Here is a 128,728-nt window from a genome sequence, read left to right as displayed (position 1 = left end):
ATCTCATCGGATTATCAAACATTTCCAGTTACTTTTGCTTCTTGCATTAATGGATGCACCCTGCGTACCCACCCAGCACACCTCTGCTTCTCACTGGCTATTCACACGTTTTACTGTCTTGTAATGTGATTGATTGGTCATGCGTAAAGAATTATTCTAATTGACAGTTTATTACATGACATGACAAAATCAAATCCAAGAACAAAAAATATCGCTTGACCTGTGCACGTGACAGGTAAATTAGAGAAAGTCCCGCGTGGTCATGTTTCGGCCATGTTTAACGAGTTTCTACCATCTGGTGAGACTCAGTGATTGGTCTATAATTCGATATCAGTAACTTTGATGAAGAAATTTGATCGTTTCTTTTTACTCTTGAGCCAACTCATATAATATTAAGTCTGAATATTTTTAATGATTATTATTATCTTTTAGATATTAACATGAAACATGAGCGCTCTTGTAGTTGACTTTAGAGATTGCTTTTATTGTTGTGGAGATGTTTTTAATCGACTCTGTCTATCTGTCAATCAAATGTAATCGTTTATATTTCTCCCTTTTAATAATTGAACAGAAAGCGCCTGTTTGTTCGCGTCCTGGGAATATGATTAAAATAAATAACGTGATGTGCGACTTAAAATTTGTCATATGGTAATGTCTGTTATTTTAAAAAAACAATTTTGAAAGACGTATTATTTTAAATGCCTATCATTAAAGTGGCGCGTGCATAATATAAACACTTCCTTAATACAGCGACTCTGGGCGCCCGGCAACCGACCACCTTCGGTTTATTCCAGATACTGACTTTCGAAATGCCGTTCACTAAGAGTAAAACCAATCGGCATTCCTCGGTATATTCCGGTAAATCCAGCGTATTTCAATTTATAGTTGGACTACATGTTGGATTAAGCCAGAAAGGTTCAATATCTCCCCTTTAAGATTTAGGACTGTGTAAAATCGTCGTACAATGAGACACACTCTAGGGCAAGCCATTTTATTTTCGTCCAAATAGTCCCCTGGAGTGTCAGAAAATAAATTATAAACGACGTCACCAAGAGCCTTTGTGTTAGAATTAAGTAGTTATATTCACTAAAATGTATCCTTGATGACTGCTTTAGAAAGTGTGGGCTGTTTGAAGCTGGAACTGTGGTTAATACTATTTACAAGCAAGGGCGTTATAAGAATCAAAAATGGCTGAGTGGGTGGGGATGGGGTGAATTTAAGAGAGAGAGAGAGAGAGAGAGAGCGAGAGAGAGATTGAGGGGGGGGGGGTTAACGTCCACTCGACACAAACTAGGTCATTTCGGGACTAATATATGGTTTCATTTTATTTCGATAATTCGCTTGCTCGTAGGGGTCTTTAGCGGTGGGAGGAAACCGGAGGACCCGGAGAAAACTCACTAGGTTGGACAGGCGACCCTACTCCTTGTCACCTACAACCGAGGATTCGAAACGACGCTAGTTGACTCAATGACAGGCCTTATGATACAGCGCGCACGTGCTAACCATTCGGCCATCCAACCCCACTGTGAATTTTAGAGCTACAGCAAAGATGACGTTACATAATATATTACACAAGGACGTTATTGGACGAACTTTACTGTAATTTTGAATTTCCTTGAACTGGTTTTAATAATAAAAAAATAAAAAAAAAATATAGCGCGCCACACACCGCTGGAGGCAAATACCTGTGTTATTACGTCATAGAGAGAAGGTGAAAGGAAACAAAGTATGACATGATCTTGAGTGAGTGACACTCGTTACATATTACCAAATCCAATATTAAATGTTGATATCATCTTTACATACATATCTGTACATCTATACCTACATGTCGTGACATATTGCATTTATCAAAAACCAACATATAATTCAAACAATACCCCATGTCAACGCAAAATCGTGTCGGGTTATTTGATTATTCTTATAATCCATTTTATAAATACGATGAAATAGATAGCACTTAATTTTCTCTAAATATTTAATCTCCGATGTCTCTGTATAGGCTTAACGTAATCCGTTATGAAGAATAACACTGCGTACTGCATAATTCAAATTTTTAAGAACAATGTGTAGATGTCAACGTCACGACTTGATGCGACACCGAGACAGAAAAGAGAATCAGAGTTGCCAGCCAACAAACTTCCTTGAGTTTCCTCGTTCAACTTTAGCTGTTTATTACTGTCGGTTGTACTTGCAGTTAGTGGCGTTTTTAGCGAAAGCCGCTTTCATTATCCCAGTAATCAACCCTCATCTAAATAATTATCTGCGTACAATATGGATCAGGAACCGGACATGACGTCTTCGCAAAAATCGAAGTCACTCAATCGATGCGCAATTGTCCAAGGAACAAGCACGCCAAGTTTCACATCGACCGTGCTTGAGTTAGCGGAGCCTTAGATTATTTTTCAAATGCGTTGTTATTTTGAAGAACAACAAGGAAAGCTGTCTAGTCGTTCGGATAGAACGAAAAACCGAGGTCCCGTGTACACATTGGCGTGTACGTTAAAGATTCCTTGGAAGTTTGAATTCGATATAAGAGTAGGCCGTAGCGCCGATATCCTGGCAAAATTTCCCTCATAACACACTGTATGGCGTATCCCTGTCTTCATTAGCCCATTCGGATCAGAATAGTTGGACGTTAAACCCCATTTATTTCCCTTATACTGACCATTCCTGATCATAATCTAATGTATAATAGTTTGACTGGCCTCTATGGATAATGATATACTTTTTTTCAAAGCGTGACACGGTTTATATGAAACGAAACAAAAATAAAATGAAACGAATTATTTTAATCTTTACGTTATACGTTGAAATTGTACTTATTAACGAGAATTGGCTATGTATGCATTTCCAGTGCGGGGCCTGGAGCTTTAACGAGGTACGCGCCTGACAAGGACAGCTGTCTAGTCCTTCGGATGAGACGAAAAAACCGAGGTCCCGTGTATACACTGGAATGCACGTAAAAGATCCCTTGGCAGTTGGAATTCGATATAAGAGTAGGCGATAGTGCCGCTGCCCGGGCAAAATTTCCCTCATAGCACACTGTATGGCGTATGCCCGTCTTCATTAGCCCAGCATAGGAGCAGAACAGTAGGACGTTAAACCCCATTTCATTTCATTTAATTTAACGAGGTACGGAGGATTTCAGAGACTACTGGTTCTGGAAATCCGGTTTTAGAGATCCCGAATATTCCTTTAAGACAGCAACGAAAACTGCGAATTTCTGTTTTACTCAATTTACTCTATCTATATGATTTTTGAAAGCTTAATCCAGATGAATTGCATAAGCGTAATCTTTAAAGAGGAAAATTTACGAGAGCTTAATAATTTGACAGATGTAGTCATGAAGATTGATTTTTATAGCTTAATACAAGTTTTTCTTCAGCAATTCAATATCCGTGACATGCCTTTTAAAATTTATCAAGAAACCAAATCTTATCGTGCCATTAGGAGATGACTCGAGTTACGGGTGAAACGGAGGACTATTGGCAAATTACGTGTTTAGAAGGACGATAACAATCGGGTATTGACCATACAAGTTATCGCTAAAAATCCCCCCCATATTCAGTTATCTCAGTGCTAATTTGGAAATCTGCCACCTTTGCCATTATTGGAGAGTTTTAGGTTAACTTTGAATAAACAATTTAAGGAAGGATATATAAATATTGTAAGAGTTGTTTGCCTTCTAGCGTCACCTGTGTTATTTCATTAAGAGTCTTTATTTTTATCTGATTCACCCTTTGAAATGATCTGGTTACTTAAATCAACTTTCTTGATACAAACTGACGTCTTTTTCTGTCATATTTCTTTTTGAAATGAGATTTATTAATATGTAAGATCTAAATCTGTCTATTTTGGGTCCTTATTTTGATTTCAAATGTTATATAAACTTATTATCTGGACATTTATTCACATGTCAAGGTCATAATCAACCTTCTAGACTATCGGATGGTGAATCTATACCACATTTTGTCAAAACTTCAAACAGTGATACAGTGATTTGAATGAAATTTTCAATATATTCATTTTGCATTATCTATATTATAGCAAGAACGGTCAACTATTATATCAAAATGTTACACATTACAAGCACATATTAAAAACACATTACAATGCGCAGCAATATATTAAAAACACATTACAGTGCGCAGCACTATGTAAAAAATACATTACAACGCACAGCACTATATTAAAAACACATTACAGTGCGCAGCACTATATTAAAAACACATTACAGTGCGCAGCACTATGTAAAAAATACATTACTATACGCAGCACTATATTAAAAATACATTACTATACGCAGCACTATATTAAAAACACATTACAGTGCGCAACACTTTACAAAATAAAATTATATTACAATATTATTGTACAAAAGAGAAACGTATCTCTTTCAATTTGTATGTAATAATAACATATTAATAATGCCATTTAATTTCAGAATGGATAAAAAATAAACATACATATTACAAACATGAATGATGTGTCAAAATATGTTATTTCATAATGTTTATTTCAAGTAGATTTGAAAAAAGTCATGGCTTTATAGCTAGTTTTATATATTATTAGCGGATGAACAGCCACTGCACGGGTTGAAACTAGTATAACTTCCCGGTTCGACCTACCCCTATACACCAAATTTCAGCCTCGGAACATGGCTTTATAGCTAGTTTTATATAATATTAGCGGATGAACAGCCACTGCACGGGTTGAAACTAGTATAACTTCCCGGTTCGACCTACCCCTATACACCAAATTTCAGCCTCGGAACATGGCTTTATAGCTAGTTTTATATAATATTAGCGGATGAACAGCCACTGCACGGGTTGAAACTAGTATAAGGAAAAAGACTAGTAATTATTTATTTATATTTATTACATTTCAGGTGCCAGGGTAATGTTTCATAGAGTGGAATGATTGACCTCAACACAAGTATTAAAAAAAAGAAGCAAAACAGGTGAGATAAAAGTGCATTTCATACATTTTAAGAAGTACATCCAACCTGATCCCCACTTCTGCTCACTAATAGTAATGGGCTGGAAATTTGGTACTGCACAGGCCTGCCTTCTCCCCTTGACATGTAACTGATTAACAGAATTCCACATTTTGGCCATTTTCTGGATGTCAATGACCGTTTCCCTGGATAGTATTCGCCCCAGAATTCTCATTCTCATCCAAATTTAACATTTCAGGTCTACATCTCAAAACGTGATGTCTTCCTGGACTGGCTTTAGTAGAATGATGATGCATATCAATTTCATCCCTGATCTCTATGACACCTGTGGTGGAAGTGGAGGGCAAATCGTAATCAGTTTGGGTTCCAGCTTTTTGGTCATGACTTCATTTCCGAGCTTGAAAGGACGCCCTTGTGTTTATCATGGCATCTCATATTGGAAGATAACATTAATGGCTTGTGTGTTGATCGACGGTTGTGCATATCTCTTGGTTAGGAAAGTTGTAGGCACCATCGCCATTGTAAATCATTTGACAGGTCAGAGTGAACAGGGAGACCTATGATTGGTCAGCAATGTATCAGATTCTATACTGGGGGGTGGGGATGAAAAAACTGTTGTAGTGTTACATAATCAGATTATTTCAACTTACTTATCCTGTGGAAATACAACTATATAGGACATATTTTGAAATTCATAGGCACTGCATGTTTCAACATTTTAGATCTGACCACAATTTGGCTCTTGAAAGTATGTTAACAGAGAAAAACTGTGTGGTTTTCGATGAAAGTGTGAAAAGTCTAATATTGCATCATGATTACTGTTTTAAAGTATTTTCGTGTTTGATTTATATTGAATTCATCTCATCTTTTTACAGAATGCATTTATGTTCAAAAATAAAAATGTTCTGTGGAATTCAAAATTCATGTGCTTTTAAATTATCAGATTCCAAACTGGGGGGTGGGGATGAAAAAGCTGTTGTAGTGTTACATAATCAGATTATTTCAACTTACTTATCCTATGGAAATACAGCTATATAGGAGATATTTTAAAATTGATAGGCACTGCATGTTTCAACATCTTAGATTTGACCACAATTTGGCACTTGAAACTACGTTAACAGAGAAAAACTGTGTGGTTTTCGATGAAAGTGTTAAAAAGTCTAATATTGCGTCATGATTACTGTTTTAAAGTATTTTCGTGTTTGATTTATATTGAATTTATCTCATCTTTTTACAGAATGCATTTATGTTCAAAAATAAAAATGTTCTGTTTAATTCAAAATTCATGTGCTTTTAAATTTCTGTCTGAAATTCCGCAGTTTTCTGATGTATTATAGTGTTTGCAGAATGCCGCACAGCTCATCTGAAAATGCATAGATTTTCATATTCTTTGGCCAGGGAATTGCATATATGTTTGTTTATTAGATAACAACAGATTTGTTTAAACCGCAGAAACATGTGAGGTATATAGGACTAAGACTAGTAATTTATTTCATGATGGACGAATGTAGTGCGAGTTATAAATAGACAATTTTTCCCTTAATTTTTTTCTCCCCTCTTCCTGCATTTTTGGGTTGACTTTTTGGTCTAGAATTAGAGAAAAGGGATCAAATTTGCAATTTCATAGCAGTTTTGGGTAATACTGATGATATCAAATCCGTGTAGCAAAAAATCTAAATGGTCAACCCCCTACAAAATTATGATGAGGAGATTGCCAAATGTTGTCCCCATTGTGTCTATAAAGATTGGAACCAACGGAATGTTGAGAAAAAAGCTACAGCCTGTGATGTTACAGCCATTTAACATTGAAGTCAATGGGCAAATAATTGCTAGTCTGAGTCCATAACTTCGAAACCGGAAGCGGTAGGCCAACGCCACCTAGCCTATGTTACTTCCGGGTTCGACCTTCCCCTATACACCAAATTTCAGCCTCGGGACATGGCTTTATAGCTAGTTTTATATAATATTAGCGGATGAACAGCCACTGCACGGGTTGGAACTAGTATAACTCCAAAACCGGAAGCGGTAGGTCAACGCCACCTAGCCTATATTACTCCCCTTTTCGACCTACCCCGATACACCAAATTTCATCCCCGGGACAACTCTGAACCTACAGACAAACAGACAAACAAACGACAGTCACAGATATTAGTATTAGCTTTTATTTGTGGTGTGCATTGGGTTTGGTTTTGTTCCTGGGGCGACGCTAAGTTTTACGCCTCCAATCCCAAATTTCAGAATATGAAAGGAAGTGAATTTATCAAGGTAGCTGATATTGCCATTGCGCTTCTTCTGCGTACGCCCTGGTGCTAAAATTGACTCTTGGATTCTATCTTTTCCATCAAAATCATACCAAAATATTGAGAAAGCTTCCAGAATCTGCTTGATATCTCACTCATGCTAACCCTCCTTAGTTGTGTCAGTAGCACTGTTAGGGATGGATCTTCATATCTACTGTCGAAATTAGATTTAAAATAGATTGGGATTTCCTGAATTCACTGGTAACAACATAAAACATCAGGATTATCTGGATGTTCGTGTTGATCGTAATACATGTAACTCGATCATCCATTACTAATACCGCTTGCACAAGATGTGAAGAAATTAAACAAAGGACTTTAAGATAGCTTCTTATTAAAACTGACAGTGTGTGACGTAAAAAATACGTTTCAAATGTAACACGTGCTCGATACATGTCACTTACATGAATAGACAAGGGCGAGAACCTTGAAACTCTGGCGATCTTTTAATACTATACAATAACCCAAATCAGAGTCCCCAATTACATTTATGTATCATATTTAATTATACGAAGGCCAGTGAACAAAAGACATAATGGAAATGATAATCCGGTTGCGCGTGGTTATTATTCAGAATGTCTGAATTTATAAATGAAATGTAAATTGAATGTTACCCACCCAGATACAGATGATAGTGTTCCTGATAAGGGCGCAAAATGTGCTTAAAGGGTTCTAAATAACTAATGAATTATACTTAGGCTTTTGCAGATTTTAATCCTCATAGCATACAAAATATGACTGTCTGTCTACATTTAGCTCCGCGTGAGAAGTACGAGTAGATGTAGCACGCTGTGCAGAATGACCTCACTGGTGACCGGGCCTTGAGTTTGGTCCTGGGATTGAAAGCAGGACCGTATTTAGCGGGGGTGCAATGGGGTACATTGCACCCCCAGAAAAATAAGGCGCCCCGAGAAATTGCGCCATCCACCCCATCCCAAAAAACAAAAATTATTTTGACAATTATAAAATAATACACTTGATTATGATCACACGGTGATGCTCTTAAGGCACTGATCAGTCGATCGGTTTTAAGGGCGCCCACACGCCAATGGGTTCGTTTGCCCTGATGGAAACTTTTTTTTATATCACGTACGTGAAGGCTATGGCGCCCCACCACTCTGCTGCACAACCACTTTAAAGATACTACATACGGCCCTGATTGGACGTGACCGGATGTTGGGTTAAATGACTAAAGCTTTCGGTGCACCAAGAAAATGAAATTCTTAACGCTATATAAGGTCAAAGAAGATATTTCATGTCTTCTTATGACGTATAACGAGGCCTATAGGTTCGGCACATTAATTTTCCGGAAGTAGTAACAAAATCAATGGGGGAATATTAAAACCTCGAATTCCAACGTAAAGGTGCCAAAATCATTTGGGAAACCATTCGGAAATAAACCTGAAAGCGAAACGTGGGTTGACAGATATAGCCAGACCGTGTGCAATTACCCCGGGTTCCCAAAGTCCCACTACACTTAGGAAAGGAATGGAATTAATAATATTTGTTCTAAAATGACCTATTTATGCTCAGGGGACGTGGGCACTTTCTTCCTTCTGGCAGATAACTTTTGAGTTGACGCCTTCAGCCAATCTTCAATTTGGTCATTTAGACTTAAACCCGAATTTTCAATATGGTCGTTGTACCTGGTTGTCACGTTCAAGCGGTGAATCGAAACCACGGCACTTGACTCAATGACAGACCTTGTGATTTTATACGCACTAGTTAGACCACTAGACCCCCTCACCCGAACCATTGAGAGTTGGTACAGTGTGGACTGTACGGACACCATTCCCCCACCTCGCTTTGCACACGTGAGCATAGAAATAGAAATCACCATCTGTTTTATCGTAAAATAAACGAAATATTGTGTTGAAGAGACATGAAACCCTATTCTACTTCCATTGCCATATATAGAACCGAATAACAACCAATTCCCTGATGCCTTGGGATTTTAAATAATGTAAAATAAAACATAATAACTGTTGTTTTTATGAATAAAAAATGACATATGGTGCCTCCAGAGAAATCCTACAGGAACCATGATTATTCTTCTTGCTGTATAGTTCCTGATATAGCACACTTACATGTTAATATAGATGTATTTGTGGATCCGCTGTCTGCCCTAATTCCGGTCGAGTATGTATGATGTATGTATGTTCTGTGTCTTGACTGCCCTATCTTGAATTAATTTAAACTATACGTTATGTTTTGAATACAATTTACTTCCCTATTCTCGACAAAGCCAGTCCATCTTCCGAAGTGTATTGCAACCAATCACCGCTGTACACCCAAGTAGAATATCCTGAATCCGTGAGTGGGCTGAGAAGGGAAGGGCACCTTCCGGTTCTTTCTAACCCACTTTGATCTGCTCCTTGTGAACGGGACTCAAACAAAAGCAAAACCCATGTTATGTTTCTATGTGCTTGTCTGTTTTTTTTTTATATAAAAACGATTGATTCACTTTTGTTTCAACAACCAAACAGTTTATCATTAATTTCGCGTAATAATTTTACCCAGGGGGGTGGGGGTGATCTGAAGGTCTGTCATTGGATCAAGTAGCGTGGTTTTCGAGTGCCTGCTTGTTCGTGACAAGGATTAGGGTCGCGTGACTAACCTCGTGGGCTTTCTCTGGGTCCTTCGATTTCCTCCCACTGCTGAAGACCCAATGATCTAGTTTGTGTCTAGTGGACGTTAAACCTTCTTTCTCTGCAGATTTGGTCAAAGGTTACGCGATGTAAACAGGGTTAGCGCTAAACCTAGTCCTAACCCTAACCCACAATCACGTGCCCTAGCCCTGTTTACATCTCGCGACCCTGACGATTTCTGCAGTTGGCTTTAATATTTAGACGTTACCTATTAAATCCCGTTTCATTTTGTTCGGTTTTAGACGTGTATACTAGACACTGTAAGAATATTAAATTGTGACTGGAATGAATTTTCAGTCCAATATCACCACCGAACAAAACCCTGATTACAAATACACAGTTTCCCAATATCCAAAATATATAAATTGATTTTGTATTAGATAAGCAGTTAATGCCCCCTAGTGGCGAAGCTATACATTAAAACTTCAGATAATAGTCATTATGAGTTCATTTATTTCTTTATTTCGAATTATTAAAAAAAGATTTATGTTAACGAATGACCATACATCAACAAGCAAAAAACCTTTTATCTCGTTCACCAGTATTATTTTTAAATAATCTTCTCTATGCAGGGGTCGTAACATTGGACAGATAAACTCCCGAGTGCTCGTAAACGTCTAACTTGAATACTCATAAAAAACCTTGATTACCCGCCATCTTATATAACAAATTGAAAAATGAAATGATTTTGTATGTTTATGGCAGACGGCATTGGAAAAGCGTCGCGTTAGTTTCGTATTTATGGGAGAAATAGCTTTTTGGTAAATTAAAAGTGAACAAAGAGAAAATAACTCTATTTGAATAAATCAGTTTGTATAATAAGATTGGGCAGTATTAGAAAGGTAAATTATATTCTTTATCAGAAACAATAACACATAAATACATATATATTGGAGTAAATAATGCAATAACTTTTTCTATACAGAACATAAAATGAATAGTTATTACTCACGGCGTTATGTATGTGCCAAAGGAAATGAAATTGTCAAATCCTTGCTAAAAATGTAAATTCAAAGAATTGTTTTCCAAAGCAACAACAAATAGGCACGCAAATAGTCAAATGTGCTTCCATGGAATCACCAAAAATTAAATGTGAGAAATTTCTAATTAGTCACAGGCAGTGACAGACTGGGTCTGAAAATATTGGTTGCCAGGAGACGAAATTAAATTTTCAAAAAATATGTAAGTGGTAACAAAAATATGCGATTAGAATTTTCATGCTAATAATATTTTCTGATATTTATGTTTTAAATATTGTCTAATGTCTAAGTGGACTCACTTCCTCAGGGGCCCACTTGCCATTGGGCCTGACAACCTGGCCAGTCCGCCACTGGCCACAGGCACTACTATTACAATATTACAAAGTTTCGTGAAGATATATGGAACGGTTTATGAGATATGTCCCGGAAGCAAAACGGGCACTGAAGGTCCAGATGGGCAGAAGGGCGGACGAACGGAGCCTATTCCAACACCCCTTTCTGAACTTCGTTAGACACAGGACAATAAAGGATATGTCTCGAAAGAATCCACAGTAGGCTACTAATTAATGATTTCACAGTCCAGATGATCATCGATGAGATTATCTATATTACATCTTTCTAATGATGAAGTTTACGTGGAATGGAGTCTTTTGTTGGAATTATATGCCTGGCAAATTATCAATACATGGCATTGTGATCAGTGTTAAGCACCACGGGGCTACATTGTAATATAAAGCTTATGATATCAATTAATTAACGCCATCTCTGAACTTCTGTGGAGGGTTTACGTTTCTATAGGAGTCAGTTCCAAGGTAAAAGTCAAGCATAAACTTTTGATTTTAATTGCCCGTGAGTCGCACGCGCGCCATTTGGACCTTAATTAGTCTAATAAACATCAGCTCTGTTACAAACTCGCTACATACGTCATCGGCTGTCTGCTGCGAACCTCGACTTTGAAGATGTCGCCAGACATAGCAATGTCAGTTTCTTAATTAAGAACCGACCATTGAATTATTATTCGGTTTATTTTGTTCCCCATTAAGGATCATTAGCAGTCTTTATTAACTCACTCGAACCCGGAATCAAAAGACCTCATCAATCGGCGACTGTCCGATGTCTACAAACGATCCGTTTATTTTGGGGCACGTGGCATCGGTTTAGATATTACTCAATAATTAATCCCCTTTATTTATATGTTTTAATTACGTTTAAAATTAATCCAATTTCCTTTGTCGGCATAATTTTGTTTATGACAAAATTTCAGAAGACTTGTCAGATTCTTTCGCACGGGAAGGAAAGTGGGCAGCCAGTAAATTACAACAGACGCAGTCATGCCATTTACAGGCCTATACGAATTGTCTGTGTGGGTGAGTCCTAGAGTAGGCCTACCAGAACGTGCCTGATAGATTTTCCATTTCCCCGTCTTTGCATCTTAGATTTATTTTCTGTTAGGTATAGCGGATCTAGGCGAAGCTAAGCCAAAGTCCTTGATAATAGACAATCCTTGATATAGGTTAGAAGTTTAACAGGAGCCACGGTGGCTCAGTGGGTAGGACGTTGACTCGCTAACCTGGGGGTCCCGTGTTCGATCTCTGCGTTGGCCGAGAAAGCTCATCGGGATTTTCCGGCGTGGTACCTACTTGTATATAAGTGGTGCCAGACCGAGGGCCTGGCAAAGGTCGAAAAACCGAGGTACCGCGTACACATTGGCGTGCACGTTAAATTCGATATAACAGGCTGTAGCGCCACTGCACTGTCACGGCAAAATGTCCCTCATAGCACACTACGTAGCATGTGCCCGTGTCCATTAGACCAGTCGGAGGAGAAAAATAGGACGTTAACCCTCATTTCATTTCATTTAGAAGTTTAACTTCGATCACATGGAGACTCTATGACCACGTGTGTGGTGCTAGAAATAATTTCCCTCATTCTAAATGTCAAGGACTCTTTTACTAGCGTCCCTTTCTTGTCAAGTGGGGACCGGGTCTGAAAACTCCCAAGAGTTATCGGACCGCCTATCCTTCATCCCGGGTTAAATGGACTGCTCGCCACAAAGATCAGACGGGAACCGGTGGTCTAAACGTCGATTAGTCCCGAAATGACCTAGTTTGTGTCGAGTGGACGTTAAACCCCATTTCTTTTTCTAAACATCGTACATTCTCCCAATTCTAACCCTAGCCTTAATGTCCTACTTTTCTGCACCAACCGGGACAATGTTTATATCATACAGTGTGCTATGAGATAAATTTTGTCCGGCCTACTCTTATTTGGAATTTCAACTGTCAAGGGTTCTTTTACAAGCACGTCAATGTGTACACGGGACTTCGGTTTTTCTATTACTTCCCAGTATGTGGTTGCACCGAGAAATAACTACTATTCCTCGCATTTATAAACCTATAACGGTAAATATCTTTCATCTTTGGGATATATTCTATGCCTGGAATTACTTGCGGTCTGAAAGTGTGTGTGAGTGTGAGGGTGTGTGGGTGTGTGTGTAGGGGGTGGGGGGCTTCGAATATATACAGGGGAATTTGGGATTATTCTTCTGAAAGTTTTTCTTTAAACCTGTAACGGGTTATTCTTCCAGGGTAGGTTTTTATTTTCCATAAGGAAACATGATATAAGGTTTTTCTTACTGGAATTCTGGGATACTCTCATTTACGTACATGTAAACATAGACGGGTTATAAGCAAGATAAAGTCTTCGACTTCGATTATGCTGGGGACGAAAGACTAAAGGAAAAAAACCTCGTAAGAAAAACCTCGGCCTCCGGCCTCGGGTTTTATTTTTCTCGTGGTAATTTTCTTTAGTCTTTCTTTCCCTAGCATAACCTCAATCTCTTACTTTATCCTACACATAAAACACGCCATCCAATTAGCAAATTAAAACATGTTTGCAATAGTAATGACGAGTGTCGTGCACGAGGAAGGGTATGCTTAATTTTTCTAGAACATCCCATACCTCACCTTAGTTCAATTAGCTAAACAATTTTTGTTTTTATAGATGAGGTCATAACTCCCCACCCACCATCAGCCACCCAAACGCCTTTTCCGTATTCTTTGAAAGACAACTTGAAAAACAAAATTAGGTTGTCTCCCTTACAATTAAAGCCCACTATTGCTTCTGCGTGTTAAACCGTACATGTACGAATCAGTCAGCGCTTCACGTGCTCATTGATATCAACTGCACCCTTTATAAATGATGATGTTTCCTAGTTATGACATGTATGATTTTTATTTATAGCTATACCATATTAATGCCACAGAGAATGCGTTCGGGTATCTACGGCAATTTATATCAAACGGGCCCACCTTCTGACTAAAACTTTCTCAAGACGTATTTGATTACGACGGATCACTTATAACGCAGTTTGATACCATTTATTTTAAGGCTAACATATGTTGGTATATTTATATAGAGAGAGTGAATCGGTTGTTTACATTGATTATTCCTAGTACATCATCGTATAAGTCTATGTATATAACCAGGTTATATAAAACATACATAAAACCAAAACTATAGATTCTGTGCCGATTCAATCAAAAGGATTTTAGGATCATGCAATTAGAGCGGTCCTGCACATATTAGCATATATGAAGTCATTTGTGCAGTGCCGTCTCCGATCTAGCTCTCTCTAATTGCATGATCCCATGGGGTTTAACGTTCTGCGTTTCTCCACCCACCCGGATAATGATAACGGGCTCAAGAACTCCAATTGCAAAGGTTTCTTTCGTCCTATCTGAACAACAGGGTGCCGATCCTTGCCAGACAAGGGGAAGCCAGGCTGAAAACTTCCAGAGCATTTCTCTGCCAACGACCAGATCGAACCCGGGGCTTCGCCAATTTCTTATGGAATTACGGGGCTCTAGACCGACCTACGCCAAACATTAAACATGCATTATGTCACAGCTAAATCTGCCTATTGCAGGTCTTTCTTTAGGCCTTAAATGTTATCTAAATTATTAGACATTAATTAACTTATTAAGACCATAATCAACTCTCAATGCCATCGTTAGCCTGCTATATTTAGTGGATTTGAAAATGGTTTGTGATCGATAGATGATTTAACGTAAAAATGGATGATGGGTTAAATGCGGAGCTTTATACACAGGGAACCGGACCATCATGATTATGGGTTAAACGGCCATATTCCTGACACGACCCAGTAGTAAAACAACACATAAACAGGCCCCAAATAAACGAAATGGTGTTTAACACCCCCATTGCTGTAGGGAATCATCAAAGAACCAAGTGAGTGTGACATACAAAGCTGAACGAATCTGCTTGCTAGCGCCTTTTAAAACAATCATGTATTCCTTTGCAACCCGAAGCCTTTCTTTATTCTAATTTGAAAACTTCCGTAAACAATGGCCACAGCGCACACTAATTGTTTCGTCGACAAAGATTCAAAGCCACTGCCTGATTAATATTTAAAACTACATTGTTCAATATACATGTCTTATCAGAGAAGTTTTGTTTAAAAATCTAAATTTTTAAATTGGTTTGTTCAAAGTCAAAGTGGTTTTGATGTCATTGTAATACACGACATCTGTTTCCCAATATGGCGATTTATCATTCAATATGGCGGTTATCATTCAATCAGTAATTCAATGTAATATTTTATCTATATATCTTTAAAAGCGTTAATTGTTGTCAAGTGCGAAATCTTCGTTGATAATATGCTTTTGACGGTGGTCTTAAAATCAATACTTTAATGTAATACACATGTTCTCTGGGGATATCGTTCAGCTTCACTTCCAGCCATTTTATTCTGTCATGCATTGTGCTGGTGTTTAATCTGTGTTTTAATTTAGTTTAGAGGTAAATTATTTATAAGTTTTGTAATTATTTTTATATGTTATAGTTTAAATATTTCAATCGTCTTAATGGGAGAGACTGGTTCATCTGGAAAACGGTACCTGCGGTTATGAATTCATGTCCTCCTTTGGTCCTTGATCCCTGGGATATCAATAGGGAGGTGGTAACACTAATCACCACCAATCGAGTCAAACATATTTCATATCATCATTCGATGAGGCACCCGGAGATTGCAACTTTCAAATATTTTCTATCAAAAGCAGTCTTTTAGTAACATATACATAATTTAGACAGTCGGAGCAGAACAGCAGGACGTTAAACCACATTTCATTTTCATTTCATAATTTAGAAGCAGTTATCCGGGAATTGCCTGGGGTGGGGAGGGTTATGCCCATAATTGGGAGGCAGTTTTCCAGTAATTTTGTGTTGGGGGCGGAGGTTGGGGGGTCATCCGAACAACTTCCTGGCCACCACTGGTGTGGCAAGGAGAATCCACAATGAAAGATCACCAGGATCGAATCAGAGACACCCTGGTTAGTGCGTCAGCGCCTTACACACTTGGTCACTGTGCCACCATGGCTCCCGTGGTGATATCTGGTGGGGTTGTCGTTAATCACCAATTAAATCACCATTGGGTTTCACCTTATTCTCACTGAAACACATTTCAAATTGAGAATCGATGAACGGTGGGTCATGTAATCCTTGAAGCGCTCTTTAAACTTCCCATTATAGAGACGAAGACCAAGTAAGGATATATAAGCTATCGAGGTCGGCGAACGGTACGATGCGAAAAATATCTGAAATGAAATTAAATGAAATGAGGTTTAACGTCCTACTGTTCCGCTCTTCTGGGCTAATGAAGACGTCATACACCATACAGTGTGCTATGAGGGAAATTTTGCCCGGACAGCGGAACTACGGCCGACTCCTATATCGAATTCAAACTGTCAAGGGATCTTTTATGTGCACGCCAATGTGTACACGGGACCTCGGTCTTTCGTCCCATCCGAACGACTAGACAGCTGTCCTTGTCAGACCCTCAGTCTTGTATCACTGACAAGGGATCTTTTACGTGCACAGGAGCTCGGTTTCTCGTCCCATCCGAACGACTACACAGCTGCAGCCCTTGTCAGACACTCAGTCCTGCATCACTGACAAGGGAAACCACGCCGGAAAATCTGGATGAACTTTCTCGGCCAGTGCAGGGATCGAACATCCGACCTCCTGGCTAGCAAGCCAGCGCCTTACTCGCTTTGTCACCGTGACCCCACCCCCTCTCCACCACCACCACAAAAAAACAAAATATCTGGACTACGTAGCTCTGAGCTGAAAAGGGGTGCCTGTTGTTTAAATTGGACAAAGTTTATTCAATAATTTAGGGATTTTGTACGGAACAAGACTTGAAATGTACATAGAGCGGCTACATTTATCCCTATATATCCACACAGCTACTCTAAATTAATATGAATCAAGACATATAACCGCGGAAGAAATCATTACTCGCCAAGTTTATAGTCCCTTTAAAACCTTGCCGTGTTCCGTTCCCAACCTTATCACGATCAACGATCACCAACGTCGCTAAGCGCTAGATGTATAGATTGCCTTTTATTACGACCTTCCAACTCGGCTTCTAGTTTACAGCAGTCACTGAAAAGACACGAGAGTATATCGCTCACCAGTTTTCAGATATCGTTGGGCCAAGCAGCAGTGTAGTTGTAAAGTGTATAGCGGAGTGATCGGGTTGACTGCCGTAACCGCCCGGCCACTTAAAGTTTATATAGCCCCCGTGAACTGACGGATCATTAATTGCTATCAACAAATGGGGGCGTAGCACTTATTACGCCATTTGATTGGTCGGTGGGCCGACCCCTGTGTGATATCAAGATAAAGGGCGGTATATAGTGTATGTATAAACTACATGAAGATGTAGAATGGAATATGATCAATTTTGAAAGAGACTGTAAAAGATCAACAAAAACATAGCAGTATATACATACATAGATATAATTGTGAATGAACTTTGAGTGGATGCGGTCGCTTTAATAACGGACTGTCGTATATACTAGTAGACTGTTATGTAGGTAAAGTTGTAATATACTTATGTGTATATATATATAAACTACTAGAATACCTACTGTTAGCTGATTAATTATTGTGATAAACAGGTACCGACCTCTAGTGTTTTATGGAGACCGTGAATATTATATATAGAATGAATTAGACGTGTATGTTTCTTGTTATTATAGAATGCACAAAAAGACAACATCATGTTACAACTGAGTAAAGGATTAAGCCATTATTTGGATATTTTCAAATTTCTTCTTTTATCTGTGATAATTTCAGGTAAGAATTATTTATATTCTCTTTTGTTTTTTTAAATTTTAAAAAATATCAAGGCAGGACGACTGTACATAATAAACAGATAAAACATACGACATTGGGGCCACAGCAGTAGATGCATACACATTTCACAGATAACATAGATATTGAAACGGAAAAAAAGTTAGATAATGAAGAATATTTAAGGAAAACATTCGTAAACCGTGGTATTCGGGTTCTTGATTATGACGACCGCTTTGTCTATTAAGGATGACTGCCCATTATAATACAGACAAAACAAACGACACAGGGGCCACAGCAGAGATATTACAATCAGTTGCAGATAACATAAACAATTTACAACAATAGGAAAATAACGAGGAATATTTAACAAAAACATTCGTGATCCGACGTCTTTGAGATCGCAAATTATGACAACCGCTTATGTCTTCTAGCGGCCGTATGTTCAGCCATTGTTAATGTAAGTTACTGATTGATAGGTAAACATACACGTGTAAATCAACGGATGTACATTACAGTGATGATCTACACTGTGACAACGGCTTGATGTTATTTGAACGGCCATACCCGGTCTTAGTACCGCATCGGACACAAACATAAAGAACCCCTGTATAAAAATCGCCACATCGTTAGCCGACACACAAAAAGAACAGTTACAACGACTCACTGATAGCCTTGTTTTTATTACCACGTGCGAGGTTCGTTTTATACATTAACAATATTTATTTTACATATCCGTAAAGAAACTATGTTCTGTTACAAATTAAAATTAAATAGATATAATAATAGATTGACGTTCTGAGTTGTATGGTTCATATAGTAGTATTTAAGAGAAACCGTGTAATATCATTGTGTTATGCTGGAACTATAATAAGTCTAGCCGTTGTATTCCGCAGTTTATACCAACGTCTCAGAATCAGGGGAAGTAAGAAAGTACACACTAAAGACGGGAAAATAGAACCAAACGTCTTTGGCTCTATATTGACAATAAGATTGTGCATAGTTCCGTTCAACATGTCGTTGACAAAATATAAGTTTGATAAACAAAGCAGAATAAAATACACAGAGAGAGAGAGAGAGAGAGAGAGAGAGAGAGAGAGAGAGAGAGAGTTTAACGTCCACTCGACACAAACTAGGTCATTTCGGGACTAACACACGGTTCAATTTTATTTTAATAATTCGCTTGCGCGTAGGGGTCTTTAGCAGTGGGAGAAAACCGGAGGACCCGGAGAAAACCCACGAGGTTGGACAGGCGACCCTACTCCTTGTCACGTACAACCGGGGAATCGAAACCACGCCAGTTGACTCAATGACAGACCTTATGATACAGCGCGCACGTGCTAACCATTCGGCCACCCCCCCTCACCCCACCCCCGAAAAAAAATACAATCTCATAACAAATTTGACCAAATTTGATCCTTGTCTTACGAATGTTACCAATTAATGATCGGTTATCTGGCCACGAATTACTGATATGTTGGATATTTTAAAATAAAATATTGCGAAACATAGTCATATTGCGATAACAGTTTTTAAATAATGCGATATCCAAATATTAAATAACGCTTAACACTGATTTCAAACATAGTTTTACAGGACATACTGCCATAACGAACTACAAACATTATAGCAATTTCTTCAGTTTATCTCTCTTAATGGAATATATTCCTCGTTTAAAATTCCCGAATGTATTACAAAAAACTGTCAAATAATTTCTATAATACAATATTCAAGAAGGCAATATCTCTTTTAAACGATCAATGGTGCAATAAAATACTTGAAGGAAGTGACATTTTTACCATTAATATTCTCGTGTTTGGTTTTTTTTTTGGTATATATATGGATGGCTATTTATATATTTCAGTACAACATGAATGCATTTTCTGTTCTTGATAATAAGAAAATCGAACCGTTGACATTTCTTTGCTGCTGAAATACAATATGAATGTGGGGGTTTGATAATACATGTATGATACACGTAAGCTAACTAGAAATGCAGCGATTTACATTAATGAAACTGGACTAAAATAAATAAACTTTACTGGGAATAATCAATAATACATTTTTTAAATAGCAATGTACGTGTCTTAAGGTCGTCACGGTCGTGTCATATAAACACCTTTTATTACTATGATATAAAAAACTATAATATGATATAAATTGAATTAAGTCATAAATTGATTTTTTTTTTTTTTTTGTCAATACTTTTACAAGTTCCGCGAACAGCCTGACTGCCAATACAACGTGTTAGATTCTGATACACGATTTTTCAATCAATACAACTTTAATAAACATTTTTTCTTTAAAGAAATACAAAATATATTGGCCTGCATGAGTATCTCGCATTTGAATACGACCTGGAACATTGACATTCTGGTTGCTTTCATCGCATAAATATGGAACAATGGAACAAAGAGCCCCAATGGGCCCAATGTGTTGCCGAAATGAATGACGACTAATAGACTGGAGAACCGTATAAGAAAATACAGACAAAATAAATAATGCAAGTACAAGTATACCCCTTACACAACGTTGCCCCGTTGCTAATGGACGCGTTCAAGTGATATTGGTCAATTTGTAGATATACATGTTGCTGAGATGAATTACGACTACTAGACAACACTGGAGAAATGCATTAGAACCATAGACAAAACAAATGCTGCATCGGCAAGTTGATACTCAGATATATCAAGGACCTCAACGTTGTCCCGATATTAATGGGCGCGTACAATACACGTGGTAAACGCACAATACTAGATCTTTGTACGATCTGGAAAATATATTTCTCTAGGGTTAGGGTTCGAGTTAGGTTTACATATTACATGTCAAACGTACCAATTGAAGCTGTAAAAACGGTGGATTGTGTGTAAAACTATTCTGAAGGGTTAGGGTTAGAATTGTGGGTATAAACACGGAAAGATATTTTCCACAGATCTAGTATCGTGCGTGGTAAACATACTGGATATCCTGTAGACAAACATATATTTCCGACATAAATTACGATTAATAACCTGGAGAACAGCATAAGTAAATATAGACAAAACAAACAATACATAGACAATTTACAAGTAGACCTATATACCCAGATTAGCATCACCTGCGTAACGTTATTCGGGTGTTAATAAACGTTTACCAGTGCGACGGTTCAGTATGCAGACAGACATAATGGAATAATTATATTTACCAGAGAAACGTATGCCTGAGAAAAACAAGATGGCGGCATAAAATCAATAGAAAGGGATGGCAATTTTAGATGACCTTAACACCTATTAGTATTGACCCAGTTAGATACTTTTTGAAACATTATAATTTATAAGAAGATTACCATAAGTCTGTATTTGTCTTTTAGTCTGTAATATTGTGCCTTTAACTAATAAAAATTTAAAATAATTAATTAATTATTCTGAACAAAAAGAAATATGATATTTTGACATATTTTGAAAGTTGGTTATCGGCTTGTGTAAATCTATTAATCTCAAAGTCCAACAGAGACGATGATCTAGAGGCTATGGTCTCGAATATTAATCGATTTAATGCTGTATTCTGTCGTATAGCTAACTAAACGAATGTTAGCGTGCCAATAATTCTTATAAAATGAAAGGCTTTTTAAACAAAAGGAAATGATATTTGATTCTTGTGAAAGCATCACGCCATCATCCTCTTCCTATCTGACAAGTTGAATTTGTCGTCTCTAAAACTTTATAATTGACTATCAAAAAAACTGTTAAAATCGTTTTATAACAAATGACTACTGTTCAACGCTTACTAATGTTGTAGTGTTTTTAATCGTGTTTTAAAAGAGCGTAAAATTAATAACTGGGTAGTAAAAACTGTTTATAATAAATGTTCTATTGTTCCACCATTTTTCATTATTATTTTTCACGAAGAAGATTCTTTAATTTAAAGGAGCAGAATATGTTTTTACACATTACCACGTAAAATTATAAAGGCTAATTGGGTACTTTTTCTCAATTAAAGTCTGGTTCATAATTTCCAGATAAGAAATGATTTCAAGTTTAGATGAATATCAATTGTCACAGATTCTATACATTATTCATAACATAAACTAGGACACAAGGATATCATAATCAATCATTTTAACTTTGGTAAAAACTTCTCTCATAATATACAAAATCGTAGAAAGGGAGAAAAATTTAGAGGTGGTGGGGGGGGGGCATCTTTTTTAAAAATAAATCTGAGAAGTGATATAAAACGTTCTAGACTAAATCAAAATCCTATCCAATATCCGCTATTTGTTACAGTTAAATGATAGAGAGAGAAATGGTATTTAACGTCTACTCGACACAAACTAGGTTATTTCGGGACTAACACATGGTTCAATTTTATTTCAATAATTCGCTTGCGCGCAGGGGTCTTTAGCAGTGGGAGGATACAGTTAAATGAAGCTTGGGCTTAACACAGCAGCGAGCGCACCAATAGGGCGACGGTGTGTGTGTGGGGGCGGGGGGGGGGGGCGCATCGGCGGCACACTTTCTTCTTGGGAAGGGGAAGTTACGTACTACATTAAGGATACAAGACGCCCGATACAGTTTTAGTGGTGAGTGGCGTGGCAAACTGAGTTGCGGGAAGGGGCGCAATGAGAAGTAAATCTTCCTGATGCAAGCCTTTCTTTGGACCTTAAATGTTATATAAATTATTAACTAGACATGTATTAACATGACAAGACCATAATCAACCCTCGATGCCATCGGATGGTTCCGATTTTAAGTAGATTATAAAGGTTCGGACATTTTATGATTTAAACTTAAAACGGAGAAGCGAGGCTAAGACTCGAATGACCAGTACGGTGGTTACGATCAATGCACTCATCTATCAAAACTACAACTATTGATAACTTCGCTCAAAATAAAGTAGTTTGAATGAAATTTTCAATATATTCATTTTGCATTATCTATTTTTGAAATGTTATAACGAGACCGGTCAGCTCTTTATCTAAATCTTACACAATGCCCCTTTAATAAAATTAAATCACCAAGAAAAATAAAGTTGATAAATTCAACAATATTTGTATGTATTAAAACTTGTCGTATTCCGTATATAATTCTGTTTATTAAAATAACATTATTACCATAATACATACAGAATATTACCTTGTTTACTAGTATATATAATGCAATCAAATCTGCATATTTATGTATCTAGCACGCATTGACACTAAATAAAACTTTTCAGTATCTCCCGCTATTCTCATTATTATTAAACACACTAAATAAATAAACTGCTGAAAATAACCCAATATATATATATCATAATTTTATATACACCAGATAAAATAAATAATAAACAAAATCAACAAGGGTGGCGGTAAGATCAAAGAAAAGGAATTATAGCAGTTGTCTATGGTATGTATATAAAATAAAATGTAGTCTCGCAGCATATTAAAACAAAATACAGTCCCGCAGCAAATAATAACGGTACATGATAATAAATCGTGGAAAGCAAGCGATATTATTAAGCGTGTCTTTGATGTTGTCTTTGCGTGGATATTAAAAACCGTGAATGTAAATAATTAAAAGTCATAATTAGTAGCAACACGCGTTAATGAGCCGTGTCGTAATGATTTTTAGTATACAAAATGATGAATAAATGATAGAACCATGACTACAATTAATTCGCTGTTTTGTTAATTGCTGAAAAATGAGAAGGGTTGTTTCTATGATTGATGGTCTCGGGTTGTTTAGGGTCAGCCGTCTAACCTTGGGTGTTTTCGAGGGGTCCTTCCGGTGTCCTTCTACTGTTAAAAACCCTGCGCGAAAGCGAAGTTTTGGAACAGAAATATAGGCTACCATAATTTATTCCTCAAAAAACCACATTTTTGAATGTCCCCATCGACAGCAAAACCTACTATAGATCATAAAAGTACAATTTGTTAGCTATGGGAACTCTCCAAAGAGAAGTATCAGATGTTCTAAAAAGCGACACACAGTACAATCCCCAGAAACTACAGTTTGGAGAAATATCTTTTTGCTGGTTTAAATCAAGAATGGGGCGAATGGTTAGCGTGTGCGCGCTGTATCATAAGGTCTGTCATTGAGTCAACTGGCGGTGTTTCGATTCCCCGGTTGTACGTGACAAGGAGTAGGGTCGCCTGTCCAACCTGATGGGTTTTCTCCGGGTCCTCCGGTTTCCTCCCACTGCTAAAGACCCCTACGCGCAATCGAATTATTGAAATAAAATTGAACCATATGTTAGTCCCGAAATGACCTAGTTTGTGCCGAGTGGACGTTAACACCCCCCTCTCTCTCTCCCTCTCTCTCATGGCCATGTTGACCAATAAATTTGACTTTACGTAACTACATGTATTAGTCTGATTGCCAACAATGTACAGTGTAATCAAGTGTTTAGCTGTCAGACCTAAAGCAAAACTATAATAAACCCTCTATTGTCTTATTTATCTAATTTCTGTAATGGACTGTGTACTCTAGGGACCACTCTACTTGAAACAATCGTCTTGGTCGGAACTGTCAACATGAACGAAGAAGATGCCCGGTGGCTGAGATAGCTGTCAAAATAAACGAAGCGTGTGCCGAGTGGTGAGTTGCGCCAAGAGCCTCGTATCGTCGGCTAGTGTCAATCTGTCATTGAGGGGGCTTGCGTCAATTGATTAGATGAATCAGAAATCACTTAACCATTGTTTTATGTCAGTAGGTATTCTTCACACAACAATGTCATAACAACTGACCTTCTTTACATAATTCAAGTTTAAATTCAACGACCTTTCCACTCCGCCTTTTCGAATACTTGCAACCGGAAGTTAGTTATTCGGAAGTCATTAAACAAGATGGAACGCCATTTGAAGATCCCAACCATAAACCTGCTTAAGGCGTATAAAATCTGTTGCAATTTTTTAAGGAGACGTGTAGCCCCTGTTAAAAATGTCTTTTGGAGACCCGCTTCCTCATATCGTTGTAGGGTTGTATTACTACTATTTGGACGGTGGCTCAGTGGGTGAAGGTGCTGGCTCACTACCCAGAAGGTCCCGATTTCGATGCTTTTGTTGGTTGAGTAAGTTCCTCAGGATTTTCGAGCGCCGTTTCCCCGTGTGAATGATGAAGGACGGGGGACCTGGCAAGGAACTGTGTTTATTTGTTCGGATGAGACGAAAAACGGAGGTACCGTGTAAACGTTGGCGTACACGCAAACGATATCCTGAAAGTTTGAATTTGGTGAAGAATAGACGGAAACACCGCTGTCCTGTCAAAGTTCCCCTAATCGCACACCCCATGGTATATGCCCGTCTTCATTATCCCGGTGTCCAACCTCGCGGGTTTTCTCCGGGTCCCCCGGTTTCCTCCCACTGCTAAAGACCCCAACGCACAAGCGTATTATTCAAATAAAATAGAACAATATATTAGTCCCGAAATGACCTAGTTTGTGTCGAGTGGACATTAAACCCCATTTCTCCCTCTCTCATTATCCCGGTTGCTGTAGACAAATAGGAAGTTACACCCCATTTCATTTACAATATATTATATAAGCATGTCTTTTCTTGTTTATACTACCATTAATCACGATACACATTCTATGGTATTATCGATATGAAATCTACCTTTTTCATTTTGTTTCCTGTCATTCTATACATATTACCTTCTGTACAGCAATTCATCATTTTATTAATACATCCCAATTAGCCCACCAGCAGTCTCTCTCTGGTTTAAATATTTATTCTACAGTAACGTTTTTTTTGTAGTCATTAAAGAATCGCTCTTTGTTAATGGGTTAATGCAAAACGATCTACTGTTTTGCAATCGTTACGGAAAACTTAAGAACTTATTGAATGAATAAAAAACATACAAAATTGACGTACCATTATTACTACGGTAGTTTTTATTAACCACGATTCAGACAAAAAGACAAGAAGAACTAACTACTAAATTGACCGTTATTTGTTTTTTTTATTACTAGAATGTATTATAAAGAAAAATTATTATAAATCCAGTTAACGAAGGACCAATTACTTTATATTTAACGTAACGGGTTTTTCTGACTTGATAGTATTAGCAATTAATTTAATATAAATTCAATTAAATCATGTATTTTTTGTGTACTGGTATCCTTCCTTCTAATAAAATAAAGCGAGAGAGAGAGAGAGAAAGAGAGAGAGAGACTAACATATGGTTCAATTTTATTTCAATAATCCGCTTGCGCGTATGGGTCTTTAGCAGTGGGAGGAAACAGGAGGACCAGGAGAACACCCACGAGGTTGAACAGGCGACCCTACTCCTTGTCACATACAAGTGAGGAATCTAAACCCTAAACCTCGCCAGTTGACTCACCACCGTGTTGGTGGTACAGTCGCACAAATAAACACCATTATAGTTACAGATGTTTCCCGTGTCTCTGATTAAAATTAAATTTGTTAATTGATGTTGTGGTGTTCAATATAGAAAATATAATCTTCATCGTGCCGGCGGTTCAGCCGCATGAACAAACACTATAGACCTTGCCGGTTCGTAGTGTGGCAGTAAGAATTTAAGCGTACATGTGTATCCACATAGCTTCCTGGTTTAAACTTTCAAGACAATTGAATTTTGGAATAAAAAAATAATAATAAAATAAATACAAATGTTCATATGGCCAAAATCCGAATACCCTGCTCCTTTATATTGTAAAACTTGCTAAGTGGGCGTGTCTCTTTTTAATACCTCATTTTATGTCAAGTATCAAAAAGCATCCAGACTATTTTTAATCGAATAAACTGAAAACTCCTTGCAATCTTGAACGGTGCCTGGCATTTATTTCACACATTCTGTTACTTTGACGTCTTTGAAGTTGGAATCAAACGAATTTATATTTTTAAAGCGAAGAATAACTTTCTTTAATAAAAACAACATCGGTCTGTCCAATCGATAAATTTACTGGACTATTCTCACGTTGTCCACTTATGGTTGTATTTGTTGTGGCGCAGATAAGCTGTCACCGGCTTAAAACCTTGCAGTCACCCCTAGAGATTAATTTCTTGTCAAATATGGATTTTTCTATCATTTAGGGATGATCAATGCAGTTGATTCGGCCAAACTTCAGAAAATCAATAATGGCGATTATTTTTATACTGATAAAAAAACCAAGTTTGTTTCGCGTTTCGTTTCTTTTCCGTCATATGTCAAAATTTACACGTTACTGTAAAAAAAATATAAATGAACTTTTGAAAGGTGGCATGCGCTGTTGATTGATTAATACCCCACTTAGCTTAAAATCATATCTTAATAAATAGATCATGTTAGCCATCGTGCGTTGGGGTTGTTGAGGTTGAATGGCAGAGAAGAAAAACTAAGCATGTTGGTTAATTAATTAGCTGGAATTTCTAAAACGAAATGAATAACAACACAAGAATATCGTGAACTCCGATATGGCTCGTTTGTGTAAGGCCATAAATCTTAAAATGAATAAATTTCATCTGGGATTAAATTTGCCTGCACGATAAACTACCATCCTCTTCAACAATATTAAGAATTCCAATGGAGACAAACGACTTTACACCCAAATCTGTTAAATCAAAAACATGCATTTTTTTTCTTAAACACTGATCTTCTTGAAGGTCAAATCAAACAATATTAACCGTTGAATTAATGGAAGGAGCAAACGAGATCAAAGCCGAACGTTGTTTAATTCTGTCACATCAAATCCACATTGATCTGGAAATTAGTTGAACACAGAACAGAACGCAGACCTTGAAAGGTTAAACAAAAAGTGAGTTAATTAAGAGATTAGTGTCAGGAGTGTGAAATATATATTTGGAAATATATATCCCTAATGTTATGATAAATGCAATGGGGTTTATAGTCTCGGTCGTAGGCGGTTGGTTCGAGATTTTTGTTGTTCTTAGCCTTTAGCGAAGCATCCACCGAGGGTAATATCGCAGACAAGTTGTCTTATTTTTATTTTTATTATCTTCGCGCACGCGCGGGGGTTCTTTCCTGTGGGAGGAATCCGGATTACCCGGAGTAAACCCACTAGGTTGAGAAGGCGCCCCTATCTCCAAGCCACATACGCTCACACCAGGCATCGAATCAACACCGCAAGCTAGAGGTAACCGGCCAGCTAGAGATCGAAGCGCGAGACTCTAGACCACTACTACTAGCCTCCGCCCCCACTCCCTACCCCTGGTTCGAGACTAAAATATGGTTATTTATATTCACTATGGTTACGTGATCATCCTATGAGACAACCTTTGAATTAAACAGTGGTGCTACTCGTCTGTATACGCCAATGTTTATACGGATGGACGTCGGTTTTTTTCCCATCCGAAAAACTAGGTACACATGATTGTCATTCCATCCGGGGCTATGCGTGGAAAACGGACTTCAAAAATTATATCCCTTTGTTCTGGCCTACTTTTACGGTAAAGCAATCAACGAAAATTGGATATATGCCATACACATAAGAAAAACATAAACGTGGTGGGAGGGGGGGGGGGGGAGGGAACATATTAATGATCGTATATCCTGATCTTACATCAAATAATATTGTCCCTTGGTATTTCCTGGTCTAAATTTTTTATAGTAAAGCGGATAATTATCCTTATTTTAATGGTAAACAGAGTAAAACATTAGAAGGAAATTGGATACTTGACTTTTACTGATGAAAATTGATGGCGAGCCTACATGTTTAATAAGATTACATAAAGTTATTAACATGTCTACATGTTGTGTGTTGTAATCATACCCATGTTATTAACCTAATTACTTAATGACTTTATTAATTACAAACAGGCGTTGGTAGCACCATAATTGGAGTACATACATTGACGATTATGTGTTTTATAAAGTTGCGTATAGACATGTGCAAAAAACGAGCTAATAATAGGAAATATATAACCATCAATTGGTTTTATCCAATGACGTTAATTTTTGTTGGCTTTCTAGTTTTGTTTTAAAAAGGGGGGGGGGGGCGGGGAAATATTAATAAAAAAATTAATCACATATGATCGGAGCTAATAGCAAATAAAATAAATCAGTATTATTTGTCCATTTCCGGAAATGACGTGAATATCAATATGGGCAATCAATGATGAAACCAACCTCCATTAAAAGTCAACTTTATTGCTTTAAATTTCTTAATAAATCCCAGCAAACAAGTCCTCGTTGTCAATTTCCGGAAATGACGCCCATGTTGATGTACATTCGGGTAATGGGGGAATATTTATGGAAATCAAAGCCTACGCATATTGTATCACTTGCTGTTTGTAAAACAATCGCAACAAATATCTCCACATTGTCAATAATTTCCGGAAATGGCGTCAATTTTCATTGTTGATGATTTTTTAAAAATAACCTTAGACATGCAACATTATCGGAATGTTAGACCCCACTTCAGATGCATGACATCCTCCCTCTTACGCTTGTACATTTTAATTCCTTTTAGACTGTAATGATTATATCAATTTATTGCTGTGGTGTTAAAAATACAACATCAATTATGATTTTTATCAGAAAAAGAAATTTGAACAGTGTTACAATTATCACTGATTTTAATATTGATAACTGATATTAAATATAGAAAACATGTCAATGGATTTAATTTATCACCTAATGTAAAGAAAGAAAAATCTATTTCTAGCTTTCTCTGATTATTCTGTCTGTATGTTTTTAATCAATTTATATATTAAAGTCATTTATAGGTGAGATAAACATCGGGTCGGAGCCACGGTGGCTCATCGGGTAAGACGTTGCTGACTAACCCGAAGGTCCCGTGTTCGATCTCTGTGTTGGCCTGGAAAGTTCATCGGAATTTTCCAATGTGGTTTTCCCTTGTTAGTGGTGCAGAACGAAGGGTCTGGCCAGGAACAACGTATAATCGTTCGGATGAGACGAAAAACAAAGATCCCGTAGGAGTACACGTAAAAGAACCCTTGGCAGTTCATTTAGGCCGTAGTGCCACTGCCTGGGCACAATTTCCCTCATAGCACACTGACATATGCCCGTCTTCATTAGCCCAGTTGGTGCAGAATAGTAGGACGTTAAACCCCATTTCATTTCATTTCAAAAATCCAGTCAGATTTTGTTTTAAATGTTTCATTTATTTTCTTATTAGATTCTAAAATCACTAAAACCGCTGTTTAGTATTCATGGTCGTAATTTAAAGGTATATAAATCCAGTTTTTATGGAAGACGATACAAACGGTCTTTTATTAAGGGTATCATTTTATAGTTGGTATCTGATGAGAGGATCTAAATGGTCATTAATACTGACCTTGATTGACCTGATATCTCCCGGTCATCGCGATCACATCATGGTGCAATTTATAACATTAAACGGTAAACCTATAGCTGGTTTTATTTAGATTAGTTAGTTATATAGTCGTCATGGTTCACTGGTGATAATCTGGGTTTAGATCTTTATCTTATAGAAACTATTCAGTTTGATCATTAGTTTCCATCTGTATTCACAGCAAATGTTTGGCATTACTCAACACGTTCCCGTCTGTTATAAACATTAAAATCTACTGGCTTGTATTTCGTCATTTAGTCATGTAGTGCAACTTTAAAACCAATGATCGCCAGGGAAGTGAATATCAGACCCAAATTGTTCGTTCCCGTTTAGTATGTATAAAGTTATGATAAATGAGCATTTCGTAACAATCGGTATCCTCTGCCAACCAACACCACCTATAAGTAATAGATTCATTGCCATCTTTTTTAATCCGATCGAATTGCTGTTCTTGATTAAATGTTAAACATACATTATTGCGGGTCTTTCTTTAGGCCTGATATTTTATATAAATTATTAATTAGTTATTAACTTACCCAATCCATAATCAGCTCTCGAAGTCATCGAATGACTGCGATATAAGTAGATTTAAATACGTTTTGTGGTCAATGGGGTTACCGTAAAATTGATCATCGAGACTTTGTTTATTATCGTAACAACGATAGTAATGACAATCGAGGCTAGACTATAATTGTCACGTCTATATCTAGGCTACAAGAGAAGTGATTTGACTGAATTTTTCAGCATATTCTCTTTTCATTATCTATGTTTTAACTGTTATAGCGAGAACTGTCAGCTCTTTGTCTAATCGTATCTACTGCCCCTTTAAAAGGTTAAATACATTTTAAAATGTACTAGATGACTGTCACCCTGTCAGCACATCCTGTTCCTACCACGCGCACGAGACCGACCTCTACTTAGCTTTACATGGTAGTCCTCGAGTAGACTACGTCATGTATGATTTTAAAAGGACAATTTTTCAAAAAATCTTAAATAATATTTTGGATAAGGATAAAATGTGTGAACAAATTTAATGTTTGCAAACTTGCCCTTTGATAAATAGTGTTCAATAACTGTAGATGTAGAATATCCTGGATATGTTCATTAAACAAAAGTGTGTGTTTGTGTGGGCGCGCGTGCGTGTGTAGATGGGGGTTGGGGGTCCCAAATGATATAAATCACAAGTGAGTCATTTTAGAAACTATTATTTTTGATATTACTGAATATGAACCGTAGCCATAATGTAGTTAATCCCTTAAATTGTTCTCAAATATCACACGATGCGTCTATACATAGATCGTAGCGATTAGAGAAGATTAAATCGATTGGACATTAATCAAACTGCGTGCCTTGATACCGTAAGACGAGCTGGTGAATAGATTTAAAGTTTAAAATGATTGAAGGGCCAGTATGTTGGCTAGTGTCAGCTAGGTAACTGATGATTAAGATTTAACTAAAGCCAAGATGGATGAAGCTGTCGACCTGTGTATTATTACGATTGTTAGTTTGTTCATAAACACAAATTTGTTTACCCACACAGATGGTGGAATACTCCCCAAGGCGATACCGGCTTAATGAGCAGCCGCGTGGCGAAACTAGCTAATGGGTAGCCAGCTTGTATATGTTACAAATAATGCGATTATGTTTATATATTGTACCAACGGTTTCTTCTAAATGCATCATATCTTTTGTCTGGCTTGAGATTGTCGTAATTAAAACTATTGATTTTACGACAATCTGTTATTTATTTCACTATTTTATTACCATTAATGGCATTAATCTCATTTGATCCAGATTCTAATCCCGGCATAGACGATAATTTTAGGGTTTAAATTGGCCAGGGTTATTTGTTGGGGAGAAGTGTTGGGGACTATACTTAATCTTACATCTTGTACTAAGTATCATCATACCCCCCCCCCCTCCCCGCCCACTCTTTCTTCAGACGAACAGTAGCACGTTAAAACCCCATTTCATTTCTCTCTCCAACCCTAAAATGGAGCCAACCAAAATGCCATGAATTAACATTAATGTTAATGGAAATATTTAGTAGTCTGCATCCGTACGACCCCTTCTCCGATTACCTTGCTGAAGAGACCGACAAAGGATGATTATTAACTTCAGAAAAAAATTTGAAATTGTGATTACTTGACGGAAGTTTGCAGTATAACCCCAGATGGTTTCGAATAAAATACTAAATAATATATGAAATAATATATATCCGAAAACCCGTGTCATAGAATTACTTTGATGTTTCTTGCGAATATGATATAAAATACAGAAATACTAATCACGACTGATACTCCGATAGAATTACGATCAAATTAAAGGATCCGAAAAAAAATGACATTTAAAAAGTCCAATTAATAAACCATACATCTTATTACTCCGGACTACTTTTTTTTACAAGTTAGTAGAAAAGGTTAATATTGTCATGACAACGAGTAAATAATCATGTTTTAATCAGGAAATGATGAGACTTATATTTTACCGTAATTGATATTTTAGATTTTGTAACTTGTATGTGCAGTTATTGGATTCATATCTCTGGCTGTGTGTTTTGAATGTTTTATGAAGCTGTATTATCTATATCAGTTATAACACCATTCGATGGTTATGTCATGTTTCAATAATTCATTTAGTCCTGATTAAAGTCAAACAAGGTTTATTAATGACACGTTTTGTTTATTGAACACGCTACCGTTGAATTCACGATTGGTTAAAATTGAATGGTGCAGTGACATTTCAAGCACAACTCTGAACTCATGAGGTCTTTTCAGAATGTTAGTGTGGATGATGTTGTTATCGGCCTGATGGTACGTTAGTAAACAAGTTGGTAATTTAGTCAATGGCTTGTTTTGTCAACTAAAAGTCCTTTGTGGCAAGTAATAGTTCTCCCTGTCAACTGGTTGTTTTGTTAAGCAATAGTCTTCCTTGTCAACTGGTTGTTCTGTCATGCAGTAGTCTTCCCTACCAACCGGTTGTTCTGTCATGCAGTAGTCCTCCCCGCCAACTAGTTGTTCTGTCATGCAGTAGTCCTCCCTTGCAGTAGTCCTCCCTGCCAACTAGTAGTTCTGTCATGCAGTAGTCCTACCTGCCAACTGGTTGTTTTGTCATGCAGTAGTCCTCCCTGCCAACTGGTTGTTTGGTCATGCAGTAGTCATGTCAAATGACTGGTCTGTCAAACAATAGTCATGTCAACTGTTCTATCAAACACTTGTCCTGCCAACTTGTTGTTTTGTTAAGCAGTAGATATATCAACTCATCAACTGGTTGCTGTGTCAACTATTAGTTGTTCTCTCAAGCAATAACCCTTTCAACTCGTTATTCTGTCATCCAATTTTCCCGTCAACCGGATGTTCTGTCAAAAGTCCTATCAACCGGTTGTTGTATCAACCCTTAGTTATATTAACTAATATTCCTGTCAACCGGTTGTTCTGCCAAACAATAGCCCAGTCAACCGGTTAATCTGCCAAACAATAGCCCAGTCAACTAGTTGTTCTGTCAAACAATAGTTAAGTCAACTGGTTGTTGTGTCAAGCCATGGTTTTGTCAACTAGTTAACCAATTGTTAGATTATTCTTACGTACTCTTAACACAATTGGTTTATGTGGACAATTTGATTTTTTTTAAAAATTAAATCGACATATAAATGCTCAACTGTCTTGGTTGTTCGTTCAACATTTTAATTTTAAAATATCAATTAAGGAAAGAAAGGCAACGTCACTGATTTGTTAATCTTAGGTATCAGACACGTACCATTTAAATCCGAGGGTTACAGTGGTTTAGTGAGTTAGACCCTGGCTCGCTAACCTGGAGGTCCCGTGTTCGATCCCCGCATTGACCGAGGGGTTTCATCGGGATTTGACGGCATGACTCCCCCTTGTCAGTGGTGCAGGATAGAGGGCCTGGCAAGGGACAACGTATAGTCGTTCGAATGGGACGGAAACCCGAGGCCCCGTGTATACATTGATGTACACGTCAAAGATCCCTTGGCAGTTGGGATTCGAAATAAGAGAAGGCAATTGCGCCGCTGTCCGGGCAAAATTTCACTTATAGCATGACGTAGGCCCACCTTCATTAACCCAGTGAGAACAGAACAGTAGGACGTTAAACCCAATTTCATTTTTATTTTGATTTCGATTTAAATACTTGAGTGAGTGGGTTTTATCGCCATTTACACGTCTTATCGAAGGTAGTGGTTTTAAAATACATTATTAGTAAGCTATTAATGCATGCTAGTACATGTAGATATATTTATCAATGCTTATTTTGGCAAGACATTTTATGACTTTTAAATTTTTGTGAAATTAGAACGAGAACATGTATATTATTAGAATAAAAAAATGATGTTATCTTGTTTAGTTCCGTATGATGCTGTAAAATATTTATTTCACTAAATATATCCTTTGAAACGGTTATTTTTATTAGCTTATACTCGCCCCCGTGCTAGTCAATTAAATTAAAAGTGAAGATATTTTTCCCGCCGGTGGTTATTGCCCTCCCCTTATCAGTGGTGTAGGGCGGGGGGTCTGGCACGAACAACGTTTGGACGAATAATCCAAATTATTGCGAAGGGTAGTGTGCATGACGTAGTGCATGTTTGCACAATCTGGAACACTTGATACCACCTCTCATTTATAATGTAGTTGGAAAATTCATTTAGATAAATGGATGTCTGTTGTTTCAAGTTTGAATATGTCTAGAACTAGACGTGATTTCCGGTGGACTTCGTCAAGTTTTGGTCATGATAGGTTGATTCGGTCAGAAACAACTATCCAAGAAGGGAAGAGAACGCGAGTGGCGAATAGACCCCTCATGATGCTATCGACTCTAACAAGTCAAAAACAAAGTTCGGCGGAAGAATTCAGTAAAAGTGAATAACGATAGCAAGTGGACTCGCCACGTGAGAACAATCCCATAACGGAAAGCGGTATTAGACATTAATGAAAGGCGAGCCTACCCAGTCTCGCGCCAGACACCCGTAACAGCCGTCGTGATAAATGAAAACCCGAGTATGATAAAGTTGAAATATTAGAATATGATCTTACGTTGCTTTCAAAAATCAGGTCTATCACTGTAATTAGACAATTTGCAGTAACGACAGCAGAGACTGTTTATATGCAACTGCTGAGGGTAATTTCATGTCTTGCCTATTTTTCGGCGCCTTAAGAAATTACGAAATCCCATGAGCATAGTAAACTGAATATCCGGTTTCTTTTAATTTAACTCTCGGGTTGAAATACGGCGCACTTGAGATGAAAGATAAGTTAATGCCGTTTGCCAGTTTAATGAATTTGGGTGCAATTCAATCTTTCTACAGATCCCTATCACAACCTGTTGGATCGATTTATAACCACAACATAACTCAACTTCCGCCATATTTGCAAATGGCGGAGAGTCATTTAAAACGTTGCACACGGGTATTTACAGTGTGTTTTTACGGGCACCCCCCTCCCCTCCCCAAGAGGCAGGCCATCATGTTTTTTAAAACACCATAAGCAAATAAACTGTGGATTCAAGGGGGTGTTTTTTGTCCATAGAACGCACTCGTCCTCAATAAATTAGACATTTAAAGATTTCATTATGATGGGCATTATCCCTTCTCATTGACTAATTTTCAGTTCATATTATTTTAAACGACTGAGAGGGGGATTACTTGATTCCCTCCATCTTACACCTCTCCTGTCTTTACCTTATTTGGGAAGTTCACGCAGGTAGTTACAATTTCCATTGCACTTTTGTATTTTTAGGAAAATTCGAAGAAAAAAACCCCCTTAAAACAACTATAGAGTTGGCCAATGATAATAAATTGTGTTGGATTATATCAGTAGATATGAATGACAGATGGCTGTTGACGTCCATCTTATTAACACTTTCAAGTGTAAAGAAAGAGACTATAAAACATCTATAGATTAAATCATTTAATCGCCTGTTTCTCACTTGTTACCTCCGCCATTATGATTCAACAAGACAGGCTGTTAAAGCAACAAAACTTGGTCTTTCCTTTTTTTTGCCGTGGGCTCAGCATGTGGAGCTTCATATCAAAAACATGGACCTACTCCTAAACAGATTATCTGAAATGAAATCAGGTTTAACGTCCTTCTTTTCTGCATCAACCGGGATAATGAAGACGGGCATGCGCCATACAGTGTGCTATGAAGGAAGGTTTGTCTGGACAGTGGCGGTTCTGCCTACCCGTCTTTGAATTCCAATTGTCAAGGGGTGGGAGTGGTCGAGTCCTATCCGACTAGGCAATCATGAGAATCTTTTTAAGCCAAACCAGGACCGAATCCCCTGTTTAGGAATCCCCCGCAATAGTCAATGTACCAGCGTCGTTTGCCGCTTTTGGAATGGCAATAGCGTCTGGGAGCAACGATCCTGGGCTATAATATTATTTCTTCGGTGTGAAATAATAAGGCCACGTACTTTGTCGTTGTACGCTGTATCCACTCCACTGGTTACGTGTTTTATACCGTACCGAATATCAGAATATCCCTTCCCCATCGCCACACATTTCACTGCACAAGTTGTAAACATCTCTGTTTTAGAATCATAAGAAAGGGCAATTCTTTTGAGTAAACCCTTTGAGAATTGTCAAGCCCGACTTACCTTTTAGGAACGTTATGTCGGTCCCATAGGGTGCGTCCGCACTTTCCATTGACCCACCCACTTTTAATAAAATCAACAAACTTTTCATACTGAGCACTAAAAGATATGAAATCTATTAGTTAGAGAAGGATATATGAAGAGCATGGATTAAATATTATATCTATAGATAACAGCGATACCACACAATCGATGGCTAGCTTTCAACTAAAAAGCCATTTAAACCGCCGTACAGGAAGTATAACATTAAACTACTAGAACTGTAGAATAAATACAGTGAAGTGGCTTGTCCATTATGATATGACGGAACTAGATAATAATGGCAATTTTCTAAACAAGTGGCATTTTTTAAGGAAAGATTTCTAAAAGCCTGTCTGCAGCCGACATCGAGTAAAGCCATCATTATGTAATCCAGTTGAAGAGAGATTACCGTAGAATTCGATACTCGAAGCATCCTCATGAATTAAGCTCCAAGCGGTTATTGACGCCACAGTGCGCCAGAAGTCCAGTGATCATTTTCCTTATTTAAATTTAAAAAAAAAATTAAAAAAAAATTAGACTGAAAATTGACGATTGAGATGATTTAAATAACAACCGCAACATCCAATTAAGTTCGATTCCATCTTAATCTGGTTCATGGATAGAAATGGATAATCTTTAGTCATTAACTGATAATTCCTGGGTAATAAAAGATGGTAGTAATAATCGAAAGAAAGTAGTATCCAGTTTAAATGGCCGTAACCAACTTTAGGATTGATCGATTTTGATCATTTTTGGACAATTGTGTTTTCTTTTTGTAAGACGACGTTTTATTGAGTAAAGTGACATAGCTAGAGCTTGTTCCCAACCACCATCCCCTCGAAGGAAACAACACAAGAGAGAGAGGGATAGAGAAAGAGAGAGAGATTGAGAGAGAGAGAGAGAGAGAGAGAGAGAGAGAGATGGGGTTTAACGTCCACTCCACACAAACTAGGTCACTTCGGGACTAACACATGGTTCAATTTTATTTCAATAATTCGCTTGCGCGTAGGGGTCTTTAGCAGTGGGAGGAAACCGGAGGACCCGGAGAAAACCCACGAGGTTGGGCAGGCTACCCTACTCCTTGTTACGTACAACCGGGGAATCGAAACCCCGCCATTAGACTCAATGACAGACCTTATGATACAGCGCGCACGTGCTAACCATTCGGCCATCCACCCCCACCCCCCAGGAAACAATACAAACCACATCATGCATACTTTATCTGTTAAATAAAAAGCCCATTGGTCTTGAATATTTGGAAATGAAACGGGGTTTAACGTCCTGGTTTCTGTACCATCTTGAATATTGGGTCTTTAAAGACGACAAAACAGGGACAGATGGTCTCCATTTCCTGGCTTACCACAAAACCATTAAAATCTCCTTCAGAATAACATTTATAAAGTTAGAGAACTATCGTCGACCCCTCTGCTACATGTACGACTCTTACGTGTATTAAAACATCTCGTAAACCATCGTTTATAATACACTCAGTTACTCTTCAAGGATTTGAAATCTCATAAAGTTCCATTCGTTTCATTTCACTCGACTTGCTCCGTTGATTATCTCTGATCCCTTTAAATGTTAATTGAACACTTATATCTTTACTACGACCCGTTTACTCAATTATATATAGTTTAATTACTATTCCCCTGTTGATACTTGTTGAGGGCCGTTTATAGCTTAAATAGATCTAAACACGATCACAGTCGGTGAGGAGCCCCGTCGTCATTGCTTTACCAGTGATGAACGGTTAAATTACATAATACCTAGCGTACATCGGCCTCACAACTGAACGATTACGACCATATCCGACGCAAGCGCTATGCTCCCATAACAAAAACAAGCAACTGACAGTATAGTAAAAACAGTTCTAGTCAGTCGTACTGTTGCCATTTGCTTCCAGTTGCCCACACATTACTTCCAGACGCAATCTCGGTCTGCCCTAGGCCTAATTATCATCAGTATTCAATGATGTTCAGTTTTCGCTCTCTAAGTCCTGTAGAAGACATTATGAAACGTCTCTGTGTTGCATAGACTAACACCAAGAGAAAAAGATAAAGGTAAAATTTCTTTATTCGGTAAAAATTCGTAATACGTATATTAAACATAAAAGCGGAAAATACCGAAAATTGCCGATTGGGACTTTTCTTAAGTTATATATCTGGCTCGTCAATCGACGCCATATCCAAGGTCCTGTAGGTTACATTCTTGGAACCACTCCACGTGTATGATGATACGTTTTGCTGAAGAACTCTCACGTGTTCTGTTGATCTAACAAATCCAAAACCCATGGAATCATCTAGAGAGTTGTTTACCCGGGTTTAATACCACGTGTTATCTTCATGTATTATTATCATAACCATATTTTCTTATTTACTTAATATACGTTACATGAATATGCAAGTTTGTTTTCTAAGTCAAAGAACGATATAGCAGACGTTCAAGCATCTAACAATCGGATTATGGTAATATAATCCTAATGGGGATATAGATAATTCGAGATAAATCGAGATATGTGTATGCTTGTCTTCATAAAGGCGTATCAGCTTTTTTTTATTACAAAATCCTTTGAAGTATCTTTCTGTGTTTTTCAGACGCCATATTTTCTTTATCTAGTTCTAATCTAGGATATTTGAAGTTATAATTTAAAATAAGTTGGGGTTTTGTGATATTATATATTAACCAAATTTCTAGACTAATGCGATATTAAAAGTTATGTTAGAAATATAATTATTTTATGATCATAATTCCAGGTGTAAGACAATACACGTGATTTATAGCTAATGGTTTTAGGCTAAGTATAGTTTCCATGTAATTCAAACTAGAAATTAAATATTTATAGTTCTCGTTATGAGAAAGAGATAGAGAGAGAGAGAGAGAGAGAGAGAGAGAGAGGGAGGACTAGCATATGGTTCAATTTTATTTCCATAATTCGCTTGCGCGTAGGGGTCTTTAGCAGTGGGAGGAATCCGGAGGACCCGGAGAAAAACCCCACGAGGTTGGACAGGCGACCCTACTCCGTGTCACGTACAACCGGGGAATCGAAACCCCGCCGGTTGACTCAATGGCAGACCGTATAGATACAGCGCGCTCGTGCTAACCATTCGGCCATCCACCTCCACCCCCCACACACCGACCCCCATAACCCGGTTGGTGCAGAAAAGTTATGTTAAAGCACACTTCATTCATTCACTCCATTTTGATCCAGCAGAAAATCCACATTTAACGTGAGAACGAGTAACTTTATGAACCATGACAGTTCACGTAGGATTAACACATGATGGATGGGATTGAAGGAAGGGCGTGTTCCGTGGATGTGATCTCGGTAAACTTTGAATGATTGGGGATATTACCGTGTCAATATCCAAGAAGACACAGAACCTCGTCCCTAACGAGAAAAAACAGGGGGGAATGTATTTAAAACTTCTTGTATAGTTAAAGATAAACACTTGTTAAGCGAGACCCATGTTAGTCGTGTTTATCAAGTAAACACCAAACCCCTATGTAAATAGATTAACAATGTGAAACTCAGTAAATGTTTACATGTTAAACCGGCTAAAAACTCTCGGTATGGAAGTCAACGATAATAAAATAATTCCCATTCATTAATTTTGTTAAAGGGGCCATATTGTCGTGTACGTGTAATTTACTGGCGGTGATCGGCGAGACAAGACAGGTTGGAATGTGTGTATCTTTGTTTATTTTCCCCGCTTTATGCACAAGATAAATGGCGATTTATATAGACAACTGTTTGTGTAAAGCGATTGTTTCCATGGCGCAGTCCAAGAAGTAATTTCAATACAGTTTTCTTCAACATTGTCAATAAGCAAAAACAAATACAATCTTGGGTGAATAATTGACTTATTGAATGATGGTGGCTCTATAATCAATTGTTTTGTGTCAGTGTTTGTGAGATTTATTAAAACGATCTCTTTTAGCGACGTCGAGTAATAATGGTGGTGGCATGATATGGACATTGTATTATACGAACAATCTGTAGAAATAGATCCACCACTGTCAGGGAGCACTGGTGGCTCAGACGCTTATTTTTAAACCAGTTCAAAATCGCCGGGGTTTTTAAGACAACATCGTGTTGCGTTCACACGTACTATAAGCCAAACCAGTTTAACTAACCTCTTCGATCGGAGGTAAGAGTTAACAACGCAAGGGTTGATTTATATTCTTTATTCGGTTCTCGCACGCTTTCGATAACGCTGGCACTGCTGGAGCCGTGGTTTTTAAGCCAACCCGTTCAGACGGCCAAGATGAACCAGTTAAAAAAAGCCTTCTCGAAGACAGGTCGCGAGCTGGGTTTTTTAAACTGGTTTATTTGCCCCACATGTGCGTTCAGACGACAGAGTTAAACTGGTTTAACGTCTGAACGGGCTATGGTGTTGGCCGAGAAAGTGCCCATGAGCTTTCCAGCGTGGTTTCCCCATGGTGAATATAGGTGGCCTGGCCTGGCTCACTAAGTAGGAGATCCATGGTTCGATCTTAGTGTTGGCCGAAAAAGTGCCCATGGGTTTTCCAGCGTGGTTTTCCCGTGGTGAATATAGGTGGCCTGGTCAGAAACAGTCACTAGTCGTTTGGATGAGACGAAAAACCAAGGTCAACCGGTAAAAGAAGCCTTGACAGTTGGAATTCGACGAAGAGTAGGCGGAATCACCGCTAACCGGGTAAAATTTCCCTCATAATATTACACCACATGGCGTATGGCCGTCTTCATTATTCCGCTCCGACTGGGCTAATGGAGACGGACATACGCCATACAGTTTGCTAGGAGGGAAATTTTGCCCTGGCAGCGGCACTATGTACTACTCTTATATCGAATTCTATCTGCCAAGGGATCTTTTAAGTGCACGCAAATGTATACACGGGACCTCGGTTTTTCGTCTCATCCGAACGACTAGACAGCTGTTCTTGTCAGTATTCATTAGCCCAGTTGGTAGTACAGAAAAATAGGACGTTAAACCCCATTTTATTTCAATCCTATGATGCAGTTAATCTACAGACAAAGATCAACTACGATATGAACAAGTAACCCGTCCGATCTCCTTCATTTGAAACTATACCCCCCCCCCTCTCTCTCTCTCTCTCTCTCTCTCTCTCAATCCTATGATACAGGTTAATCTACAGACAAAGATCAACTACGATATGAACAAGTAACCTGTCCGATCCCCTTCAAGTAAACCCAAACTTCTCAATTTCAACATAATTTGAAACTATACCCTATTTCCTCCCATTTTAATTGACATTTCCGCCCATTTCATCGCAGATCTCAGGAGTTATCTACTGTAACATTCCATTGGATGTCTGGCTTAATTGACGAGATTATTATCCAATGAATATGATGGTTAAATAGAGTAGCCAATTTCGTGTTGTCGTTCTCCACGTCACGGCAAGAGAGATGTCACTCATCTGACGAATTCTAATCATTTTGATATTTGTTCTCGAGTTACGCCGTCCATTAAACTGATTTTATATCGTTATAGAAAGGAAATAAGGCATGGCCAACATTTTAAAACATTGACAACTCGGTACTTCAAATAAATTACATATAAAAATAAACTGAAATGGGGTTTAACATCCAACTTTTCTGCACCAACCGGGCTAATTAAGCCGGGCAATGAATGAGAGAAATCTTGCTCGGGTAAGATGGCGCTGCGGTCAATAGTTCCTAAACGTACACGGGATCTCGGTTTGTCGCTCCACCCTTACGAATAGACGCTGTTTCTTACCAGATCCTTTGTCCAGGAATGCACCACTGACGGGGGGGGGGGGGGGAATCACGCCGGAAAATCCCAACTAACCTTCTCGATCAACACCGGGATTGATCCCATGAGATCCTAGTTAGCGAGCTCAATCTGATTAAAACACAGTTCCTATTTCGTTTCGTTTTTATAGTTCAAAATTTCGTTTTACTTGTCTTCATAACACTAGGATTTGGAAGGGTTGTTATATAACAGGGGCCTGTTTCACGAAATTTTAACTAAGATAAAATTCAGATTTTAGTAATTTGATTGGATAATATTAGACTGATTGTAGTGCTTAGCCAATCAAAATTGAAGTATCTACTAAAATTTGGATTTTATCTTTAGTTAAAATTTCGTGAAACAGGACCCAGGCTTTCTACTTGATGTGAGGAATTTGCCAATGAAACGGTCTGTTACGGCGAGTTTTTGGCCTTTTAATGCACGGAACTGTGGGTAAACCACTAGAAACGACAACGCTGATTGATTAATCAATGTCTGACGTCATAGGTTCAAAAGCCGCTCGTTTCACCCCTGACATGAACTCCCACTATAACTTGTCAGATCTTCATGTAGTGTAGGCCATCGAAAGTATAAAAAACGAAACGAAATATAGATTTGTATTTTAATCAGATTGTTAGCGAGCCAACACAAATTTGGATGAGCTACAGCGGATCCGACTTTTATAGAAAAAATAGAATATATCATGATTCTTCCTAAAATAATAAAACTAAAATCAACCTAACAAAACAAGGTCAATGTATAGACAATGTCAAAAGGTTGGTCTTTGTACAATGGGGTCTTTGTAATTCAATCCACCTCTTTAAGTATTATACAAAAACAAACAGTTCATTGTATAAACATCCTATATTGTTAGCTTTATAACAGTAAGAAGATCTCCTCATACTGACAAACAAATGGACGAATAAGTGGGACAAAACAAGGACACTAAAGACAATAGTAAGCAAGTGACCAAAGGTTGAAGAAGACGAAGTATGTTAGTGTAATGCCTTGACGTCGCGTAAGACTAAGAAGAGCTCGTTTATTGACAAGCAAATGGACGAATACGTGAGACAAAAACACGGACACTAAAGACAATAGTAAGCAAGGGACCACAAGACCTTCAGATCAAGGAAAACTAAGTTGTTGTAAGTGATGACATAGTTTAACAATACATTTATAGAGCGCCTGAATCCATTTATGTGGAACAGTAACATCCCAGTCAAGGACAGGCCAAATATTTTTATTGCACTAATTAAATTCAGTGCCGATAAACCTGAAAGTTCTTTGGGATTTTCCAACCATAAGGCGTATAGTTGTTCGGAAGGAGAAACTGGGTCCCTTGTAAACCATTGGTAGAACGTTAAAGATCCCTGACGGTTGGGAATCGAAATAAGAGTATGTCATAGATTAGGCCGTAGCGCCGCTGCCATGGCAAAATTTTCCTCATAAGGCACTGCATGGCGAATTTCCGCCTTTCATTAGTGCAGAATAGTAAGGCCTTAAACCCTAGTTCATTACCTTTACACCTCAGTCACTTTGACACTGGCTGATTTTTAAAAAAAAATAAAGGGTAAACTTAAACATACATTATGCAAGAGCTAAATATGTCTATTGCAGGTCTTTCTTTAGGCCCGAAATGTTATCTAAATTATTAATTAGACATTAATTAACTTATCCAGACCATAATTAACTCTCGATGGCATCGCTAGCTTGCGATGTTTATTGGATTAAGTCCCGATTTGCTGTTCGACTTCTATTCATAATTTAATTATGAAATGGATAATCCAGACTATGTTTTTTAGACTACCGACTTTAATAATGATGATCGAGGCTATGCGGAACATTCAATCGCTAAAATCTCGGTTCATAGTGGATCAATTTGACTGAAATTCTCAGCAAACTCCCTTTACAGTATCTAGTTTGTAACTATTATAGTAAGCTCGTTATCTAATCTCCCATAATGTATCTTTAACTTATTTTTACGAGTTTTGTTATTTAATACTACTCTTATTCGTACGTTATTATTATTCAGTACAACAGAATAGTCAAGGACGGGCCACATATTTTTTTATGACACCGAATCAAAGTTTTTAGGGTTGAACAAGAGTTTAAAATTGTCAGATTGAAACTGACAAACATTTGGAATCAAAATATCACCATTAAAAGAGTTTAATTGGATGCGACCTTTGACCTATATGTTGTATAAGGGGGGGATGTTTGTTTAGTAAACATAATTTGCATATAGATAGTATAGACATGTAAAGTTTACTTAGTAGCCATGTTTTAATAGATATTAAATGGTCTAGTAGCTTATATTAAGTGTAATTTAATAATGGTTTCTATTTATACAGAGATTAAGGTACTTGATAGTAATATTAAGTACATACACTGGATCATGTAATTGGACAGGATATGATGTAGATATCCATTAATAGGGGGTGTTTATTTTGGTGTATTCGTATTTCGGCGTTTTTGAAAAGATAAAATATTCGCAAAAGGGCGACTTTATGTGAGATAACGGTTTGTTTGACGCGAGTCTAGGATAATTTGAATCTGATTTTAAACATTATTTCCCGTCTCATTTGAAACTCCACCCTCGAGTCTTCACTATAATAATGATGATGATGATGATATCTGTTTCTATTGCGCTAACCATCTTCATTAGTCGGAGCAGAACAGTAGGACGTTAAACACGATTTCATTTCAGTTCTATCGCGTCAAATTCACAAATGAATACAATTATTGGATTTGATTGGGTAGATCTACTTGTGGTACAAACAGGTTAAATAGGTGCGAAATAGTCCTAATAGGAAATAAAATGAACGTCCCACTGTTCTGCACCTACTGGGCTAATGAAGACGGACATACACCATACAGTGTGCTATGAGGTATTTTACCCGGACAGCAGCACTACGGCCTACTCTTATATCGAATTCCAACTGACAGGTGGTTTCTTTTCTTTTACTTGCACGACAATTTGTACACGGTTTTTCGATTTTTGTTTCGTCCCATCCGAAGGACTATACAGCTGTCCTTATCAGGCACTCCGTCCTGCACTCTTGACAAGAGGAAACTCCCGATGAACTTTCTTGGTCAACACCGGGATCGAACCCGCGACCTCCAGGCTAGCAAGTCAGCGTCTTACTCACTTATCCACCGTGGCTCCCCTGGGTGTATGTCCGTCTTCATTAAACATTAAAGCCCATTTTATTCCATTTCTATTAACGGACATAAGTTCGCTAATACCGGTCAAGTCCTGTGTCAGCTCTATGTCATGTCCAGTCTAGTACAAGTGTTGAACAAATTGAATTAACCCTACTTCAGTACTACTAACCTGTGACAGACCATTTCTGTATATATTTACTGAAGATCGATATAGTCGTGTTAGTTAATACTTTGACCAATTAACCGTCTTGTAAGGCAGTCTGTCTTTTAAACGCCATGTTATTGATCACGAGACGATGGTTCTACTTTATACGGTCCCCCAGTCGTAATATGTCTACTTGAAACCAGTCAGACTTTTAACATCTCCCACAGTGACTTAACTTCAGTGTGTGTCTACAAACATTCCGATAAACTCATTCACTCAGTCTATACAGTCTTTATATAAACTTCCTACGTAAGCTATGCTATTAGAGGATTCCATCTGGTCAGAATTAAAGTATTTCTACGCTATTGATATTTAAAGTTGAATGCGACTCCACTGTGATTGAGTGAGTTATCGCGGCCCTGGCTCCATGTGGTTACCCCTTTGTCTAATGGTGTAGGACAGAGGGCCTGACAACGGTCAGTTTACAGTCAGTCGTTCGGTCCGCATGAGGAAACCGAGGTCCCGTGTACACGTGGGAATGCACGTAAACGTAATGTTTGGATTGTGTGAAGAGTAGGCGGAAACGCAGCGGTCCAGGCAATGTTTCTCATAGCACACTGTATGACGTATTCCCAACTTTATTAACTCGGTGGGTGCAGACAATTAGACGGTTGACCCCCAATTCGTTTCATTTCCAAATTGGTTACAAATATTCAAAGAAATTTCAATAAGCTGTTTTCTTAGGATGAATGACCTCTCTGAATCTCACTAGTGGTTATTTGTATAGAAATGATCTGGCTTATTTTCTACGACTATGGAAAGCGACATATACATTTTTTCAATTAATTAAATCAAACCTTGTCATAGTTGAATAAACGCACATGTCTATATACATGTATAGGAAAGAAAGCGTACCATAGCGTCAGACCCCAATCCAGCGTCGCGGATTGACTCGGGACCCGGTTTGATTGGTTACTTTTGCAGGTCAACTCGAGTGAAATGATATGAAATGAAATGGGGTTTAACGTCCTACTGTTCTGCTCCAAACTGGGCTAATGAAGACGAACATACGCCATACAGTGTGCTATGAGGGACATTTTGCCCGGACAGCGGCAGTACGGCCTACTCTTATATCGAATTCCCACTGCCAAGGGATCTTTTACGTCCACGCCAATGTGGGGGATCACGTGGCTAAGTGGGTAAGACGCTAGCTCGCTAGCCTGGAGGTCGGGTGTTCGATCCCTGCATTGGCCGAGAAAGTTCATCCAGATTTTCCGGCGTGGTTCTCTCTTGTCAGTGATGCAGGACGGAGGGGCTGACAAGGAAAGCTGTCTAGTCGTTCGGATGGGACGAAAAACCGAGGTCCCGTGTACACATTGGCGTGCACGTAAAAGATCCCTTGGCAGTTGGAATTCGATATAAGAGTAGGCCGTAGTGCCGCTGTCCCTCATAGCACACTGTATGGCGTATGCCCGTCTTCATTAGCCCAGGTTAGGAGCAGAACAGTAGGACGTTAAACTCCATTTCATTTATTTCATTTCCACGCCAATGTGTACACGGGACCTCGGTTTTTCGCCCCATCCGAACGACAAGACAGCTGTCCTTGTCAGACCCTCCGGCCTGCACCACTCGAATGAAACCGTTTCAGTTTGGTTCCCAGTTTTCATATGGATCTTATTTTATAACAGCCAAGATTTAATTTATCATGATGCTTTAATCCCTTTTCTTTGATTATCTTTATGCAACTGTCTGCTAAAAGAACATTCCAACAATTCAATTGTTTATTGGTATAAATCTTGGTTTAATTTTATTTCTTATTTATTTACATAATTTTCTGTCATATTTGTTATTGTTATGTCTATTGGGAAGTATATTATTTACGCCAAACTGGGTACAGAGTCAAATCGCGATAAGGACGAAAGATCACACATCACACTCTAGGGGGTTCTTGGTGGCCTTGTTACTGAACAGAACAAATTTTCTCTTTACGACATCCCTTGACTATTACGTAGATCCAGATTCAGACCACTTGGAAACAGACAGCACCTTGGCGCAATCACGCGAGTTTGTCTTTATTGCTGATGGGAAAAAACACGTCTTGTGGGGTTTGTGTTATTGTGCACTTCTCCATCAGAACTATATCTTTTTGACAATAAATGTTTATTATTTTCCTGCTAAGTGTACTTTCTTAAACCTTGAGAGGTTCACAGGAGTAGGGTGGGTTGGATGGCCGAATGGTTAGCACGTGCGCGCTGTATCACAATGCCTGTCATTGAGTCAACTTGCGTGGTTTCGAAACCCCTACGCATGCGAATTATTGAAATAAAATTAAAAACCATGTTAGTCCCGAAGTGACCTAGGTTGTGTCGAGTGGACGTTAAACCCCATTCTCTCTCTCTCTCTCTCTCTCTCTCTCTCACACACACAGGAGTAGGTTTTTGGCGGTGATATTGCTCATGAACAGAACCTCATCACAGTTTTTTAGTGTGCACTTTTTGATACGCTTCACACGCCTCTGTCTAACATCTTTGACAATAAACATGTCGACTCGAGAAAGTAACCCAGCTACCAAATAAAGTTTATTTAATTTAAAAATGAAAGAAAGAAGTAAATGGAACTTAATAATATCTTTTTACAAACATCCGTTGTCTTAATTTGTCTGGGTATTTTTTGTCTTTGAACCAATTTTCTTGTCGCGTAGTTTAGTCATTTTCTTCTATTTGCAGTGCCAGATGTTATTGACGACTTTTGGCCGATTGTCTTGATTTTATGATTTGATGTATTGTGTTTTGTTGTCTCAAAATATTCTATAATACATGTATAAATAAGACTTGTACATGCAAACCAATGGTGTTTTATCCTGGTAATTTCGTTGGCCTTTGTGAGAAGTTCTCATCATGCACCACCGGGCTATATGATGAATAATGGGATATCTAACAAAAATAAACACAAAGGTTATATGGATGAACAATTGCTGTATTTTTTAATCAGATCATTGTAGAAACGTAGCTCTGATTAAAAATACAGCAATTGTTGATCCAAAGAACTTTTGTATTCATCTTAATGTGTTCAATTTCTAAATGTAACAAACCTTTGGTGTGCTTTATATTTCAAATACGAAACTAAATGCAAACGGAAATCACTGTTCTAATTCCAATATCATCAGGCATATAGGTTCTATAGAGAATGAATTCTAGATGATATTGAAGCCGTATCGCAGCTATTGCGGGGCGAAGGGTGGTGGTGGCGGTGGTGGGGTGGGGTCATGTTAAGAATCGTCCAGGGTGACACGAACCTAGCTACACCACTGTTCAAGTCTTTTACTGCGGGCTAATGACAATAGTAGCCCGACTCACTACATCTGAGAATTGTATTTGTAGCAGTTACAGACTGTAATCTATCAATGGATACAAAAGACAGTATTATGGTTGTTGAATTAATGTATTGTTCCTTCAAAAAACTACACCCAAAATCAGAAACCATGCGGCACCAGGTTAAGCCAGATATGTTAAAGTCATACCGTGATTGATGACCCTGAATGCTTTCCAATTGACATTATGCTGTTGCAGGCTTTAAATATAAATAGGATCTCCGTAGTTGATAGGTCGGCAATCTGCGGTCTTTTAATTTCAGGAACAGCATGACCCCCGTGTTCAATTTGACCTCAATTTGTACAAAACAATTTACGTCAAAAATAATTTGCATATTAATAATTGAACCAATCCGAGCCTCAGACACACTGACGACATTTCACGAAGCTCTGAATATTTCAGCTGCAAATATCACCCGAAATACTACAGCTACATGGAATACTGTTCTTAGGGACTGACAAATCTAATTATATTAGCATCTGCAAATATTTTTAGAAAACAATTTATGGGGTGACAGGACCCTTTTATTTATTTAGAGTTCCAACCATTCTAAAGTGTTTTGAATACATTTGAGGAAATTCCATCAGACTATTATGCTTAAAATGGTCCCGAAATGTCAAAATGTGTCGTTTTTTGCGTGCCTCTTCTCACATTCAGATCTCGAGTCTTCACGGATTTGGCTCCTACTTTGGCAGAAAAGTAAACATTTTCAACGTAATGACTTTCAAGGATAACTATTTAAAAGGCTGTAATGTTGTTATGGGCAACTCAAATCATGGCGGTTCCATATCGAGAGTGATATGTAACGTGCCATGACGTATTAAAACGTGGTAAATTTTCACCTAGGCATATTAAAAATCGTGAAACTGGTTCCATAAAACACGTTATAAAAGCCATAATTCAGTTTCATTTGTCGACAGTATTGACAGTAACTTGTGTTGAATCATATTTTGTTTGTAAGACCGGGTTGGAAATCTGACCTGGGAATAAGTTTTTGTATTCTTGGGTTTGTAATTAGATTAGACGTCGTTTTAGCAGACGAACTGCCACCATGTTTTTATATGCAACAACAGGCTACATGTATACTATTACATAATGTTATAATGTATAGTAGCAATTTAGTTTATGATTTAATGTCAGTTTAGTAACGGTATTGACTGCTGTGGTTGCTTGGATATGGCGCTATGAATAAACCAAAAGGTATGTTGAATACAAAACTGTTAGCTAGGCGAACATGCCACACCACATCCCACGGATATTCCCAAAAAGATCTGGCATAAGGAAATGAAATGAAATCGGTTTTAACGCTATTCTTTTCTACACAAACCGGGCTAATGAAGACAAAACTGGTGGTATCAGGTGTTCCGAAAATACCTACCATATACACGACAGCCGTCACAACTTGTAGCTAAGACCAAAACTACCATTGTAAGTTTTTCATAGATTTCAGTAAAACGGATAACCGAATATATTGACAAATCAATACTAACTCGGTACGCTACGCAACCAAAATCTCTTCACAACTCTCTTCACATCGATTAGTGGCCTGAGTGAATGAGTTAGATGCCCAAACACTCGCGCCCTCTTAATATTTTTATCAATAGGCCAATACTATTTCATTGACACGTTCTCATCCAACTATCATTAAACCGCTAGCCTTGTAACATTCGTATTAATCCGCCTTATCTCGTTATCGTCTCCATTCGTTTGTCAATGTATTCTCGGTTAACTAGTCTCTCTAGAGAATCTATGACTGCATCTCGGGTTGTGCGCATTTTCAATTTGTACATTTAATTAGTAAATGGAATATTTAAGTCATATATCATCTATAGTCCACATTAATATGATTCATCCACGGTTTTACTATAACTCTCCGAAGATCGTGTTTCAATGCAGCTTCGTATAGTCTCATCTTTTTTATGTTAAAAATCAAAATGGATAACCAAATAGTCAGAGAGTAAATACTCAAGGGACGTAATCTTTACTTTAATAAGAATATATATGTCAGCCAACACAACACACATTTAATAATGGACAGTTAGATAAATAAATCATAATAAAAAAATATGACGAATCTGAGAAAAGCTTTTTTTTTGTGAATCACCTTTTTTTTTGGTTACAAGTTTCATGAACTAAACTATAAAACAAACGCCATTTGATATTCTGTTGGTTCTTCTGGAAGTAAAAAGTATAACGATTAAAGTTGGAAGATAAAGATGTCTAATGAGTAGTTAAATAATTAGTGAACACATTATATGAGCATTGTAATAACAATTTTCTAACATTATCCGTTAAAGTAGAAATGCGAGTTGTGAATGGGTCCATGAAAGTTAGTCTAAATATGCAAATAAACGCCGAAAGAAATAATTTATTTACCGTCTCTGAAAGTTTCAGCTCAAAATATTGTCGTATTTCAAATCATCACCGATAGAATTAATATCGGTTACGTAGCCCATTATCCAGACACTATGCGATTACTAGTCAAGAAGCTCACCCCATCTTCACCTTCGAACCAGGCATTGGCATTTCTTTAATTTTTGAAACATGAAAGGGCTTCTTGGGGCTATATATGTAGAATAAAAGTTGCCAAGAGCCTTCCACGTATGACTATTTCTCCATAAACAAAGACTATTCAGCAATAGGAGGAGACCGAAAGACCCGGAAAAAACCCACAAGGTTAGACAGGCGACCCTACTCCTTGTCACGTTCAAGAGAGGAATCGAAACCACGCCACTTGACTCAATGGCAGATCTTGTGATTTCACGCCTCAAGTCAAACCAGACCATCCCACCTCCCTCTACAAACGGAGGATTGCATTAGTGTTTGAGATTTTGTTACATCTATTATGGATTTCAATTGGCTATTTCTTGTTCTGTTATAACCTTGTTTGTAATTTGATGTAGATTTAAACACAATAGAATTAGATAAGATAGAAAGGATGAATGAAGCAGAGCATTATCACTCAAATAAATCGGACACCTTCATTTTTTTTCTCCTTGATAAAAAGGGGCATCCAGACAATTAATGTCAACAATTTAGATGCTTTTGCATATATAGTTTTACTTTAATAAAAATTTTTTAAAAAAGATAATAGTTACCATTGTAAAAACGTGTAAGATTAGATCGTCATGCGCACTGATCAAAGGTTATTACTATCGTTATTAGGGTTACATAGTACTCTGGGGTTATAAGTGGAATTCATTAAATTTGTTTGTAATTCCATTTTTAATCGAAAAAAAAATGTGCTAATGTTTTCCGAATTTCATATTCAAAAGTTCAAAGTTTATTACGCAAAAACAGTGGGGACTTTTATTATTATAAAAACAAGGGTTACTATATAGTAGTTTGTGGACTTCTTTGAATTGATTTATAATTCCTTTTTTAATCGACAAAAAGTGTGCGGTTGGGTTCAGGGTTTCACATTAAAGAGTGCAATTCAATTCAATTAATTTTTTACGATACAGATATGAGACGTTACATGAAAACTGTATTTGAGGTTCCATTTAATTGGATGAGGTCACAGTGTGGCTTGAGCCCACTGAAATGTCTTGGGATTTTCGAAGCCAGGGCTTCTTGGTGTAAGCTAACCTTATTGGGCGAGGCCAAGATCAACAACAGGTGACCAATCATATTAAAACAAAACTTAATTAGCTATGAGAATCAGTGGTACCCGGGCTTCTATAAAGAGTCAGCATACCCTGCGTCGAGCTCTCAACTCATCGCCATACAGAAAAACTGTTAGCTAAATGAACGAGAAGACGTCATTCTAAATCGGGCACAGGTCAAGCCCGTGTCTATTCTGTTCTGACCAATACGAACAGAGAAACTGTCGGTTAAATGAACGAGAAGATGCTTTTCTGAATCGGGCACCGATCAACCTCGAGTTTATTGTAGTGTAAGTAATAATGATATATAGGAATAAGTATATTTGATTATTACGCCCATTAATTCTATGATAACTCGAGAAAAGTAGTTCTTGATATAATCACCGTATCGCATGATACAAACCATTACACCTCAAAAGGGATAATTGCCCCGACTGAAAAGTTTGTAGAGACTGGTTAATCAGAGCTTTTTGATTTGATTAAATAAAATTGTGTTTTATATAACCAACCGAAGTGTTTTGTAGCCGGGGATGAGAAAATAATGTAATTGAAGACAGAATACTCTTAATTTTAGTATCAAGTAATTGAAGAGAAGACCATATCGATCGTTTTCGCCATTTTGTAGATTTTCTCAGATGGTTGCTACTGTCGACATTGGGTCACAGCAAGTTTACGACATACTCATCCCTGGGATATGTCAGATTTGGTGATATCTTTTGATACCCGTATAAGGTGTCGTCATATGGGAGAAGATGATTAAAATCGAGAAGTAAAACCAAATATTTCTTGTATCTGAATGATCTCAATTAAAACTCAATCAAGCCATTTTTTTCTTGTTACGACATCTTCTTAATATGATTTATCACAATAGGGGCTGATACTCGAGTCATCTGGATTATCTCGTTTTCTTTCGTTTCGAGTTTTGTGTGAATACGGGTTTTTGTGTAATCGTCTCGGATGAGTGGTCTGGGATGGTGGTATGATACTACACAGACGATAAACTGTAGACCCAGGAGTATTGCTATTGTTATATTATGTCAAAATACAAGACAAGTAGCAATGACATTATTGATCACTGTCATTTTAAAACGCCCTCTTGTCACCCCTGGGGTCAACACTAGTAGTAATTTTAAACCTTGTATTTCTCCTAGCTACTGACTAATGTATCGTAGTAAAATTAACAAGGGCGGACCCAAAGGACTAGGGATGATCGGACCCCCCATTCAAGTTAAAAACAAAATATTTACTAAAAGCTATCAAAAGAAAAGCAGATGTTTTTTTGTTTTTTTTTAGGTTCAAAAATTAAAACATATATACAAAAATTAGGCATACACCACCCCGTGTACAACACCATACGCAGGTGAAGCCTTATCAAAAGCCGACAATATAATTAACCCTGTCTGCTTTTCGTTTACAATTCATGAACATCTTTCCTTCTGTTCATTTGAAAGTTCACAGAGGCCATTTCTCGGTGCGAACCTGAAGTGATTATTTTCTCAAAGGATGATTCCCCATAATGCATCTTATTTAATTCTGTGCTCACAATGCTATAAAAATTCATGACATCTTTCCATGAAAATTTAAATTTGTTCCTGTTACTCATCGCATTTCCTTCGTCTTGAGATGACGGATGACCAAATATAACACTTTGATTTAAGGATCTTCCGTTCTGTTAGCGAACTTCAAAGGACGGAACGGGTTTACTGCAGTTCACAGTGTCTCTGGTCAAATGGGGGTAATGACAGGCAGTGTGGAATTGTTTATAACACTCCTCGCAAACTCCATAAATCATGTCCTACAGGAAGCAGTAACAGGGGCGTGCTTGATTCGTTTGTTCTGTTGAGTCCATTCTGGCAGTTATCGGAGACCTTGTTCCCGTCATAAGATTTATAATGTAACAGTAATACGATGCAAAGATGTCATGGCCTGGAATAGATGGACGTTTGGATGAATTTCATCATTTTCGTCGATCTAACTTATTAACGTACATGACGTCATGACTACATGTACGTCTACGTCATAGATTAATACTACAATCTGCCAATGACTTTATGGGGAAAATATTAATTCAACATAATATAAAGCTGTTTTCAATATAATATTTTAAATTTAAAAATAAAATTGATGTAAGCCACCAGTGACGTGATCCCTCTGTCAACACCACTTTTGGATCGTCAAAAACAAATATTGTTAACAGAAGCGCCCCGATTTCTGCTTTACTTAATGATACATTATGGGAGTTTAGATAAAGAGCTGGCAGTTCTCGCTATAATAGTTAAAAACTAGATACTGTAAATGGAATTTGCTGAAAATTTCAGTTAAATTAATCCACTCTGAACCGATGACATCGAGATTTGATTATGGTCTAATTAATGTCTAATTAATAAATTAGATAACATTTCAGGCCTAAAGAAAGACCTGCAATAGGCAGATTTAGCTCTTGCATAATGTATGTTTATTGTGCACAGCGCCCCGTTTCTGTCTTACTTAATGTGCACTATATCCCCACCCTCCTCAATGATCTGCATTTCAGTTTATTTAAAACTTGTTATCCTGTAGGGACAAATCCAAACTAACAATGGAAAATTCGTCAATATCGAGAAACCGGAAGAGAATACCCAGCATACCATTCGAAATGGTTTTAAGTATATAATGTTGAGAACCGACATCCAGCGCAATTCTATACTACTTAGATGTAGATGAAAAACAAGCGCCACGCCGATTCCATTGTGCTTGATCTATCATTCTGCTGTAGGAGTATTGGTATAAGCTAGACTTTTACATACGAGTAACTATTTAAAAGAAAAAGAAGTTTTTTCACCTGATCTGGAATCGCTATCAGTTGTTATAGATGGAGAAATATAAAAATAGGCTGACAAAAAACAAAACTAATGGATTTCTAGTTTAGGACATTTAAAAACTTCTTGCTGTTAAGATCCAATCGATTAGCGTATTTTCTGAGAAAACCTTTTGTGAAGAAGACGCGTTGATTCAATAACCGATATTTAGACTTCATCCACGACTCCAGTTTGCTTAAAAACAATTGAAGTAATTTAATACTGACAAATATCTAATCACAGAAATGAAACTGTAGATAATTTAACAAATGCAAGAAGCCCTCGAAGGCGTACGGATTTTTTTCTCCGTGAACAAATGTCTTTGTAATCATCTTCATGTCGTTTTTCGGGTTTTTTGTGAAGTTACACGATTCAGATTTTTAAGGTGACTTGACGTCTGTTTGTTCCCGCGCTTTAGTTCTTAAATTATATTAGTAGTAAGTTGATTGACAGATTTAACCAATGTTTCTGGAACGCCATGCCTGATCACATTTCAAACAGAAGAGACTCAATTTGGTTTCCTTTTTTTCTAAAAAGAAAAAAGTATTGAAGACACAAATGCAAGCAACCTGTAGTTAAAATACTCGAATGACGAATTGCATGTTGTGTAACTCTTCAATATCAGACGATGATTCACTCGGGATTTGAAGTCATGCAGTTGCTATTAAAACAGATCTCTTGTATCAAAAATATTGACATATAAAAAACCAATCACCACCGAAGCGTCGACTTCTTAAATCCCAGACAAATCCATACTCCCATGCACGTCACATTCAGCTATATGTGTTATAACGAGTGTCGAGTATGGGGTAGTGTATTGCTGGGGTGGACGTGGCGGGGTGTATAGCTGTTAAAAGATAGAACCAGTTTAAAAGGGAGGATCATTTTGTATCTATCTTCTAACAAAACATAGATACTAATGACAGCATCCAGGATCAACTTTTAGAACATTTTGTGGTGCTTCTGCTCAAGCGCTAGCATTAATAAAAGAAAATATGTTATAGTGACGCCATCCATTATGTCGGGTCTTTCAATGAAAGAACTTTATTTAACGTCTGATGTATAATGTCCCAAAGCTTCAAAGGTGCGCTGTGTCGTAAGTACCAGTATTATTCGTTCCTTTAGTTTTTCAAATTTGCAAATTAGTTCTGGTTACACCAGGGATGTCATGAGCGCAACTTTAATTTCAGTGTGACTTTTCAACTGTCTCGTCTGGAAGAATTTTAATTGCCGACTTCAGCAGCTGTCAGTGTTATCTAGTCATTGTTAGAATATAGAAACAGGTAGACTTTGTCATTCAAAGGGAATTTATAATCATATTAGTAATATTGAATTAGAGTATAGCAAAATTAATGAACATCTTTTTTTCGTCTTGTTCCCAAAGGTCAACATACAAATTTGACTTCAGCAATCGGTGACCACTTATTGAACTTTAATTAAATTTTACTTACAAGAAGAAGTCCAGACGTTGGAAAATATTATCTAGTAAAAGTTTACAATATTCAATAAGTATCAATAATTTATGTTGGCACCGTTCTTGTTTTCTTGTCTTGGATAAAACCACAAGTATTAATTTTTGGCCACTTTGGCCAATTAAATCTTAATTACTATATGTAGTCCAGACGTTGGAAAATATTATCTAGTAAAAGTTTACAATATTCAATAAGTAACAATATTTCATCTTGGCGCCGTTCTTGTTTCCGAGGCTTGTATTAATCTGTTATTCTCCCAAAGTTAATCTGGAAATAGCCCTGACTGTCTTTTAGTTTAACCGTAATAGCATATCCTACCCTTGCCATATATGTTATCACCATTATTACTATTACCATCACCAGACATAACCAATTTCTTCATGGATGCATCCGAGTGCATATATCACCGAGGGAAACGACTGAAGCGGACATTAATGTTCACGATATTGCCCAACACCTTCTTGACGCCGATGAAGCGATTACTGGGGGCGATCGTCAGCTTCTAGGACGTTGTCAGTTGCTCCGGTTGACTGGAACCTAACGTGATTTGCTTGCGATAATCGTATCAAGAAATTTTCACATCACCGTTCGTCCAGATTGACGGGTTGTTGTCACATAAGTGATGTTTTCTGTGAGACCGATGTTTCTGTCAAACTAAATGTTGGTAATCGTCTTCTTTGTCTTGAAGTAAAATTAAACATCGAAGGTGTTAAGATGAATCGAAGAGGGGAAAATCTTTCTTGGTTAAATGTCTCGACATCTGTTAGCAATACTGTGTCTGAGTTTAACGTTGGTTGTTTCCGGTGATTGGAGATCACGACAGACGAATTTTGACATCCCCAATAGACGTTTTAGCAACTTTCACTATTTTCTGACACGTTTTGTGTGGTAACCCCATTTTGTTCTTTTCTTCACTTAAGGTGGTATATTTGGTAACATCATACAATGTATTGTTTGTTATGTGGTATTGTGTTGGTTTATACTTTAATTGTCCCTTTGTTCGAGATACGTGCAATTATATGTTAAGAAATAATAGGTAGTCTATTTTTAAGGGATATTTTGTTTACTTTAAATAAATGGGTGAGCGGTGAACAGGGAAAATGCCTATGTCAGACCCCTATCCCTAGGTAGCCTATCTACTTTAGAAAAAGAGCTAAGAGCTCTATTAACAATTTAAAATATATTTGGGGTTGCCTATCATAACTTTTTCCGTTTTGACTTTAGGATAGTAGGTTATTTCCCGGTCTTTATCCAGCGATATAGCACTTCCGTCAATTACAAAGCGTCTGGAAGGTACTTGTCTAAATTCTAAATTATAGATATATTTCTAGGTCATTCTTAAATTCTCCGACGTCTTCTATATTTAGACATGTTATTTTATTTGACTAAAATCAAAAACAATTACAAAAGGGAATGTTTTATTAACTGTAAAAGGTTACCGGGTCAATACGAAAAAACGATAATTTGCAAACCATTACCTAAAATTATCCCCAGTTAGCGAGAGATTCCGTCTTTGGGTGTCTGAGAAGTGGTTTCTAAAAAAATGTTTTCTTGGGCCAAAAACATTCTGCACGAGAACTATTTACTTTGAGAATAGATCTCTGTCCGGATTGGTCGCCATATTGAAATAATTGTGTACTGGTACATTATGGGGTTTTAATTCGTCGTTTCATACACACAAAGACTGAATTAATATTTTTAATTTCATTATACATCAACATGGAAACTAAATAAATACTTGTCAAATTTATCAAAGTATAATTAAAGCTACGTTCCCAGAAAAGTATTTATCGGATGGTTATTTCCAATAAAAGTATGGCAATTTTGGTATATATGGAAAGTAGAAATATCCAATCTTACTAAAAAAAAATACTGGATTCCCTGAAAAACACTCATTGAGCGCATACAGGACAAAAATGTAAGGGTTTCCCTAATCGACAGTCTGACGATTAGGAGTGTCTGCACGTGTGACGTCGAAGGTTGCACGCGGAGATTGAGCACTTAATGTACATTTTGATAAACTGTCTGAAGAATTAGACGTACAACACTTTCTGGGATAAAAAATCACGGAAAAAGACGCGGGTAGTGGATAATCCGAAAATTTAATTAGGCTTCGATATTTGTAATAAATAGTCAACGATTAAAGATTACATCTCTTGTGTATGCAATGAATTCTCCTCCGACTTCGCTTGGGTTGCTAGGTACCGCGAGAGGTAAGTATCGTGACACAAACATGACCTCTTTTGGTCGATTTTTTATAGCCAGGGTATTTCCCGACAATTGCAATGTTTTGAGAAGAATTTGAAGCAAACTTATGATAAATGTTTTTAGTTTAAATATATCATCAAATCACCCAGTTTGTACCCGGGAATGTATCTTTAATATTTTCGACTAAAATCGTTGAAGTGGGAATATTAAAATGTCGGTCAACTACCTTTATGTCTGTTCTCGTTGTAGACAGACAGCGTAAGTTCAGTATGGGAACAAGAACTGGCTACGGCTTAATGTGTGACCTGGTTACTTATTGTACGTTCAATACCAGTATTCTGTGACTAGAGATAGAGGGAGATATACGCTTCGCTTATATTAGCGTTTCTTTTTACAAATATCTTCCGACACTAGTTGTGAATTATTGATGACCATAACACCCCGTGTAGTATTAACCGATAGCACCTCGTCAATATATAGAAGAAACCGTAACCTACTGGGAATTGTCTGTTACATCGCATTAATTTATACTTTATTTTATAGGTAGAAAACAGGCAAAACCTGGCATGACAAACGCTTTTTTTATTGCTAATATCTCTTTGATGGTTTTTACGAACTTTTAGAGTTGTCGTTGCATTCTGACTGTCGGTTTCAGACGGTATGCCATGTTAATATCTGGTAATTTTCCCCCTCATTGGTTTCGATATTAAATTTAACAGGCTTTTTATTAACATTAACTGTAGTCGGGCGGTAAGGAAACCGTCTCGGGTTCGAAACCCGGCGTGAGTCGAAAAGAACCTCGGCATTGTTCAATACCGGTTTCCACTTGATAAGAGTAGAGTCTGTGGTACAGGCAAGGAATAAATACCTAATCGTTCGAATGGAACAAGAAACCGAGGTTGACCCGTGTACACATTGGGGTACACGTACAAGAACCCCGTCCACGTTATGCTAGAATACAGGCTACAGTTAGTCTACAAGTCGTAAATCGTGACCCCAGCCGCTTGGGGATATTGCAGATAAAAGACCTCTGCAGTCGAACTACTGGGAACACTCTAACTATACTATAGCTACTTTTGTTGTGTGAAGAAAGAGCTGTACTTTTAAGTTTTGTAGCTCAGCCAGTACCTCTATTCTAACTGGGACCGCGGTGACTCACTGAGTAAGACGTTGGCTCGGTAAGTTAGATCTTCAGATTTCGATCCCGGTGTTGGTTGACAAAGTTCATCTGGATTTTCGGGCGTGGTTCTCCTTTGTCAGTGATGCAGAACAGGGGGCCTGGTAAAGACGCCGTATTGTCATTCGGATGGGACGAAAAACCGAGGTCTTGAACACATTGGCGTGTACGTGAAAGAACCATTGGCAGTTGGAATTCGATATAAGAGTAGTTCGTAGCGCCGCTGTCCGGGGAAAATTTCCTTCATAGTCCCTCAGAGCACACTGTATGACCAATACACTCTCCTTCATTAGCCCAGTCGGAGCAGAACAGTAGGATGTTAAACCCCATTTTATTTCATTTCATTTCTGTATTCTAACTAGTAACCAGGTTAACGATAAAAGTTAAAAAAGAAACGAATTAAAGAAACAAACCAAAACAACATTTCGCCATCTTCTCATTATTTCTCATTAGTGATTCTGTCTCTAGAGACTGGACAAACAAATTAGACGACTGGATATCCTGACAGGACTGACAGATCAAGGTTTGGACCAATCAAACAGACTGTTCTTGACGAAAACATAAGTAACAGTAGCTAATAGGACAACATGACATAATGAACGTCTTCGATGCTGGAATGAAGGTTTGACATCTGGAATAATAAGGGTTAGATCTATTTGTTAAGGCCCATTTTAAGTTTAATCAAAGGTCACGAAATGTAAACAGGGCTAGCGCTAACTCCAACCCTAACCCAGGTTAGCTTTATGGCACGTTTAGCGAACCTCCTGACTATCTTAGTTTTGGTACTATGTTATACAGAGAATCTCCTACGAGTCTTTTTGATATAAAACAAAAACAGGTAGAAGGTTTTATTTATCACCCAACTCTTTCTTACACGCACAAATATATAAATATAATTCTTTGGGTATAAATCAAATTCATGTAGAATGATATCTCCTAGGAGATATCGCTCAGTAGAATATGAAATTATCACACAAGCGATATCTACTGTAGAATGTGTTACTGGGTGATAAAAAACAAATTGGTGGACACCCGTTAGCCCTTACGTACGTTTGTTTAATTCAAATTATGGGAAATTATTTTGGGTTATCTGTCAGTTTGCATCTTTAACTAAGGTAGCTGTATTGTCAAAGTAACAGAAACCATTTTTTACTCTCTGAAGATTATATCTCTGGATGTACTTATATTCTGTCATTTATCATTTTCCTCTGTGAAATTGTTGATATTACAGCACGGGAGAATGTTTCAAGTAGAAATTAACAACTCTCCGCGCAGATAAAAGCCCGATCAATTAGTGTTTAGCGCAATAAACAGAACAGCAACAAGTGTTAGAACAACGTTAAACCTCTAAATAAACAAATCGTAAAACAATGACTCTTCTCCTGATGATGATAATGATGATGGTGGTGATGATTGGTTTATCGTGTACAGCGCTGCACCGGGTGTGATCGCTTCTATGAAGTTAAAACACCATCACAGAACACTAGACTACACAAGAGTGCACCAAAAGAAACCTCCTATGGTTAAAATAGATAATAAAATGCTGGATCAAAAATGATTTTGATGAATTTAATTAATCTCAATGATCATATCTGACTTGGTTTGATTAGATGAACAACGTGGAATGTCATTAAAATTAACATTGGAATGTAGGAACACACACAGTCAACCACCCAACAGATTTCATTAATATAAAAACAAAGAAAAAAACCCAGCGCTATTGTTAAATTACACCCATACTCAAAAAGAAAAGGGACAATTTGTTGGGTTATTTTGCGATTAACATACGGTAGTTTCTATTTCTATGGAGGAGAATTTTGCCCGAGCTGTGTCGTATCCGCCTACTTTTCTTCGACTTCCAACTTCCACTTTGATGTTTACGTGCACTACCAATTTGTACACAAGACCACGGTTTTGCAATCCATCCACGCGACTAGACGCCACCATTGGTATAACCAGAGACCTTCATTAACCCAGTATAGGAGCAGAACAGTAGGACGTTAAACCCCTTTCATTCCATTTCATTTCACCCCACCCCCTCTCGGTTCCATGTACGAAATGGCAATGTATATCAATGGCCAGCAGTTTATTAAATCAGAGACCTTCATTAGCCCAGTATAGGAGCAGAACAGTAGGACGTTAAACCCCATTTCATTTCACCCCACCCCCTCTCGGTTCCATGTACGAAATGGCAATGTATATCAATGGCCAGCAGTTTATTAAATCATTGGCGTTAGAGGACAGCCATTATTGTATACCACTACGACATTAACATGTATTACACATAACAATATATTTATTAAATCATTGAGCGTTACACAACAATACATTTATATTTATTAAATCATGGGGCGTTGGAGGGCAGCCATTTTGTTTTACACCCCACGGCCTTACACGTATTATAACAATACATTTATATTTATTAAATCATGGGGCGTTAGAGGGCAGCCATTTTGTTTTACACCACTACGACCGTACATACTCATAACAATACATTTATATTTATTAAATCATGGGGCGTTGGCGGGCTGCCATTTTGTTTTACATCACTACGACGTTACATACACTTATCAATACATTTATATTTATTAAATCATGGTGGGGGGGGGGCAGCCATTTTGTTTTACACCACCACGACCTTACATGTATTACACATAATACATTTATATTTATTAAATCATGTGGCGTTGGGGGGGGGGGGGCAGCCATTTTGTTTTACCCCACTACGACCTTACACGTATCACACATAACAATACCTTTATATAAATCACATAAATGACGATTGCTCGTATCTCCATTTCCCTTCCAATTATTATATTATGATTGTTGGTAGATTTCAACAGTTGATAAACTAAATGACTTTAAGGTTGATGTATGATTGTTATCAACATGGTTATATGATACAGATTTAAATTATTGAAACTCAAGAGGAGATTGAAATTGGAGATGACTTTGGACTGTAATTTTCTCTGTGTGTCGTCTTCCTGTAACCTAATTATTGACTTAATGACATTTCACTATTAGAGTCATTTTGAAAGCTTACCGGGTGGTTTTCTATCTGGTTTCCATAGATTTTATCAAATACAGAAATAAAATGAAGTTTGGTAGCTATATTACGATTCCCAAATGCATACATTAATTCTATTCAATGGTTATGGGTAGAATCTGACCGTTATGTACACGTATCTCTTGGATTGGGTAATGAAATGAAATCGGGTGTAACGTCCTACCTTTCGGCACCGACTGGGCTCTATTTGATTGGGAGAAAACTGCTATATTTTTGCGAGAGAGAGAGAGAGAGAGAGAGAGAGAGAAAGAGATGGGGTTTAACGTCCACTCGACACAAACTAGGGTCATTTCGGGACTAACATATGGTTTAATTTTATTTCAATAATTTGTTTGCGCGTAGGGGTCTTTAGCAGTGTGAGGATAACGGAGGACCCGGAGAAAACTCACGAGGCTGGACAGGCGACCCTACTCCTTGTCACGTACAACTGGGGATTCGAAACCACGCCAGTTGACTTTATGATACAGCGCGCACGTGCTAACCATTCGACAATGTAACACAAAATCGGTCATATTTCAGTATACTGACATTATCTATAGACATGTCTGCAGGGTTCACTGTAAAAATGCAGTATGCTTGATGAATTAAATTTGTCTGCCAAATGCCAATCACCAGATTTTCGAATTGTAGAATATTTCATGTCAGTTTCATCTGTAGACTTGTCAAACCAGTTGCTCCGGTATGATAAATTATATATTGTTTATGCTTCCGGAAAGAGATTTCTTAATACAAGAATTATTATCATATTTCCTGTAATTGGTTTCTGTCTTTATAATTATCTTATTTATTTGGTTACCTAGGTAACATAACATGCCAACATATATATGATTATATAATAGGATAATAGTACCATCTTATCTAGTCTTTATCTTCAAGTCTCTGACCGTTATTTGCTGAATTGTTTAATCCCTTGCAAATTACAATATCGTGAAGGTTGAATCTGAAAAACGAATATCAGCTCATTATTGTTCATTTCCATTCAGTTGGGTTGGATGGCCGAATGGTTAGCACATGCGCACTGTATCATAAGGTCTGTCATTCAGTCAACTGGCGTGGTTTCGATTCCCCGGTTGTACGTGGCAGGCGACCCGCCTGTCTAACCTCGTGGGTTTTCTCCGGGACCTACGGTTTCCTCCCACTGCTAAAGACCCCTACGTGCAAGCGAATTATTAAAATAAAATTGAACCATGTGTTAGTCCCAAAATGATCTTGTTTATGTCGAGTGGACGTTAAACCCCATTTCTCTCTCTCTCTCTCTCTCTCTCTCTCTCATTTCCATTCAGTATGAGCAAAGATTTATCAAGATTGAACTTACAGACGATATCAAGGGGACATTATCTATCGTAGATATGTTGATTTTGTTTTCTTAATTAAATGTTATTTAACCAGTTCAAGTACATTGTAGCGTGGATTGCGAACCGTGAATTTTGGATATTGTCCAAAAAAAAGCAAATGAAAATGAAATTATGTTTAACTTCTTACTCCGACTGGGCTAATGAAGACGGACATAGGCCACACAGTGTGCTATGAAGGAAATTTTACCCGGACAGCGGCGCTACAGCCTCTTCTTATATCGAATTACAACTGTCAAGGGAGCTAATGTGTACACGGGGCCTCGGTTTTTCGTCCCACCCGAGCGACGACTATACGTTGTCCCTTGACAGACCCTCTGTCTTGCACCACTGACAGGGGGAGGGGAGGGGGGGGGGGCAAATGACAACCCGCGACTTTAATACTTGTGATAAAAAAAATGAAGTGGAACAAGAGAATAAATGTCACATGTTTAGTAAAAATGAAATGAAATTGGATTTCACGCCCTACTGTTCTGCTCGCATTAAATATGAATATAAAAGTAGCGTCGTCTGTGCTTAACATCCCCATCGCCGATTCTAAGTCTTGATTAGGCTAGGTTGCTGACAACTGCATATTTTATTTAATGGTGGGTTATTTATTGGACGTGTCTTTATTTCAAGAAATGTTTCGGCAATACGTTGTCATAATTTGACAGCATTGTTGAATTTACGACATTCTTGAAATATTTGTGAATTATATAAGACAGATTACCATTCTTGAAGCGGTGTCAAGCAACTTGCCAATCGTACATTATCTATACTAGATGAAATATTGGACTCTCCATTGAAAAGCACGTGCAGGATAGTGTCTGTATTTTAAGTTGTTTAATGGTCTCGAGCTAAAGACATTGCGTAATATATTGAAACAACACTCGGCTAACTCCTCGTGCAGTATCAATATATTACTTAATGTCTCGCTCTCGACCATTAAACCATACTTAACGTCCACAGGCACAATATATTCATGTCGCACTAAGCATTTTTTTTCTTTTGTTCGTGGGGCTTAACGTCACCCGCCCCTACACTTCATCCAAGGGTGATAATGCTGACATACACTAAGCTTATGCCGTAGTTGCCTTTCTGTGACTGTCTTGATGGTTTTACGACAATCGTAAACCGTGTAACAATCAGCTTCTTTTCGAAGCAGGTGGGGAGTTGTCGTCTGTCGTCGGCCTTCTCCGCCATGACAGGTTTAAACCCACGCCATTTATCATAACGACCAGGTGTTCTTTACGATTCTACATAACTTGTCAGGTGAGACACAGGTTATAACACCGTTAATTAAAAAGACATTTTCCGGATTTATCTTTTATTCCTTTACTCTTACAATTTATTAATATCTATTTGAAATGGAATAAAGGGGAGGAATTCCTGGATGCATCGAATCCACACACAAAAAAAACCGCAATATTCGGCATATGATGAAATAGAGAAACGCTTAAAAGCAATTACCAAAAAATACCTAATGAATGAAGAAATGAAATGGGATTTAACGTCTTGATTTTCTGTATCAAAAATATCGTGCAGGTAACTGTTAATTTTAACAGAAGACCTCGGTGGAATATTGACTGAGATGCTTGGATATCGCTAAATCGGAATTTCTTTCAAGTTACTGGATAAATCAATACACAAAAACACATACTTTTTTTATTTGGGCGACGTTTCGAAGAGTATTCTCGCAACGTTATCAAGCTAACGTCCCTAGCCCCTACACCCCAACCACACATTAAGCTAACGTTATCAAGCTAACGTCCCTAGCCCCTACACCCCAACCACACATTAAGCTAACGTTATCAAGCTAACGTTGAGAGAATACTCTTCGAAACGTCGCCCAAATAAATAAGTAGCTGTTTTACCATAAGTATGTGTTTTTGTGTATACTTTCAAGTTGTTGACAAGAAGTTTTCTTCTTTGGATGTCTGTGATGTATCCAAATTTTACCTCGACCGATTGTCTCTTTGAAGCGCAGACAGGGATATGGTTTATGCGCTATTCATGATGTAATAGAATCTTCAAATACGATGACATTGATACTTTATACATTATAAATTATGTCCATCTCTATAAATGCTGTAAACTATGGTGACACTATTTTGTAATAAATAAAATATGAAATGGAATGCAGTTTAACGTCCTAGTTTTCTGGACTTAAGCGCCATAATATTGTGTGCTATGGGGGACATTTTGCCCGGACAGTGGCGTCTCCGACTATTTTTTTGTCGAATTCAAGTATTTAACTGTTCTTTTTATATGCTCAACAATGAGTAAATGGATGAATGAATGGACCGCGGATTTTCGTCCTACAGAAAGACTTGATGGATACCCTTTCCTTTAGCGAACTTCTGAAATGTTATTTCATACTTTTGTTCAGAAATAACCTAGTTTGTGTTGAGTGGAAGTTAAACCCCATTTCTCCCATTCTTGCTCTTGAATGGATTGTAAATATTAAAATACCAAAAGGAACATACATGTAAACAGATGAAATATATTAGTTGACAATCCATTTAAATCATCAATCTGACCAGAACAAAGCTGTAAATAGTTAATGACAATTAAACTATCATAATACAGGCGGGAAGGGTAAAGTGTTAATTTTATTAACGAAAGGTATTAGTTGACAATACATTTAACTCAATAGGGTTAATGATAATTAAATTAAAGTAATTCAGGCGGGAGAGATAAAGTGTTAAGTTTGACCAGAACTACGCTGTAAAAATTTTGGGTTAATGGTAACTAAGCAGGCGCAAGGGAAGTGGTAATATTCATGGTGACTTTTACACGAAAATGATTACAACAATCATACACTCGCCATTTTATACGACTATGTGCATGTCGGGGGCTATCACATGATCTGCAAAATGGCGATACCCTCGTATGGACTACAAGGTGTAAAAAGGGTTACTTCACTAAGCGAATGGCCTTTAAACTGAAAAGTTTTAACCGCTTCTCAACTTTAACAAATTAATATGCCTTTGTGTACATCTCTACGAATAATGATCAGATTTGAAGCCCGGCGTTTAGTGGAGGTCACGGAAAAAAACGAGGAATTCCGAGTGGCTAAAGGTATTCATGCTTCGGAAATGCCAAGCATCCAAGACGGAAACGGCCAAAGTACACTAGACTATGTACCCAAGAAACATCATTATTATCAAATTTGCTCAAACAAACCAATCAGCGATAGACTTGATAAGTTAAGCCACGATTCTTAATAATTACCACGTCTGATGTGATTAGCCCACGGTAGATGATATCACATAGCAACAAGTCAAGTAGCTTATTACGTAATTACCTGATTATAAGTATATATATATTTAGGATGAGTATATAAGTTTTGTTGACATATGTTGATGGTTGAAGTCATAACATGATTATAAACAGCTGAGATTGATTGCTAGAGATTATATAGAATTATACATGATACGCCATCTTGATATAGATAGATTTATTATAAACATCTTGTTACGCACACAATTCACTAGTTCACGTATTAACCAGGGGGCAGCACTTGATATTGGGAATATTGTTTAATAACCCAAGTCGTGGTTTCATTCGGTACCCGTTTGGTTCCTTCTGCAACGCGGCTTCACCTTCTAGAACTCGGGTTCAAACTATGCCCAATCTAACTGTATTTTTCAAGGAACGTCGTGCATACTTTTTCTGGATACCACTACCTATTTGCAGCGTTCACACAGCTAACCATTTATATTATTCTCGGGTTTTAACGGTGTAATACCCAGTAGACCGTCCCATAGTCCATGTATGTCCTATCTAGCAAGGTGCGATAAATCTATATTTGTTTTAAAATGATTACCCCCCCCCCCCCCCAACATACCCCCTCCCCCTCCCCCCCCCCCCCCACACACACCACACACCACACACACACAAGACAACCATTTGCATAAAACATACTTCACTAAAATGTCACTTATAGGTGGCGCTGGTTTGATTATAACATCTGCAGACTGTGACGTATATTGGCAGATCTTCAATTCACCAATCATTTGTAAATATTGAACGGAATAGAACCATTCTTAGATTGATATATTCCTTTTAGAGATTCAACTTACACAATATTGTTGTTGCCCTCACATGATGATCAGTGTCCTTAACTCCTCGTTTCTTTCATTAGATTAAAGCACAACAATATTCTTCGAAAAATCGACATTTTGCGTGTTTGATTCTTAAAACCGATATAGCTGTCCGTTTTTATTCCCATTCCGCCATTGTTGAGTCACCAGACAGGAGACAGGCACTAATAGGAACTGACTTCCTCAAGATTGAAAAAATACGCAAGAATTAACGATACTCAATTCAATAACATTTTTTATTATTATTATTATTATTTTCAACAATTGCATTAGTATCAATTGTCAAACGAACTGATCGGCGATATCATGCTTACAATAGCGATAGTTTCGTAGCCGATCCATAACGCTTCACAGCGGTATTCCTTACAAAAATTATCTGCTAACGATAGATAATGGTAGCAATGAAAAGTTCCACCAGTCGGCTGATGCCAAGATACACATAGTTCTTTAAATTAAGCTAATTCAAACCTATACGCTCTCTAATCGTTTATTTATTTTCTAAACTTGTTGAAATAGCTTTGGCTATCTAAGAATAGGCAAGTTTTTATAAAATAACGTATCGGGTAGCGTTTACATGTGTTCCGCAACACGACGAGACACGTCGAATGCTTTTCTCTCATAGAACGGAAACCCGAGCAATTTCTTGCATGAGTAAAAACAAAATGCGTTTTTGAAATGAAAATATTTCTATTGTGGTAGCGATGTGATGCAGGGCTGCTGGTCGTTTGGGTAAATACCCCAGGCCTTTGTAATAAAAGTATAGGAATAAAAATAACATAGATCTTGAGAAGAGATGTGACTGAGATTTTATTGTTTTGGGTTAGAGTGAAGCAGACGATGGAATGTTAGAATAAGATAAATGGCCGACTCTCTCATGAACTGAAATATTTTCATGCTTTAGCGATATAATCTTTCTGAGTAAAGCAGACGGCATATTTTCTGAAATCAATTCTCTTCTACCTTCAAATCTTAAATATTTGGAATCTGGTTTTTTCCTGATTTTGGGCTGAAATATATTTTTTTAAAGGTTTTAACGGCTGTTTAGTACACGATTTTATACATTTCGTAATTCCCTATCTTTTAAAGGTAGCACTTGTCACTGCCTGGGCAAAGTTCTCGCTCTCACTTTGCACATATAACGATCGAAATAAAAATAACCACATTTTAGTCTCAAATCATTAAAAAATTTCCAAATTTCGGAATTCTACAAAAAAAACCCTAAGAAACCTAAAGATCGGATATTACAATATTTTTTGTTTGTTCTTGACCCGACTCCATGTTATTTTCACTCTCTGCTCGTGAGAAAACTGTCTAATTAAACACCCACACCATCACGCATTTCATTCAAGATTTGCTTATTATTCTTCTATTTGTCTGGTATGTACAACCGTGTCAAAAGTCGATCTCTGTTCTGTTTTACACGTTCTGCAGCCTCGATCAACACCTATTTGATTGACAGGTGAAATAAACATATTTTGTCCAATAAAACAGAAATGAGCGTTTGGGCTATACGTGTTTTTATTCTATAGTCAAGATGTTGATATAAGCATTAAGTATTTATATGTATACATTTTTTTTCATTAAGTGTTTTTCATTCCATCTATAAAATGTCGACAGGCTTGTTCTGGTATACTATCGGTGGTGTGTAGGCTATTTATTGAGAATATCTGGGAGTCGCGGTGGCTGAGTTAGTAAGACGCTGACTTGATGGTCGAGAACACATCTAGACAGAAAAGTAGGACGTTAAACCCCACTTCATATTTGAGAATATTTGAGATGGTATAGAAATGTATACAGGTTATCCGTTTGCTTCTTTGGTAACACTTCTGTCTATTGTCCTATTGTCGAAGACAGCAGTACATGTGCGTGGGGTGGGACACATATTTCAGAATGGGATATTGCCCTCGAGGAAGTCAGCAAACTGTTGTCTACGGGCCCGCGCTGTCCGCAGAAAATAGCTGCCAATTGTTATTTAGAGCTAATACATGGACGGATTGTCTGGATGTTGGTTTGTAAATGGCCCGTTAAGCTGCGTTTACACTTTACCTTTCGTCAAGAGTTCTTTTACGTACCTCTGACGTGAAGTATAAGAATGGTCAGCCAATCTCATTAAAGGGGGATACAACTCCGAGCTCTGCCTTGAATACGTGTTGGGCAATGAGTCGTTAATTGGTTAACACAACATGAAAGAGTTGTAAAATGTTAAATTATGGACTGTGAAACAAAATAAAACGAATCGAAAGTATTTTCAGTTTTAATCAACTATCCCACACACAGAAAGATGAACGGAATGATCGTATAGCTTATGACGGGTTGTTTTTCATGAATCATAGGCACCAGTTATTTATATTAAATAAAACTCCCTTTATTTTATAATATTAAAGTCGTTAGTTTCTTTTTAATGGATATTGCATAGTCTATTTGTCTACTACACACTCTTGATGTTATACTGTGTTCTATCTGATTATTCCCAAGTTGAAAATTCATAGAACATTACTTTATTAAAGGCAAAAATGGTAAACCCAGCTCTCCCGTAGAATACATCTCCAGGCGACAATCTATACAAACCTTGATCACATTATTTATAAATATCTCATCTGCAAATTGATAACATTTTACGACAGTCGTAAATTATGTCGTAATGGTCGACTAAAAACTACGGTGGGAAACCTAAATTGACACGAAAAACAATGAAAATTTATCTTTTATTTGAACCTTATTGAAGGCAAGAGACGAAATGGTCGGATTATCAAAAAGAAATATGACCAGTTAAGTAGCCTATAAAATTGTATTTTAATCAAAACACTCAGCGGGAAGTCAATAAGTTATTAGCCGTCTGTTTGCATGAGAAAATAACTCTTGAATGTACAATTTATTTGAAGACTAGGTCCACAAAAGTTTTATGAATCTCCATAGACGAAAATATTAAATTATTGAAAAGTTTTACTTTGGTCAAAATGAGGTTTGTGGCATGAAGTATCGTATAAATCGTCGTTTATGATTTTGTTAGTTATTTTATGTAACCTTTTTAATGTAATAAAATTGCATGGTTGGAGATGACACATCTAATGGTACTTGTCTTTTTTCCAATCCAGGGAGATAATAAAAAAAAATGACTTATTATGACATTCCCATGATTACTGCTCGTGCCGTTAAATATAAAAGTTACGTTGGTGTTTGGTACTGCGGTAAGTGGAACTCATTTTCTGGTCTAAAGTTCGGTCATTTAACACTATTTGTTTGACATTAATAATCCGTAGATGTACTATACAAATCTTTAAGTCTTTGATACCGGATAATGGACGTTGGTTGTTGGTACCGCGGTAAGTGGAGCTCATTTTCGGGTAGTCATATCCTAATGTTGGGTCGTTTAACACTATTTTTTGGGGCATTAATAATCTTCAAGACCAGACTGAATCACGAAAAGGTTCTTTGATACCGGAATATGGACTGAAAGCATAGTTATTGGTACCATCTTCTAGTCGCTGATGTATTAATAGTTGGGCCATAAAACATCATCTGTAGTCTAGTTAATCACGCTGAATGAATTTCTCCAGAGAAAAATTATGACGCTGTAAATCAAGTTAGTCCATATTTCAATCTAGTATTATTAGGACTAATATTTTGTTATTGCTATTTTCACAGTTGTTTAAGCCAGTAGCTATTGGGTCCGGGCATTTTATTACTGCGGCATCGTTATAGTGAAAGTATTGGACATCGACATATTTTGCAATTGGCAATCTTTCTCAATTTTTATTTGGCCTTCACGCACGTGTAACTATAGCAATTCCATAAAGTACTTGTAGCTTGGATAGTGGTCCATAATATTCATATAAAATCAAAGTTGATTTGGTAGCCTAATTGTTTTTCATTTATTGTTCGGTTATAAATTAGCCCATTTTATGGACTACTTTGATTGGCCATGTTGTAGAGATTCGATATTATTAGTTTTACTATGCTAAATATTTACACGTTATGACTACTGTGAATAAAAGAGCTCGACACGTCATCGACAGCACATTCCATTAAGGAATGGCATAGGCTCTATTCGTTTACCCTTGTATACATAGATCTATTAAATAGATTTCTATATTTAAATGTTATACTCGAGTCAGGAAAATCATCGTCAAGGTTAGATACGATCTGGAATGCGAGAAGATGCGATGTAATGCAGTTATTAAAAGCTCCATTTCTTTTCGTGAGCCACGGTGAGTGAGTGGGTAAAAGGCACTCGCTCACTAAGCAGGAGGGATTTTCAGTGGTGCAAGTTAGGGGCCTGACGAGGGGCAGCATCAAGTCGTTGACAAAACATCGAGGTGTGCACGTAACAGATCCCCATGATAACTGGAATTCAATGAAGCGTAAAAGGGCGCTGCTGTCCGAGCAAAGTTTCCCTGATACACCATTACATATCCTGTAAGTAAAGCGAGGGTCGTGGCAGAAGCCTGTACCAAAGCAGCCACTTAATTTTAAAAACGTAGGATCTTCTCTACTATATGTACGTATATTTAATTTGCGTTGGCCAGAATTTCTATTATAAATCAGATAATTTCACTCAAGTCAAGACATGCCGAAGCGTTCCGATAGTAATCGTTGCATTTATAAAATGATTTATTTAAAATGAGTGGTTTATTTATACGGCTTGATCGTCGAGATCATATTCAATATCCTTGATTGGGTAAGCCATATAACAACGCCGTAGTTTCCCGAGTTGTATCAATCGTCTTGAATGATGCCGCCAGTAAATAACGGTCCACCATCCACTTCAATTAGACGAAATTCTTAAAATCCGATTCATCTAATTTTATATCTATCTCCCCTTGGTCGAGTTGCAATGAAACAAATTACCCCATGTCTATAAAAATATTACATAATGGCTGCCCCACGTCTTGTGTCAGGGGTCTAAGAACCGGTTAGCTTAGGTTTCAGATAATAACAATGCTATTTACCGCGGATTAATCGATATGGCTCCATGGACTATAACGAGATCCCCAAATTATCTTTATATTTATGATGAGAAATAAAAAAAATTTTCAATGATGACCTAGCTTCCTGTGCCGCCATCATTAATCTCATCACGTTAAAAAAGAACTCATTTAGCCAACAGACGGTTTCCAAGATTGTCGTTTTGACCAAAGAAATGTGATCAAATCGTCATCTGTCTGCTCCGTGGATGACACCAATGGTGTACATTAAAATGTTTTTCAGACATATAACAAACACAATCATATAATTTTTCTGATTGATGCATTTACCGTCTGGGTTGCACAACACTGATGAATATGAAATTCATACGCCTTAAGAAGTCCTAATATTATTTCGCCTCAATCTAATCCCACAGAGTGTGTGTCACCATTTGGAATGTAAACCCTGCATGGCAGCTTTCATACCTTCACGAATGAACTCTTTAAGTTGATTAATGGATGACAGGATGTGACGTCATTTTACACCATTTCAAATGAGACGTTTACGTTCCGCTAAATGCCGATGACAGAATATATAAGTTTCAGTGTTGTCTTATTCTTGAGAATGAAATATGATATTTACAGTTGAAGATTGTTACATTAATCAGACAAACAAACAAATGATAGACGTATGCTGTGCATCATGGCCGTCTGTCTGTAATTGTATATTATGGTCACGTAATTGATTTATACACAGTCATTAATGTTTGCAATTAAACTGTCTACATCGTTTACTTTACCAGTTCCAGGCTCCATTCACTTTATTCGTAGAACGGGGGGGGGGGGGCTACCTTTCGGAAAGTTACATACACACACGATGTTGTGGGGCAAGAAAGGGATTAAAGGGGTTGGGGTCCGCGATGGACTTACTGCTCCATTATATTTTAAATTCATTTACTACTTCATCATATTATATATTCATTTACTGCTGCATCATATTATATATTCATTTACTGCTGCATCATATTATATATTCATTTACTGCTCCATTATATTATATATTCATTTACTGCTGTGATGATTAAACCATGAAAACATGGACTGGTTTTAGATGCTATTCATGGTATATCTGATAATATGTGGTTCGTGCATGCTGGGCGGATATCAAAGATATCGTACACTAGAATAACTCAGTATAATATTGCTATCCTGCAGCGAAACTTAAAACATACCGAGTTAAATATGCATTAGTTGTATACACGTAATAACCATGGACTATTGTATGTAGTCTTGGTGGCCTCTATTCATATTCAGATAACGTTAACTAACTCGGCATACTGCTTCAAAACAACTATGCATTATAAATGTTTATTCATAAATTGTATACGGGCAACTTTATCTAGAAAGTGATAAAAGTTTGTTAAACTTTTTGTATCCTGTTATTATTTCTGTTTTAGTCTTGGGGTAGTAAAAAGCTAGTGTGATAACAGTCTTAATATAACAGTCTTTAAAAAACGGATTATATTTTTAGTTAAATTATCAAAATAAAATTCATGTAATCTCTGTGTGAAATATGTTAAATTTTTGTATGTTTTATAATTAGGGAACAGTGTCTAGTCGTTCAGATGGGGAGAAAACCGTGTACACCTTGGTGTGCACGTAAAAGAACCTTTGATAGTTTGAATTCGATCACAAGAGTAGGAAGAATCGCGGCTGTGTGGGCAAAATTTGCCTCATAGCCTAAATCCAAGAAATTCCTAATTAGCAAACGATACAACTACTATAATAGATCGACGTGTGTAAAAACCGGACGAACGGACGGGGCCAATTTCAATATCCCTCCCTAAACATCGTTCGACGCAGGATATATAAAAAAAACGACAGGTATAATACCAATAGCCAAACCTGTTGAATAACAAACCCAGCAGGGCCTCTTTAACATCAACTAACTTACAATATATAAGTAAAGAGACAAATATATGTACATTGACTAAACAATACATCCCAACATTGTATGGGGTAACAGTTTGCCATATGGTTATCAACTTATAGGTAATGCTTGGTTGAATAAGCAGCTGGGTACAGCTCGATCCAAATCACGTTATTACATACAACTTGTAGTGTTCGCTTCATAACCCAGAGCTCCATGGGTTCTGTCAATATTTTTGTTTCTTTTCTCAAGTTTGATGTAAATATGTCTAATTCATTTCTTCCATTTCAACGCTGCTTGTTTAGTCAAGTTGAGCCGTGCCGAGTCGAGTCGATAATATACACACACAGCAGCAAGTGGGGTATTAAACACAACACAAGTCGCTCCCTTCATTAACAGACATTTAAGAATGGCAGGCGAAAGACAGGTGCATGCGCCAGATCTCGCGCGTTCGCTTAGAAACGTGATGCGCGCGGCGTGCACCTTTATACAAATATGTCATCATCAATTAGTAAAAGAGACGGGATACGGACAGGGGTCGTCACAAATAGATAGAAAGCAAAGAATGGCCTCATTTATCATCATCACCGTCTTTAGGACATGTCTTAAGAAGAGGTAAATAACCTAATATAGTGATATTGTTAGTTTACGACAACCGACATCCGCCAGCAACCTGCCATTAATTTCATTCGTACAATTAAAATCCTTATCTAATCTCGTCAACAGGAGAAAAAAAGGATTAACATTAAGTTCAGCGGCAATTTACGAAGCCCCCAAGCTTAAACAATTAGAAATTCACGAGCTCTTCCATTTTCATAACTTCACGCCTGCTTTCACTTCATTTCCCCTGTTCGCGTTAAATCTCGCTATACGTGGCTTCATTGAAATTAATTTAGTGTACAGATGTTGAATAGCTTGAACACTATCATTTAACACGAAGAAAACACAAAACTCTTGCCATTTAATTACCATAAACAGACGAACATGTTCAACAAGACTTCCCGCCATCTTATCACGTGCTATTTTTTCCGGTATCAGACTCGGAATTACTATCTCAACGTGAAGCGATTGGTCTCCCAGGAAGCTAACGTTCGCGTGGTACTGTTTACTTATCTGTAGAACTACTTCGATACGGGAAATTATACGAAGGAACCCACGACACAAGTATGCATTTCTAACATGGAATCATTAGGTACAAATCTGGAACGACAAAATAAATACTTAAAATAGAACAGCCATATGCCGCGTGCACTTATCCTGCAGTTAATGATTTTTAATTGATTCGGGATTATTTTTCGGTTTATTGCTTTGAATAATAAATAGTTGAGTAACGTGTTACCGCGGAGTAAATGAACGGGTTATTTTGTATGTTTATTTAGGGGAGGGAAAGTGCGCGACTTCACTTTATTCGCCATTGGGTGCACATTAAGCGCGTGCCGATCAATTTATTTATGATGTATACTTATTCTCTTCAGCGTTTATTAAGATGAAAGGGGGTAACTCGATTCTCGTACTTATACTTTATGGACAATTACATTGAACATTTCAATTTTTTTTAATGAAAACACAAAATTGATTTATTTTTATGAACTATGGATTGCTATATCTGCCAAAATATATATTATGTTCTATACCTCAAATCTAAATCGAGAGAGAGAAATGGGGCTTACCGTCCACTCGACACAAGCTAGGTCATTTCGGGACTAACACATGGTTCAATTTTATTTCAATATTTCGCTTGTGCGTAGGGATCTTTAGCAATGGAAGAAAACCGGAGGACCCGGAGAAGACCGACGATGTTGGACAGGCGACCCTACTCCTTGTCAGGTACAGCCGGGGAATTGAAACCACGCCAGTTGACTCAATGACAGACCTTATAAAAGAGCGCGCACGTGCTAACCATTCGGCCATCCACCCCCCCCCCCTCCTCTCAAATCTAAATCAGAAGTAGTTTGGTATTTTGACAAAAATGCTTTTATTCACTTAGATACAGGATATTCTGTTAAAGACACCCGAAACATATATAACGCAATTTACACAAAAATGGTCGAAAAAAAAAGACAAGCAAACCAAAACAAAAGCAAAGGCATAAAAAATACCTAACCACGGTAGTAAAAAGTATAAATACCGTGTTAGTCTTAGAATTATTGAAGTATTTTGTTGACGAGATGTATTCTTTTGTCACTCCAGACACCATATCGTACAAGATGGCGAATTAATGGCGCTATAGAGAACTCATAAATCATTTGAAAACGTAATGACAGGTTGTCTGTAGACAGTGTCGCTATTTACATTTACTTACTTACAAACAATAAACACTATACGACTAGTACTACAGTTATTACATAGTCATATACTTACTATATACATATGGCACGAGACATAAATGTTTATTTTACGCTAATTATAAACCATGTTGTGAATCTACAAGAAACAGCGAAACTTGTTTTGTTATTCCAGCTACATCGGTGAACCCAATAATTAGAGAAACATCTTTTCCCCCACACTTAAAAAAATAACAATAAAAAGGGAAAGAGGTTATTTGAATCACAGTATATAGGGTTTTAGGGTTACGGTTAGGACAACTTATTTATTGGGCCACTGTATAATAAACAAGGGAGTGATGGGTAGCTTCAATAAGTTAGGGTTAGGGTTAGGTCATCAATGCTTCAAAAGCGGTCCTACTACGTAACTACCGCCAAGAACCTACGAGAACGTTTCATGGCTAGTATCGCTGTAAGTATTGTAGAAAGTGACGGACAAGGAAATGTATGTTTTTTTAGATTATGCACATTCAGCACATCAAGTCCAAAATTTTTGAATACAGTATTTACGAGGCCAGCTTTATTCGTAACTACTTTGGTTGTGAATACCCTCGTCATAAAAAAAAAATAGTGAGACCGATAGAAATGTGGAAATATATAATTAAAAGGGTTCTAACTTTCAATATTAAATTTCATTTTTATTTATGCGTAGTATCAGATTTGACATTTAAAAAATGATTATCAAGAAAACTTGAATAATGATTGTGTTAATTTCGTCTGGGCCACAACACGAGAATCAAGGGCGTATATAAGATTTGCGAAGAAGGGGGCAGGGGGTGCAAAATACTTAAAACACAACAAACATTTTTTTTAAATACAATCACTGTTTATTTTCCAAATAGGGAGCCACAGTGGCTAAGTGAGTAAGACGCTAGCTCGCTAGCCTGAAGGTCGCGTGTTCGATCCCTGCATTGGCTGAGAAAGTTAACCAGGATTTTCCGACGTGGTTTCCCCTTGTCAGTGGTGCAGGACGGGGAGCCTGACAAGGATACCTGTCTAGTCGTTCGGATGCGACGAAAACTCGAGGTTCCGTGTATATATTGGCGTGCACGTAAAAGATCTCTTGGCAGTTGAAATTCGATATAAGAGTAGGACATAGTGCCGCTGCCCGGGCAAAATTTCCCTCACAGAACACTGTATGGTGTATGCCCGTCTTCATTATCCCAGTCATGTATTATACAATAAAATATTACTTAATTTATGTACAACGTCTATTTCTGTATTTTTCAGTTATTCCAGCAGTAAGTGCCACCTGTCCACGTGATGTCACCGCGACAGCGTATGGATGTTTTACGTCATACAGTAGAAATTTGCAAAATATGGAATCTAGCAGACGACAGTTATGTTGTGGGGTTGACGTAGAAACATTAAGGGCCTTTTGTAGGTAAGAAATGATGTCTGATATTAATTTTTTAAATATCCTCTTGGGACTACAAATCCAAGTATTCCATTTTGGGCAACGATTTACACGGGATTTAAAGTTGTTGTGGCTGAAAATGTGCGTGGTATCTACGTATTCATTTGGGTAGGGGGTGGGGTTATGTGGCGCGACCCTCCCGCACTTACTAATAAATATAGTCTGCACTGCCTTTTTATCTAACATACAGAGCAATTGCACATTGTTAAATGGGAACACCCCCCCCCCTCCCCACACCCTCACACCCCCGTACCCCCATCTCCAAAATTTCGCAAATCCATCTGTGTTGCACAGAATAGAAAATTGGTGGAAACAGATACACGCGCCATCCACTGACATTTTTTTAATTCTTTTATTAAACAGAAGGTCATCACCTTTAATATGCAAAACAGATGACACACATTCGACAGACACATATGCTGCCAACATTTCATCCCATATTCAAACCGGGGCGGGTATTTGTTTTTTTTTTTTAATATAAAGAGCTTATTACAGTGAGCTTTAATTAAAAGGGATCGAGTAGATATTTAATAGATTTGTGTTTGCCTGAGAGATAAAATGGCGACGTGTGGGGATGATGATATTATTAATACAGATAATTAACATATTAGCCCAACAGCTGGGAATAAATTAAAGTGAATAATTAATTAGGTAAACTCGTTCCGGATCCACTTTGTGTCGGAAATAAATGGCAACAGGTGTAATGATTCCTTTGTATGTGGAGAAATTTGCCATGGCAGTGATAGTTTTTAATTATGAAACATTCTTTTACAAAATACCGAGGAGACGGGTGTCTCGGTGAGGATGGATTTATTGCATTTTCCATTATTTCTTTGTATGTGGAGAAATTCGCCATGGCAGCGACAAGTATATCAATGATTTTTAATTATTAAACGTTCTTTTATAAAATACCGAGGAGACACGGGGTCTCGTTGAGGATGGATTTGATGCACCTTCCATAATTTCTTTGTATGTGGAGAAAGTATATCAATGATTTTTAATTATTAAACGTTCTTTTACAAAATACCGAGGAGACACAAGGTCTCGGTGAGGGTGGATTTGACGCACTTTCCATGATTTCTTTGTATGTGGAGAAATTCGCCAGGGCAGCGACAAGTATATCGATAGTTTTTAATTATTAAACGCTCTTTTACAAAACACCGAGGAGACACAAGGTCTCGGTGAGGGTGGATTTGACGCACTTTCCATGATTTCTTTGTATGTGGAGAAATTCGCCACGGCAGCGACAAGTATATCGATAGTTTTTAATTATTAAACGCTCTTTTACAAAATACCGAGGGGACACAAGGTCTCGGTGAGGGTGGATTTGACTCACTTCCCACACGCTTCCTGGCTCAATCCGATGTTTCTGGGGAATTTCCAACCTAGATTCCCCTTGTCACTGGTGCAGAATGAAAAATGATCTAGTGGATCGGATGGGACGGACAACCGAGGTTCAATGTATATCATTGGCATCACGTTAAAGATCTCCTTTTTTAAATCGAAAAAGAACTTTGACTTTTTGTAAGAAAGAGGATCTGCTCTAAGAAAAAAACAACCAACGTCTTCATTAGCCCTTTTGGTGCAGAAAAGTAGGACGTTAAACCGCGTTTCATTTTTAAATTAATATTCAGATTCAACAAGTGATACAAGGTTGACTGGTGACCCCTGTTTTAAAGCTATTGAATTTTTGTTCATTTAACGCATCGAGAAATTCTACTTTAAGTTTAGTTCCGTGATAAGATGGCCATATTACCACTAATCGAAATCTAACAACGTGACTTCCATCACTTCCGGTTCTTGTAGTTAAGCTATACGCCATTGTTTGAGAGTGGCTTATTGATGGTCAAATTGCGTGTTTTTCGAGTATAAATAGCCTCAATTTAATCTGGTAATGACGGTGTTTGTCTTTCATCTCTTCTAATCGATAATAAGCTATCGATTACACGATAGAACCCTTCTCTAGTTCTGTTAATTGATTTAAACAGATGAATTACAAGTACTTTTCAATATCATTGTTTTTCTTTCTGTAATCAAGGCCTTGATTCATTTAACATTCGTCAATAAATCGACGCGGACCTCTGTCAATGTTTGGTCTGTGGGATTGGTGTTTCTCTTTATACTGAAACACAGGAAGTTGATAATTAATTGTGGGTCGAAACGACCACACTAAATAGGTGTTGTCTATTAAAGGGCGTTTGTGAGTAGATCAGGTCAGTTTGGGGACGTCAGGACAGCTTGGGGAAATCAGGACAGTTTGGGGACGTCAGGACAGTTTGGGGAGATCAGGATAGTTTTGGGAGATCAGGACAGTTTGGGAGTAGATCAGGCTAATTTGGGAGTAGATCAGACCAGTTTGGGGAGATCAGGCCAGTTTGGAAGAAGATCAGATCAGTTTGGGGAGATCAGGTCAGTTTGGGGAGATCAGGCCGGTTTGGGGGTAGATCAGACCAGTTTGGGAGTAGATCAGGTCTGTTTGGGGACGTCAGGACAGTTTAGGGAGATCAGGGCAGATTTGAAGATCTGGACTGTTTGGGAGAAGATCATACCAGTTTGGGGAGATCAGACCAGTTTGGGAGTAGATCAGGTCGGTTTGGTGAGATCAGGCCAGTTTGGGGAGATCAGTCCGGTTTGGGGAGATCAGGCCAGTTTGGGGAGATCAGGCCGGTTTGTGGAGATCAGGCCAGTTTTGGAAGATCAGAACAGTTTGGGAGTAGATCAGACCGGCTGGGGAAGTAATTTCTATACGGAAAATTCATTTATCGGGATTTCGGGGCTAGTTATAGGCTAAAGCGGCACCGTTGGTGTACGGTATTGAAGTAAGTTGTTTTTTCGAGGTAGAATACACTTGAAACAACGTCATATTACATTATATTTTCCACGAAGGGGGGGGGGGGGGTGGTCTAGGACCGGAGAGAGATGTGTGTAACAGATGCATGCCATGCCGCTGATAGTATACCACTGGCTACACGGAATTATGTAGTAAGACGCTGGCTCGCTAGCCTGGAGGTCGCGGGTTCGATCCCGGTGTTAGTCAAGAAAGTTCATTGGGATTTTTCTGAGTGGTTTCCCCTTGTCAGTGGTGCAGGACTTTTGTTTCGGGACAGCTAGGATATATTCTTTATTGTAACAGTTTGTTATCCATGTGAACTTCTCAAATGAGGAGTGGTATCGGGTGTTTTTGAAATAGTGAGCAAACAATTGGCACTACTTATATCTTGCTATAAATATGAATAACCTTTAGTAGAGATTCTTGGGACCAATGTAATATGAATAACCTTAGTAGAGCAGGAATGAGGTTTAACGTCCTACTGTTCTGCTCCGACTGGGCATACGCCATACAGTGTGCTTTGAGGGAAATTTTGCCAGGACATCGGTGCTACGGCCTACTTTTATATCGAATTTCAACTGCCAATGGATCTTTTACGTGCACCACTGACAACAGGAAACCACGTCGGAAAAGGGTTTCTTGGGACCACTGTAAATAGTTATATGAAATCCTCAAATGAGAAGTATTATGAGTTGTTTTTCAAATAATAAGCGCCCACTGGCCTATGTACGATACCCAACAGTACTTGCAAAGTGTACCATTGGTTTCTTTTTGGACCAGGAACTTGTCGCTAACTGCTACTTATCTTGTTCTTGTGTTGACGCTCTTCGAAAAATCCTAAGGCTCCGTCAATTCAAGTCCGATCGACATGAAAATTGGCATGCTTCTTCTTTGAACAATTCTGCATCGATTTGGTCAATCTGAATTTCATCCAACAACTTGGTCAGTTTCTGGTCCATAGTGCGATCGTACTTGTTTAACATATTATATCAAACCAATACCGAACGAACGTTCAACCTTATAGATTATAGGGACAATGGTGGTAGACACGTTATGTGTAACAGTTGTCTTGTAGTGTGAAAGGGCTATAGATATACCAGACGACATTATGTTCGGATTATTCTGATCCAACTAACAGCTTTCACATATATATATCTACAAATATCGTCAGTCTGATATTTACCATGGTAAATTCCACGGTGCCAGGCTGATGTAACCAATAAACCTATGTACCGTGTGTTACATCAATGGGTGCCAATGTTCCAATCGTAATAAATCCGAGTCGCTTATATCACTAGGATTAGGTTTTGTTTGGACTTGCTATAAACCGTCTGCATCGATACTAATATTAGATTCACGACCACGATTTTTACCGTTATATCTATCATGTTAGTCTGGTAGAATATGCATGCAAGCAGAACGACAATAACGACGTGTTATTTTATCAAACGTTCTTTCTATAAGGCGTATCGGACAGAAAAATAGTTTTTCGGTTCAGTGCCATTGCGAAATAAGTATAATACAATTTAGTTTTAGTACGTGATCCCAAGACGCTGAGAGCTTGTCTCGAGAATAATCTAATTTTCTTTACGCCGACGACATACGGATTTATGTTCATGACAGATCTTAGTGGTGGATCATAATAAAAAAAATATATCATGTTTTAATTCAAATGTATGGAGCTACGGTGGCTCACTAACCAAGTGGTCCCGGCTTCGTTCCCGGCGTTGTGTAGGCAGATAATGTTCCTTAGGACTTTTCAGCCTGGAATAGCCTTATCAGTGGTGCAATTCGTTCGGGTGGTACGAAAAAAACGAAGGTCCCGTATACACATTGGCGTGCACGTAAAAGAACCCCTATCGGTGGAATTCGAAAAAGCGTATGTTGAAACGCCACTGCCCGAGCAAAATATCCCACATGAAGCACTCTATGTCGTATGAACGTCTTCGTTAGCTCGATTGGTATAGAAAAGTAAAATGTTAAATCTCGGTTCATTTCTCAATGACAATCTGGTTAAAATACAGATTTATATTTCGTTTCGTTCTTTATACTTTTGATGGCCTTCACTACAGAACCTAAAAATACGAAACGAAATAGGACCTCTCTCTGGATATTTTGTATTGTGGCTTTAATTTAGTTACACGTGTGGATGTCTGTGTGGTGTGGTGTATTTATCTTTTCGTTAGCATCCCCACACCATACCACACAGCACCACACCACCCAGATATCCCGACACCATACCATACAACATCACGCCACCAGGCATCCCGCCATATATCATCACACCACCAAGACATCCCGACACCATACCATACAACATAACACCACCAAGATATCTCGACACCATACATCATCAAACCACCAAGGCACCCGGCACCATACATCATCACACCACCAAGGCATCCGGCACCATACATCATCACACCATCAGGGCATCCCGACACCATATCATACAACATCACACCATCAGACATCCCGACACCATACCACACAACATTACACCACCAAGACATTCACACCACATATAAGAACATTACAATCAATATACAAATTATAATACAGAGTTGGCATGCACTGTTTATAAGGACATGTGTCCCAATCAAATATTCATAAAAAAAAATTAACAACATAGCTTAACTTTGTGTAAGGTGATCAAAGTTGATCTAAATCTTTGATCAATGATTATTTGACTTTTAAAGTTTAGTTCAACATTGATTGATTTATCTTTTGAAATGTTATATTCGACGAATTATATCAGTATTTTATAAAATACTAAAACCTCGCTTAAATTTCATCTGTTGGGTCCAAAGTAACCTTAAGATTTTTTTCTCAAAGAGGTCGTATTGAAAGGTTAAAATCATTGACCTTTACCTTATAAAGACTTTATTCCATATGACATAAAACGTTACGCCTAGCTCTTATGGTTTCTAGTTTTGAGAAGTTATAGCGTGTCTGTTCCAAATGAAATTATCCATTGCAATGTATATATATAATGTAACTTTCTCTTTGATGGTCCATAAAAAGCCATAAAATCATTCTAAAATGATATATAAGTTGTGTATATATTAAACATTTGTTGTTTTTGTTTGAATGTACGTGGAGGTGACAGAGTCTAGTAAATCATACATCTAAAACATCGTTCGGTCTGCGACTAGTTTATATTTTAAACTTTCCTATTTCCATAATAATAGTTTTTGAGCAGGGGTATAGAGTTCCGTAACGAGACATATATTGTTTTACACCTCGAAACACGTAGTATATGAAAACAACTTAAATATATTAAGGCATAAATATCTAACAAATTTCCAAATGATTATATTTTGGGGAGAGTTTTTGTGGCTATTGTTTGTCGCTGATGTATTCCCACACGCTGTAAAAACGATGAAAATTGGTTTTAAAGTTGCGAGAATTTCACGTTTTATTGTGTGTTATTTAAATAGTAATGATACTCAGTACATGCAAGATGGCTGTTTTATTGGCGGTAAGAATTTCTTTAAGCGCATGATGGGCAACAGATTGTATTGTTAAAGTGAGGAATTCGGGTGTCTAAACATCGTTTGCTTTATAAATGTTTAATTTTTTATTCAATGTAGACATACAAAAAATAGTTTTATTGAAATACTTAGACAGTAGTACATCAACATTTGTTATCCAAGTCATTGTCTAAATTATTACAGGTAGCATGACAATAAACAGCATTTAAAGGTGCCATATTCTAGACTAAATAGCAAATGTAGTCTTTCCAAAAAATATTCAGATCGATCAACCCCATCGTAAGTTATGACCTATTAGAGTTCCCATCCCTTTACTCTCTGCTGATTCCTTACCGCCATCGTGGGTTTTCTCCGGGTTATCCGGTTTCCTCCCACTGCTAAAGACCCCTACGCGCAAGAGAATTATCGAAATAAAATTGAACCATATGTTAGTCCCGAAATGACCCAGTTTGTGTCGAGTGAACTTATCCCCCCCCCCTCTCTCTCTCTCTCTCTCTCTCTTGTTCGAGACTATTATCCGGCATACTTTTGACTAATGTATTTGTCCAAGGCCTTTCTCAACAAACTCATCGGCATTTCTCGTGTCTGAGTCTATCTTCTAATGAACTCTTGATTATTTTACTTGTCCAAGACCACTGCCCACTGAATTCATGAACACCTCCCTTGTTCAAGACTAGTTTCCAGCAAACTCTTGACTAGGTCTTTTGTCCAAAACTACTTCCCAATAAACTCTTGACTATTTTACTAACTAATTAACTCTTGACTATTTTACTTGTTCAAGACTACTACCTAATTAACTCTTGACTATTTTACTTGTTCAAAATTTATTCCTAATAAAGTCTTGACTATTTTACTTATTCAAGACTACTTCCTAATTAATTCTTGACTATTTTGCTTTTCTAAGACTATTTGCCAGCAAATTCTTGACTATGTCCCTTGTCCATAACTCTATTTTCCAGTAAAATCTGGACTATTTTAATTACTAAAGACTATTTCCAAGCAAACCCTTGACTATTTCACTTGTCCATAAATCACCGTTATCTTTGTTTAACTATTAAAAGATAACGAGGTTAGTGTTTTCATACCAGAAGGCCAGGAAATCTGCCAGTTCAATCAGATATTTCTTTATTGTAAGATTATATCAAATTCTGGGTATATATCACCTTACAGCCCCTAGCTTACATCTCCCTTCACTAATACGTTGATAGAAATCAGGTGTTGAAAACTGCTCTTTATTTGTTGTGAAGGAGCATATGAAATCCTGTAAAAAGGTGATCTTTGTCTTAGATTTCTATGGTTCCATCTGTTTTAACACCGTGTGTAAAAACCTGTACAAACATGATAATTCGTTTCGCTTTATGTATGAAATCTGTTAGCGATCTAGAATTTAGAATTTACCTTTTGTCTATGTGTATATGTTATATAGGTATGATGCGAGGACTTAAAGGTATTGTACCGCCTGGGGAATCTAAGATATCAGCAAAGGGAACTCTCGCCTAGTTCCTGTTGCCGATATAGATTTTGTAAAAACATTATTGGAATGGTTTGGATAATATATAAAATGTGTTTGATGGTTCTGGCACCATTCCTTGAGTAACCCCATCTTTAAGACATGTCTTTTGTTTTTTCGTGATCGGCCATTTTCAGATTCATGCTTTATCGTGATGCCCAGAGAGATATATTTCCATACTGTCAGTATAAAACGTTATTAAACACGACTTTAGCATATAGTTTTATATAACATTATTTAAAGATAAATAGTTTTATATTTACACCCACTTAAAACTTCTTCCGGTAGATCGGTAGATACAATAAGGAATTTGCATGATTTTGCGCAGTTGGCTCTAAATGAACTTTGATATCTTAGGCAAGGATACACATTTTTGTCTAAGTAGTTTACAGATTATTCGGCTGAAAATAATACAGCAATTGTTTCTTAAAGGAGCTAAGTCGCTAATATTTGGGACCTAGAAATTGATACAAATAGGTCGCAACGCATATAATAATGTAATATGAATGTATATACACTGATTTACATTCAATCGTTTCTGTTTTTACTGTAATTTCTAATCAGTTATATTCGGCGAAATACGCCAGAAGTCTCGATCGAATGGCAATCTCTACCGTCTTGTTATTCCAGTCTACACCGATAGTATTTATTGTGCATGCTCTCCAGATAAGAATATGACATCACCGTTTGACATGACTTTTGGAAAATGACTAGCCTCGTTCTTCGAGTCCCTTGTTACAAATGACGCTGAAACGCATTATGGTACACGATTCGTGTACGAATGGTGAAATGTTTATTTTGTCTTAAATATTGGATATCAGAAGCCCATCTTTTTCCGGTAAGATCACAACATCAATGTTGATTTAAATTGACAAATAAGTCGTGTTTTCAATGTTGAAGGCTTTGGATGATATTGAGTTAGAGACTTAGCTACTTTAAAAAGAACTGAATAATAAAAATATTTGCAAGTACAGTATGAAGCAGGGTCGTCGACCGAGAGGTCGGAGGGAGGGGGGGGGGGGGCTGGTAGACGATGTTATTACTGGAAATATTTAAAATTGGACCTGTTGGAAGCTATATTATTTTGAGAATTAAAATTAATTGTCTACATTGTCTTCTGTTTATTTATATTTTTTTTATATATTAAGTTGTTTTGGGTTTTTTAATTTGTACCCATTTTTTTTTTTTTTGGGGGGGGGGGGTATTTTTAAAAAATAAACGATATTTTCGTACTGGAGCTCGTTATTACTACGGCCAGAAGACAAAAACTGTGGGTGTGTGGGACTAGCTATAGCGGTCGTAATCGGTAATATGAGTGAGTTGTATTTGATACGAAATATAGCCTAAAGACCGGCTCGTAATAATGAATATTTTGCATTATTCCAAGAATCTTTATCTGTATTATAAATCCTTTAAAATGGTGGAACTAGCTATAGCGGTCGTAATCTGTAATATGGATGAGTTGTATTTGATACGAAATATAGCCTATAGACTGACTCGTAATAAAGACTATTTTGCATTATTCCAAGAATCTTTATCCGTATTATAAACCCTTTAAAAATGGTGTGACTAGCTATAGCGGTGGTAATCTGTAATATGGGTGAGTTGTATTTGATACGAAATATAGTCTACAGACCGGCTCGTAATAAAGACTATGTTGCATTATTTCTAGAATCTTTATCTGTATTATAAACCCTTTAAAATATCTATTTTCAGTTCGTATGTTCAAGCCATGTCTTGCATCCGCCAACTTAAATCAGACTGTCCACAGAGCTACCATTCTAAAATAGACTTACCCTTGGTGAACCTAGAGGGCGCTCACGAAGGTCTTCACGATCTGTGTTCGGACGACTTTTTATATGAACGTAAGTATTAAAAAATAATCGATATAGAAATTATATTTATTGTCCAAATATCAATAATCTCACAGGTTCCTAGACACATAAACTATCACCACTTGGAAGGCAAGGAATTATAGTCCTAAACAGCGATCTTAGATGCTATGTTTTAAAGATAAGTTCCCGGGTACAAACTGGGTGACTTGATGATATATTTGGACTAAAAACATATTCAAACTTATTAATTTATCATAAATTTGCTTCAAATCCTTCTCAAAACATTGCAATTGTCGGGGAATACCCTGGCTATAACAAATCGACCAAAAGAGGTCATGTTTGTGTCACGTGAATTACCTCTCTCGGTACCTAGCAACAGAAGCGAAGTCAGAGGAGAATTCATTGCATACACAAGACGATGTTGTCTTTAATAGTTGACTATTTATTACAAATATCGAAGCCTAATTAAATTTTCGGATTATCCACTGCCCGTGTCTTTTTCCATGATTTTTTTATCTCAGAAAGTGTTGTACGTCTAATTCTTGATAAAGTTTATCAACATGTACATCAAGCGCTCAATCTCCACGTGCAACTTTCGACGTCACGCGTGCAGACACTCCTAATCGTCGGGCTGTCGATTAGGGAAACCCTTACATTTTTGTCCTGTATGCGCTCTATGAGTGTTTTTCAGGGAATCCAGTATATTTCTAGTAAGATTGGATATTTCTACTTTGCATGTATACCAAAATTGCCATACTTTTATTGGAAATAACCACCCGATAAATACTTTTCTGGGAACGTAGCTTTAAACGTCTTAGACTACAATCCAAACGTACGTTGATATATTACATTTAGTTAATTTTCAAATTGAACATGTAAACGATTCGAATTCTTGAGTGACATTTAGCGATGGAATACATTCCAAAACACAAAACCAATTTATATGAAATGCAATCCCCCGTCTACCATATATGAATCGTTTACTCAATTTTCATGTTATTTATTAAATATAATTTTGGGGTATAGACAGTTTAATATATTCTGTTTTATAGCCCTTAGGGTAATTTTGAAAACCAAAAAAGGTCAGTGAGCTTGGTTTTGTTCAAGGGGTGAGTTGCGGAGGGTCGAATTAGACCCATTATTCTCGATAGATGAGTTTTACGTATGGAATTTGGTTTATAGGGGTAGCTCGGATGTAGCTGGCGTTGGCTTACCGCTTCCGGAGTTACGGACTCAACTCCGGCCGCGCCAGGTTAACCGCTAGTAACTGATATTAAAACAAAGAGAGTTTTACTTAATGAATATTGTTACAGAAAAATGAATCAATAAAAAGTCGTTAAATTACTCATAATTCGATTATCATGTTTTGGGGCGTGTTCTAGCGATCAAACCGTTAGGGTGGGGCTCCTAGTTCTTGGCACCAGATCGGTTCCTGTTTTACTGAATATCGGGTATGGACACAAGAACTTCGAGGGGGCGGGGCCGACCTCAAACTGGCATTAATAAAGAAAATTGGACCATATTATGTTCGTCCCTTATGTCATTCTTTCTGTCGTGTGGACGTTAAACTCAAATTCACCCACCATCTCTCTCTCTCTCTCTCTCTCTCTCTCTCTGAACAGTTTTATCGAATACTTGTGAAAACCCCGACTAATCAGTCGTCCTGAGTAGCCTTTGACTCAAGACTATATATATATATATCTGATAATTTTACTGTAATTATTTTGATGTTCCTTTGATAGTTGTAAACTTAGATTGTATAAATCTTCTCCACAAAACCAACCTAAATATTTAAAATAGATTTATTCACTTGAGTGGACAAACCAGAGATCTGATGGTAATCTATACCCACGACAGACGTCTACTAATCGTTGGTGTTTATTCACTTTATCGCCCTGTAAATCGGATAAAAGTGTCCACATATATTATACAACTAGCTATAGTATTTACATTAACAATAGTACATACATTCCTTCACTGTCTTTTTTACATTAACAATGATGGTTTATGAATTTTATTTTACCTTCTGAATTGAAATGAAATGGGGTTTAGCGTTTTAGTTTTCTAACCGCCGTCTTATATCAATCTGATTAAAACATAGATCTATATTTCGTTTCGTTTTTTTATACTTTCGATGGCCTACACTACATGAAGATCTGACCGGTTGTAGCGATAGGTCGCGTCAGAGGTCATACGAGCGGCTTTTGACCCTATGACGTCAGATATTTGATTAACCAATCAGCATTGATGTTACTAGTGGATTACCCACAGTTCCGTGCTAAACTCGCCCAAAGCTCGCCGTAACAGACCGTTGGCTAATACCTCACACCATTCAGAACACATCAATGATAACAACTCTTCCAGATCCTAGTGTTGTGACGACAAGTAAAACGAAATTTTGAACTATAAAAACGAAACGAAATAGGATCTGTGTTTTAATCAGATTGGTCTTATATTAGCCTGGATGCAGCAGAAAAGTATATTAAACCCCATTCCATTACATTTCTACATCCACCAACTACACAGCGGCGCTATGGTCTACTTTTATTTTGATATCGAACATTTAGTGGATCTTAAATGTGTTGCCTCGCTAATTCGTCCCATCCGACGACCACACATTTATTCTAATGTCAGGCTTTCTCCGCCCTGCAACTCTGACAAGGGAAACCCAGCAGGGAAATCCCGTGGAACTCCTGGTTAATGAGTCTGCGCCATGATTCTTTGCCCTCTTAAAGGAGCTAAATCGCTAATATTTGGGACCTAGAAATTGACACAAATGGGTCGCAACGCAGATAATAATGTAATGAAATGAAATGAAATGGAGTTTAACGTCCTACTGTTCTGCTCCTAACCTGGGCTAATGAAGACGGGCATACGCCATACAGTGTGCTATGAGGGAAATTTTGCCCGGACAGCGGCACTACGGCCTACTCTTATATCGAATTCCAACTGCCAAGGGATCTTTTACGTGCACGCCAATGTGTACACGGGACCACGGTTTTTCGTCCCATCCGAACGACTAGACAGCTTTCCTTGTCAGCCCCTCCGATAATAATGTAATATGAAGGTATATAAACTGATTTACATTCAATCGTTCCTGTTTTTATTGTAATTTCTAATCAGTTATGTTCGGCGAAATGCGCCAAAGTCTCAATTGAATGACAATCTTTAGCGTCTAGTTTTCCAGTCTACACCGATGGTATTTATTGCGCATGCTCTCCAGATAAGAATATAGCGTCACCATTTGACATGACTTGTGGAATATGTGTAGCCTCGTTCTTCGAGTCCCTTGTTACAAATGGCGCTGAAACGCATTATGGTACATGATTCATGTATCAATGGTAAAATGTTTATCCTGAATATTGGATATCAAAAGCCCATCTTTTCCCTGTAAGATCACAAGACCAATGTTGATTTGAATTGACAAATAATTGGTGTTTTCAATGTCGAAGATTTTTGATGATATTGAGTTAGACTTAGGTACTTTAAAGTTTCATTTGGATCTTTGTGTGTAATGTTTGTGTGATGTTTTAATATCGTTCGTTGATTTCAATTTAAATATTATTTAATTCTGTGTGTAGATTACATGTCGAGACCGTGTAATTAACTTCTGTTGATTACTCTAATCACCTAGACTAGTTTAATGACATTAGGTAATTCAACTCAATATACACAGGAAACAATTATTTGGAATATAATGATGGTTTATTTCTGAGCGAGGTTTCTTTTGTGTCCTGTGCATAAACAAATTTCTGTCATAGCGAGAGAGAGAGATGGGGGGGGGGGGGTTAACGCCCACTCGACACAAACTAGGTCATTTCGGGACTAACATACGATTTTAAATTAATTTCAATAATTCGCTTGCGCGTAGGGGTCTTTAGCAGTGGGAGGAAACTGGAGGACCCGGAGAAACCCACGAGGTTGGACAGGCGACCATACTCCTTGTAACGTACAACCACGCCAGATGACTCAATGACAGACCTTATGATACAACACGCACGCTCTAACACTGTTTTGTTGACTGCCAACCATGATTACTCACCAGGTTTTATATTTGTATGTAAAAGATGCCTTGAGTCTCTTCTGGATAGTTACTGTTAGTTGGTAATTTGAAATGTGTGACATAAAACAGAAAGAAATAAGGAGTTATAACCGGAAGTGACGAATGGAGTTCCTGTCAACCTTATTTCTTTTTCGTGTTTTCGCTGATAAAATCTCCTCAAGTTCGCAAAAAACTTCCCTGAAAATTCTTTTCATCTTTTGTATTCTGAGAGAAAGATTGGATGGCTCTTGAGTCTTAAGAACTGTCATTGAATTGCAGTTTAAGAGCAATAATGCCATCAAACTTATCAAAGCCCCTGCGCATCCATTATGTGTTTCGTTGCTAAATGCATACAGAAACTGTCTTCTAAGGATTTTCTACCGTGATGACGTGAACTTCAAAGAAGGTCTTTAACTGATTTAGTGCCTCTTATAGCAACTTTTCACGCCTTTTCTATTAGACAAAAAAAAACTTAAGTTGTTTATAAACCTGACTACAACACAACTCAGAATTACCCCCTTTTCTGGCATCTGGCATATCTTGTGCGTTTGAATTGGTTTCTGGTTCGTGGGACTTTCCGTTGATGAGTGGTATGTATGAAAATGAAACGAAATGGGGTTTAACTTCCTGCTGTTCTGCTCCGACTGGGCTGAAATGAAATGAAATGGGGTTTAACGTCCTACTGTTTTGCTCCTATACTGGGCTAATGAAGACGGGCATACGCCATACAGTGTGCTATGAGGGAAATTTTGCCCGGGCAGCGGTACTATCATCTACTCTTATATCGAATTCCAACTGCCAGGGGATCTTTTACGTGCATTCCAAAATATACACGGGACCTCGGTTTTTTGTCTCATCCGAAGGACTAGACAGCTGTCCATGTCAGGCCCTCCGTCCTACATCACTAACAAGGGGAAACCACGCCGGAAAATCTGGATGAACTTTCTCGGCCAATGCAGGGATCGAACACCCGACCCCCAGATTAGCGAGCCAGCGTCTTACCCACTTAGCCACGTGATCCCCTGGGATAATGAAGACACGCCATACAGTGTGCTATAAGGGACAATTTGCTCGGACAGCGGCGCTACGGCCTACTCTTATATCGAATTCCAGCAGTCAATGGTTCTTTTACGTGCACGCCAATATGCACACAGGACCTTGGTTTGTCATGCCATCCGAACGTCTATACGTTGCCCCATGCCAGGGAGCGGTAATCAACGACAATGCTTAAATAAACGGCTTGTTTAATCATTCATTTTTGCCAGGGCGTGAAAGACAAAAACTCCAACAGATTTAATGTTTAAAACAAGTACATTGAAGCACCGATGATTTGTTTTTAATAGCCCGTAAGTCGATCGCTGCGTTCTCATTTTTTTCCAGATGAATAAGATAGAGCAATTCCTGAAAAATTCCATTTGGCGAGATTGTTTTTTCACTTATTGATTGATTAATCTGTAATGCCATATGGTAGAACACGGGGGAAAACATGATAGTTTGCCAGGCAATACGGGAAAATGACTCTGGCATTAGATTTGAGAATATGTTCAAAATTCACAGGAATCCCTGTCGGTAGTAATATGTTGCTACATGTATATTTTGAACAACAAATAAAAAAACAATTTTGCAACTAATTTTCGAAATTGCTAAAATTGTTTCGGATCGCCGGTGTCTCATTGCAGTCTATATTAAAAGTTGTTCTTGAAAATGCTGTCCTGTCAAAAATTACCTCTTAGCACACTATATGGCGAATATGACAATCGTCATTATCCTGGTTGGTACAGAAAAGTAGGACGTTAAACCGCACTTCGTTTCAAATGGCGGTATGTTAGATTCAAAATTCTAATTTTGTTAATGTCATGCAAATGTTGTATAGCTTATTTGACATAGTATTTCGAAAACTATATATCACGTTCGATGTTGTTCCCAATTTTAATAACACTCCGTCCAACCATTCAACCTGACGAAGAGAGGCTCGATCACCAATTTGAGCACAAAGTGGCGACACCAAACGACGTCATAATGATGGTTGCTAGGTATAAGTGTAAAATTCTAAATTTGTTTGATGTTCATGCTAAACATGTAAAGCGTCAATGTATAAGACATTTTCGTCTTAATAATAGAAATATGATGAAATAGAATTGAAATTTACGCTGAGCAAATAAAGAAATTGGAATATACATTGTTCTTAATTTAGAAATTGCATGACTAGAACTTAGAAATTAGACGATATCACGACATTAACAAAATTAGAATTTTAAATCTAATATACCGCCATAGTTTCATGGTCAACATTCGCCCATGATATTTATTGGAAACATATTTCTTAATTAAATAACCACAAAGACTCGCAATCTGTTTTACGTAGTTCGCGGGATGATCATTTGAAAAACCTGCTGCATGCCCGAGAGACAGTATCGACGATGACGTAGGTAAAAAAATGGCTGCTGTCTCACCCCAAATACATCTGGTAGTTTTTATTTGGAAAATATCCCTGGCTCTTAACCGGCTTATTACATCAAAAACATTCAGTGAGTACAAATACGTTCGGCAAGTTGGCCAAACATTTAGTTAGATTGTTGTCTGACCGCGAGGAATTTCTCAAGCGGCATAATATGCCAGGAAATAAACGTATGGTGTATATCGTGTATGTATTGCTATATAATGTAGTAAATTATAGAAGAGTGTATCGTCTCAATACGTCGAATTGTCTTCCCTGTTTAAGCAACGCAACACGTGTAAATCGTCTGTGTACATGCACCTGTTTTAAAGGGGCCGCAATCCAAAAGTTGATGTTGGGAAAATCTAATAGTTATTTTTTTTTTTTCGTCCGGTTTACAAAAGAAAATTTGATATTTATCCATTACCGGAAATGACGCCACATTTCGTGTATACAAAAACAACAAACCAGGACGAATACATAGCTACCATAGATAAATGTCAACAAATCCATAGATAGCATATTTTCCACGTGGATTAGATATTAAAGGGGAATTATGGGAGATTAGATAAAGAGCTGGCAGTTCTCACTATAATAGTTAAAAACTACATAATGTAAAGGCATTTTGCTGAAAATTTCAGTCAAATTGATCTATTCTGAACCGGGATATTAGCTTTTGAATGTTAGGCCTAGGCTCGATTGTCATTACTAAAGTCGGTACGATAAAAAAAACATAGTCTCGATTATCCATTTTTGTTGGATTTAATCATCAGTGAGTGTTGAGCACCAAATCGGATTCAAATCCAGTAAATATCGCAGGCTAGCGATGGCATTGAGAGTTGATTATTGTCTAGATAAGTTAATTAATTTCTAATAAATAATTTAGATAACATTTCAGTCCTAAAGAAAGACCTACAAAAGAGAGATTTAGCTCTTGCATAATGTATGTTTAAGCAGCAACTAGCCAATCTGCCCGCTTCACCACTTATCATTCGAGGAGTCCACATAGATGACAAACATTTGTAATACTGTGGTATTTTAAACGTAGATTACACATTGACGGTCGTCTGGCTCCATTTCATTTATTTATGATTAAATTGCAGTTTATTTTTTCAAGCATCATAAGAATATGGTTTCGGTTTGGACGTCTTCCTAACCAGAGTGGTATAACGCGTACGGTTTAGATCATGAAGTCTGGCATTGAGTCAGGTGGCGTGGTTTCGATCCAATTCCTGTGGAGTAAGGTCGCCTGACGAACCCCGTGGGTTTTTTTACTGGTTCCTCTGGTTTCCTATATATGCTATAGATCACTACGAACAAGCGAATTTTTTAGACTTGAGCCATAGTTTGTGTTGAGTTGACTTTAAATCCCATTTTTCTTCCTTTCCCTTACCATAAACACCACAATTCCCCTTTAACTATTGTGTATATATGTATGTATTACGTATATCTGGTATTAATTTATGTATTTATTAAATGTATATGATTATATTTAATCCACGTGCATACATTCTGCTTTATACATCAACTTATGTTATTTGTTTACATTTTACGTCATGTTTTTTTTCTGGTTTACGTTATGTAGACCTGACATTCCCGCCACTGCTAATCATAGGTAAAACAAAATGACAGACGCAGAACTAGTATAATCAACATCTCCCATAGTGATAATTATCTGTAAATTATTGGTCTTGGTAATCAAATATACCGCCGTTTTAGGCCATGTTTGATTACAGCGAATCCAGGCGAATCTGGATTCGTTTGGAAAAAAAACACCCTGCAAATATGATCTAACCTTTTGGTTCTTCATTATACCGATATAAAGAGATGAAAAATACAAAAGTATGATATCGAAAATCCCTGAATACATAAATACAAGAGTCCAGATTTGGATACTGTGCTAGTCTTTATCACCAAAATGTCTGATTTTACAGATGATCTAGGCGCCATTGCTGTCAGCAAGAAGGGCTGGGACAGCTTCTCGACGCCTTTAGACGTTACAAGCAGAGTGCTCGTCTTTATTGGGGCTGATATTTTGGAACTTCTTGTTTGTGCTTATTGTGAAACTGATTAATTGTGTCCCGGAAATGACGTTATAATTGCAAATTACAAAGATTACCCTATCTGCCTGGCATTTCTTGACATTGTCCCTCTCAATGTCAAATTTAATTCAACAGGCAACTCTCTCTACCTGTGTTTTTGCCATGAACCTTAGACAGTAAAACCGAAGTAGACAAGTTAACGGTAAATAAGAATAGAAATGAGGTATAGATGAGGTGGTTGTTTGGTAGTCAACACTATGTTTATATTATCATTATATATGTTAACACTAGTCTACCATAATACGTCATACATCACTTATTTTACCTATATATAACATACTATTTTTATATACTCACAGGTCTCTTAACACGGGCTTTATATTACTTAATATACTTGTGTATACAGACCAGTGGGCTTATATATATGTCTGGTCTCTTAACACAGTGTTTATATTAATTAATATACTTGTGTATACAGACCAGTGGACCTATATGTGTCTGGTCTCTTAACACGGTGAATATACACAATATGTAAGATTTAGATAAAGAGCTGACCATTCTTGCTATAAGAGCTCGAAAATAGATAATGTAAAATGAAAATATTGAAAATTTCATTCAAATTACTTTATTCTGAGCCAAGTTATCACTGTTTGTAGTTTTGACAAGATGTGTGCATTGTGGTAACCAGGGCACTGGTATATTCGAGACTTAGCCTGACTTTTCCATTTTTAAATTAAATTTTTAAATGACGAACCGTTATAATCTAGTTAAAATTCTCGAGTATCCGATGCCATCGAGAGTTGATTATGGTCTTGTTTTGTTAATAAATGTCTAATTGATAGTTTATATAACATCTCAGGCCTAAAAAAGACCCGCAATAGGCAGATTTAGCTCTTGCATAATGTAGGTTTAAAATACTTACTACTTTTATATACAGACCATATTATTTGATATACATGTACTTACTACTTTTGTTTACAGACCAGTAGGCCTATGTACTGCCTGGTCTCTTTACACAGTGTTTATAGTACTTAATATACATACTATACTTACAGTGCATACAGATCAGTGGTCCTATTATAATGGCTGGTCTCTGAAATGAAATGAAATGGGGTTTAACGTCCTACTGTTCTTAACACAATATACAATATCATAGATCTTATTTTGTCTGTCCAACCTCGTGGGTTTTCTTTGGGTCCTCCCGTTTCCTCCCACTGCTAAAGACCCCTACGCGCAAGCGAATTATTAAAATAAAATTAAACCGTATGTTAGTCCCGAAATGACCTAGTTTGTGTCGAGTGGACGTTAAACCCCATTTATCTCTCTCTCTCTCTCTCTCTCTCTCTCTCTCCCAGATCTTATTTTAGGAAGACAATCAGAGCCATAACGATGAACCAAAATAAAGATATGGTTTATTAAAAAACAGAAATCAAGACATAACCATAAAGACGAAACGAAATAAAGATATGGTTTATTAAAAAAAACCCACAACAATCAAGCAATAACCATAAAGACGAAACGAAATAAAGATACTACCGCGCGTATAACCCATACACAAAACTTGGTCTAGTGTGCGCTGGCCCTTACATTGCTAGACTGGGTTTTAATTTTGTACTAATTGCTTTCTGTTTAAATTTTTAAAAAATCCGATGATAGGGCGAGTAATTTATCATGAATTCTTTGATTGATAATCGTTCCACAAATCCCCAAAATCTACTTTATAGTAATATTACTGACATCTACTGCAATACTTGAGACGAGCGAACCGCTCTTCTGGGAAATGGAGAGGAAGAAAAACAATTTGTGCTCTATAATGGAAAAGAAAACATCAAAGAAGTCCGACATTAAATAAAGTTAAGAAAAAACATTTTAAGTCCTTGTTTCTTTGTTTTTAATATTTGTTTTTTTACCTTGTCTAGAAATGGTTGTGGTGGCAACCTGAATGAAATCATAGAAATCATAATGATATAAAAGTTGCATCAAGATGACAAAAGTCTTCAGAGAATTTCTAGTTCTTTAGTCTTTCTACTTCTGTTTGTAATTGTCGTCTGCTCTTTAGTGTTTATGTTTATATCTCTGTAATAAAATGGCGTTTTACGTCTATAAAGGGGTTTTTACAACATGGCCGTTTTGTTGTATTAAAGATCAACAAACACAGAGAAGTTTACATTAGAAAAGGTCGAGTTTTCCGTTCCATGCTTCCCTTTAGATGTTTACGTCGCTTGGGTCATGGCCGTGTACTAATTTGGAATTGGTGTGCTGTCTCGACAATGATTTATTTTTGGACCACCAACTGATCCCAAAGCGTAACGCATTTTGTTGATCTTCTTTGGTGCGGCCATCTTCGAAAAATTCAATTACGGTTGACATGAAACTTGGCATGTATGTTTCTTGGACAATTTCGCGTCGATTAAATGACTATCGACATCGCAATTCTAAGATGGTGGCGATGACGTTATGGTCGGTTCCTCTGGTCTATTTTTGTGCGATCGTACTTGTTTTTGTTCCATCCGAACAAGTACGATTGACATGAAACTTGGCATGTATGTTTCTTGGACAATTTCGCGTCGATTAAATGACTATAGACATCGCAATTCTAAGATGGTGGTGATGACGTTATGGTCGGTTCCTGGTCTGTTTAGTGCCATCGTACTTGTTTTTGTTTCATCCGAACGACCGAGGCCACTTTAATTGTCTGGCAGCGATACGGAAGAAGCGATGATAGAAAATACTCAATCCAATACTGTATTTTGACCCAATCTAAGCGGGTTTTCCCCTTTAAGTGACCGCCACCAAAATAGCCCCCCCCCCCCCACACACACACACCTGCCTGCATTAAGTTATAAAATCTCCTTGATACTTCTATAAGTATATTTTTGTAAGGCCAGAGTTACCTTTCCGGAAGGAAATCGACAAGATGTAAAAACACTAAGACATAAAAAATGGCGTTGATCTTCGTCAGACAAAAACCCACCAAGAGTTTCACGTAGACATTATAAATTTACGATTATTTATCTAACTGTAGCGAAGAACAGTTGCCGCCAAAAAACACCAACTGCAACAAAAAAAAAATATATACAAAATTGAAACTTTTTTTTATTGTTTTATACTGTTTTATTCACGCGTTGTAACTCAGAAAAACAGGTGATACCATAATGTTTCAGCGTTTTGTCAAATCTGTTCATTTTTCTCAGCAACCCTCCGCCAATTCTGTCAGCTAGAATTAAAACACCATTAACGTTCATTACGGGCTTTAAATTCTTGTAGGAAGTTAGAAAGGGGTTAAGCCAGAATTAGAAAGGTCGTTGTAAAACGTGTATCTCTTAAAGATGCCGATTTCTGGAAAGTAACAAAAAACGTAACAACAAAGATAAAATCTGAGATTATGTTAATTCTTCTTAATGGATTTTAAAATGACTTGGTGTTGGCTAGGTTTATTAAGCTTCGTTCGTTCTGAGTTACTCGAGGGATATAACTTCTAGAACTTGCTAAAAGATTTCGTTTATGTGATGAGTTGTTCGTTTATGTGATGAGTTGGCTAGGTTTATTAAAGTTGCAATTTCATATTTTTAAGTTATATTTTTAAAATTTATTAAAATAAAGACTTAAAATAGATGGTATCTATAGACAGTCCTACCTTGTTAAAGAATAATCCTATTAATCCTATAATTCACTATTGCCAGTTGAGAAATTGGCAAAAATATCATTTTCATCTTCAAATTCCAACGTTTGAAGATAACTACTCCATGGCGGAGAATAGAAAACAAGGGAGGTAATTGGGAGGTAATTGTGTTATTATTTCCGGTGTAAATGAGTTTTAAGTGTGAGAATGACACCTGTGATCGTATAATAGTGAGTTGACAACCTATTGAGCAAAAGACAGAAATAATTATGTTTTGACTTTCTTAGAAAATATGAAATTGTAACTTTAAGCTTCGTTCGTTCAGAGTTACTCGAGGGATATAGCTTCTAGAACTTGCTAAAAGTGTTCGTTTATTTGATGATAGGGAGTCACGGTGGCTCGGTGAGTAAGGTACTGGCTCACTAACCAGGATCACCCGGTTATGATCCCGGTGTTATTCGAAATATTCTAGCCTGGTTTTCTCACTTGGCAGGGGTGCAGGACGGGGGTGCAAATAAAAACGAGACCTACCCAAGTTCACATTGACGTGCTACTAACAGAACTCTTGACAGTTGTAATTTGAGAAACAGTAGGTTGCGACGACAAATAAATGAAATGAAATTGAGTGCAGCCTTCTACTGTTATGTTCCACCTAGGCTAATGAATAATGAAGAAGGGCTTACGCCATACACCGCACTATCCGGCGTGCCCGACCCCCGCCCCCCCCCCCTTTGTCGGTGGTGTAGGACGGGGGAACGGAAATCCGAGGTCCCCTGTACACATTGGCGTGCACGTAAAACCCTTGGCAGTTGCAATTCGATATAAGAGTATGTTGTAGCGCCAATGCCCGGGCTAATCCCCCCCCCCCCACCAACCATAGCACACTGAATGGCGTATGCCCGTCCTTATTAGCCCAGTCGGAATAAAACAGTATTCATCAACCGTGTAAGTAGTGTAATTACGCTTGAATAATTTGAGTCTAAATATAAAACTTAAACGTGTGTTAAGTTTTGTTAATAGACGAGGAATTAATGTCCCCTTATCATTTTAAACTGATAACCCCATCTTAATAAATACTACTGATAATATCATACCACCAACGTAGAGCAAGTATTAAATGTTACTTAGAGTTATCTGTGCTTGTCTGATATCATCACGTTATACTTCCTCGTCGCAATAGTTGTTACTTAATTTATATGTATCAAAGATGGTTTTGATATGCATAATATCACCTTTCTTTTGTGTTAAACATAGATTAACTGAGCATCAGATCACCTCAGAGCCTCGTTTAACATAGTGACTAGGCGGCGGCGCCGCCGCGCACTGGCCAAACTGTGCCGCCTACTGAGCCCAAAAGTTGAAGACTGGGCGGCAACATACATACGTTTTGAAAATCGCTGACAAGGTTTTTCCCATGTGCCAATACTATATCATGGTGCGTAGGTTTACAAAATCGTCTTTCTGATTGTTTTATGGGTATATTTCAGTCTGCGGGTCAGTCGCAGCAGTGTTTTGATCTCGATTTTACAGGGTATTAATCAATCCATGGTTTAACAAGATGCCCAAACTAATAGTGTATCAAATCTCCGAAACTATTTTTTAAGTGCTCAGAAATCAAGTCTAAGGGAGTCAATTTTCAAAATCTTCTCGGGGAGCCCCCCCCCCCCCCCGAACCCTCCGCTCTCACCTGCGGTGCTGGCGAATCGGGCGTCGCCCGACATTGCTGCGCACGACCAAATCCTTAGACGAGGCTCTGGATCACCTAGTATGTACACGGGAAGGCATCTTCAAGACTAATATTTCAATCTACTATATATATCTTACTAATATTGGGGGTCGCGGTGGCTATGTGGGTTAAGACGCTGGCTCGCTAGCCTGGAAGTCGGTTGTTCGATCCCTGCAGTGATGCAGGACGGGGGGCCTGACAAGGACAACTGTCTAGTCGTTCGGATGGGACGAAAACCCGAGGTCCCGTGTACACACTGGCGTGCACGTAAAAGGGCCCTTGACAGTTGGAATTCGATATAAGAGTAGGCCGTAGTGCCGCTGTCCGGGCAAAATTTCCCTCATGACGTATGCCCGTCTTCATTAGCCCAGTTCGGAGCAGAACAGTAGGACGTTAAACCCCATTTCATTTCATTTCTTACAAATATTATCAATATTCACATTTGTGTCTGGAGATATCCGGGTAAAATCCAAGAGTTCCGTACGACTATGTTTTACCCATTAATCAGGAGTTGTTTTTGTCATTTGATTGTTGTGGCACCAGTATTGATGCTACCTAATGTAAATCTGGAACAAAATCGTATGTTATTTTCAAGAACACCGAAGTATATTGCCTTAAAACATAATGATTTCCTTCCTTGCAAGTTTATAGTACGTCAGCCAAGTCGTAAAAATTCACCCCATATTTGAAATGCGGCCATGTTTAAAAAACTAGATTCCAACACCTTGTATTTTGCAGTACATTTTGGATTAATCAAAAGCCAAGATGCAGACGAGAGGCAATAAAAACAGGAGTCCGGAAAAACTGACTGTTCTCAACCGGAAACGAATTGGGCGGTCTATTCCGGTTCCGAAGCCAAATAATACGAATTCTAAATGTTGTGTTTCTGATTTCCGTACAGCGTTTCTTGACAACTTTTACGTATAAACTTTATATTAAAATGTTTAAAGGAGCCTATGTAGGGATTGTTTAAAGGAGCTTTGTAGGGATTGTTAAAATGTAGGGATTGTTTAAAGGAGCTTTGTAGGGATTGTTTAAAGGAGCCTGTGTAGGGATTGTTTAAAGCAGTCTGTGTAGGGTTGTTTAAAGCAGTCTGTGTAGGGTTGTTTAAAGCAGGCTATGTAGGTTTGTTTAAAGCAGGTTATGTAGGGTTATTAACAGCAGGTTATGTAGGGTTATTAACAGCAGGTTACGTAGGGTTATTAACAGCAGGTTAGCAGCAGGTTATGTAGGGTTAATAACAGCAGGCGTTACGCCCATGTTAATGCGCCCAGTAATTACAGAGATATGACGAATGGAAAATTTGATATGAACGGGAAATGAACAAAGAAAGCCAGGGCCACCGCCTACGATCCTCGCAAAAATCGTGGTCAATGATAAATTGGACCCACGATGAGTCCAACATGACCGACGTATTTTAATGAGTATATTGGGGAATACCAAGCCTAACTCTAACCCTTTTTAGAAGGGTACACGGCAAATTGGACCCAAGTTGAGTCTTCTAAAAAGGGGTAGGGTTAGGGCTGGTATGGACTCAACTTGGGTCCAATTTACCATTGATAAAAATCTTAACTCGACCGCTTTTAATCCGATTGAATCGGGGGATTATCTACCCCTGATATTTTATTTCTGTTTCCTAAAAATGATAAACAATAAATTTAAGTACATTTTTAGCGTGCAAATTTTTATATTTTCCGAACAAGCAAATGGCGATACGTGGCTTTAAGCAGACCGTCGTGTGAATGGTGATAAGTGACTTTAAGCAGACCGTCGTGTAATATGCACCAAAGGACACCAGGACAAGGGTTGTAAAGCAAACTGAAATGTTATGCCGGGGAGAAGAGGTACTTAGAAGTTAGAACAATCCATATTATGTTATTAAAATAATATTTTATGTACCAATTGCTGTTTTGAAATGTAAGAAAAGTTTACTATAATGTTAACGTATCTTAAACATAAAGGTTGTAGTTGATTCGGTGCAAAACTAGTATATAAATGAACATTTGGGGTTCAAAATATTGATTGATATAAGGAAATGTACTTGATCTAAAATAAGACCTGGGGCTGTTTCAACTGAAATTGGGAAGATTTGAAGACTAAACAAATTTGGGTGCTGAATTTATAAAATGGCGGTAGACTTTAATCTTAAAGGACTGCGAGAACAGACAACATTGTGATATTACAAGCACTCACTTGTCCAGATTTGGCTCGTAGACTAAAAGTAACTGCGACTCCTGCCTATTTGATAACTGAACGATAATTATTTTAATTTAGAATACACTCCAAGACCGCTTCAGTCTTATAAAACGTTACAAAGATCATTGCAATGATGTGGTGGAGCTTTGGAGTATGGCACTTGCTGATTGACCAGGACCTCCCAGTGTTCTCGAGAAAGTTCTTCGAGATTTTCCAAGCTGGTTTCCACGTCCCATTAAGGATTTGCAAAGACATGTGCAAATTTAGTTGTTGAAAGTGCTAGTGCCCCTTTAACTATCAATTAAAAGCCTTTTGTGACACGTGATCTCCCCCACCCCAACCACACATATGTCTATATTGATGTCTAGACGTGATTGTATGTTTAATATTAAAACAAATCAATTGTTAATATGTTAATACGAGTTATTATTATAGATAACTATTATTGTTACTTCTAGTATAAAGAGAACAATATTTATTTCTACTACCCAGTCATTCGTCTTAATGCAAAATGTCTGAACATTACAATAATGTGATTACTAATTTTGGGTCAGTGAATCTGAATGTATTAATATCAATGCTATTATCATTACATATAGATGTAGCCATTTTATAATTTCTGTATAAAGTGTCTGTATCCTGTAATAATCTTTCTTTTCTTATTAATTCTATGCTACGTGGTGTTCTGCTTCTGATGTTTCTCGCTGTTAATACGTCGTATAATAAAGACATCTCTATTCAGTCGGTATAACAGCATCTCTTAGAAGTTTGTGCTCAGTCGACTCGGAGTAAGCGATGCAAATCAGTATTAAAGATACATTATGTAAGATTTAGATAAAGAGCTGGTCGTTCTTGCTATAATATTTCAAAAATAGATAATGCAAAATGAATATATTGAAAATTTCATTTAAATTACTTTATCACTGTTTGTAGTTTGATGAGTGTATTGATTGTTTATTATCGTAACCACGGTACTGGTAAATTCGAGACTTAGTCTAGCTTCTCCATTTTTAAATTAAATCATTAAATGGCCGAACCGTTCTAATCTAGTTAAAAATCTCGAGCATCCGATGACATCAAGAGTTGATTATAGTCTTATCAGTTAATAACTATCGAATTAATAATTTATATGACATTTCAGGCCTAAAGAAATACCTGCAATAGCCAAATCTAGCTCTTGAACAATTTAATTCATAGTCTTTGGGTGTGAGTCGCATCTTAAATAGAACAGACAATTGAAATATTATAAGTTCAAACTTTTGTGTCATTTAGTTGCGAGTGTCATGCACGGTGCAAATGTAATGAAATGAGTCAGCGTCTTACTCACTTAGCCACTGTGGCTTTCATGCACGATGTGGGTTTTGCTTACGCTTTCTGTGACCTTGTATAATTGCCCCCGTATAATTATCACCTGTTTTTACGTTTATAAAGGTGTTAAAACATGGCCAGATACAACACGTTGTTTAATCTATCTCAGTAATAACATCTAGTGATGTTTTCATCAACTTTTACCGTCTGTTTCATGTTACTTTTATACTTGGAATTTGAAATGAAATGATGTTTAATGTCTTACTTTCTGTACAAACTTGGCTAAGAAATACGAAAACACGCCATCAAGTTCGCTAACGTACTGCTAATGGTATACACAGAAACTCGGCTTTTTGTCCAACCCGAACAACTAGAGACGTTCACACTGGACAATCCCGAGCCATACATAGACTCACCTTTACTTTAAACATAATTATTTCGCTTTTTATTTGTTGTTCATGCTAAATTTTTAATTCACTTACAATTTTCGATTTGTTATTTACGTATTTCTCTTTAATTTTTTTTCGTGCTGAAATTTTTAATCAACGTAATTTGTGGAAACTGATTTTCTTGTTTGTGAATTTCTTTTTAATTTGTTATTTACGTATTTCTCTTTCTTTTTTTTTCGTGTTGAAATTTTTAATCAACCTAATTTGTGGTTACTGATTTTGTTGTTTGTGAATTTCTTTTTAATCTAATTAACTAATAGGACCATGGCCAAACAATACTTTACAGTGAAATTTTTTCCTAAAATAAACACTGTTAACCGTGGATTAAAAAGGCGGGAGGATTTTAATCTCAGTATAGAAGAACATTCAGGATTATTCAAGCTCGGTACTCACTTGTCAGGGGTCGCGCCTGTGGACATGCAAATTGGAGTCCACGTAAAAGAACCCCTGCTAGTTAGAATTCGGTAAAGTGTTGACGGACACGCCACTATCCAAGCAAATTCCCCACTAACAATATTTCATGATTATTCAAGGCGGCCTCTCACTTGTGAGCGATGACATTCGTGGGGTTGTCATGGAAATTGTGCATAGTTGTTCGGATGTGACGCACACATTTGTACCTTCGGCAACACCGCTGTCCGGGCACAATGTCCACCCGTACATTGTACACGTAACCATTGAAATGGCATTCCATATGTTAGTTTCAAAATAAACTTAGTGTTGTGTTGAGGAGACATCAAACCCTATTCCACCCAAGGGATTAATGAACATTCTAAAATGTCGAAACATTATCTTCCATCAAAGTAAAACACTAATAAATGAAATGAAATGGGGTTTAACGTCCTACTGTTCTGCTCCAACTGGGCTAATGAAGACGGGCATACGCCATACAGTGTGCTATGAGGGAAATTTTGCCCGGACAGCGGCACTACGGCCTACTCTTATATCGAATTCAAACTGTTAAGGGATCTTGTACTACGTGCACGCTAATGTGTACACAGGACCTCGGTTTTTCGTCCCATCCGAACGACTAGACAGCTGTCCTTGTCAGGCCCTCCGTCCTGCATCACTGACAAGGGGGAACCACGCCGGAAAATCTGGATGAACTTTATCGGCCATTGCAGGGGTCATAAAAACACTAATAACTAAGTAATATTTTGTTTACCGACCATTAGACTATTCTTGAAGTACCTAAGAGAGCCCCTATTAGTTTGATCTTTAAACAATCTACTTAAGTTAATAATAAATGAGGGCTAGTAAGGTCAAATTACTTTGTTTTAAAATTACAGTGGCAGTAACTTGTTTCAAGGACAAATGATAAATAACCATTATATAAGTATATAAAAGCATAATGGAATTTAAATTCCATGCTGGCTTTGTTTAAAGTGTTTCTTTGTTGCGTTTTTTTTCGTCGTTTTGTGCTTATTTTTGTTTGAAATGCTAACGAGCGATAATTGCCTAGTTACAGTTTATTCTTAGCTGTGTTAGTCCACCTTTAGATTTATGGTTATCAAATAAGCCTACAACGGGGTGATCATTCAGTCTATAAGTCATTGTACGCATAGACTTTTGCGTCACCAATGACAATTATGAATTCATACGGCCGATTGTTATTTAAAGTTACAATTTCTTATTTTTAAGTTATATTTTTAAAATTTATTAAAATAAAGCCTTAAAATAGATGGTATCTATAAACAGTAATACCTTGTTAAAGAATAATCCTATTAATCCTATAATTTACTATTGCCAGTTGAGAAATTTGCAAAAATATCATTTTCAACTTCAAATTCAAACGTTTGAAGATAGCTATTCCATGGGGGGGGGGGGTAGGAAAACAAGGGAGGTAATTGTGTTCTTATTTCCTGTGTCAATGATTTTTAAGTGTGGGAAATAATGCCTATGATCGTATAATAGTGAGTTGATAACCTATTGAGCAAAAGACATAGAAATAATTATGTTTTGACTTCCTTAGAAAATATGAACTTCTCGCTTTAACGTGTACACGGGACCTCGGCCTTTCGTCCCATCCGAACGACTACACGCCCTTTCTTGCCAGACCATCCCTACTGCATCACTTATAAAGGAAAACCACACCAGAAAAAATCCCCAGGAAACTTTTCGACCAACAATTGGATAGAATTCGGATCTCCGGGTTACCCAGGTTACCGAGCCCATGCCAATGCCTTACTCACTGAGCCACAAGGGTTTCCAGCAAATTAAATGTTAAGCTGAGCAGAAATAATGAAAAGTTCAACATGAATGATTGTACATGACCATTAATTAACGATAGATGTTTATGCTAATTAACAATTAACGCTTAATCAACCAAATATATTTATTACATTTTTACATTTATCAATTGTCAACGATTTGATCATATACTATAAATAACTTAAAGTTATATACAAATTATTTGTCATCGATTTTATGTTACTGCAATTTTAAAAAAATGTTTATTTATGAACGTTCATTGCAGATTAATTAAAAAGATAACAAAACCAATATACGTGCACACAATGTCAAATTAAACATAAAAAAACTCCATCATTATTCATTGTATTTAGATTTCTAGTCAATAAAATGAAACCCGAACGTTATAATGAAACACTCTGAAATATGTATTCTTTTATTTCGAATGTTTTGGGCGGGGCACTTTCGGTTCGATATAACGGGATTTAACTGTAAATAAACATTTTATTTATCGAAATTACATGTATATCTGAAGAAATCTAACGATAACAGTAGATTTTTGACCTGACCTGTTTTATAACACTATCACAGCTAATTAAACACATTTTAAATTTTGTTATTTTCCCATTCATTAGAAAAAAAAAATGTTTTGGGTGGGCTTTTATGTCTTGGAGAAATATTATGTTGTTACATAAAACTAACACTTGTGTGAATTACTAACGATAAATATAAACAATTTAGATCTATGATTATATTTATCCCATTCATTAGGAGGATAAATAATTTTAGTATTCTGATTATCCTCAACATAACAAGAAATGTCGGTTAAAACTAAGATAAAACTATCATTTTGTAAATTCCTAACACGATTTACACAACGCGGTCTCTTATTCAAATCAGATCGTGTTTACACGATAGCGACACTTGAAATTAGCCAACACCTAACTTTAGCTTCTTCTCAAATTATCACATTTCCTTTGGCTGCCAAATAAAATTTTGTGATAGGGTGGATCTAAATTTAAAACTCTTGCCATTATCAGGAAAAAAGTCAAAACAGACAGGTTGCAGTGCTCTCTAGCATTTGCGATAAACATGTACATATTGTTGTTGCCATTTTTAGCTGTTACAGGCATCAACTTAATAAAAGGCCAGTCTTCTTAAACACTTAACCTATAACCTAACTCAAGTAGCGACAGTCGGTGACATTTAAGATATTCACTTGGATATTAAAAAAAGAGCCTTTATATGTTTAAGTGTGGCTCTTTGTATTGTTCTTGAACAAGATCTTGATCAAGATCGGAACACGGCCGACAACAAATATCGCGGCCTCCCACTGCTTTTACCTCAAGCCCTGTTCAAGCGATCATAGATTTATGCTAAATATGTGTATGATGATCTCCAGATTTGGTGGATTTTGTTGTGGGTCCCCGTCAATCTGATTAAAACACAGATCCAATTTCGTTTCGTTTTTATAGTTCAAAATTTCGATTTTACTTGTCTTCACTACACTTGGATCTGGAAGCCTTGTTATTTAACTCGTGTTCTGCTTGAAATGAGGGGTCAGCCAATCAAATGGTCTGTCGAATCGAGCATTTGACCTTTTTTTGCGCGGAACTGTGGGTAGACATTAGTGGCAATAGAAATCAAAACAAAGCAAAGGTAGATAAAAAAAAATACATGGCGGTCGCTAATTGGTTAATCGCGAACATGTTAATGACATACACCATTGCTTAAAAATGGGGTCCGTTGGTACCCTCTAGGGTAATGCAGCTGCACTAGTCAAAATATCATTGGTATATCGGAGAGGACAAAAGTATGTTACATGATCGGCATCTGTAACCTTGACCTCTGTACACCTTGGGATTGGTTAATGTCTTGAAATCCTGTAATTATTTGTTTGGAAGATAAAACCTGCAGCTAAAGTTTAAACATCATCATACAATTTTGACGATGGGAAAACAGATCATGCAAATGTATTATCTGTTTTGAACAAATGTGTGACCGTGTAAACGGGGTTTTAATACAAGTTTGATGGAAAACAGAGCTCAGACGATCATATATAACTGTAATTATGTTTTGAACAAATGTGTGATGGTGTAAACGGGGCTTTAGAGTAAGGTGATCTGTTATATGTTTATAAGTGTATATTTAGAAAACAATGAATTGTTATACAAGACTTCTGTTTTGTGTAAATGTTCACCTTAATGTCATGTAAGTTTGTGTAGAACATTCACTGATAAGCACGCTGAATATTTGCACGAATTTATGTAGCACCGATTGTGATCGAATTTACCCTGTGAGCTAAAGAAATAAAATCAAATCTAGTCATCTGCTTATGTCCCGAAGTCGAAGTTACCTCTGTTGTAACTTCTGAAAACGATGAATCGATTGGCTATTTGTTGAGACATTAGTTCATAAGTTTAATTCATTGGTCAGTTATCATCCTAGGGATTACGTCATCTTATCATGAAAAAGATTTTTTGGAATCGGTCGAAACGTACACCAACTGAATACTAAAAACGGTGTAATAAAGGGTCTTCTATGAAGAACGAGATGCTTACCTTTGTTTAGAGCTGAAATAAAATGAAATGATGTTTAACGTCCCACTTTTCTGCACCGAATGGGCTAATGGGGGTGGGATAATTAGAGCTTCTACTCCATTCATTTTTACTCCCAGTTCTGTTCTTAAAACAGCTTGTGTACCCAAGAGGGTTACCGAGTACAGGTTGTTGAATTGGCCCAGATCTGTAGTTAAAATGTCATCATTCAGTATAGAATTGTTTCCATTCCACGAGTATATCTTTATATAATGTCTTATTTCAAGATTAGAACAGTCTATATAATGAGTAATTAGGATAGATGTATTTATATATTAGCTTTAAGAAGGATCGGCTAATTCTAGAACATATCAAATATATAATCATAAATCAGTGTCGAGCTGTGTAATTTATCGCCGACTACGACTCCGTCTACAAGTAAGACACGGGTTGTATCTATAAGGTTAAGTGCCCCGTATGCCGCGCCCTTTAACCCTCCAACCACTTATAAAGTACTTGCCTCGTTATTATCTTGACCATGGTATGGTACAGACGATTGCCAGACGGTCAGTATCAGAGATAACTCTACTCGGTTGTCGTACTTGATTCATGAGTATGTACCTACTCTAGTAAACATTACATTAGTTTTCAGATCAAGCGATTGCAAAAAAAAAGGAAAAAGAAAAAAAAAGAATCTAGAAATAAAATGCCCCATACAATGAAGATTCACGTCGTTAAAAGTATCCTATTCAGATCGTGTATTTTTCATACAATAACTAAGACTCAATCCACGTTAAAATGTACTCGATTTAATTAAGAGAGAGAAATGGGTTTAACGTCCACTTGACATAAACTAGGTCATTTCGGGACTAACATATGGTCCAAATTTATTTGAATAATTCCCTTGCGCGTAGAGGCCTCTAGCAGCTGGGGGGTTCAGAGAAAACACATGAGGTTGGACAGGCGACCCTACCCCTTGTCACGTACAAGCGGGGAGTCGAAACTACACCACTTGACTCAATGACAGACCTTATGATTCAAGGCGCACTCGTTACCCCCCCCCCCCCCCCACACACACACACCTGATTTTATTAACAAAACAAAACCAAAATATTAACGAGAGATAATCTCTCCGCTTGGATTCAGTTGAATTAAAAAGATGTCCATCAAACGATTTAACCTAATATTATAATATCTTTGTAGATACTGAACGGAATTGAAACATATTTGGACTGACATTCCTTTTATTGTAGTTTGCGAGGGATTCAAAATCCTTTAGATGTTTCCAAGATACATTGGTCGATGAGGAAGGTATCGGGGGCCTGTTTCACAAAATTTTAACTAAGATAAAATCCAAATTTTAGTAATTTGATTGGATAATATTAGATTAATTTTAGTGCTTAGCCAATCAAAATTGAAGTATCTACTAAAATTTGAATTTTATCTTTTGTTAAGATTTCGAGAAACAGGGCCCAGTTCATTAACCTAGAGGTCCCTGGTCCGATCCAGTGTTTAATGAGAAAGTTCCTCGGGGTTGTCCCGTCTGGATTACCTTTGTCAGTGATGCAGGTGCGTTATCTGGCGAGAAAAGGCGTCTATTCGTTCGGGCCGGTCGTAAATCCGAGCTGGCAGAGAGAGAGAGAGAGAGAAATGGAGTTTAACGTCTATATACGTAGCGCGTGCCCGTCTTCATCAGCCCGGTTGGTACAGAAAAGTAGGACTTTAAACCCCATTCCATTTAATTAAGAGATTAAAGATGAAATTCGGGGATAGTCTTTTAACTCGAAGTGTACCCACTGACCGACTCTGGCGACCAAACTACTTGAAAACACAACATGTAATTTGAAGTCAGTCAAGAGATTCTAGCGTTTAGAGTCTTTGAAGTATATGTTCTTATTTATGTTAATATACATGTCTTATATCTTATATTCCCGCGGGGGATTTATGATTTAAACTTCTTTAGTTGTATTCTGTAGACGTTAATACATCAAAAATATTCCACGTAAAATATTTAATCTGACGTGTGCCATACATCAAGTCAAAATCTCTGAGGAACAAAGTATTTTAAGCATATTTGTTTATGTGTCTTTGATTTTTTTTAAAGGCTGTTTGCGTGGACATTAAGGTTGTTGCTGTCATGGGTGTACCTTAGTCTGACCTTATACCCATGTTAGATAGCTTACCTTAGTCTAGCGGGTAGCTTCACTCGTTGCATCCGATAGACCTACGATGCACCTCGTCAAATGTAGTGATTGTTACCCTTCGATTGGTCAATTCTGTCAGTCGTTTTAATTTAATACGCCTGGTTAAACGAGACTAGAAGTATTAGTTTCTCCCACAGGGTTGAAATTGGAACTCCTGTGACATCTTTTCAGATGCTTTAAACCCATACTTCATTCCGCAATACGACCCTTCATGTTATTCCAAACGGCAACATTCGGACTACCCCGAAGATTATATCTTATTGCAAGTGACACAAACCGAGAAGAACCGCCGGGGGATTAAGCAGAGTGCGTATTGAGTTAAACTTGGTAGAGCGCTTGGTTGTTGACATTCGAAAACGAGCAGCCGGAAACGTAACATTAGAAATGAAAATTACCATGCACAAATAAGTATCAAATCACCAAAGTACGACTAATCGAATTCCATAAATTTCCTTCCATGAAAAATGGAATGTCTCGTCATCACGATACTTTGGCAATCCAGAGATAAACATATGGCGTAATTTCCTTTCTGGTTACGTGTGAAGGGGAATTTTCCCGGACAATGGCCTTCCGCCCTACTCTTCGATTACCGACCGTTCCGCCACTTCCTGTTTTGAACCACTGAGTGTAAATAACACTGCTAACGCTCTTAAACAAATCGAGAGCGAGAAATGCCATTACCTTAATTATTATCAGTTTTAAGAATTTTATCAAACATATTATTATGCAAGAGCTTAATCTGCCTATTGCGGCCCTTTCTTTAGACCTGAAATGTTATATAAACTATTAACTAGACATTTATTAACAAAACAAGACCATAATCAACACTCGATGCCATCTGATGCTTGGACAGGCGATCCTACTCCTTGTCACCTACAACCAGGGAGTCGAAACCATGCCAGTTGACTCAGTGACAGACCTTATAATACAGCGCGCTCGTGCTAACCATTCGGCCACCCCCTAACCATTCGGCCCCCCCTGCCATAATGTATCTTTAAGGGGTAGTTTATAAGCTAGATTTCTGTTTGGATCCTAACTATATATATATCTGTTTGCTATTTTTCAGGTTATGCGAGATACCAGTCTTGTTTTATGTTAGAAGGAGATGAATCTGAATATTGTTTCCATAAAAACCTTAATACCAGTATACGAATATTATCTAAAATAGACAAAACAACAAACCAACTTTGCACGTAAGTTCTTTAATGACGCGTCTAGCTCCTAATTCAGTTTCGTTTTATTCTATTTTACAATGTAGCGTGAACAAGAAAAAATTAAAACGAAACGAAATTGTAATTTTAATTATATTGGTGATCGACGATTTGTGCTGATTGAAGTTCCCGAATGAAATGTTTGGCAAAAGTTTAATATCTTCAGGTGAACATAGGGCCATACATCCTTACATACCAGTGGTATTGCGAGCGTATCACCCCTGTCCCTTGGGCGGATACCTCAAAATAACAACACTCCTAGTCGTTATGGAATGAAGTGAGGTTAAGAGTTTTAATTATTTTTGCTCCAGCCGGGATAATGAAGACGGACATAGATTGCTGTGAGAGAAAGTTTGGCACAGACATTGGATCTTTAACGTGCCCAATGATACCTCAGTATTTCCTCCCAAAGTAACGAGTAGAAAATTTTGTTTGACAGGCCCTATGTCTATATCAGATTCCGTTGAGAAAGGGGGGGGGGGTGGGCACTCGCTCTCAGTTGATGAAATAGTTTTGCCTGAAAACTGAAGATCTATACTACACTAAATGGCCGAGATCCAACATTCGTTTTGTTTCAAGGAGGTCTCCATTTCACATGGACTCCACAGCTATTTAATAATATGAACCTCAATTTGTACCCCGTGATGCAAGCACTATACGGATTCCGATCCCTGCTCGTGATCGCTTCAATCTTCTCCCATGCGATAAGGCAACCTAGCTTGATATACCATATCGAAGAGCTTTTTAATTGAAGAACTTTGATCTTGGACATCAATATAAAGCTATATCAGTCTAAACGGTATTAAAGACAAAACGTATAATTGCTGCTATAGATCTATTTGTTAATGTTCTAGGGGGCACTTATAATTTCTGCGATAGATCTATTTGTTAATGTTCTAGGGGACACATATGTTCGTTTTATCTCATTGTAGTTGAAACACAAGATTAAATCAACTATATGAACTTTTGACGTTTTTCTGGTTGACTTCACATTTTTTACTGTTGTGTTTTAATCAAAGAATATTGAGTTATGACTGCCTAATGTAATATCTGATGATAATACGATCCTGGTGATTATAGCAACAGGCAATAATTATACAATAAAGGAATAGAGAGGCTGATTCTTTTGGTCTCTCCATTCTCTGTGCTGCGGTGGTTTAAATATGCCCCCGGGGATACAGGGTACAAGACAATGATCTGATGTTAGAAAGTAGTTTGTCATATAAATATACACGATTCAGACTATAAATGGATTTGGTTAATCGATTAGTTAAAATTGGTTCGTGTAAACAGGTCATATCATGATCGAGACACTACACTATTTTAAAGGGGGCGTGGTGGCCTAACGGTAAGGGCACGGACTCTCAACTACAATGTCCAGGTTTCGAATCAAGGTTTGAACTGAGAAGAACCTCTGGATTTGTAAAACCCAATTCGAACTTAGGGTTAGCAAGCATCTGCGGGCCTAATAAGTAAAGAGAGAGAGAGAGAAATGGGGTTTAACGTCCACTCGACACAAACTAGGTCATTTCGGGACTAACATGGTTTTAATTTTATTTACATAATTCACTTGCGCGTAGGGGTCTTTAGCAGTGGGAGGAAACCGGAGGACCCGGAGAAAACCCACAAGGTTGGACAGGCGACCCTACTCCTTGCCACGTACAACCACGCCAGTCGACTCAATGACAGACTGTATGATACAGCGCGCACACGCTAACCATTCAGCCATCCACCCCCCCCCCCCCCTAATAAGTAAAGTTTTTCCTAATCGTTTTGATGGGACTCAAAACAAAGTTTAATCTCAGTAAACGTAAAAGAATATTTGACAGTTAGAAGGCAACAAGAGTAGGCGCCCCCCCCCCCCCTCAGAAAGCATTGCAGACATGACCATAACAAATAACTCTATTTTAGTGTATGAATTAACACTTAAATGCGTTAATTAGTAAGCAAATGACACAGATGATTAAATTGTTCATTTTTATTTTTACTTCCAGGGACATGAAAAAAGTTGTAAAATGTATAACGTATAATATCAATTTAAAATGTGGTCCACGAGCCGCTGAGTTAGTGGAGTTACTGGTTAAACCTATGGTACGTCACAGTGCACAGTGTAATTATCATATAGACACCGAGGTACGTACATATTGAAAGTTTGTTTCCAGCATCTTTATCTTCCCATTGCTCCAGTCAACACGCTTAGCTACCCCATGGGCTATAATGGTCATATTTCCATATTATAATCGAGTCTAAACCTTGTGTCAACAGATTGACAACGCTAATACTTCCGGTGAGGGACCGATCAAATATTGCGTCTGGGTTAGCAAAACGAAATTCTTACCAGGGTAACTAACATAATGCTACAATGGTGGGAGGGTGTGTGGGGTGGAGACTCTATACCCCCTCCCCCCCCCCCGGGTCTCGCAAGTTAAAACATTTACCGTTACTCGCGGCGCTTTATTCTATCTCCTCAACACATACTCCATGTTCCTACAATGACATTTGAAAGAAAATTACGATTCGGAGTCGAGCAACTAATTAAGAACTGATCATACTATTTACGATTCTTCAGATGCTTCTGAGAACACTATAGCTTTAATGGCGTGTGTTAGGAATATCCCGATTTATGTTGCTAGCTTTTGAGCAGTACTATTACTAGCCATCATCCTAGCATTCACTGTATGTCGTACATTGCACCATGGACGCTATTAACTTTATAGGACTATAGTACAGAAATCTAATATTTACTGGTTTGTCACGAGAAAGCTTTTATATAAATCACTTGGCTGTTTGGACGTTATTCCGATTCGCTCTGAAATTGCCTTAGATAAGAGCTACAATCGTTTCTATTTGGAACCGAGCGAATTTGACGGACGTTCTATTAGAATCAAGTGCGCGATAGTCAATATTGGTCTATTGGAGATTAGTTCGGATTGATTAACTGGTAACCTATAAAACGCTACACACGACACCCTTCAATTGTTTTAGTACTACTTGATTACAAGACATCGAGGATGCCAATTTAATTAGAGGCATTCTTGTAGTGGTATTCTAACGCCATAACAAGTATTATTCTCGATTATACACGACTGTTCGCGTTTAGAGGAAATTATCACTTTACTAACCTACTTCTGGATAATCGAAACCAATCAAATATCAAGTCTTCAAAGAGTTGTTTTATTAAATAATCATTTTATTTATTCCTTTTCACTGTAATTGTGGTAAATGTCGGAATAAATTCCAGCTTTGTATTTGCAATGATTTTTTATCACACGGTCTTTCTGGTTAGATCAAAATGGTATTAAGTTTTTTTATATCGCTTTATCCTTATACAAATGAATTGGGAAGACTAGTATTTGCCCAAACCAATTACTCTGATCTTTATATCAAACGTTGACCAAATAATCCATTTTATTTTACGTGTAGCGCGACAACATTCCACAAAACCATCAATCAATTAAATCAAGTCCAATCTCTTCCAGCACGTGCTTCCTTGGTAACGTTATTCGAAACAAGCATGGCGCCATGATTAAGCAATGGGAGAAATAAGACAGGCAAAAAGTCTTATGTTCATTTTGTGCGTTAATGCTACTTTGGACAATTGGGGTATAAACACACAATGCCATCCGCGGACAAGTTCCTTATCATTATTTAAGTAATTGTCGAAAAATCAACACGCAGTAGACGAGACACGTACAACAGAAATCAAATACAGACAAGGTGTCCGTACCATCGGAAATAGGCAGAAGGAAAATACGAATAGATTGTATTTAATACTCGGAAGGCTATTGTTTATAGTGTGGGGGGAATCTCACGGGCGCTTGAATATAAGACAACTTTTGGCAGAACAATGGGAACAAAGTGGGCTAAATGTGGAACTCCGTGATATTATAGTGGAATAGGAAATGAAGTAGAGATTGGAGCGAATGAAGTTTTGTTGGCAAGATGGAATCGATAACAATACACTTGTACAAACCACACGAGACGCGGAAACGTACACCGCCATTTTGTGCCATTTAATCTAGCCTCATTGTCGACAGGAATTCTAGACTCTCTTTACTAGAGTTTGCGCAAATGTCAAGAATTTCTTGGCTTTTATTTTCATTCTTTGAACTTTGGATTAAAATGATTTATTTTTTCCCTGAAATGGCTGCTTGCGATAACAGAGATTTTTTTTACTCCGGACGACATTATATAATGAACCTTTAGCGCAATCGCAATCAGAGTGCGGGATCTCCTACCCTTTTTGACACTAAAAATTGAAACATGTCGGTGCCTAAGGTTTTACGTGGTTTAAATACGCAGCATATTCTACTCGCGTCATAACACATGTGGTTTACGTTTAAATGGATTTTTTCAACGAGTTAAAATAAAGTGCATGAGAAATATTGGTTAAAAACAACAGCGGAAAAATGAAAGAGTAATTGTGAATGAATTTGGTCTACCAGGAAACACATTTTTACGAAGTTTCCCGATTACTAAGTTCTGGTTAAGTATTCTTGCTTACAAATGTTTTATACAATGATTACCATCAGTGGCACGTCAAGGTCTTGTTAAAGGGGAAGTCAGGTTGTTGCATGGATTAAAGGTGTCCAGTTCAGCACGTGCTAGGTTTATACTGTCGATATTTGTTAGAAAATGTCTACAATTTAGAAGTTGCCCTATTCGCTGATTAAGGTCGCCGAATAATATTTTTATTTCTTTGTAATACACGATATAAATTGAAGATTCAGCCATTTTATCAGGAACTGGGCTTAAGCGCTATTCATTTTGATGTTCTCCTTCTTTCGGGGGTGTAGGGTTGGGGGACTCTTCTTTTTATTAAAAAAGTCTAAGGCTCCAATTCAAGTACAATCGCGACGTAACACTTGTTTTTGTATCTACTGACCCAAAAGATCAACCCGTTTTATATAATGACCCAAAATATCAACCCGTTTTATGTAATGACCCAAAAGATCAACCTGTTTGTATATGTAATGACCGAAAGATCAACTCATTTGTATGTAATGACACAGTAGATTAACCCGTTTTACGTAATGTCCTGAAAGATTAACCCATTTGTATGTAATGACCTAAAGGATTAGTCCAATCAGTTGAAATATTGAAAAAAAAGGAATGGGTTTATCATTTGTGCTTGATAACGATAAGAGAATACTTGTCGAAACGTCGACAAACCAGTGATTGTATTTCCATATAAACTGTGTTGTGTTTTTAATGGGTTTAAGGTTACGCCTGCAATGCTAGGAGGGTGGATTTCGCCCCGATAGCTGCATATCCACCTACCCTTCATGGAATTCCATACTGCCAAACGAGATCACGGGCCGTCATTAATTTTTTGTACAATCCGAACGACTAGGGAACACTAGCCAGACCTACAAACAATTTGGAACTGGGCTTGAAACATCCAGGGATTTATGCACCAAACAGTTGAAAGCCGCTTAAAGAGGCCTTTTTATCTTTGACCTTTGCGGGAAATGGGAATTTAGAAAATCCCGCACGCAAAAAAAAAATGAAACCCCGAATATAAAAAAAAAAAAAAAAAAGAGAGAAAAAAATATAGACGGAAACAACGACAGTATATTTAACTAGTGGGAATTCTTTTTTTCAAAACTATGTGCATTAAAAAAAAGAAAACACTTATTATTTTATGATCAGTAGTGGAATACCGCGTTTTATCAGTGAAATAAAAGTGTTATTCTAATGGCTAGAAGCGGACAAAGTAGTCCATGTAAAATCATAAAATAAATAGAACATTTGTCGTTTTGTCGTGAATAACATATTTTATTTCATCTCTAAGCAAGAAAACGTTTATATTTTCACTCATGCTACGCATTCGTGAAAATATAAGTTTTCTTGCTTCTCGATGAAATAAAATATGTTATTCACTCTAAAACGACAAATATCCTCTATTTACATAATGTACAAAATGTAATGTTATTAAAAACTATACAGATTTTAAGAAAAGTATATTGCGTTAATGTGCATATTTTTGAAAAATTTACACACATTAAAAGAATATTACGTAATGTACAAAATTTAATTTTATAATGTGCTAAAATTTGATACTAAGGGACAAAAAAAAAAACAGGTCCCGGGTACACGTAATAGAAACATTGTCAGTTGGAATTCGATATGAAAGTAGGCCGTAGTGCCGCTGTGCGGGCAAAATTTTCCTTTTTGCACAAGGTATGGGGTAGACACAGATCAAAACTATCATGGTGACCATAAACCTGTTGAAATGTAGACTATATAAAATCACACACAGTCAAGGTTGTTTTAAATCTTTGTAAAATGTGAAAGTTCATGTTTAACCAGTTTTTCAATAATTTATCCCCGCAAAGTAGTACCCCACTCAATCCTGAGGCGAATGTTTTGCGTTTATAAAGAAGACTGTGCCATTTCTGCAACTCTGCAATATTCGTGCGTTAAAGGGGGTTGGATGGGTCTAGTGGTTAACGTGTGCGCGTGAAATCACAAGGACTGTCATTGAGTGAAGTGGCGGGGTTTCGATTCCCCGCTTGAACGTGACCAGGAGTAGGGTCGCTTGTCCAACCTCGTGGGTTTTCTCCGGTCGCTCCGGTTTCCCGTCACTGCTAAAGACCCCAAAGCGCAAGCGAATTATGGAAATGAAATTGAACCATATGTTAGTCCCGAAATGACCTAGTTTGTGTCGAGTGGACGTTAAACCCCATTTTTCTCTCTCTGTCTCTCGCTGATGCCTAAAAATAACGAAGTGTCTTTAAAAAATATTTACAAGTCTAAAAACTAACGCTTCCGTGATTGCTGAACCAGTACTGACTCACTGAGCCACCGCGGCCTCCTTATTTTTAAAAATTGAAAACATGCCGTTTCAAAAGATATACCAAATATAGTTAAGGAAAACTGAAAAACTAACACCGACAACAACTTACAGACGAACGAACAAGGGCGACTGTATCAGAATAAATGTGACACTGTTTCTGAATGATAATTCCCATTTAAAATACACGTATTGCTCAATTCTCTGTATGCAGATCTCGTTAAGTTCACAATAATTTGTCTTTCCTGTCAAATAATTCTCTTAAAGAATTCACTTAAGGGAATAGAATATTTTAATCTGCCGTTCTGCACTGAGCAACTTTTCAGACACAATAACAACGCGAATTTATGGCATTACTTGAAACATCGTGCAGAGGTTTTTCTTTTTTTTTTTAATCTGAGATGCATTTCGTGAACCATAAACTTGATAGCTTGAAATTGTTTGTAGCATGTTTTTTCATCGGTTTTCTCCAACTGCTTTAGCCCGCTACACGCAAGCCAATAATTGGAATGAACTTAAACTAGACAGATGTCTAGTCGTTCGGATGGGACAAAAAACCGAGGTCCCGTGTATACATTGGCGTGCACGTAAAAGATCCCTTGGCAGTTGCACAATTTCTCTCATAACACACTGTATGACGTATGCCCGTCTTCATTAGCACAGTCGGCGCAAAACAGTAGGATGTTAAACCCCATTTCATTTCATTTCAATTCATTTGTATTGATGAAACAAATCAATTAATAACAGATGTTTGCGTCTGTTCTTTTTTGGTATATCATTAGTGGGCGTTAACTCTCTCTCTCTCTCTCTCTCTCTCTCTCTCTCTCTGTAGCATATTTTACAGAGGTTTATCTTCTTCTTTTTTTTAATCTGAGCCGCCTTTCATGAACTGTTTTCTTGATAGCTTGAAATTGTTTGTAGCATATTTTAAAGATAGAGTGAAACATATCGGTGAGAAATCTCGATAGACTATGTGAATAATCTCCCAGTCATTTGTCTTCTGTCCTTTTTTATATCCGTTTTATTGGCTCGAAATGGGTTGTATCTTGTTCACTTGTCAATGCAGCAAGATAAAGTTGAATTATGGAAACAGATGCAGGGTGCGTGATAGCATGTTTTTTTTTTTTGTTATATATTTTTCTTTTATAATATAAGCTAACGATATATAAGTTCTTAATTTTATCTTTTCAGACGACATCCAATTTCAAGCGACCGGGTGTGACGAAAGCTATATCAAAACATCATTATATTTCTGACGGAAGTCGAAACAGTGCTCACGTAAATATGACTTCCGGTATCAAAATGGCCTTGTTGACAATTCTCTATTCCTATGTGTTTTTGGTTTTATTTCACTGAGCAGAAGTGTATTTGTGATCGATATGTACACGATCATGTCGTCATATTTCAAAAGCTATTTCCTGATTTCAAAAGGTGCGATATTAAACACGAGCTTTGTGGCTATTTATATTCATTATGATGTTCACTGTGGATGAAAAAAAGACGCCATTATTCAAAATTATAGCATAAAAAGATTTTGAGATAATTTGAATTTATGGTCATAAAAACGATGTTGATTTGTGTATTTCGACGATGTAATTAATGAATCTATCATAATCTTACATCATTAGAGCCTGGTAATTCAAGACTGATTACCCGACTCCATTAAGTTACGTAGATGCTGTTAACACGACTCACAGATTACGCTATCATATTTCATCAGATTTCGAACTGTACATAAAGAATCGTGATCTGTCAGAAAGGATTTCTTTTCTGTTCCTTTTATTTCAAACAATGCTCTTTGTTCAAGCTCTTATTTAATTGTAGAATTGTGTGACAGATCTAATCTGTAATGTTGATTTCCGTGTACGGCATCTGACACGTATCCCCCGTCTGATTAGCATCGTTTGTTATACGAGCCGTAAAGAGCCCAACACCCAAAAGGCCGAATTGTCTTGATATGGGCGAATCATCTATCATTTTATCCCATCTCAATCTGCTCGCGATAATGGCGATAAAATATCATGACGTAACCATTTCCTTATAGCCTTATGGGTAGTTTCTCTTCTCATAAACAGACGCCAGTGTAAAAAATATCTTCAAATGATTTAAGATTTATGTTAGCGCTGATTATTAGAAAGTTCTGTCTGTTTCAAAAGAGATGGGAAAACTCGTGGGTGATTAGATAATCCATTACGTGTAATTCGATCCATTTTCAAGATGGCGTTGAATGAAAAGAATGACGTCTGATGGCGTTAGTTGAATGGACGACAATGGGGACGTTTTCCAAGTGCAGGTGTTTATTTACGAGCCAATTTAATGAGACATTCTTTGTTTAAAATTTCCTTTTAAAAAAAAATGTTGCACTCAAAGTTGGTTGAAATAGAGATTAAATTACTGTTAAAATCGAGAGAGACACTGTCTTAAAGAATGGACAATCACACACCCTGTGAAAGTTTTGAAAGACAGTTAAGTTCGATCTGTGTTTTTCCAAAATAAATTTCAAATTTGCAAGCTTCGTTGAGCGGAAAGAGGGAGGGGGGCGGGGTGGTGGGGTCTAAGAGGAAAGAACGCCTGCACTTGTTAATTTTAAAGAGATATTTTCCAAATAAGATACTTGCTTGCTATCCCTGTTAGGTACCCCTATCTTCATTCCACCGATTCAAGTTCTGTAAGTCGTTTAGGGATATGATTATTGAAAACAAAAAAACACATAAAAAAGTTATTAATGTAACCTTTAAAAATATACTCCAGTGTCAACCATTGTTTAAGGGTTAAACTTTTTAAAAATTTTAGAGTCTGAAATTATGAGGATTTGGCGTAAAATAAACTTAAGAAGTCTGGGCCCTTCAGTTCAAAAGAGGCTCTACAGGCCTTGGTGTAATCTGGGGATCATTGTGTATCCATAGTTTCTGTTAAGATTGTCAAGTCTGTTTTGATCATCGGGACTGATCGCGTATCTGTAAGGGGTAAATGGGGTTTGTGGGGTATTATTTACTACCTTCTTAAAATTAAAATGTGCATTTTGTGATATTAAATTTACAATATCCCACAGAAGAAAGGATTGTATTGTATATAGCCATGCTTTAAAATGAGGGAATATGTTAGTTGTCTGTCCTTGGTAATGAGCTTCGTCGCAGCGCCATTTTGTGGGAAGGTAACTCCAGGTCTAGGCATTGACAATCGCAACATGGACATGCACTAGATTCTTTACACGGGATTGTGGAAAGGACGAGGGGCCCGACTAAGACAACAGGACGCAGGTCCACCGGGCTAGGCCTTTTGTTGTAGACAATAGGACGAATGTCCACCAATCTATGCCTTCTGTAGTAAACAACAGGACAAATGTCCACCAATCTAGGGCTTCTGTAGTAGAGAAAGGGCAGACAACAGATTATTTTCCTTTGTTTACTGTATATATATTTATCATTTTGTTATATAATTATGAAACCATTGTAATTTTGAGGATAATATTGTTATTATCGATATTTAATATTATATGGAGACTGTGTTGCCTTTTATATCAACATCCATGCGTTATTTGAGAAATTGTACTGTAATGCTTGATTGTATCTAATTTACCGTTAATTGTGGAATTATAATTAATGCACATCGAAGCTTACTTGGCGTTGGCCGAGGTTTAGAAATTATTCATTCTTTTGAAACAGTAGTCACCAAACATTTTTTTTTTAATCACAGCCCAAGTAAAAATATTTTGGCGCACGGTCACACTGGTGAACCACGGCGCACGTAATTACATCTCTTGGCAAACGGTCACACCAGCGCACTGTGACGCACGTAATTCCATCTTGTGGCACAAGATCATGCCAGTGCACTGTGACGCACGTAATTCCATCTTGTGACACACGATCATGCCAGTGCACTGTGATGCACGTAATTCCATTCCTGTGGCACACGATCATGCCAGTGCACCATGGCGCACGTAATTCTATCTCGTTGCTCACGGTCGCATCAATGCGCTGTGTTGCACATAATTACATCTCGTGGCACAACAGTGCACTACGACGCACGTAATTACACCACTCGGCACACGGTCACGCCAGTGCACCGCGACGCACGTAATTACATCTCGTGGCTCACCAGTGTACGACGACACACGTAATCTCGCGACACACCAGTGCACCGTGACGCACAGTTTAGGATCCACTATTTTGAAATGATATATTTTTTTTTAGCTCTGTTACACATGTGACTTTCCGACATGACTCATTAGTATATGTAATGCGACCGATAATCAAAATAATTATCTCCCTTTGACATGTAAGCCTACTTATATATATATGTGTGTATTTAATTGAAATCTACAGGCCTTTTTTTCTATTGTCAATCATATTACACATTACATTACTTCTTGTATTACATTCAAAGGGATTATATATATACATGTACGTATTAAAATATATATGAGATTAATATTATAATCGGTGTGAATTTATGTATTTTGTATATCGCTCACGAAATGAATCACCGATAATTGTCTGATGATAGTTCACCTTGAACGTAACCGGATGTACGTTTGGCAACACTGTTGATCACGTGACTATTGGTGGCCATTTGCTCATTGGTAATATTTTGCACGGTAGCTGCGACTCCAGTAATGTCCTATAAGTAAACATAACATAATTCAATTGAATACAAATACTGTTTATTACTGGGTAACGTTTCAACTAGGCTTCTGTAGTCTTTATCAAGCAGCCCCTAAGCTATAAAATATGATGGGGTGGCCTAAACGCATGTTGTTCAGTAATACACGGAAATAGATTTTAGTTCAATTACTAAATGTCATTGGGGCAATATGTCCAAAAAGTAGTGGCGTGCTCCGGGCAGGTTATCCCAACCCTACTTAGCAGCAATGTTGGCGTAGTTTCGTATTTTGAATAAAGTTAAAAGAGCCGAATTAATGATCGTAGCCTCTGCCTTCAAGACGCTTTGTCTTAGTGAAATTGCCATTCTGTAAACTGTCTGTTTGTGTTTCCAGTCATGTAAGTTAGAGGAGACGGTGAACTGTTTTTTGTAAATTCTATTTATAACATTGTATATTGTACATAAACTCAATAAATTTGATGGTTTAATTTTTGATTGAATGTGTGTTAGTTTTCTATAATTCTGGCTGCAGTCAAAAGGGCGAAGGTGTCTTATTCGCGATAACGAAAACTAGTTTTACAGTATTAGCGTTCATCAAATCGTGATTTTAACTTACAATCTTGAATCAGGCACCTTGGCCCAGGAGAATTTTTGAAAGATCGTAGGGAGGGGACGGGGTGTCCTAATGTTATGATTGAGTTAAGGTATTTCCACAAAGCTTTATATAAACGATATTTCGTCCTGTTTTATGCACTGGATCGTTTAGTGACTTGCCCGGAAACAGATCTCCGACACAGAAAAATCTTACTGTGAAATAACCTCAGTCACTTTCTGAAAAACAAAACCCAACGACTTATGTCTGTATGATCGTCGACGGAGTCGTATGATCTAGACACAATGACAAACGTGGACTGACTTGGCCTTTTACAACTGTCTCAGTGAGTAGGGGGAGAAAGACAAACTAGGTCATTTCGGGACTAACATATGGTTCAATTTAAAGGGACAATAACACTCTAGCTGGCTTAAAAGATCCAGAAAATAAATAATATCTCTAAGTACTAGATGTTTAAGTGTCCTACCTGTTGTGTCAATTATCCATTACATCCTATTTTACTTGTCCAGAGGGTTGGAAAATATTTTTAAATCGAAGTTTCATTTACGTTAGACGTTTCAAACCATTATGTTGAACTTTTCAGAATTTTTAAGTAAGATGTGTTAAAATGAAATTTGTATCATCAATTAATTGAAATATTCTAAAATAGTACAATTTGTTGACCAGAATAAAGATTGGGACATATTATTCAGTTACAACAAGAGTGGTATTGAGCCTTTAAGGGGTCTTTAGCAGCCGGAGGACCCGGAGAAAACCCACGAGGCTGGACAGGCGACCCTACTTCTTGTCACGTACAACCGGAGAATCTTTTGATACAACGTGCACGCACTAACCATTCGACCCCCCCCCCCGCCTCAATGCGTAGGACGTTTGTTCGCAAACCTGGAGGTCCCGTGTTCGATCCCTGCGTTGGGATTTTCCGGCGTGGCTCCCCCTTGTTAGTGGTGTAGGATGGGGGGGCCTGGCAAGGGACAATGTATAGTCGTTCGGATGGGACAAAAAACCGAGGCCCCGTGTACACATTGACGTGCACGTAAAATAACCCTTACAGTTGGAGCTGGAAATAAAAGTATGCCATAGCGCCGCTGTCCGGACAAAATTTCCCTCATAGCACACTGTATGGCGTATACCCGTCTTCATTATCCTAGTAGGAGAAGAACAGTAGGACGTTAAACCCCATTTCATTTCACAAATAGAAATTTAATGTAGTCTTAAAATGGTCCTGGGATAAGTGTTCGTATAGCTGATATTCGGTTCTGCTCAATAATACTGTTGAATTCTAAGAATCATAAGAACCCTCCAATCGGAAATTTATAGCTGGATGACATTCGGCTGAACTCAATAATCCTGTTGATTTCTGGATAA

At 37.5% G+C, this 128,728-nt stretch overlaps 1 protein-coding gene across 1 annotated transcript; it reads left to right on the top strand.

The window, feature by feature from the left end:
- Positions 1 to 17,345: 17,345 nt before the first annotated feature.
- Positions 17,346 to 127,245, top strand: LOC126828281 (uncharacterized). Its single transcript, XM_050557964.2, has 6 exons — positions 17,346 to 18,049; positions 79,533 to 79,686; positions 89,270 to 89,418; positions 115,208 to 115,334; positions 117,347 to 117,485; positions 123,340 to 127,245. Exons 1-6 carry the CDS (start codon positions 17,974 to 17,976, stop codon positions 123,502 to 123,504), a joined length of 810 nt encoding a protein of 269 aa, XP_050413921.1. The 5' UTR covers positions 17,346 to 17,973; the 3' UTR covers positions 123,505 to 127,245.
- The last annotated feature ends 1,483 nt before the right edge of the window (positions 127,246 to 128,728 follow it).

The sequence above is a fragment of the Patella vulgata genome, chromosome 7 (genome assembly GCF_932274485.2).
Source record: "Patella vulgata chromosome 7, xgPatVulg1.2, whole genome shotgun sequence".
NCBI classification, from domain to species: domain Eukaryota; kingdom Metazoa; phylum Mollusca; class Gastropoda; family Patellidae; genus Patella; species Patella vulgata.
The sequence above is the reverse complement of the archived record's forward strand: the minus strand, read 5'-3'. Positions and strand labels throughout refer to the sequence as shown.

Excerpts from the sequence above, each read along its gene's own strand:
- LOC126828281 (XM_050557964.2), top strand. The coding sequence starts at position 17,974 with ATGTTACAACTGAGTAAAGGATTAAGCCATTATTTGGATATTTTCAAA. Across the intron at positions 79,687-89,269 it reads ACATTAAGGGCCTTTTGTAG|TTCGTATGTTCAAGCCATGT; the intron begins GTAAGAAATGAT and ends ATCTATTTTCAG. Across the intron at positions 115,335-117,346 it reads ACAACAAACCAACTTTGCAC|GGACATGAAAAAAGTTGTAA; the intron begins GTAAGTTCTTTA and ends TTTTACTTCCAG.